At 37.5% G+C, this 144,179-nt stretch overlaps 1 protein-coding gene, 1 long non-coding RNA gene and 1 pseudogene across 4 annotated transcripts; 2 read left to right on the top strand and 1 right to left on the bottom strand.

Moving 5' to 3' along the window:
- Positions 1-40,663: 40,663 nt before the first annotated feature.
- On the bottom strand, positions 40,664-118,952 carry ITGB8 (integrin subunit beta 8). 2 transcript variants are annotated; one of them, XM_006085061.3, is made up of 14 exons: positions 118,162-118,952; positions 90,867-90,952; positions 82,692-82,863; positions 73,915-74,161; positions 71,383-71,548; positions 70,652-70,810; positions 63,504-63,599; positions 60,095-60,184; positions 56,502-56,636; positions 53,708-54,113; positions 50,181-50,406; positions 45,908-46,014; positions 42,890-43,053; positions 40,664-42,792 (listed from the first exon to the last, which is right to left on the bottom strand). In XM_006085061.3, the coding sequence occupies exons 1-14, from the start codon at positions 118,286-118,288 to the stop codon at positions 42,670-42,672; spliced, it is 2,304 nt and encodes a 767-aa protein (XP_006085123.1). In that variant the 5' UTR covers positions 118,289-118,952; the 3' UTR covers positions 40,664-42,669. The 2 variants fall into 2 exon arrangements, with proteins under 2 accessions (XP_006085123.1, XP_006085124.1); XM_006085062.3 differs by having other exon boundaries at positions 82,692-82,850; positions 118,162-118,289.
- LOC111825159 lies at positions 118,880-142,761 on the top strand. Of its 2 annotated transcripts, XR_002828291.1 has the most exons (4): positions 118,880-119,017; positions 120,610-120,699; positions 136,332-136,538; positions 142,330-142,761. It is a non-coding gene; the product is annotated as an uncharacterized LOC111825159 (long non-coding RNA). The 2 variants fall into 2 exon arrangements; XR_002828292.1 differs by lacking the exons at positions 136,332-136,538; positions 142,330-142,761 and adding an exon at positions 128,706-129,011.
- Positions 124,314-124,686, top strand: LOC111825158 (annotated as a pseudogene).
- Positions 142,762-144,179: the final 1,418 nt, after the last annotated feature.

Raw genomic sequence — 144,179 nt, 5'->3', positions numbered from 1 at the left:
TTTTGAGCTATCCTGATCTTGCACTATGAGATTTTCTGTTCCTCACAGCTGAATGAAATCTACTTGATTTATAGGCATTCAACAATTATTCATTAAATGGCTGAATGAATAAGAAAACATACAACCATTAATGATGGTGAATCAGAGCTATAAAATTATGTGTTACTGTTATTTCATTTATGTATGTGTGTTTATATATATGTACATATGTCTTTATCTCTTTTCATCCAGTACAGTACTTTGCTGCTAGAAAGTAAAATACTAATTCAGAGTTCCAATCTGAGAAGCAGAGTAGGTTTGGGTCCTCTTATCAAATACTAGGTTCACTCCAAACATCAACTTTTCCAGTCTGTGCAAAACACATTTACCTTTAAGGCCCCAAATATTTATTCCAAGGCCTCTTTCCAAAATCCTGCTCAAAACTCGTATTTTGCATTCTCTCTACCAGTGTTCATTAAGTGCTTCAGGAAGTACTTACTTGTTTTCCAAATCCACTGAGATTTGTGCTTGCCAGGGCCGTTTCTCATGATGGCTCTGGACCCTTTTGCTCTTTGCATCCAGCTGCCTCCTGGGAGCCCTTCCACACTGCTGTGACTCCCCATTCTCAGATCTTAATTCCCCAACTGACACTGAATTGTGGTTTAAACATACCTTTCATTAAGGCTTTAAGGACATCCCGGGGAGTACAATGCAGAAGAGAACTTAACACTGCCTTAGTAGTCACTGGTCTAGGTCAGGCTTTCTCAGAGGGCAACCTCTACTGGCTGTGCTTCTCCTGAGGTCCTGCAGTGATGGCGAACCTATGACACGCGTGTCAGAGGGGACACACGAACTCATTTTTTTGGTTGATTTTTCTTTGTTAAATGCCATTTAAATATATAAAATAAATATAAAAAATATAAGTCTTTGTTTTACTATGGTTGCAAATATCAAAAAATTTCTATATGTGACACGGCACCAGAGTTGTTAGGGGTTTTTCAAAATGCTGACACGCCGAGCTCAAAAGGTTCGCCATCACTGCCCTACAAACTGTGTGTGTGTGTGTGTGTGTGTGTGTGTGTGTGTAGGGAGGCGGGGGGGGGGGGGGGCAGGCCGGCAGCTTCTCTTCCCCAAAAGGGAGAGTCCTCTTTAGATTTTTCCCTTCTTTTCCTTCCTCTCTGGGCCACATCAGAGCCCCAAAGTTTTATGCCTTTAGACTAATCCAAAGGAGGAAAGTACACTACAAATAGCCAAACAAATAAAGTAGAACAAACAACCCCGTAATTGTCCTCAGCCATTAGGCCTCAAATGGAGGCTGCCTTTTTATATTAAGGCACAGATGGATTAAGGATTTAGTCTGAAACATTTGTGGCTAGATACTTCTTTCCTACAGATTTTCCTCTATGGTTCTTTCTCCTTTGTTGGACAAATATTTATTGTTTTTCTATGTGCCAGACACTCTACCAAGTATTTGGGATAGAGTGGAAAGTAATAAATACATCCCCTGTACTCACAGTACTTACATTCTTACAATTAAAAGGCTCAACACAGTAATTCCTTCTAGACAAGTTAGTCAGTCCAAGAACCAGGACCAATTTTTGCTCTAAAATGCAGCAGAAACTACTTACCATCTTCCTAATAACAGTTTCCCAGCTCGCTTGCTCAGGTGCAGACACATCTCTAGCAATAGAAAATGGTTTCTTGCTACATTAGTAATGAAGAATGCTTGTGGAGGCAAATCTCTGAAATGTGTCAGTAATAAATAATTTTTAGTCTAAGTGAAGTATTTTTCCAGTCCAAGGTCCAAGGACAGAAAGTAATAAAACCACTTGGGAGCTTATACACATACACACACCCACACACACACACACACACACCATATGCATACCCCCCAACCCCCCCGCAAACGACAGCCATATTGCTGAAGTTTCAAAAGGGAGTATTAGGCATGAGGGGGAGGTGTAGAGGCAAAGAACCTGTTATATTAAAAAAAGAGATTGGAAATCATAATCATCTACCAGATTGGGACACCAGTCTAACAGAGAGATCAGTTAATAGGGAATTTGGAGAACTTGATTAGAAGGATGGTGACCCTGTTCTCTGTGGTAGTCGATAGAGCTTGGTGAGTGAATCCATTTATATAATTATAAGGCTGTCCCCAACCTGAACCATAATTCGGATATAATTACCATTACTTTCCCAGAAGGAAGCCTTGCTTGCCTCCCCCAGACCATATGCACATGGTAAGTGTCCTTCTTTCACTGAAGGCCAGGGAAATCTTATGTCTAATACAGCATAGGAATTCCAGAAATTATGATGTTATATAAATTGTATATTCCTATATTTGCTAAAATGTAATCTCTTATAAACAAAAAATGCAAATTCGGAAAAACCTGCATGCTTCATGATCTTATAGATCTCTCCTTCAAATCTCCAGTTGGTATCTTTTCCCCATCTTTGGGAAAAACCAACTGTGGACACAGGAAGAAAAGTTTCCACCTCTTGATACTTTGTCTTTGCCAAGCAAATTCCAGGGCCTGGAGGTTTGTCTGGATTCTAATAAGGCTCCCTCTACCCAGGCTCCAGTCCCAAAAGGAGAGAGTTTGATTTTCCACCAAGAGTCTAAAAAGCAAGCACACATTGCCAAAATCGGGGACTTACTTTTTGCCCTGGAGACAACATATTAAGAAAGTGCAGTCCTGTTGTATACAAGTTTTGGATCAAATTCTTGGCCAAAAAATAACCCAGGCATGACTATGTTGTGGAGCATCTGATTCTTTTTTGGGTCTGGCTTATTTCAGGAGTCACCCCATTAGCTGTGCTGTCTTAGCAATCCTGATGATGGCACCAGCTATAGTGAAATTACTTTTTATGTTTCTAATTAAAAATGTTTTAATTACAAGTGTACTTCAACATACAGAATATAATATAACAGATGGTTATTTTTCTGTCACCCAGATCTTACAGTTCTTTTAGTTTGCCCTCTTTTTCTTATGAAAATATTATAGACTAGAGGCCCCATGCACAAAATTCATGCACTCAGCGGGTGGGGGTGTCCCTCAGCCTGGCCTTCAGCCTCTCGCAATGCAGGAGCCCTCAGGGGATATCTGACTGACAGCTTAGGCCTGCTCCCCATGGGACATCTTTAGCGTTGCCATGGAGGTGGGAGAGGCTGCCGCCACTGTCGCTGCACTCGCCAGCTCTTAGCCCTGCTTAGGGCTTCTGGCTGAGCGGCGCTCCCCCTGTGGGAGTGCACTGACTACCAGGGGGCAGCTTCTGCATCGAGCGTCTGACCAGTCGTTCTGCCATTTGGCAGATTTGCATATTAGCCTTTTATATAGGATACAGCTAAAGAAACCTCCATCTCCATAACATTACATACTAAAAATAATAAATCCCAAACAGTTTATTATTTTCACTATGTATGGGATGTATTAATAAACAATATCTAAATTTGTTTTGTATTTTTTAAAATCTTTTTTGTTGAAAGTATTATATAGGTCCTCCTTTCCCCCCATTAACCTCTTCCAGCCTGCTCCCATTTTCCCCACCCCAGGCCCTCACCACCTCCTGTTTGTTTTGTGTCTTAAAGTTTAAATAAATAATAATAAACAAGGTTAAATCTAATTGGATTTTCTTGAATTTGATTAATATATAAAACATAATGTCTAATTTTTTAAATTCTCTATTAAAAGTAGCAGACTGGTCTTGATTTTTCCATCATATACTAGTAGAGTACTGTACATTTAGTTTAATGTGACCAGACAATATTAAGGATGTCCATTTTCTAAAATAAATGAATCATGCACAATATCATATTTGTGTATTTAAAAGCAATTGAATGTTAGGGGGAAAATTCTATCCTAAAAAACCAGTAAAGGAAGAAAATGCACTTTGCCTAGCTGTCCAAGACCTAATAACATGGCTAAGACATGATGACAGCTACACACAAGTGGGAAAGTGCTTCATCAGAAAGTGCCTCAGAAGTTAGCAAATAGGGATTTGAGTTTGGGAAACCCAAAATGCAAATTCGGAAAAACCCGTCATCATGGAACAGTTACAGTTGCTTCATGATCTTATTAGATTGCAAAACATGAAGCATAATAAATTCACACATAAATTTTTCACTTAGCCACTGGGAAATTTTGTTGCTGTTAGACATATGAGTATTTTGGTAACATAAAAAGAGATAAAATAATGTTAGAATATTTGGAAATATTTTCATAAAGAATAAGAAATACTTGACAAATGGTTTGACCAATGGTTTCCTCTTTAGTTTTTTTTTCTAATCTTAAAATGTGTGTGTATTCCTCATACAAAATGTAGAAGATATAGGAAATTATGAAGAGAAAATAAATTTTTCACAATGTTTTCATCCAGAAATTAACACCATTAGTATTTTTTTTAATTGACATAGTATGAATGTTCACTTATGTAATTATTCTTTTACAACTTCATTTCCTTTAGTAGTTTTAAAATTATTAAATATACTAGTAGCCTTGCGCACGAATCCGTGCACCAATAGGTCGCTGCCGCCCTCCAGTAGCTCTCTGCCCACTGCCCCGCCCTCCTGTAGCTCTCTGTCCGCTGCCCTGCCCTCCTGTAGCTCCCCCTGTTCCCCCCTCATAGCTTGTTGCCCTGCCCTCTCCTATAGCTCTCCGCCTCCCGCTTGCCTGCTGCGCTGCCCCATCCTGTACCTCTCTGCCGCCCTCTTGTAGCCAGTAGACCGCTGTTGCCCTCCTGTAGCTCTCCACCCGCTGCTGCCCTCCTGTAGCTCCCCCCATCCTCCTTCACCCCCCCCCCCCCATAGCTTGCTGCCCTGCCTCCTCCTGTAGCTCTCTGCAGCCCGCTTGTACCTTGCTGGCACACCCTTCTGCTGATCCCTGATCTGGTTGTGACTCACTTGGTCATTACGCCTCAGGGTGTAACGGCTAATTAGCATATTTCTCTCTTATTATATAGGGTGATTACTAGAGACCGAGTGTGTGAAATCGCTGCGCTGGCGGGACCCCAGACCCGCCATGCGGGGCTCTGACTCTTACCTGAGTGCTGTGGATATAGACCTGAAAAAAGCTAGCGCCAAAGCTGATACCATTTCCTGGCCCTTTTGCCCGGGCACCAAGTCACTCTGTGTGGGGACTGGGCATCTTCCAACCTTAGGTAAACCCCAGGTACATTTGAAGGCCCCAAATCTTGCCAGTAGCTTGTGAAAGCAACGAGGACGTTGAGTTTTCCCAGCACTTAGACCCCAGACCTGCTGCGCTGACGGGACCCCAGACCCGCTGCACCGTGAGACCGAGATCCGCCGCACTGCGAGATCCATTATTGCATCTCTTAGTGACTGGTCGTTTGGTCGTTACGGCATTATGGCGTTACTGTCATTGGCTTTTTATAATATGATTATAAAAAGTTCAAGCAACACACATACATTTATTAAAAAGTCTGTTTTTCACTACCACATCCCATGGAAATTTCACTTCACTGTTTCAAACACTGTTTGTTTTATATTGTTACAGATACAGTTTTTGCAAACATTTTTAAGACAATGGCTATCCTAATATACAATTCTGCTTTTTCACTTAATAGTTGTGGTAAATTGTTACATTAGTAACTCCGATAGATTGTGCTTCCTATAATTCATACCCTTGTGTACTAGTCTTTCACATTGTGTCTGGGCTTGACCACGTGTCTTGCTTTGGCCAGTGGGACATTAGTAAGCTTGATACAAGCAGAGGCTTGGTGAGAACGTGCACAGTGGGGCTTGTCCTTTTGGCTCACTCCTTAGAACCCAGCTATCATGTTCTAAGGAAACTGATCTATATTTCTAGGTGGAGAGAAGCTTCATGGAAGGGAGCTAAAGTGTTTCAGGTGACAGTCAATACCTAATGGCAGATGTGTAAGTGAGGTCTTTTTGGATGTGCCCATCCCAGTTCACCTGGCAGCTGAATGCAGCACTGTGAGTGGCCCCAGCCAAAACCTAGAGTAAAAGACTACTTCCAGTCAATGTACAGCATCTGGAGAAATAATGAATAATTTCTTCATATTTGAATGGTTTGTTCTGTAGCAATTATTAACAATAATATATCAGTTTATTTTCATCCACCTCGTTCTTTTAAATTTCCATTTAGTGTAAAATTATGTGAATATACAACCATTTATTTAGTTCCCACCTGATATTTTGTTTGTTTGCACCAACAGTATTGCAGCGGACATCATATTTAACTTACTAAGGCAAATTTCTTAATATATAAATTTTTATGTATACCTCTGAATATGTCCTTAGAGTAAATTTCTAGATACCTCTGAATCAAAGATGAGTCAATTTTTAAGGCTTTTGGTAGATTTTTCCAAATTTGCTCTCAAGAAAAGTTGAGAACTCTGCTTTTCAGGATGGGCACACTGAAGATAAGAAAAGCTACATTTGATCAGTTTTGACTCTGGTGTGATTACCTTAGCTAATTACTTGGGTTGAAGGAATGAAACATAATTGTGGACAAAAAACAAACTTCTTTTAATGTCTTCTGGAATGCGAATCCACCTAGAATCAAGCATTATTGGAATTGAAATTTATGTTTGGTAATGTCTGTTAAAAAAGTTGACAAGGACCTGGCCAGGTAAGCTCAGTGGTTGGGCGGCAACCTAGGAGGTCATGGTTCCATTTCTGGTCAGGGCACATGCCCGGGTTGCAGGCTCGATCCCCAGTGTGGGATATGCAGGAGGCAGGTGATCAATGTTTCTCTCTCATCATTGGTGTTTGTATCTCTCTCTCCCACTCTGTTCCTCTCTGAAATCAATAAAACTATATATTAAAAAGGTTGAGAAGGATGTGAATTTGACCTCTATTAAAACAATTTTTTAATATCTAATGTAGTTGAAGATGCACATACCTTTTGAACCAGAAATTTCACTTCTAAGTATAGCCTAGGGAATCTCTTATGTGAACACAGGTATAAAAACATTAGAATAATATTATTTGTAATGGCACTGCAATCCTTTTGTCAATAGAAAAATGGGTTATATATTGGTACAATGGAATCATGCAGTGGAAATGTTATTACAGATACTTCTATATTAAGATGGGTGAATCTCACAAACAGTGATCATAAAAAAAAGAAGAAAAAAGTTGCAAAAGTGTCAGATTATTTGAAACACTTAGTTTTAGAAACATGAAAAGACTATGGTATATGTTATTTAGGAATGCATACTAATGGCGTAAAAGTATCCTATATAATAAAAAGCTAATATGCAAATTGTGCCCATGGGTGAGAGTTGGACCGACCAGGAGTTAGACGTGCACTGACCACCATGGGTTGGCATGGAACATGGCAGTCGTTTGTGATGCAGCGCTGGCAGTGGGCGGCAGTGGAGGCGCTGCTGGCCCCAATGGGCCCCAATGAGAGCAGGACCTCGGCGGGATGATGGAGCAGGTGAGCAGGTGGTGCCAGGCCAAGGTGGGTATGAAGGGAGGCCCTGGCTGGCAGCCAACAGCCGCTAGGGACCCTACTTATGCATGAATTTCGTGCACTGGCCCTCTAGTAAAAAATAGGTGGAAATAGCCCTGGTAGGGTGACTTAGTTGGTTGGAGCATCTTCCTGTACATAAAAAGGTTGCCAGTTTGATTCTCAGTCAGGGCACATACCTAGGTTGCAGGTTTGATCCCCAGTAGTGGCGGGTACGGGAGGCAACCAATCTATTATTTCTCTCTCACATTGATGTTTCTCTCTCTCCCTTCCTCTCTCAAAAATCATCAGAAACATATCCTGAGGTGGGGGGGGGCGGATATATACACACATACACACACACACACACACACACACACGCACACACAAACAAGAGTCCTGGTGCATGGATTCGTGCACTGGTGGGGTCCCTCGACCTGGCCTGCGGGGATCGGGTCGAAACCAGCTCTCCAACATTCCCCGAGGGGTCCCGGATTGCAAGAGGGTACAGGCCAGGCCGAGGAACCCCATTGGTGCACAAACGGGGCCAGGAAGGTACTGTGGGAGGGCTCCAGGGCATGTCCAGCCTATCTTGCCCCGTCCTAATCGGCCAGACCCCAGCAGCAAGCTAACCTACTGGTCAGATTGTCTTCCCCCTGGTGGTCAGTGTGCATCATAGCTACTGGTTGAATGGTTGGTTGGACACTTAGCATATTAGGCTTTTATTATATAGGATATATAAAATCAAATTCAGAATAACAGTTATGCTCTGAGGGTGTGAGGGGCATGTGATTAGGTATTAGTTCTCAAATGCTTCAAAAGTTTTGGTAATGTGCTATTTCTTTTGCTTTCATGAATAGGATATTAATTAATATTTTATAACATAGCATGGCAAGTGTTGACTTTGGATAAAGGTAAATTTTTACACATCTTGGTGTCTTCAGCATATTTTATGCAAATAGTTGTTAAGAATAAAAATTCTAATTTCAAATGAAGAAAATTCATGACATGCATCTTAGGTTGCAGTTTATCACTGTATACCCAGGAAGGTATTGACAGTTGTCCCGTGGAAGCTATTAAAGTTGCTGTCCAAGGTGAAATGAAATTGCAGTTTATCAGAGCAGCATTGAGAAAATAAGGGAATCTGTTCATGGCTCTTGATTAATGCCAAGTGTGATCAACACAAGGGGGTTCATTAAGCTATACATCATGTGGGTAATTTAACTTGTCATTATGCCTGCTGTGCACAGCCCTGAGTTTCAAAGTCATACCTCTGACGCCACAGAGTTTCTACACAGAAGCTTCCCTCTTACTTCTTTTGCTGTGCATTTTCCATTATGCATACTTATTTTTTAGACATGTTAAGCATTTCATATAAATTTCTAAATGTGATTTGGGACAAAAATGTATCTTGGCTTTTTAATGAGTTAAAAATATATGTAATAAAACTTATAAGGAAACTTTTCTCCTTTCAAAATTTTATTTTCCCTAATCATATTTATGTCCTAAAATAGTATGTGATCAATATGTTATTTCTTAAGTTGGGAAATGAGTACCTGGTTCTATGTTGCATTATTTTACATGCATTTCATATGTCTTAAATATTCTACATATACATTTTTTAAAGATGGTGTTTGGGTGGTGGATAATTGAGAGGTGTTAGGTGTTTCCTCTGTGGTGTAATAATTCTTTATCCTGAAATGGGGAAAATAAAGGTGATGGCTGAGGAATCCCCTATCATACGTACAATTAGTTCTTTGGTGTCCAGTCCCTGCTGACTGGTACAGGAATCCCCAGTGTTTTGGAAATACTTAGAATATCAAGAAAGTTTTCTGTGGACAGGGCCTTTTCTCACTTCCTTTAAAGTACTTCCTAATATCTCTGTATCATGATAATGCATTTTTGGCTCAACTGGGAAAGTAATCTATGGCTTATATCTTTACCTATTGAAGGGTCATTTCTTCACCTTCCTTTACAAGGAAATGAGAGAAGGTTGTATGGTGTAATGGACACAGCATGTACTATGAAACCAAGTCTATGTAAAATCAGATGCTAGCTTCTCCCCCTGCAAGCTCTATAAACTTGGACAAGGGATAAAAACTTTTCTGATTTGTTGTGAGAATCAAATGAGATAGCCTTTAAAAGTGCCTCCTGACACATTGGGACTCAGTCATCCTGTTTTCCACTTAAGGATTCTACAATTTCTGAATAATTTTAGTGACATTTGCAATGATATGATTGAGTGATTTTATTAAAATAACAGATTCAATGTCATTCATTGGAACCAAACCAGAAGTTCTCAGGGTACTTGATTTTTTCTGGCTAAATATTAAAATGGTATGCTGAAACAATCAATTAGGCTGCTTTGATGTTACTGTTGAGTGACTTCCCCCTCTTATGGAATGGCACAGTATAGGGTTCTTTATATTAGAACAGATAAGAATATATGTCTTGGTATTTATACCTTCTTTTTGAAAACTGGTATTTATGATGGTTATTTTCTTTTAATTGGAAAAATCATATGTTAAGTGGTTTTTAGAGGCCATTCTGGGCCTGTCATTGCTGCTGTTCCTTGGCTCCTCTCCATAGTCTTTCAGAATCAACCATAGGGAGGGTGAGCTCTGGGGCCTGCTCACCAGGAGAATTGATTGATTAATCCCCCAAAACATCTTTTTCCTGTCTTTCCTCTCTTAACTGTGAGGTAGAGACTTAATTCTCTACTCATCATACTCACTGTCCTCTTTCTCATCTTGCTATGGTTTTAAGACCTTAGGAAAGAAAAGTTACTCTTTGGGAGGAATATTGACACTGCTGACCTCATTTAAGCCCCTTCACCTTCTGCATCACAGTTTGTTCAATGTCTCACCCTTCACAGCTGCCATTCTGCTTTGACCCCCATTATAAAATTGTTTGATTTTAATTGCCTCTTGTAGGAAGAATAGATAAACAGGAGTTTAATAGAACCTAAATAAGGTTAAGCTTCTTTTTTCATAACAAATTTGAATGGCAGTAAAGTTAACTGGCTTTTTACATCAGCAGGGAACTTATGTCAGCAGAACTGTTGCAGAACCAAAGCACCAAAACAAATTGAGATAAGACTGAAGAGGAAGCACCACAAAGCAAGACACCAATCAGATAAACAAAATTCCATTATTTTGTTTTACTTTCCAAAAATTCTGGAAGGCTAAGCTCAATTCTACTTGGCTTATAAACAAAGGAAATATATGTCCACATTTCATACACACATTTTTTTTTCCATTTTTGTATCCTTTGGTTACAGTATCATTGTGATCTATGTTTTCATTTTTCCTTGTTATTCTTTACATTTTATTTGATTATTCTTATGTTATGCCTTCCATTATGGTAAAAATTACAGAAAAGGAAAAATCATCAGATGAAGTAAAAGCAAAATGGAAGGAAAGAATGACTATATGTGGCCCATTCAATAAAGTAATGACTAAAAGTTCCACATATGTCAAAAAATAATTGGTTACAGATACATTTTTAAAAATTTGAAGAAAGTATTAGAGAAAATATTTGTTAAAGGTATTTTTAATAAATGTATCTTTTTCACATTATAAACATCAGTGAATTTTTTTTTATAATTTGAGGGAATAATTATGAATCTAAGTTTTCCTATAGGTGCACCTGTAGAGTGGCCAGTACATTAAATGGGCCAAGACGGTAATGGTTTTAGAACTGAAGTGTATTTTTCATAGATTTTTTTTCTCCTTAGATTTCTCTTTAATATTTATAAATGTTTCCCAATTTGCAGAGACTAAATTGAGACAATGTAACATGTCTAAACAAATGTGCCTGGTACATTGAGTGATTCAATAAATCTTAATTTCTGAGAAGTTGTTTGTAATTAGATGTAGAGTAAAAGTAAATTGATTTTGAGGGTTCTTGTATGGGTAAAATATACCAGTTTATACATAAAATTTTGGATATATATACAAGTATCAAAACTTTTTCAGTTGGTAAATGGGTGAAAGACAGGAGGTAGATTTCCATAAGCAATAATACAATTTTTTAAAAAACTAGGTCTTCCTAAATAATGTAAGCTTTTATGATAACAGTAGATTAGTTCTCTGCCCTAGCCAGAACTCACTGTCACAGTAAATCTCTGTTAATGCAAAAAGTGTGTAGTTGAGATGAGATAAATTAGATGTTGCTTCATGTGGTTCAAGGAAAAAGGACAAACTCATTGCCAATTAAGGAATGAGAGCTGAAAGTCCAGGAATTAGATTTATGTAATTGTATGTTTTGTGTTGTTTTTCTATTGGAATTCCATTTATAAGTATGTAATCATTTGTGGTCGAAGTTCAGCACCTAGCAGAAAAAGAAAATGTCTAATAAGGGAATGAGTAAATAATTTATGATACATATATATCTGTATATATATGGCATATATCATATATTAAAATTAATTAGTTTTAGACTAATATTTACTAAAAGGAAAATGTTCCTGATGAAATAAAAAGAAAAAATGGTATATGGATTTGGATATCAATTTAAAAATATAAAAATATACATATGCATAGAAAACCAAAAAAATAAAATAAAACAAAAGAGTGGATGATAGTTGATGATTTTAATAGTTTTAATTTCACAGTTTTTCTAATAATTATTATATATATATCATATCTATAATATATGTACCAAATATTTAATATATGTGTATATTGTGTATATATACACATGTATTATTGAGGGGCTACTTTAAATTAATAGGCAGCTAACATCCACATACTACTGCTACTACTATTGCTGCTGCTTTGACTACTACTAATAACTAATATTTATACAGAGTTATTACTCTTCCTATCCCCTTGCATATGTTAACTCATTCAACCCTTCCAACAACCTGTTGGATACTGTCCTCCATGTGTCTCTTGCATTGCTACTCATCTTGCTGGGAATGCCAAGAATGCAAGGCGCTGATATAGTGATGACCTTGGGAGGTGAGGTAATATCTTGCTCTGGAACAAAGAATAGGATTTCTAACAGACTGCCATAAAGCAGCAATTTCCCCAGCCCAGTATTCCTCTTCTATAATACAATGCACTGTGTGTAGGCATTTGTCTAGACAAACCTTCAGTGCCACAAGAAACTTGGTTCAGGGAATTGACACAGCAATGCTGTTGCTGTGACTATTGCTTTTGCTGTGTGTAGTAAAATCTTGTCTCTGATTGAGGAATCTTGTGTCCTCTGTCAGTATACATGAAACTCAGCAAGTTTATATGTGAGCTTGCAAGTAAGGTAAAATCTAGGACTCTCTATAGTCTTGACAAAAATTCCATCACTATCACCCATTATATAGATGAAAGAGACACAGAGAGTATAAGTAACTGGCTTGAGTTTGTATAGCTAGTTAGTGGGAGAGTCAGATGTAAACCTGGTAGATGGGCTCCAGTATCCAGGCTCTTAACTAAGAAAGACTTTATAGCAGCTGAGACTTTATAGGTACCTTGAGAGGTAAAATGTGTACCCGCTGCCCCTATGCCAGTGATGGCAAACCTTTTGAGCTCGGTGTGTCAGCATTTTGAAAAACCCTAACTTAACTCTGGTGCCGTGTCACATATAGAAATTTTTTGATATTTGCAACCATAGTAAAACAAAGATTTATATTTTTGATATTTATTTTATATATTTAAATGCCATTTAACAAAGAAAAATCAACCAAAAAAATGAGTTCGTGTGTCACCTCTGACATGTATGTCATAGGTTCGCCATCAATGCCCTATGCTTTTCAAAGTCCTGCAAAATAAGGCTGAAGGGCTCCTAAGAGTTGCCATATGATGATACTTCCTTCATCTGAAAATGTATAAATATGGCAAACTAGAGGCCTGGTGCATGAATTCTGCACGGGTGGGGTCTGGCCAGCCTGCCCCGATCAGGGCTGATTGGGCCAGGCTGGCCAGGGGAGAGGGGCTGCGGGCAGTTGGCTGGCTGGCCCTGCCCCCGGTCAGACTCCCGGTTGAACCCCCGGTCGAGGGGACAGTTTGCATATTAGCCTTTTATTATATAGGATTGTCACTATGAGAGCCTGGGAAAGCAAGTTCTAGGTCCATGAGATAAACTAAATGTAAAAACAAGTGAGTGGGTTAAAAGCAGAAACTATTTTATCTTCTTATTTTGTATTATATTGTTGTATATTTGCTACTTTGCAATATCTCTGTTAATGACTAGAAGAAACTTTCCTCAAAGAGAAAAGACGTCCCTATGTTTACACATCATCACTTTTAATTATCTTGTTATCAAAAATGGAAGTGGGTCTCCTTATCTCTTCAAAGCAGTTACCAGGTTCCATTTTTAGAGCTTGACTCTGAATGAATCTCTAAGTTGCACTGAATCCAGGGTTGCTGCTTGACAGTTTCTGAGGGCACCATTCATATACACACATCATGAATGGTCCCTTCTAGAGTTGTGTGATACAGTTCACAAGGAGGGACATTACTGGTAATGAACAAAAACAGTGCAGGTAATATCTAATTTTTACTTGATGTCACCTTGACTTTGAAATAAAAGGATTTTGTTGGAAAGTGAATCTGAGTAAGCTCTCAGATTTCTTTCCCCTTGCCTCTGATTTTCAGATAAAAAATTTCCATGTAATAGAAGCTATTCTCATTAAAATATTACAGGAAGATCTTGATTCACTGGGTCTGGGGAGGGTTGAGATGCTATGTTTTTAACAAGTTCCCAGGTGATGTCATTGACAGTGATCCAAGGAACCCACATTAAATAGCAAGATCAGCATTCCCCAAACTTCTTGGTGATAAGAATCACCTTGGACAGCTAAAGTTTAAAAATACTTCTCAGCCTTAAGAAAGGATGAAATAGTGTAATTTTTAACAACATGGATGGACCTTGAGAACATTATGCTAAGTGAAATAAGTCAGTCAGAAAAGCTCAGAGCCATATAATTTCACTCATATGTGGGATATAAATTTGAAATTCGTGGACACAAATAGTAGTGTGGTGGTTGCCAGGTGGAAGGGGGTGGGGAAGAAGGGGATACTAATATAAGGTGACAGAAGATTTGACTTTGGGTGGTGGGCACAAGGAGCAATATTCAGATCTTGTAACACAGAAACCCACACCTGAAACCTATATGTTCATGTTGACCAATGTCACCCCAATAAATTTAAAAAATAAAAATAAAAATACTTTCAGGTTCCACCTTTAGGGATTCTAATTAGGTAGCTTTGAGGGATGCTTAAGCTCTTTTATTCCCCTCTTCTTCTTCTTTTTAATATGCAACCCAAGTTATCATTAGGAAAGTGTGGATGTGCCCTTCTACATCAGTGGATCATTTGTTACAAAATATGGCTGTGCTTGTTTTACACACACACACACACACACACACACACACACACACACACAGTGATGAGACCCAGCCAGGTCTCTGTTAGGAGTCAAAGAAATTGTTACCTCCATGAATTTAGGGACCTAAGTTGTTTTTTCATTGCATTATATAAAGGATTCAGCACAGTGTCTGACAAAGTGAATACTCATAAAATATTTTTGACTTATTCTGGGATCTCCACAATCTAGCCCTGGATTAGTAAGTGCTCTTGTGATTTCAAATGACAAAAACTCATCTTAATCCAGTTTATGCTAAAGAAGGGAATTTTGGGTTTAACAAAACATGACAGTCTAAAGTTGTTCTGATGTCATAGATATAGGTGGATTCAAATGTTCAAACAATATTATTAGGTATCAAGTTTTCTTTTCTCCCTCCTTCATCTCCCCTCCCTCCCTCCCTCCCTCCCTCCCTCCCTCCCTCCCTCCCTCCCAGCAAAACCAGCAAAATCCTAGAGAGTTTCAGTTTTTCAAGATAAAAAATTTTTAGAGATTAGTATTTCACAGCAATGTGAATATACTTATCATTACTAAACTGTATGCCTAGAAATGATAAAAATGCTAAAGTTCATGATATGTATTTTTACCACAACTTAAAAAAACACACCTGCAAACAGATCATTTTTAATTGAACAGTAAAATGAATTATTATAAGTTGACTTGAATGAGGAACAATTCTAGGGAATCTTAAGCCAAGAGAATACTTTGGGAAAATAGATAGAGATGAAAGGATGCAGAATAGTCACAGGTTAGCAATTAGTTGCAGCGGTCCTCAACCTGTGGATCGTGAACCCTTTGGGGGTCGAAAGACCCTTTCACAGGGGCCGCCTAAGACCATCAGAAAACACATATATAATTACATATTGTTTTGTGATTAATCACTATGCTTTAATTATGTTCAATTTGTAACAATGAAATTGGGGGTCACCACAACATGAGGAACTGTATTAGGAAGTGGCATTAGGAATGTTGAGAACCACTGGTTCAGAGTGAGTCATACTCGATTGAGTCAAACAGTAAGGCTGAAAATATAGATTTGAGCCTATGATGGACATTTGCCTGCACAATACTACCTCCCAGTTTGAAATGGCTTGGCCCCCTAGTTTTCCATTTAATCTTCCTCAATTCACACGGTTTGTATAGAAATAGTCACAGGATTCAATAAAGTACTCCCCCCAAACACACACGTATATATATAATCTCCCTACAGGAATAAACCATTTAGACTGCTCTGTAGGATTTTGTTGGCACTTTCAGGGAAAAAGATTCTTTCATAGATATTTAAGATTTAAGGATCATATAGAAGATATTGGAGGTGCCCCTGGACATCTCCCATGCAGAGAATTCTACTAGAAATACAGAGGAAATCAGAGTTGAAGTAGAAAAAGAAAGAAGTAGAGTAGGGGGAAAGAAGGAAGGAAGGATAGTAAGGAAGGAAGGGAGGGAGGAAGGAAAACTTGATACCTGATAATATTTGAACATTTGAACCCACCTATTTCTATGCAATCAGAATAACTTTAGACTGTTATGTTTTGTTAAACCCAAAATTTTTTAGCATAAACTGGTTTAAGATGAGTTTTTGTCATTTGAAATCACAAGAGCACTGACTAATCCAGGACTAGATTGTGGAGAGCCCAGAATAAGGCAATTGGAAAATATTTTATGAGTATTCACTTTGTCAGAAACTGTGCTGGGTGTTTTTTTTTATGTTGGTGTTGTTAACCCTCACTGGAGGATATTTTTCCATTGACTTTTAGAGAGAGTGGCGGAGAGGGGGAGAGACAGAGAGAGAGAAACATCGATTGAGAGAGAGACATCAATTAGTGGAATTGAACCTGGGACCCTTCAGTCCATCAGCCACCATTCTATCCACTGAGCAACCAGCTAGGGCCGTGCTGAGTCTTTTATTTTAGTTAGTTAGTTAGCTAGTTAGTTAGTTGGTTGGTTAGTTAGTTAGTTAGTTTATTGATTGATTGATTGATCGGTTGGTTAATCCTTGCCTGAGGAAAATTTTCCATTGATTTTTAGGGGGAGTGGGAGAGAGAGGGAAAGACAGAGAGAAATACCGATGTGAGAGAAGCACATCAATTGGTTGTCTCCTGCACGAGCCCCGACCAGGGGCCGGGCTTGGGAAGAGCCTACAACCAAGGTATGTGCCTTTGACCAGAATTGAACTTGGGATCCTTTGGTCTGCAGGCTGACACTCTATCCACTGAGTCAAACCAGCTAGGGTTGGGCTAATTCTTTTATATAATTCAATGAAAAAACAACTTTGGTCTCTGCCCTCATGGAGGTAACAATTTCTTTTTTTAAAATTTTTATTATTTATTTTTTTAAATTTCTTTATTAAGTTATTACATATGTGTCCTTATCCCCACATTATCCCCCATACCCACCACTCATGCCCTTACCCCCCTGTTGTCTGAGGTAACAATTTCTTAGGCCCCTAACAGACCTGGCTGGTTCTCAATCCTATATGTGTATATATATGTTTGGGGGAGAAGATACTTTGATTGTTGAAACCTGTGATTAATTATATATAAACCATGTGGATTGAAGAAGATTAAATAGAAAAGCCATTTAAAGCTGAGAGGTGGTATTGTGCAGGCAAATATATGTCCATCATAGGTTCAGATCTATATTTTCAGCCTCATTGTTTGACTCAATTGAGTATGACCACTGTGAACTGTCAGTAGCCCCTCACTCAGTGCTTTTGTTTTAAATGCTTGAATGATTTTCCTTTTCTTTTATAGATGCAGACCACATTTCTTAATGTAATTTATAAGGGCTGTGTTTTCCTAATTCTATGTTCTTATCTTCTTCCAAGTTCACTCTCAGCATCTGTCTGTACTCCAGCCACACCTGCCTTCTTGGCTTCCTATGGGTCTTTCTAACACCAGGTGTGTTGCCCTTTTATGGCTAGCTCCTACTTTTCCTTTAGCCTTTGGAAAAATAATCACTCAACTAAGCATCTTGTACCTCCATAACCAGGTCAATTTCTATTATTAGAAACTTTGATACCATTGGAGAGTGAGTCTCTCTATGTGCAATTATCAAAGATGTGATTTCACATTTGTTCATGTGATTGTTTTGATTAACATCTGTAATATCTATGGGGTCTTTCCCATATGGTATTTCTTATGCAGAGCATAATGCCTGGCACTCAGTAAATATTTGTTGAATAAAGGGACAAATTCATTAATGAAGCTGGATCACCAGAAGACTAGGTCCCAGGGTTATTTGTGGTTAGCCACTTACAGAATCACTTTCCTGGAGAGGCATTTTAATGTTATTCTATTATCAAGAGCCCCATGAACTCTATTAACTGTGCTTCCTGTAGGGCTGTTTATGAGAATTTTTTCCATCATATTACTCAGTTTTCTATATATACCAAGTAATGAAAACGAATATATTTTTCATCCTGTTTTGGCATCACTTTGCTTTCCCAGAGAGAGTAATCTGTTTTCTTTCTTTTGTAAGTGAACAGTAGGGGTATAGTCCAAATTCATTATTATCAGGATTGAAGCACACATAGCAAAGTTCTGGGAGAATTGACAGCTAAGACCCTTCCCACCCATCCCCAATTTTCTTCTGCTGAAGAGAGTGACCTGGCCCAACATTATTCCACTTTTCAGAAACAGTCTGAATCAATGATGGCCCATTTTGAGGGAGTTTGGGTAAGATATATAAAGACTTGTGTTATCCAAATGAGACAACCCTGCCCAGCCACCCCAGCTTCAGTGCTTCCCACTGGGGAGCCCTTGTTTGTTGGCTTCCTCTACCCATTAGACTTCCCTCACTAACCCATAGGAACTAATTCCAAGAGCCCTCCTTAGTAATCTTCCTGAATATAAATCTCTGCCTAGAAGTCTCCTTCCTAGAAAACCTGATTTATGAGATCCTAGAATATTCCCCACCATTTAAAAGGAAGTACATGTATCTGATTTTTTAGATGAAATTTCAAATAAGGAAATAGGATCAGAAAATGCAAATGTCTTTTTTTAAAAATATATTTTATTGATTTTTTTTTACAGAGAGGAAGGAAAAGGGATAGACAGTTAGAAACATCGATCAGCTGCCTCCTGCACACCCCTTACTGGGGATATGCCTGCAACCAACGTACATGCCCTTGACGGGAATCGAACCTGGGACCTTTGAGTCTGCAGGCTGACGCTCTATCCACTGAGCCAAACCAGTTAGGGCTGCAAATGTCTTTTATATGGGCTCAAAAAGAAGTCTCACAGAAAATCTATGCTTTCTACTTGCTAAAAATGATGAACCTGTAAGATTCATGTGCAATTCCAAAATGAGAATTGATTGATTACACTCCCCTTTTACTTTACCTAGAAACTTAGAAACCCAACTAAAGAAGTTATGGTGGATTAAATGATCTACATACTAATAGATTTGGTCTGGGTGGTCTATTTGCATGCCTGTATGTCCAGATCCTCTCTTTTCATTAATATTACATAATAATAATTACTGGGCATACTCTGATTTTAAGGTGTCCCAACTCCTTTGGTGAACAAGGAAGGATGTCAATGAGCAAGTAGACCAAAAAATAGAAATATATCCTGGGAGATACAGTAAACACTAAGCGCAGAGAGTTAGGTTTACCTAGGGCATGTTGAAATTTCTTGCATGAAAGGGCAATAGGCCCAAATGTTGGGCATCTTGATTGTTTTCTCTACAGTGTTCTGCCATGAGGGTACAGTTATGACTGTATGAAGTAGAAGTTAGCTGGGCAGAAAAAGGAGGAGTAAGTTGACTTGTCTTTTCCTTAAAATTTATTGCCTAAGAAGCATGCTGGGAGAAAAGAAAAGCTAGCCATGAAATGAGAAAAGTAAGGAGGCAGATGGTCCATGATTCAGTCAACCTTCTACGTCATCCTTCTCTTAGACAGTTGACCGTAAGTAACCTTTATCACGATGTCTCAATTTTGCACTACTTCAAGCAAAATATCTCCTGAGAAATGAAGCAATGTGCAATGTTCAATTGCTTTTACAAAGTGGGTATGACTCTGCTTCTCAGTTCCTCATTTTTTATACCCTTGCTGTAACCAGTTACTAGACGCAAAAATAGCGTGAGAAATAAGTAGCAGAAACACTCACTAATATAGTCATTCAGTTCATGCACATGAATCTCACAGGTTCATCATTTTTAGCAAGTAGAAAGCAAAGCCTTTCTGTTAGACTGCTTTTTGAGCCCATATAAAAGACATTTACATTTTCTGATCCTACTTCCTTATTTGAAATTTCATCTAAAAATTCAGATACATGTGCTTCCTTTTCAATGGTAGGGGAAATGCCAGGATTTCTTTTTTTTAAAATCATAATTAAGGTCTTCCTTGAGAGCACTACATCCCTTGAAAAGGGAAACCATTATATAACTAAAGAACATTAAATCTAGTGCATTTTTATCAACAGCAAATTACTTCCTACAGCCAAAAGTTTGCATATGCTGTTTTTTTAAACAAACACATTTTATTGATTTTTAGAGAGAAAGGAAGGGAGAGGGACAGAGAGAAAGAAACATTGATGTGCGGAACATCGATGGCCTGCCTCCTGTACACCCCAAACTGGGGATCAAGCCCACAACCCATACATGTGCCCTGACCAGAAATCAACCAGCAACCCCTTGGTGGACTCATTAAGCACAAATGTCATTTGTGCCCTCGAATAACTTATATGTTTATAATTACACAAATAATCTAAAAATTGAGGACCTGAGCAAAAAAAGGACACCGACAACAGTGTGGTGACTGCCAGGGAATGGGAGGTCGGGGGTTGGGGTGGAGGGCGGCATGAAGGAGGTTGTAGCGGGGATAAATGGTGATGGAAGGAGACTTGATTAGGGGTGGTGAACACACAATACAATGTACAGATGATATGTTGTGAAATTATGCATCTGAAACCTGTATAATTTTATTAACCAGTGTTACCCTAATAACTTCAATTTAAAAAATCATGTAATACCTGACTATTTAGTCAGGAGCACTGACCTCTTTTCCCTTAAATTTGAGATATATATATATACATATATATACATGTATATATATATATATACATACACACACACAACAGCCAACACAACCATAGCAATTCAATGTGAATGAATAAAAATTATATCTATTTTTTTGTCAGATCAGCAAAATTGCTTGGTTGCAGAATTTTAGTAATTAGTTTATGTGTGCTATGAGATGAAAAAGGTTGAAAATCACTGTAGAATGTCACCTTAAAGTGACATGATTTCAATTAAAAAAGGACTGCAATGGATTATGATACTCACTAGGTCTAACTTCATAGATTAGGAACACAGTCTCCATGAGACTGTCCTCGTTTCAGATACCAGCTCTAACGGGATTTCAGGCCATTGAAACAAATTGACAAGCTAGCAACAACTTCAGGAATTTCCATTACCCCCTGAGGTTTGACAATTAGCTAGAATGACTCACAGAACTCAGGAAAGAGATACGAATAGAGTTTTTTTATAGCAAAGGATAAAAATCACATCCAGCCCAAGGGGAAGATACATAGAACTGGGTCTGGGATGGTTTCAAACACAAAGCGTTGGTGTCCCCTCTCCTCTCCGTGGAGTCAGGACGTGTTACCTTCCCAGTACATCAGTGTATGACAGCATACGTATTGCCAACCAGCGAAGTTCACCCCAGCTTTGGTGTCCAAAGTTTTCATTGAGGTTTTATTTTGTAGGCAGGATTGATGGAATCATTGGCCACATGATTAAACTCAATTTACAGTCTCTCTCTCCTCCTCAGCAGATATCACTTGGCTCAAAGCCCTAACCCTCTAATCATATGGTTGGTCTTTCTGGCAAGGCCAGCCCCCATCCTGAGTCACTTTTTGGCATAAAAAATCAAAGGGACTATCATTTGTCACCTTGTTAATATAAACTCAGGTGTGGTTCCAAAGGCCCAGTGTGAATGGCAAAGACTCTCTTTCCTATCAACTCCCAGTAACCAGGCACAAAGGCCAGACATATACATTATTTAACAAAGGGAACCAAAATATTATAGGAGAGTGGCCTTGTAAAGAGAAGATGATGGAAATCTGATAATTGCACTTCAATTTTTAGATTATTTGTGTAATTATAATTACATAAGTTACTCTGGGACACAATGTAGTTTGTGCTTAATGAGTCCAACTACAGGGTGAAGGTATTGCTGTGCATTTATCACACTGACTGGTAGCAAAATGAATTTTTAAGAGCTCTTTTATTTTTGCGTGTTTCAACTATCCAACATTCATTTTCATTTTACAAAGAATGTCAGGAATTACCAGGACAGCACAATAGTTGTTAGCTAACTATGTGATAGAATATGGCAATTTTCTTTTTTTGGTAAAATGTTAAAAAAAAACACACACCTTTCATTTTGATTCAATATCAACTTCCTTATATAGGTAATTTGATTTTTTGAAAGGAAGTCAAGATTAAAATTCTGACTTACTTTGAGTTAATCAACATTTTGCACGTTACTCAAAAACTAATATATTCTAACTTATGATTAAGACTTAATGATGTTTATTCACTGAGTTTTGTATTTAACTGCTTATAATTAAACTAGAGGCCCAGTGCACAAAAATTTGTGCACTCGCGGGCGGGTCCCTCAGCCCGGCCTGTGCCCTCCCGCAGTCTGGGACCCCTCGGGGGATGTCCACCTGCTGGCTTAGGCCCGCTCCCTGGGGGATTGAGCCTAAGCTGGCAGTCAGACATCCCTCTGGCAGCCCAGGAGCCCTGGGGGGATGTCTACTTGCCAGTGGAGAGCAGGCCTAAGCTGCAGTCGGACATCCTTAGTGCTGCTGAGGAGGCGGGAGAGGCTCCCACCACCACCGCTGTACTGGCAGCCGTCAGCCTGGCTTGTGGCTGAGCAGAGCTCCCCCTGTAGGAGTGCACTGACCACCAGGGGGCATCTCCTGCATTGAGCATCTGTCCCCTGGTGGTCAGTGTGTGTCATAGTGACCAGTCATTCCCAGGTGTTCTGCTGTTAGGGTCAGTTTGCATATTACCCTTTTATTATATAGGATAGAGGCCTGGTGCATGGGTGGGAGCCGGCTGGCCCTGAAGGATGTCCCAGATCAGGGTGGGGGTCCCGCTGGAGTGCCTGGCCAGCCTGGGTGAGGGGCTGAGGGCCGTTTTCAGGCTGGCACTTAGAAAAGGATAGAGGGTTACCTTAGTGTAGAAGGACCACACTATGGGAATTTTATGTTACACAATGTTGTTTCTGTGTCCTATCTTTCTGCCTCATGAGCCATCCCATCATCAGTGTGATTACAAGGTCCAGAGTTGAGATTAAGCAAAAAACTCAGCCAATGGAAGGTGCCTGGAGTGTGCTATAGGACAGACACAGGGGCAGAGATGCCTAACCACAGCTGTAGCTTGCCCATTAGCTTGCTGAGCAGTTGTAAATATTATCTGCATGTCTCAAGTAAAGGACCTGTGAGCCAGAATGAATATCATCAATGGAAGGGGGGCATTTAAAAATCTCATAAATATTGACGATCTCATGAATATCTGGTATTTCTTTGACTCATAAATATTTAAATAGAAAATGAATTTTTGGTTTCTCATGTGCCATATGAATATTTGGTACCTTTGGTCTTTCCATCTTCACCTATGTTTATTATTTTTGCTCTTTTTACTCTATTGATGTCTAAGAAACCTACCTCATGGGTTACTAACTTACTACCTATGCATAACACAAATTAAGGGTTTCTCCTGTGCCTCATAATCTACTTTTATATTTGTTATCTGTGTTTAATGTTTCTTATGAGTTTCATTGATTCTATCTGGTTCTCTTATCTTCTATAGGAAAACTAAATATTCTCAAATAACATGGCAAACACACCTTACAAAGGGGAGGATATGAAGAGAGGGAGGGGATCGGATATACTGAGGGAAGATTTCTGTGTGTTTGTGGAAAAGTTTCTCAGTGTGGTATGGCTCTGCAGGAGCTGACAAAGGGTGAACAAGGTACAGTACTCCTCTTCTGGGTACGTCCTACATTCCCTTTCAGCTCAAATACTCTTGATTTTCTATACTGGTTCTCATGAATGATTTACAGAAGTCTTCTTCAAGAAGACTTTTTAGCCCTAACGGGTTTGACTCAGTGGATAGAGTGTCAGCCTGCGGACTGAAGGGTCCCAGGTCCGATTCCAGTCAAGGGCATGCATCTTGGTTGCAGGCACATCCCCAGTAGGGGGTGTGCAGGAGGAAGCTGATTGATGTTTCTCTCTCATCATGTTTCTAACTATCCCTCTCCCTTCCTCTCTGTAAAAAAATCAATAAAATACATATATTTTTTAAAAGGAGACTTTTTACATAGCTGTAAACTTGTAAAACATTCCTTTTATAAATTATTTTATGCTGTTTATTCTTCTCCCATCACATCTTTACTAGGATTAATTCATTATTTACTTTAGTATGACAAAGCTTAACTGGAAAAACATACCAAAAAACAGAGTATCAGAGGATAGAAGAAAGGAGAATACGTAGACTTTCTTAGGCAGATGGCTCCTAAATTATTCAAGGTAGAATTAAAACTTGCATGTAGAATTTGATTGTGGATAACACATAAAACTGGCATTCATAATTTAATCTGTAATTCCTACTGCAATTAATGTTTGTTTGTAGTTCAAGGTATACATTTGACTTTGACCATTGAGTGCTATAAATTCCAGCTGAACTTAGTTAGCTGGGTACTAATACAAGGGAGAAAAATCCCCACTATCATTTACAGTATAAGACTTTCTTCTTTGTTTTTCATCTTGGATCATGGAAATCACCAAATTTTTACTGCTGTGTTTTAAGATTCTGATCTAGGGGTTAGGGCAGAAGGTAGTGCTAATCCAATATTTGGCAATTTCTGTTTACCCAGGCAGTTACCATGTACTATGTCTGCCACACTAAGGCAAATAATTTTAAAAAGGATCATTAAACAATTTTCAGTTCCTTACCCAGGTAATTTAATAATCATCTGGAGACAGTTATGAAAGCCAAAACTGAAAATGTCTGAGAGCTTAGGTGACAAAATACTTCCATGGAAACAGGTGCCAGTTTTATCACAGGAAATCCTGACAGCACCAGAAGCTGCACTGTTCCAAGATCCCATACAGTTTTAATTAGAAAAGCTGGCTTTCACCAATTCATTTTTAATTTTTAATGAAAACCAGTTTCCTAGATTTTAACTGGGTTTTCTAGTCAAAGATGAGAAAATATTCAACATGATTTTTATAGATTATTTAATAATTGATAATGAAACTGGTTGTGTAAAACTATACAAAATAGTACCAAGTTAATTATGTTTTTATGTAATCATGTATTTTAGTATTTGTATATTGAATAGCACTTTTTCCTGGTTGGAAGGTAGCTGAGTGTGTGTGTCTGGGGCAGCAGACTACAAAGGAATAGGGATTTCAAAATAAGAAAGAATAAGTATATCCAGGATGTTATTTGTAATTTAAATTTAGAGATGTCAAACAGGTTTATTTTTGTATCTCCACAAAGCTTGACAGTGTTTCACACAGGTACTTCTGAGAATTTATTGAGTAAATAAATGTAACATTTTATCTTATTCTTTTACCCATATTTTTACAAAAGATTTTCAGAGAACAGGATAGTCTCTTTATCTTTTCAGTTCCATCAAAAAAAAAAAATTGAGTAGTCTTCCAGAATTGTTCCAAGAGCAGTAAGGGTGGGAGGAGGATTGTCTACGAGCATAACATTAATGGAATCTCCCCAGAACTAGTACAAGAAATTCTCTGTGTAATTATACCAGGAAAAAAAATCAGTTGTAATACTCAAATATTCTTCTATACCTTCCCAATACTTTCTCACATTGACTCTTATCTCCATCCACTGATCCCCAGCAGTTTCTTCCTCTTCTTGACTTGGTTTCTTGCTAATAAATAATAAAAATGGTTTGGAAGAGTGCTCAAGTCCAAAAGATTGGCCCATGAAGAGGGAATTTAGAATGGAGAGAGGTTCATGGAGTAGGTGGAATTAAATTAAACCTTGAAGAGAGAAAAGGATCCAGATAGTGAAGGGAAAAGAACATTGTGGGGCAAAGAATGAGCATCAGTCAAACAAGATAGATAGGATTTGTCATTGTACCTTGTGCAAAATATGGTTGAATATGTAGAGTGAAATTATGATGGGTCTTTAAAAGCAGGTGAGTTATGGTGATTACCAGAGGGAAAGGGGTTGGGGAAAGGTAGAAGAGGATATAGGGGGATAAATGATGATGGAAGGAGACTTGACTTGGGGGGTGAACACACAAAACAATGTACAGATGATGTGTTATAGAATTGTACATCTGAAACCTATACAATTTTATTAACCAACTAGAGGCCTGATGCACAAAATTCGTGCAAGGGGTTCGGCCTTCGCAGCTGCAGCAGTTTGCCACGGCTCTCCCAGCCCTGGCTTCGTCCAGAAGGACGTCTGGAAGGTCGTTCGGCTGTTTGGTCTAATTAGCATATTATGCTTTTATTATTATAGATATCACCCAATAAATTAAGCAAATGAATAAATAAGAAACAAATAAATGCAAAAAAGGCAGCTGGGTTAATTCAACATTTAAAAAAATCAATGAATGTAAATCATGTCAATAAGCTAAAAAATGACATGTCAATAGATGCAGTAAATACATTTGAAAAAATTCAACATCCATCATGAAATAACTCAGCATATGAGGAATAGAAGGTAATTTTCGCAACTTCATAAAGGGCATACATATAAAAACCAATAGCTAATAAGTTAATGGTCAAAGACTGAATGCCTTTACCTGAGAGTTGCAGGCAGTGCAAAGTGCCTGCTCTTATCATTCCTATTCACATTGTACTGGAAGTCCTAGTCAGTGCAGTAGGGTAAAGAAATAAATGCTATACCCTTTGGAAAGGAAGAAATAATATTATTTTATTTACAGGTGATATAATTGTCTAAATACAAAATCCCCAAAAATCTATGATAAAGCTACTAAAACTAATAAATGAGTGTAGCAAAGTGACAAGATAAAAGGTAATAAACAAAATTAATTGCATTCTCTATGCTGACGATGGAAAATTTAAATATAACATACATGAAGATATTAACAAAATATGGGTAATATTTATAGATGAAAGCTATAAATCATTAATGAGAGAAATAAAAGAACATTTGAATAAATGGAAATATATCTTTTTATGGACTGGGGAATTTAGATTATTAAGATTTTGATTCTCCCTAAATTGATCTATATTTAATAGAGTCCTAACCAAAACCTCAGCAAGATTTTTTTATAGAAACGTATTTTAAAATGTATATAGAAAAGCAAAATATCTAGAATAATCAAAGAAATTTTGGCAATGAAAAACAAAGCTGGAAAATTCATAGTAACTGATTTCAAGATTTATACTCTATAATTAGTGTAATAAGGCCAATACAATATTGGCATAAGGACAGACAAACAGATCAATGGGATAGAATGGAATCTAGAAATAGAACCATACACATACAGTCAACTGTTTGTTTGTTTTTACAAGGTGCCATTTTATGTAATGGGGAAATCATGCTTGAAACAATTAGACTTTCAAAAATTGAACTCAAAGTGTTTTTTTTAAAAAACTCAAAAATGGATTATATACCTAAAAATAAAACCTAAATTTATAAAACTTCCAGAAGGAGGCAGGGGGAAAAATCCATTGACCTTTCATTAGGCCAAGAATTTTAAGCTATGACACCAAAAGCATGAACCATAAAAGAAAAAATACTAGTAGACAAATTGGACTGCATAAAAATACATTTTTTCCCTCTTGAACAATTCTATTAAGAAAATGAAAAACAAGCCAACAGCTGGGAGAAATATACTTGAAGAACACCGATCCTATAAAGGACTTATACACAAAGTATATAAAGAACTCCTTATTAATAAGAAGACAAATAATCCACTTTAAAAATAGACTGAAGAGTTGAACAGACATTCTACCAAAAAAATGTGAATGATGCATTACCTGTTATTGTGTAATAATTTACTAAAAGTTGGCTTAAAATAATAATAAACGTTTATTTTATAAGTTTTTGCAGGTTAGGAAATCAGAAACATCTTAAGTGGTTGCTCTGGTTTTATAGCAGTCTTCTAAAACCTTAACTGGGGACTTGAGGATCTGCCTTCAAAATGGCTTACTCACCAGTTTATGTTGTTCATTATAATCCACAAATAAGTGAGAGCATGTGATATTTATCTTTCTCTGACTGACTTATTTCTCTTAGCACAATGCTCTCCAGCTCCATCCATGCTGTTGCAAATGGTGCTCAAACCTCAGAGGGAAGGTAGGGAATGATGGGGGTGAGGATATCAAGGGTTGGAGAGATCAAGGACTTGTATGCATGCATATAAGCATAACCAATGGATACAGACAACAGGGAGTGAGGGTGAGGGCATGATTGGGGAGGCAGTGAGGAGCAATGGAGGGATAAGGACACATATGTAATACCTTAATAAAGAAAAAAAGTGGCTTATTCGCCTTGCTGGCAAGTTGCTGCTGGCTACCGTCAGGAGACCTGAATTCTTCATCATGTGGCTCTCTCCATGGTGTTTTTTGAATGTCCTTATTACATGGCTGGTTTACCTCAAAGTGAGTGAGCCAAGAGAAATCAAGGAAAAAGCAGCAATGGCTTTTATGACCTAGCCTTAGATGTCACACACTATTGTTTCCACAGTCCAGTTGTTACACAGCCCTATTAAATTTAGGAGCTAGCTACAGAGAGGTGCGAATACCAGTATTTAGGGATCATTTTGGGGGCATCTTGAGTGCTGACCACTACAGATTGCAAAGAAGCACTGATATGTTTCACATCTTTAGTCAGCAGGGAAGTGCAAATTAAAACCACAAAGATAGAGCAGTACACACCTACTAGAATGGCTTTTAAAATCCTGACACTACAAAGTCTTAACAAGGATGCAGTGCAATGGGAACACTCATATATTGCAGCTGGGAATGTGAAATGGTAGAGCCAGTTTGCAAAACAATTTGATAAAGTTAACCATACACTTAACCATTTAACCTAGCAATTTTACTCCTAGATATTTAAAGGAGAAATGAAACATATGACTGTGCAATATTTTATGAGAATGCCTATAGCACTTTTACTCATAATAACCAAAATCTGGAAATAGTTCAGATGCTATTCAACCAGTGAGTGGGTCATTAAATTGGACTCTTACAATTCAGCAATAAAAAGGAATTACTTATACATGCCAACATAGGTGAATCTCAAAAGCATTATTCTAAGGGAAAGAAGCCATATACAAAAGGTATATATTGCATAATTCAATTTTTATGACACTAGTAAAAGGAGGCTATTGGGACAGAAATCAGATTAGTGGTTGCCAGGGGCTGAGGATAGGGAGAGTGAATTGACCATAGGAACATTGGAAAGTTTTGGAGATTGTGGAAATGTTCTGTATCTTGATTGTGGTAGTGGTTATACAACTAATGTGTATATTTGTCAAGATATTTCTGAAAAGAGTGTAGTTTTCTATTATACTACAGTAAACCTGACTTTTAGAAAAGCAAATGTAATGTATTTAAATATTATGCTAGCTTTCATATTTCAGTATTGCTATGAGAAGATCAGGTTTGTGTAAATGTCAGGTGAGTGCTCTTCTGAGGGAAATGACAAGTTAGTTGTTTAAATAGAAAGAGGCAACAGACTGACAGTTGTCAGAGGAGCGGGGGCGTGTTTGGGAAGCTGGGTAAAAAAGATAAAGGGATTAAGCTTTACAAATTAGTATTTACAGAACAGTCACACAGATGTAGATGAGAACATAGGGAATATATATATATATTTTATGATAACTATATATGGGGCCAGGAGAGTACTTGAAGCCGTGGAAAGGAGGTGCACTCTGTAAAGTACATGATTGTCTAACCACTTTGCTGTATATATGAAACTAATCCCAAATAATATTGAATGTGAACTGTAATTGAAAAAAAAATAAGCTGTTTGGTTATGATAAGTGAAATCAGTGATTGTATTGAAGAGGAGGTATGCTAGGTTTTCCAGAGGAACAGAACTAAAAGGGGGTGTGTATATGTTTGCCTGTATAACTAAAAGGATTTCTTTTAAGGAACTGGCTCATGTACTTGTGGAGGCTTGATAAGTTCAGTATCTGATGGGGGAGGCTAGAGACTCAGGAAAGAGTTGAAGTTTGAGTTGAAAGGCAGTCTGCTGGAGAAGCAGAAAGAGCTGATGTTGCAGATGAAGTCCAAAGAGCTGATGTTGCTCCAAAGGCAGTCTCCTGGAAAATGTTTTCTTGCTTGAGAGAGGTCAGCCTGCTGTTCTATTGAGCAATAGAACAAACTGATTCAACCGAAACTGATTGGATTAAGCCCATTGTGGAGGGCAATCTGCTTTACTCAAAGTCCACAGATTTAAATGTAAATATCACCCTAAAATGCCTCACAGAAATATCCAGAATGGTGTTTGACCAAATATCTAGGCACTCTGTCTCAGTCAAGTTGACACATAAAATTAACCATCACAGGAGGGGATTTATTGACTGGAAAGGGATATAAGGAACCTTCTGAAGTGACAGAAATATTTGATATCTTAATTGGGGTGGTGATTACGTAGGTGTATACATTTTTCAAAACTCAAGTTGTAATCTTAAAATCTGTGCACTATATTGTATGTAAATTATACATAAGAAAAAATCCTAAAGAAGTGCTGGGCAGCTGTGTCATGTGGTATTATCTCATAGAGTATATGTGTGTGTGTATTTCTGTGTGTGTGTATTTCTGTGTGTGTGTGTGTGTGTGTGTGTGTGTGTGTGTGTGTGTGTGTGTAAGGGCTGGTAGATAAGTGATGAAGACTTTCCCTGCTGTCACATTGTCTTCCCCATTTGTCTCTTTTTAAAAAAATACATATTTTATTGATTTTTTACAGAGAGGAAGGGAGAGGGATAGAGACTTAGAAACATCGATGAGAGAGAAACATCGATCAGCTGCCTACTGGGGATGTGCCTGCAACCAAGGTACATGCCCTCGATCAGAATTGAACCCTGGGACCTTTCCGTCTGCAGGCTGATGCTCTATTTACTGAGCCAAACCAGCTAGGGCTCCTTTTTTTTTTTATTGAACTACCCACACACATTATAAAGACTCAGTGACACCTTCACTCACCATCATTTTAAAGAATGTATTACTTTCTCCCTAATTCTTTGGAAGTGTATGAGTTTCTTCATCTATTCTCTTATTTTCAAATGATTACTGACGAGGCCAGTGGTCGGCAAACTCATTAGTCAACAGAGCCAAATATCAACAGTACAACGATTGAAATTTCTTTTGAGAGCCAAATTTTTTAAACTTAAACTATATAGGTAGGTACATTGTTATTAACTTAATTAGGATACTCCTAAGGCTTAGGAAGAGCCACACTCAAGGGGCCAAAGAGCCGCATGTGGCTCGCAAGCCGCAGTTTGCCGATCACTGGACTAGGCAATTATCTACCCATTACTAGAATAGAGAGTTAAGATATATGCTGTTCTTACTAAATGACTAAGGCACTAGGAAGAAACTGAAATTGAATACTTAACTTTTATTAATAAAGGCAATTTAAAAGATGACATATATAGTTACCATTCTAGTCATCCAATTTTGACATATGTTTTACTCAGACTCTGTGTCATCAGATTGAAATGAAATCTTGAAGCTTAATAATCGGTCTTTCACAATTCTTCCAAGGGCAAAAGAGACCACCTTTTATATGTTAATGTGGTCATTTTATTTTATTATTATTATTTTAATTTTAAAAATATTTTGTTGTTGTTTATTCTTACCTGAGGATATTTTTCCATTGACTTTTAGATAGAGTGGAAGGGAGGGAGAGAGAAACATCGATGTGAGAGAGACACATCAATTGTTTTGCCTTCTCCATGGACCCCTACTGAGCCTTCAACCTAGGTATGTGCCCTTGACCAGAATCGAACCTGGGACCCTCAGTCTGCAGGCTGATGCTCTATCCACTGAGCTAAACCGGCTAGAGTATTATCATTTTATTATTATTATTATTATTATTATTTATTATTATTTTTTAACCATCATCCAAGGATACCCTTTTATCAATAGCCAGAGAGAGTGGAAGAGAGAGGGAAAGAAAGAGAGAAACATGGATGTGAGAGAAACATGTCAACTGCTTGCCTCCTGCATGCGCCCCAAACAGGGCCTGGCAGGGGAGGAGCCTACAACCAAGGCACAGGCCTCCGACTGGAATCGAACCCAGGACTTTTCGGTCCCCAGGCTGATGCTCCATCCACTGAGCCAAACCGGCTAGGGCTCAACATTGGTGTTTCTATTTCTCTCTCCCTCCCTCTCCCTCTTTGAAATAAATAAAATCAATAAAAAAATGTATTAAATACTTTAAGCAATAAAATAATAAAAAAATTTAAAAAAATGTATTAAAAAATAAATGTTGAAAAATATCTTGTCTTCCTTCCTTCCTTCCTTCCTTCCTTCCTTCCTTCCTTCCTCCCTCCCTCCCTCCCTCCCTCCCTACCTTCCTTCCGTCCTTCAATTATTCCTTTCGTTCTAACAAATCTATGTTAGCTCGATCGGTCGTTAGATGGAGATGTATATATGTAAGCAAAGTATCTCATAAACTTTAAATGTCTACAATATACCATTAAAGAATACATTAACAGTATTATTGAACATTTCTCAATATATACATTTTATTTTCAGATTCTCTGGTCAGGTGAGAGGGAGTTCTTAGATCTAAAATCATTATTGAGAATGATTATTTTGATATAATCTGATATTATTTTGATATTTGAAAGGAAAAAAATGGCATTTATTTATTTTATTTCAAATTATACTCTAACCTACAGAATAATAATAGACAATTAGAATTAGTATAGACACACCTAGTCCTGGCCACTTATCCCCGTTAGTTTTTCCTAGGAGATAGGATCCAGGCTATAGCCGTATGTGTTATCAGCACTAATCTGTGACAGAGCTTTTTCTGGCATGAGCCAGACATCAGACTCCTCTCTCTCCCAGATGTCAGGAATACATTTCAAAGCTCCTAGTGATTCCCATGAAACTCCATTAGGCTAGAGGTTAGGGAATATCCCTTACCCAATCCTTAAAGAAAAGTGTGGTAGAGACTTCAAGCAGAGATCTCTCAAAGAAAAAAAAATTAATCTTCTTTCCTTCCCATACCTGCTGTCTCTTTATATCCAGAGTCCCAGAATAGGTTCTCAGTACCATTTCTTATTCTTTGGGTCTACCTTACCCTTGCATACATACATATTTTTTTCTCTTTTACTATTTATTGGTACCATAAGGTTTTCCCCCTTTTTCCAAGCCCAGAAATACTTGCAAAATTTAGTGGACTAGAGATAGATTTGGATGCATGCTCGTAGAGCTACATTTTTTTTTCAAGAGGAGATAAAACTGGATCTAGGACAAGGGAGAAAGGAGTGTTTTAGATATGAGAGGAAAAGAGTAAACAAATGTGATTCCTCAAAATGTGACAGAGCAGAAGGATTTTCTACTACAGGGACCAAGAAGTGGAAGGAAGCGATGCTGTGTCCAGCTGTCCTGGGTGTGACTGTCCATTTGTGTTCCCTGAAGACAACCAATAGACCCAGACAGTTTTTGTTATTAATTTTAGAGAGGAAAGGGAGAGAGAGTGAGAGAGAGAAACATCATAAAAACCAAACTGTACACGGGGATGGAACCCGCAACTTAGGTACATAACCTGACTGGGAATCAAACCCACAACTTTTTGTGTATGGGATTGTGCTCCAACCAGCTGAGCCACCTAACCAGGGCCAGACCTAGACAATTTTCAGTGTCTTTGAGGGAGGAAGGAGAGAAGTTGTATACTTTGGTGGAGATGAGAAATTGAAAGATTTAGTCCTCTAAGATAGAACTCCACAAACCACGTTAGGAATTTCTCTATTATTTAGGGCAGTAATGGATATCCTCCAGCTGTTTATTACACATACAGTCTATATGCATTTAGCCTTGCTAAGAATAGAGAGGGTTTTTGTGACAGAAAAATGAGACCTGGCTGTGGATGATAAGGGTATTTAATGTAAGACTCTGCATATGAGATGTGTCTTGTTATAAAAAGTAATTGAAGTCCACCTTATTTTTTAAAATGACATGCAGATAATGATTTTATTACTTTGATTTTAACTATAAAAATACAAACATTTTGAGCATAATATTTTCTCAAGGACATGTCTGAGGGGCTCATAGAAAAGAAACCATCTTTGACTGACTCAACACTTACTTAATTGAGTACTGAGTATTGAGTATCATGTATTGGCCTAGGTGCACTGGTAAGTATAATCTATAACTATGGTCTCCTGATGCTAGTTTTCACTCTTCATGGAAATGGCTCTCAAACTATGGCAGGCATTATAATTACTTAGAGAGTTTGTTAAAACACAGATCACTGGACCCAATTCTCAGAGTTTCTGATTCAGAAGATTTGGAGCAGAAACCAAAAGTCTACATTTCTACCAAATTTTCATGTGACACTGATGCCTCTGTTCTGGGGACTACTCTTTGAAAACCATAACATCTCAAATTTAATAGGGGAAAATGTATAAAAATTGTTGGTAATGGTAAATTAAGATTTTCTTAAGTGGTTAATTATCTCTCATGACTTCAGTGATGGTTAGAATATATTTTATAGCCATAACAATGTTAAAACAGTATAGAGAATGACAAAGCCCAATAAAGAAAGAATTCTCCTTTCATCACTATAGTCTGAAAATATTTTTAGACCTAAAGGTAATTCATTGGAAGAAGTCTAAACAGTATTAGGATCTAAGGACTAAATAATATACCAGTCCAAAAGAATACTAAAATATTACCAAGTTGAAAGCCAAGGTTACACTTGTTTTTTGCAATCATCCCACCACTGCTGCTAATTATGATAAAAACTAGAAGCCCTGTGCATGAAAATTCATGCACTGGAGTGGGGGTCTCTCAGCCCAGGCTGCCCTCTCTCGCAGTCCGGGAGCCTTCAGGGGCGGGAGGCGACCCGGCGATCAGGGGAAGGCGACGCCCCCATCACACCTCTGCTGCTGCCACTGCCAGCAGCAAAAGCCTCAGCCGGCTTTGGTTACCTGAGCCTCTGGCAGCCCTGGGCGTCTGGGCAGCCACCATCTGAGGCTTGCCTGTGCCTCGCGCTGGCCCTGGGTGGCTGGGAGGCTGAGGGGACTGGGGGACTCTGGAAGTAGGAGTGTGCCTGCTGCCTCAGTGGGGCTGAGGGGACTGGGCGCTGCCATCTTGTGGCTGTGGGTGCCGCCATCTTTGAGGGCATGGCAGTCAATTAGCATATTCCCTCCTTATTGGCTGTGGGCACTGCCATCTTTGCAACGGTGTGAGGGTCAATTAGCATATCCCATCTTTATTAGATAGGATATTCATAGATAAAAAGAAGTTACTGTATATCTTTTTAGATGGGTTTATTTTCATAATATTGAAAGCATAGTAATTGACATAGTTTAAAAATTTACAGCTTTAGTTTTGTCTGGCCAAATGTTTTGATGAAGTTAGAATTTAGTCTAATAGTCATGGATTGGCAAGAACAATGTGGTGTGCGAGACCAGGTTGGGAATTTTATCCAATTTGGATAAATGTCTATAGTGACTTTCAGAGTTGGCATTAGAATTTCCTTTGACTAACTTCTTTCTTCATCACCTATATCTAGCCAGCCCCTAAATTCTCTCACATCTTCTTGCAGCTGTAGCTCATATTCCCTCTCTTTGTTCTTTTGTCTAGATATTTACTTCATGAAAATTCTCCAAGCTCATTTGACCGACTCCTCTTTGTCACAATTTGAAATGTTCCCCTATTGTACTTTAGACCAATCCAAACTTTCCTAACATAAACATTTCTGTCTACATTTGTTCATTTTCCATTATAAATATGTGAATCTCTCCCATTCAAAAAAGTTTATTTAACCATCTCTTGTTAAATGCTGAAGTTCTTAACCAATATTTTATACTTGGTATCATATCCTACTCATTCTTTTTCTCAATGAATTTAAGAGCTATGATTATGGCACATTCATGTTTGGGATATATCCACCTAGCATAATGATTGTTTAAATTCTTGACATGGAATTTTAGCATGTCCACACTCACCTTTCTTCCAAGGCCTGTAAGTCAAATTTGTCTTCATGGACCCTGCTGCAGTCTAACTCAAGCATCTGAGTATGCTTAGCTTTTTGTTTTTCATATTCTAAAGGTCTGTTTACTTTTTCCTATGTAGTATTTGTACACATACTTTATTACACATTTTTGGGGGTGTGGAATAGGGACATAGTTAAACTACTAAAACTAGTTAAACTAGTAAAATCTATTATTTCATAACATAGGATCACTCGTTTATGGAGAGTAAAACAGATCTGGGTATGAATCTTCCCTTGGCCACTTGCCAGCTGTGTGCATTTATACAAGGTCACTAACTTCTCTGTGCCTTGTTTTTCTTATTTGAAAATTTGTGGAAAATAGAATTTAGTATTGCTAAGGATTCAGTGAGACAATTTTTTGAATAACACAGATTATCTGATATAGCATCGAGTGCAGTGGTTTAGCTAAAAAGAAATTGTTTTCCTACCAGGGATGTCTTGAGGTGAACATTTGATGACTGAAGGGGAAGCTCTGACAATTTCAGCACATGGCTTCCTTTGCTAAGGTAGCTGCTTTAATTGATCCAGACAACAAAAAAGTTGTTGTGATCTGGGGTTGTACATATCATTTCCTCTCCCATCCTACTGACTGACATTTAGTCCTGTAATCACATTTAGCTGCAAAGGAGTCTGAATAGTTAAGTCAGCTATGTGCTCTACTGAAACTCAGGCAGGTGGGCTTCATTACTAAACAAGGAAGGGAAGATTGGGGCCAAACAATATTCATAATGAGATCAGGATTCTGATCCCAAAAGACTGTAACTCACACTTCTGAGTTGTGAGACCTCCTGATAATTTCCCTTTGATCTCTCTAGCCCAATCCCATATATATATAGATTTGCTACACATACCTTTTCCTTCAAAGTGTTAAAACTTCTAAAGGACAGGGACTCTGTCTACATGTCTTATTTAGCTTTTAATGTGTCCCCTCATCTGCTTTACTACATTCTCTACATGAAATTTTAAAAAATCACAACGCAGGGGCATTTTATAAATTTCAGTAGTTTAAACATGACTCTAGAGAATGTGCGATTGAAGTTTGTGAACGTTCATATTTATATTAAGGTGCTACTTTTTCGGTTCTTTGTAATTAGGGTAGTCATTCTGCTTCCATCATTGGGCAGCAATCAAAAGGTAAGTAGAGCAATTAGGATGGTCTCCACCCTATGTCATTGGCCCTACAGTTTTCTAGAAGTAGTAGTTTTTGGAATTATGTAATGTCCTCTACCAATGACAACATATGAATGTTATTACATTTCCTTTTGTGACAATGTGCTGCGGTCTGGTAGTTGTGAGGGTTATGTAGGACACAATGGTAAATAAAGGAAAATTCTTAGGTTTTTAGATTTTTATTTTAAAACATAAAATTTTATAGTAATTAACATCTACGTTTAAACAGAATGATGCATTAATTAAATGCCTTGTCATAACTATTATAAGCTCTGTTAGAAAAATAGACATCTTACAACTACAGTGTCAGCTCTTTAATAAATACATAAAACAGCAGTTAGTAGTCAATCAGAATTATATGAACAGCTTCATAGTATATTATATGAAATTGTCATATTCCCCAATCCTCTGTCCTTTAAGGAGATTTAATTTTATGTATAATTCAAAGCCAGAAATAATAAGAAACTTGCTTAATGAGAATGTTTCTTACACCTATTTTATATTTAAATATTTTAATTTAAAAATATACTCTATGTTAAAAATTTTTTTACAAAGGCAACATTAATTAAATGAAACAAATAAGGTTATATCATTGATAATTTAAAAACATTTCTAAATTTTCTTTGCAGAGGTTTAAAAATGAAGTAGCTATTAAATGTAAAATAGTTCTAGTTATGTTAAATATCCAAAAATGAATTTCTATATTAATATGTGCAAATTTGTATCTTCCTATAATTTAGAATGAAAGTATTTGATATTCAATATCCTTAATAAAATTTACCCTATTTATCATTGTGTGGAATTCTTATCAAAATCCTATTTAACTGTGGTATAATATAAAGTTAATGAAAGTTCTTTAGACAAATCACAGTTTCCGTCCTTGGTAACTGCCGTGTGTGTGTGTGTGTGTGTGTGTGTGTGTGTGTGTTTAATTGTTGGGTTAAATAATTTTAAACTGAAATTAGATTGTAGAGGTTCAAACCTGATTAAAAGAGTTAGCTTAAAAGATACATTTTATGTCGGAAAGTATTTCAGGTAGATAAAAAAGTAGTGTTGTTACTCTCAGGTATTTTATTAACATCTGCCCAGATAGCTGAACAACTGTTTCATATAATTCAAATAATTTAATAACATTTTTATGACAGTCATTACATGGGCTTGAAGGTAAATTTATCAGAGCCAAAGGAAAAAAATCACTCAAAAGAAGGGAAATGTTAAAGAAGAATAAAAATGTAGAAGGACTCAAAGAGAAAGTTATTTTTTCCCCCAACAGCACTGATTGGTTGTATCATATTTTTCTCCTGTCACTGCTGTAACATATGCAAGATGCTATAAAATGTAATTATGATGTTTACATGTAATATTCTCCCACTTACTTTTGTTTAACAGAGAGATGATAATATAGAAGTATTCATTACAAAGGATAGAAAGAATAAAAAATTATTAACAAGACTAGGAGAAACCCACTCATTCTTATCAGTTAAACCAGGGTTTGCAGAAATCATAGCCTCAGGCATAAAGAGGAGGTTAAAAAGCTTTAATAACCTAAAGGTCTGCAGGATGTGAGCTCATAATCAGACAGTTTGGATCCATGCTTAGTTATATGTGATTCAGTTGTACTGAAAACTGGCTCATATGCCATCATAAATTAATTTTCAAATGTTTGTAAGAAAGCAATGTCCCTATACCCATGAACATGTAGTTAAAAATTAGTGTACTATTTATTCAAGCACAACTCTCAACACTGCATTTAACATGCCAACAATTGCAAGATACATCACAATTTCAGAGATGTTATACTGAAAAAGCGGATGTGTCAGAATCAATGAAATATGAATGTGTATAATCAGTTACCCATAGTAAATTTTCCATAGAGGAATTATAAAAGAGAAGGGAAATGATCTGAAAGCTAATTCTGTATTTCTTTGAAAGGTGATATATTTCAATTTGCATTGCATGAAATGGAGTTCTTAAGGTCAGTATATATTGATAAAGACAGTCATAAATTAAATGTTTAGAGCAAATAAAACAGAATACATTATGCACATGCTTGAACTCCCAAGTAGTTATATTTCTCTTGAAACTTTTATTAAAATAAAGGTCTCAAATCCTTTAAAACTGAATCTCTAACAGTTGTGAGAACTTAAAATTCTTAATTTTCAATGGATCTGTCTTTGTTCAGGTACATAGATTCTAATGAGTTTTAAAATTATTAAGAGGTTTTTGGAAATAAACATTATTCCATTACATTTGATTATTTTTAATAATTGGACTTATTGAGTTTGAGGGCAATCCCTTAGAAAACTGAGTGGGAAAAAAAATAGGAGTAAAGAAAGGAAGTAAAAGCCACTGAATCTAATTTGCTATATCAGGTATCCAGAGTAAATAATTCTATAGAGAAAAATTTTCATAGTCCCTCATAAGAATATTTCAATGTCTTATGGATGCCATAAGAATATCTTCAATGGAGATTAGGAAATATTAAGACATATTTGGAATTTATTCTTTTTCTTTAATTTAAGTTCTTTATTGTTTAATGTATTACATTGGAATTTATTCTTTAGTGAAGGATTACATCTGATGCATGCAGTAATTTTAATAATGATTTTTTAAAAATTTGCCTGAAGACAAAAAATATATTTTGTTTATTTTAATTTTTAAAATCTTTATTAACTAAAGCTGCTTTGAACATTTAGGACATAATCAGATTTCTAGTGAATTTCTGAGTCTTGCAGAGAATATGTATGACTTCCTAAATGTTAACAAATTTTGAAGAAGATATCAAATGTTTAAAAACCCATGTACACTGCAGTGTAAACATGTCCTCAGAGAAATCAAATGCATACAGTTCTATTGTAGTGTTATGTCTTGCACATTGCTAAGTCATTACATGGCACATGTAATTTAAATGTAAGTCATTTAGGGCACAGAAAAGCTGTCGTACCAAAAGTGTTCAAGTTCCTAACTTTGTTAACCATTAAAAATGTCATTACTTGTGTTTGATATCAGTAAATCTTAAAAGGCTCCTGTGGACATATTGAAAATAGGCTCTATTTACAAATATTATTTAATCTAAGAATACCCTGTTTTCCCTTACCTTTTAATTAATTCTAATTAGTCAAATATTAATTCTCTTCTCACAAACCATTATACAGGAACATACCAATTATTCAAGTAAAATGTAAGCTCTAAAACCTTTAAGAATTAGATCATTAAGTGGAAAAAAAGAAAGAAAGCACATAACAGTCATCATCTAGCTTTGATCAGCCTATCAGGAAGTTTGTCTCTCACTACGGTAACAGCTTCAGTTCAGTTCGTTATAAATTAGTGCAAACTAGTGAGAGTGTAAAAATATAAACTCTGGACTTTCAGGCTTTCGATTTATTTTGCTCTTTTGGATAATTCATTCCAGAACATCGTAATGTTCATTTTTAAATTGTCAGCATTTTAATAAATGGAATTTTTCCACTTTTTCCTTTTGGGACTGTCAGGTATTGGGACTGTCAGGTATCAATTTATTTTCCTTTTAAAAAGGATGCTACATGTGACAGACAAACTGAAAAATGTGATTTTTACGTTATCCTTGGTGGTCAAGGGTATCTTAAACAAGTGAGTCACAGTACTGAATTATGTCAGTGTCCCCAATCTCTCATTTGGGGAAGGAAATACAGTTCAACTTAGAGTCATAATTGCTTGGCTATGGGGACAGCTAATGGAGTTGCTCTATTTGTTAGCTCCAGAGCAACTTAGGTATTAAAATACTCTTTTGGGTAGAATGTGGAGTGCAGACTTTAGTCTTCATTGAAATGCATATATCTAGCACTTTGATTAACTCAAGTGCTGAATGACAGCAAATCTGGGATGTTAATTATAAAAAGACATTGTTGTCATAGGCAAAGCTCTGACTACTGGACTTCTAGCCAGTAAAATGAGAATAAATCTGTAGGGCTGTGGTAATTGTGAAGAAGTTTCCATTGGGGAAGATAAAAACTCATAGCCTCTGTATCAATCTCGGGGTGAGCACCGCACAATTTTAGGGGGTGCTGTTCACACAGGCTAAGGCATGAATGGATTTCACACCTGTAGTTAACTCTTGGAAGTTGATTGGCAGGAAAGATTGCAACTAGTCATGGCCAATTCAGTCTGAATGACTCTTTCAGCTTTGCTTTGCAATTTTCTCATGCTCATATACTTAAGACTTCAGTAAATCACATTTAAAAACACTTGCCAATTGGATATTCTAAAGACTCAAGAGGTAGCATGATATTGTGCAATGAACACTAGCCTGGCAGTAAGATAGAAATTGTCTTCAAATGCTGCCACTTAATCACTGGGATGGTTTTTGAGACATCACTTAAACTTGATTCCCTGACTAACTAAAATGATGAATTAGCTTATTTCTTAGATACTGTTTATCTTCTGCCAATTGCATACTTTTAAAATTCTAGTCAGTGGAGTTGAGGAGACACTATTTTATATAGCCTAATATAACTTTTAATTTAAAAATGCTAATATCTACTTAGAGTAAATATCTGAGAAAGCTCAGTCAAAATTGTGGCACTTTGCTTGACAAGGCAGAGTTTCTAAATATCTTCTGAATTTTAACCTGATGATTAGACAAATGAAATGGTGAAATAGTCTGTCCAGTTAACCAGGTAAGAAGATATAAGACTCCACATCTTCAAACAACGAAGCTGTTCAAATTTTGATGTTACTTTACAGTGTCCCTTATTAAACATTCAGCTTTTAAAACCAGTATTCTAATAAAGTGACATTGTATTATTCAGTTTTTATGGCAGTAGTAACTTAGCACTTATTTAATCCAGTCATCTGTGACTTATATAAACTTATCCTGTAAGAAAGAAAACCAAACCATAAAGGCAAAGAAGAGAGAATGTTGGAATTAGTATCCATCTTGTAAAAAGAAGAAAACAAACACACATATGCATAAAACTAGTTTCAAAAGCAATAACCCTCAAGATTAATGTTTTATCTGTTCACCTCTTGAGTGAAACACTAATCATTTACTCATCTAGCTATTTTTGTAGATTCACTGTCAAATGTTGAAGTGTTTGGCAACATTAGAATAAATGCCTTATTATTTTTCATTTGCATGTTCCATGCAGGGATTACTGTACCCTTGCAGTGACACAATGCCATTGCTTCTCTCTGGGAAGCTTAGGAATGGCCAGGTACCTGTAAAGTGTAATCAGTGCTCTTCAGATGATCTACATTCTATGCTGATCTAAATAAGTTATATATTACAGTAAAGTGCTACAATGACACTAGTCTCAAACAGTAGTAAGACACATTTTTTTCTCTGAAAAAGTCAGCAGCGATGTGAGTCACATGATGATGAGGATGCTTGTCAGTCTCCATTCCAGTGAAAACCAGCAACTAGCATGATCTAGAACAATTTGTCTCCTCCTGTGACTTCTAAAACTATAATTTTAGGAGCAATTATTAAAAATCCAGTTTCCCATAAAGTACTTTTTAAAAAATCTTTTTAGTAGTTGCACCTGAAAGTTTCATGAGCATTTAATTTGCTGATATCCATTTTTATTTCTTCAGGCTTCTCACGTCGGTAGGTTACTGTTCTTGTGCAAACACTTTGCAGAATTGACTTGTCCTTAATGGAGAAGAAATATTAGCATTAATTAAGGACCGAAATACTGGAAGTAGGTAATGACATACTGATAGTAATTCTTTTTTTAGAATTCACTGACCTTTTTTGAGGCCGACACCCTGTAATCTGCTGAGGACTTCATTTTATTACTATTCCATTGTAATATCACCTGTCTAATGATAAGGACTTTAAGCAACCCAATCAAGAATGTAACTATGAAAATGATGAAAAATATCCTCACATAGCTTGGACTAGAGAAGCATTCTGTAATGAAGCAAACAAATAAATTGATTAAAAATGGGAATGAGTAAGTCAAAGGATTCCAACAAGTAAACAGAGTTTATCATCTCAATGAATAGGAGCAGGGATCTTTGCAAATTTACATTTTGAAAACAGAGGACTGCCATTACTGTAGATTCAAAGAAGACTCTCAAATTTTTATTACACACTTATTAAAATGTTTTCAACATAAAATGCTCCTTTGTAGAATAGCCACAATTAAGTATTTAATGAGAGTATTTATTTGCAGCTTGCTTGATTCTTAGTAGTATTAACTGGAATATACCCAAATCCATAACCAAATATAATTGTATCCATGATAGAGAGAGGGACAGTTTTTGTGATGTGTTCCCTTGATCACAAGTGGAAACTGGGATTTAAAAAATTATTTAACAGCACCCCTCATTAGCTTATGTTCCCCTTGTTTTGCTCCTCTTCATTTGTTGCACACCAGTAATGGAAAATAAAGTAAACATCTGCAGAAGCTAAAATCAGTACTACTCTAACAGATGAATAAATATTTCCTTTGAAATTGCAGTGTCACTTTTCATGATTATTACACATAGATTCTCCAGGAAATAAGAGTGTCCAGTTCAGGACAATACACAAAATCTCTTTCCTCAATTTTTCTTTTTCTTTCTTTCTTTACTTGTCTGTTAACCAAGTTTTACATCTAAATATTCCACTTGTAGTGTTTTAAGAGTAAGTAATTACTAGCTGGAAAAGGATATGCCTCATTCAGAGGAGGAGCATGCTAGGTCTCTGTTTTAGCACTAGACTTTTGGCAAACTCTAGTTGGAAAGTCTAAGACTCTGTGGCTGCCAGAGGTATTATCCAAATCTAAGAGAAACGTGGTTGCACAATATGTCAGTATTCCACAGAACTTACCAGCTGTCCCAGACTCAAAAAATTACCTCCTGGCCTAAAGAGGCATGTGTTTTTGCCTCTTCTTTAGACTTTGGGGCTTCACCTAAACGTCTGAAGGTCTCCCTGAGAGGGCCTTTCAGGAGGGGACCTGTCAAGACTTAGAAAAGCAATCACCCGCTAATGGGTGATCTATGTCTGAATTCCCAGGGATGACCAAGCGTGCTTTTGAATAAGCCAAGAGCTCAGTAACAAGAGCAAGGGCTCCTCTCCAAATGGGAAGACAGAGCGCAGTTTTCTTTTGGTCAATGATAAGATTTCCTTGAAAGAAAGGTTAAAGAGAGGCTGGAGGACTACTAATTGGAATAGAAGCACCAAACACAAAATGCAAGTTTTCCTTTGTTTCACACACTGAGAATCCAGGATGCTCGATTCAACAGTGATGCCCTTGGAGTCTTTCACAGCGACCTCAAAGTTTGTGACATGCATGCCTTCCATCCTGGCAGACTGTCATTTCCCCTAGCTGACTCAGAGCTACTCAATCAGCTAATATCCTTATAGGGGGCATGTGGCTTGATCCCACTTACTGGCTTCTCGCCTAGTAGAAGCTTAACTAGAAAGACCAAAGAACACTCTTTAAGTGTGATTGAATGAATAGATAATAGAGGTGGCTAACACATGCCCTTTCTCTCTCCTTGCACAAGAGTTGTGAAGGGGAGGGGATTCCCCTAGCTACCCATACATTTTACAGATGTTTATAATGGGTTAGGATACATGACATTTTCAGGGCCCAAATCTGCGTGCATTTTTTAAATGTCATTTTGGATCAGCAAACATTAAGCCATGGCCATGACTATCATCTTGTTTAGGTCAAGTAAGGGCTTTTTCTAAGGAGCTTTAATGGAATACTTTTTGTAACCACACTTAGGTCACAGTAGGTCTGTTTACTTAACATAATAAATGACATGTTGACAGTAAGGGCTCCATTTATTAGAAAAGGCACTTGGCTTTTGGGAGTGATTGCTACAGCCCCAGCTGGCAGCACATGGGCTCTTTTCAGAGCCAAATTCAGTATGGGCTAAAATCAGTATGGATGGGAGGGAAGAAGGAAGCAAAACTCGAGAAAGTTTATTATTTTGTACGCTCTCTGTAAGAGCTGGGATTATTCTTACAGATTAAGAGAGATTATAGTAGCAGTTAAGAATGTTTTCAGTGAAGTCATAATTTTATTATGTGTCATCTTTTAATTTACATAATTCTTTCATGTTCACTGGCTCATTTAATCTTACACTACTCTGAGATTGGTATTACTATCTCCATTTTACAGATGAAAAAAACTAAGGCACAGGGAAATATTGTAAGACACTGATATTTCTTAACTACTATGTCAAGGGACATGGCTTAAGCCAAGGTCTTCAGACTAAAAGTTCCATACCCTTTCCATTGTGTCACCTTTATAAACATTCACGCTAACTTTTATTTATATCATAATGAAAAGTATCAGGAAGGAATAGCCCTTTTGAACTTATGCACTTTACAAAAGCAGATCATTGCTACTTTGAATATTTTGGCTTCACCCGAAACATGAAAATGTTGGTTTGACACGAGGAAGGTTATAACTGGAAGCAAGTTTGGTTTATGAAAAATAATTATGGCTCCATAGATATTGTCTCTAAGGGTGAAATTGACTCCACATAGGAAACTCCTTGGTTCACTGAGGCCTCTCTAGAAAATATGTTCGGTGTACTTCCATGGAGATGCACAGCATGGGAACTTACCTGGGTAGTTAAGAAGGGGGATCTAACAGTTCAGCCAACCGTGGCAGACACACTCAGCTAATTTTATTGAGTACCATCTTTGAGATATTGAAAACACTGAAGCAGTTAGTCCATTCTTTAGGATGGTTGCTATGGACGCTTTTGGGGAACATGATTCGATACTTTCTCGGTGCTTTGCTTACTAAGCTTTGGCTTACCTGATGTTTGGTCCACATAATGCTGTTGCATGAAAGCACATGAGGATTTACACCGCTCAAGTATAGCTTGAGACAGATTGTGGGGGTGAAGGCATTGCACACAATTCCTGTAAGGGGAAACAGAAATGGAAACATATAAACTTTAAAAGGTGGTAGCCTGTAGTATTTTCTATAAGAAATAAATTAGAATACTGCTTTAGGACAGCAGTCTTGTAAAACTGGGAAAGAAAGCTATGACAATTATTTGTAATTTTGGCTGAATTTAATACCATGGCAAAGTTACTTTCTAACCACTTAAAATAGTTTAATAATGTATAAAATCAAAATAATGATTTTTCTGCCTATTTTTTCTTCTAGGATTTTTAGGGTTTCAAATCCTACATTTAAGCCTTTAATCCATTTTGTGCTTATTCTTGTATATGGTGTGAGAAGGTGGCCTAGTTTCATTTTTTTGCATGTATCTGTCCAATTTTCCCAGCGCCATTTATTGAGTAGACTGTATTTACTTCATTGTATGCTCTTGCCTCCTTTGTCATATATTAATTGACCATATAAGTGTGGGTTTATTTTTGGGCTCTTTATTCTGTCCCATTGTTCTGTGTGTCTGTTTTTATGTCAATACCATGATGTTTTGATTACTATAGCCTTGTATAATAGTTTGATATCAGGTAGCATGATACCTCCAAACTTGTTCTTCTTTCTCAAGATTGCTGTGGCAACTTGGGATCTTTTGTGGTTTCATATAAACTTTTAGATTATTTGTTCTTGTTCTGTGAAAAATGAACTTTGGTATTTTGATAGGAATCACATTGCATCTGTAGATTGCTTTGGGTAATATGGACATTTTAATGATGTTAATTCTTCCTATCCATGAGCAGGGTATATGCTTCCATTTATTTGTATCTTATTCAGTTTCTTTCTGGAGTGTCTTACAATTTTCTTAGTACAGGTCTTTTATCTTCTTGGTTAAATTTATCCCTAGGTATTTTATTTTATTTTTTGATGCAATTGTAAATGGGGCTTTTTTTAGTTTCCATTTCTGACAGTTCATTATTGGTATAAAAATACAACAGATTTCTGACCTAGAGGGTATTATGCTAAGTGAAATAAATTGGTCAGAGAAAGATAAATACCATATGTTTTCACTTATATGTGGGATCTAAAGAACAAAACAAATGAACAAACAAAATAGAAGCAGACCCAGGGATACAGAGAACAGACTGATAGTTGCCAGAGAGGAGAGGAGTTTAGGGACTAGGTAAAAAAAATGAAGGGGTTAAGAAGTAAAAATTGGTCATGACAAAATAGTTATGGGGATATAAAATACAGCCTAGGGTTGTAGTTAATAATATTATAATAACTGTATGGTGCCAGGTAGGTGCTGGAAATATCAGGGAGGAACATTTTGTAAAGTATATGATTGTCTAACCACTATGTTGTAGACCTGAAACCAATACAAAACAATATTAAATGTAAACTGTAATTGAAAAATATTTATAAAATGACTTTTCCATCTTGAGAAGAAAATCTATAGGAAATGAATACTCTTAACACACACACACATACACACACACAAACTAGCATAGATGTTTTAGAAGATGAATATTAGACACCAATAGAAAAGTTTAGCAATAAATACACAGTTCAAATTTTTGTTTAGTTCTTTAGAATTAATTCCATCATTATGTTTAGGAAATGCATTTCTAAGAGAGAGACATAATTTGCTATGCATTCTTTAAAAAATTTTACTTGTGCTATTAATCCAAGAAAGTGGAGGTTATAAAAATTTGAATAAAACAAATTGGACGGCACAGTGATGTTTAGAGTAGTGGCTTTTGTTTGAACAGGGCTCAAACTGTTATTGGGAAATTAATTATTGGCACAAAACAATAATGCTATCTTTATTTAACATATCACCTTTCATTTATCCATCATTTATTTCTTTAGTGCTTCATAACCACCATCATCCTATCTAATAAAAGAGAAACATGGTAATTAGCCGTACCTCCGCTACCCTTCCCATTGGCTAATCAGGGTGATATGCAAATTAACTGCCAGCCAAGATGGCGGCCGGCAGCCAGGCAGCTTGAAGCGAACATGAAGCTTGCTTGCTTCAGTGACGGAGGAAGCCAACGTTCCCCGCCTGCCACTGCTGGCCTCTGAGCTTGCAGTTTGAAACATTGTTACAAAATATAGAAGCTAAACAAAACCCCAGAAACCTGCTTTCAGCCAGCCGGGCCTCAGAGCTGGAGTTGAAACAGTGTTTCGATTATAGAACCCAAACAAAACAGATACCTGCTTTCAGCAGCTGAGGCCTCAGAGCTGGAGCCAAGCCTCAGAGCTAAAGCTGGCCCAGAATAAAAAAAAAAGAAAAAAAGGAGCGGTTGGGAGCTTCAGTCACCCGGCAGCCTGAAAACAGCCCTCAGCCCCTCACCCAGACTGGCCAGGCACCCCAGTGGGGACCCCCACCCTGAAGGGGGTGTGACCAGCTGCAAACAGCCATCAGCCCCTCACCCAGACTGGCCAGGCACCCAAGCGGGACCCCCACCCTGATCCAGGACACGATTCAGGGCAAACCAGCTGGCCCCCACCCGTGCACCACGCCTCTATCCTATATAGTAAAAGGGTAATATGCCTCCCAGCACCGGGATCAGCGGAGCCACGAGGCCTCCAGGCACCGGGATCAGCGTGACGGGGCAGCGCCCAAACCCCCTGATCGCCCTGCGGCTCTGTGTGTGACAGGCGGCAGGGCCACAACCTCCCTATCCGCCCTGCTCTGTTCGTGACAGGGGAAGGCGCCCCAACCCCCTGATCGCCCTGGGGCTCTGTGTGTGACAGGGTGCGGCACCCCAACCCCCTCCCCCCCATGGGCCCTGCTCTGTGTGTGACAGTGGTGGCGCCCCAACCCCCTGATCGGCCCTGCTCTGTGGGTGATAGAGGGCGGTGCCCCAACCACCCCCCACGGGCCCTGCTCTGTGTGTGACGGGGTAGAGCCATAACCTCCCCATCGGCCCTACCCTGAGTGTGACAGGGTGCGGCACCCCAACCCCCTGATCCGCCCTTCTCTGTGTGTGACAGGGGGCGGTGCCCCAACTCCCCTATTGGCCCTACTCTGTGAGTGACAGGGAGGAGCTCCTCAACCCCCTGATCGGCCCTGCTCTGTGCGTGACACGAGGGAGCTCCCCAACCCCCTGATCGACCCTGCTCTGTGCGTGACAGGGTACAGAGCCCCAACCCCCCTGATGGGCCCTGCTCTGTGAGTGACAGGGGGCAGCGCCCCAACCCCCTGATTGGCCCTGCTCTGTGCGTGACGGGGTGGTGCCGCAACCTCCCCATCGACCCTGCCTTGAGTGTGACAGTGGGCGGTGCCCCAACCCCCCAATCGGCCCTACCCTGAGCATGACTGAGGGTGGCATCGCAACCTCCCGATCCGCCCTGCTCTGTGCATGACGGGGCGGCGCCCCAACTCCCCAATCAGCCCTGCTCTGAGCCTGACCAGGGGCTGCACCTGGGGATTGGGCCTGCCCTCTGCCACCCGGGAGCAGGCCTAAGCCAGCAGGTCGTTATCTCCTGAGGGGTCCCTGACTGCGAGAGGGCACAGGCCGGGCTGAGGGATCCCCCCTCCCCCCCGAGTGCACAAATTTTTGTGCACCAGGGCCTCTAGTTCAATAATACTATCTAACATTTTTCTATGATTACTGTGTATAAGTACAAAATTTTTTTATATGAACCATCTAATTTAATTCTTTCATAGAACTATAGCAAGGTATTATTATTATCCTCATTTCTGATATCAGGAATATTGACAGAGGCTATCCTCAGAAAATTCACAGAGAATTTCAACAACTTGCCCTAGATCAAACAGCTAATTAATAGTAAGCTGGAAGCAAGCAACCCCTAAGTCATCACATTATAAACCTTAAACTTGCATAAGGTTATATGCCAATTATATATCTAAAAAGCTGGGGGGGAAACCAATGAACTGTTATAAATACTGAATATTATTATTAAAAAACCCCACCTTATTATCAAAGTTGAAGGCAGTGAATGCCTTGTTAAATTCTGATACTCCACAGCTATCTAGTGGCCAAAAATTGGAATATAAGTCTTAAAATTCCCAAATCCCCCACTCAGTTCTCTTTTAGCATGATGGTAATTAATTTGGAGGAGAAGATGCAGCACTTCTAGGGTTATGAAAGGCAGAATTAAAAAGGACAAGCATAGCTGTAATGGAGTACTGCTTTATGCATGTTTGGAGTCAGAGAACACATACCAGTTTTCATTGCAGCCTGTGTGACATGTGGGGCAGTGTTCACAGAAGCGGCCGAAGCTTCTGGGATCAGTGCACTCGCACCTGCCACATACACACGTGCCTCTTCCACTGCACACTTGGCCCTTTGGATTGACGCAGTGCTGGGCTGATGTTGACGGGCACTGGCACCGATCTCCTTCCCAGCCGCTGAAGCACTGGCATCTGCCTGCTTCACATTCTCCGTGCCCTGCAACAGACACCACAGGACCTGAGTTATTATTGGGGCCACCGACTTTGTGAAGCTTTTCCAAATGTGAATTCCCTTCCCGTTTCCATGGAAACACACTGACAGTGAAGTGAGTGCAAACAACATCATTTTCTACTTGTCTGACATAAACAATGCCAGGATGTAGTGCAGCCGTGGGCAAACTACGGCCCGCGGGCCGGATCTGGCCCGTTTGAAATGAATAAAACTAAAAAAAAAAAGACCGTACCCTTTTATGTAATGATGTTTACTTTGAATTTATATTAGTTCACAGAAACACTCCATCCATGCTTTTGTTCCAGCCCTCCGGTCCAGTTTAAGAACCCATTGTGGCCCTCTAGTCAAAAAGTTTGCCCACCCCTGATGGAGTGTCTACTTCCAAAGCTGTTAAAGTATAATCTCCTGATGCTATTTTATTGTGCTGACAATTGTGAAGTCTGCCCAACTACTTGAAAGTCACTGTATATTCAGTTTTAAATTAAAAACACAAATATAACTAAGCTACCAAGACTGAAGTAATGTTAATTGCCTGACTTGAAAACAGGGGTATTTGATTAATAGCTTCCATAATTTATTCTCTTTGTCTCTCCTTATTGTCAAGGGCCTGAGGCAAATTTTCTAGTGCTTCAGTTCTGGAAGTTTAAAGATAAGATTTCTAGGGAAGCCAAACTAATTGTTTCACGTCTTCAGGAGATCAGTTGGCAGGGACCATCAAAAGTATGCTGTGCACTATTATTATAAGGGATTGAGAGAAAGCAAGGTGGTAGATGTGTATGTTTGTTGGGGTTGGGGCATTTATGCCAACAAATAAGGAAAAACACTAGTTATATGTAGTTAACATATAGAAATATCCAAGATTTAATATGCTAATGTGAACTGGAAGTCTTCAAGAGGGGGTACATTTTATAGGATTATGTAGTGTTTCTCCGGCTTATTTAGCCACAGGCTCCTCCCTCTCTCTCTCTTTCTCCCTCCATCTCTCCCTCCCTACCTACCTCCCTCTCTGCCTCCCTCCCTGCCTCCCTCCCTCTATTGCAGAGCACTTCACAAGGTAACTGTTACATAGAGTGTGCTGTTGGATTGGCTAAATTTGCTAGGCGTAAAACTAATGAGGTTCAGGCCAAACAAATGCCTGCCAGACCCTGTTCCCTGTAAGCAGGCTGCACCACTGATCCTAGGCAGCCGACCTGTGAACATGTGTTTTTATTCTCAAAGGAAACTAGTGAAGAAAATGCTTGTCAGCCTACAGTTTGCACTTACAATTTATATACAAATAATTCAAAACAGATTCTCAGCTGCCTGTGTGTCAGTAGTATCATAGTCATATAGAAGAGCGCCAGTAAATTAATTTTTGATATCTATATATATAAAGGCTAATATGCTAAGTGTCCGTCCAGGTAATGACATCACTTAGCCATGCCTGGCTTCCTCTCCCTAGCGACGACTAGCCTCCTTGCAGTTCCTTCAGCCCAGGTTTTATAGTCAGGTGGAAACATTTCACACTTGAACCAAATGTATGTGAAGCGTTTTCCAGTGACTCATCTCATTTGATCCTCACAGAAGTCCTGGAGTAGATAGATAGGAGATTTAGAAAGCTTAGAAACTCGACCCGACTGAAAAGAAGAACTGGTGGACCTTGAAAATGACTTCAGGTTTTCTCACTGTGCAGAATATAGTCAAACACTACTGCAGTTAAATATTTTACCCTTTGTTCTCCCTGTGTGATCATAATAATAATCTGCTTCGTGTTGATACTTACTGCTGTGTTGCTGATAATTACTTGAAAGAGAAGTTGGGGTGCTTCACTGGGCTGGAAAAAGTTTAGTTACATCAGAAAGCAGGTCTAATTAAGCAAGTTAATTATATATATATATATATATATATATATATATATATATATATATGGCTAAGTTGACTCGATATATGATGTTCGATACATATAAAGCTCTTGCTGGCGCCGATCGCCCGCGTGTGTTTTAATCTGCCAGTGTCAATCATGAATTTGGTTGACACTTCTATTATAGAGAAAGGGTGAATAGTGATATTAAAATATTTCTTCTAATTAATTTCCTTTCAATGTGCATGAATTCGTGCACCAGGCCTCTAGTTTTATTATAAACAGAGGCTAGGATTTTCAATGCATTTCAAACTACTTTGAGATATCGACAGCTGTGGGAAAGGATCTCAGATTCTTTCTCTTCCCTCTCCCAAACAGGATTAGGTCTAAAAAATTAGCAGATAATTACTGCTTTGTTCTAAAGTCATCTATAATCCATCTTACCTATGATAGCAGGTTAAGCTGAACACATGTTTAAAATATAAAATATTTTGTGTATGTAATAGAATAAAAAGGCAATATGCCTATGCATACTTATGTGATATAGGGCAAAATTTTAGCTTACACACAAAAAATTTATTTTGTATAGCTTTTTTACTTTCCATATGCTTATGACAATGAAATATTTATCAATAATTTAATTAATGTTTGTTTACCAAAATGCAAATACTAAAAAGGCATTTTAACAATAAGTGGATTTAGCGCACTGTCACAGAAAAATTAATTCATTGAAAAACAAATGATTTGTATTAATTTTTAAGTGCTGCAGATTTTCTGGACTCTAACCTCTAGATGGCAGTAAACTGAATTAGCCAGAAAGTACTTAGGTTTCTGTTTTAAAATTTGGTCTGTGGGGGCCTCTGGGACTACTCTTCTAGATTACTAATGAAACCATTATTTTCTTGAAGAATGCTGTCTTTGACAATTTTGTGTCTGGTATTGTTCCAAAAATAAACTGGAGAGTTTTAAATAACTACAACTTTTCAATATCACCTATAATAATGCATTAAGCATTTTCCAATGAATGAAAAGTGTATTTTTATAGCTCACTATACTCTGAGCAAGCTAGAGGGAGTGACCACTTATGAGAATGAATCAGATCCTCCTAGAAGAATACCCTGATTATAGAAAGCCTGTCAGACATCATCTGTAATTTCCTTTTCTGGCATATATCTTCACAAGGGCAAGGCATACTTGAGAATAACAACTCATTTTTGTTTTTTATTTTTAACTACTTACTGCATACAATTATTTAATATATAAATATCAGAATCATGTGATATAAATTTGTTGCCATGCCTTAATTTCACGGACTCTGAAACTTTAAAAATTAAATTCAGATTCAGGGTTAGTAATTATAAAGCTGTGATTTAAAGATACTTTAACATATATGCTAATTTAAGTGACTAGTGAAAACTGCATGTATATTTATATATTTATACTCACCAGCACACAGATTTCCTTGGTGATATGGACAAGAGAAATCATCCTTTTCACAGTATTTTCCATATACTTTTCCAAGCTTAGTTTTATGACACAAACATTTCCCACAAATACAAACTCCTCGACCGCTGCAAAAAGGTTGATCCTTGTGTGACTTGCAACTCTCAGAAGGGACTTGATCTTCATCAAAATGACATTTATCCTCATCACACTGGAAACACTTGGAGTCTAGTAAAGTTTCATCTACACAATTTCTTTTAGGTCCTCTGATTTCATCACACTGACAGCTGCAGTTTCTGTGTATATGAATTTTAGTGGTTTCATTGAAACCAATAGGTTTGATTATTGCATAGCTTTTTCCTCCTGTGACATCACATTTTTTCATTGTAACTGTTACATTGAAAAGAACCTAAATTTGGGGTAGGGGAAGAGAAAAATATATGTTTTGATTATTTTTATTACCTATATCTATTAATGATATTTTGAATCAACATTCCCTCTTACAGAAATTAATATTTATAAATTGCACATGCACTCTTTCATAGATAGATGTAACATCCCTCTTTAATTTTACTTGTTTCCTAATTAATGAACTAGAGAGTTAAAGGATGCATTGACTGCTACTTTCTCTGATTTAGTCAAGGAAAAAATATCCAGGACTCTTACTCTCAGTACTTCAGATATCAATGCATGTTCATACATTTGTCTTAGTGGAGAGGTTAGTCCATAACGAAGAATCTGGGCTGGGAGATATTGGTTCCCTTATGAAACTACAGAATTTCTTTCTCTTGCCAAATTTTTCCTTTTTATCTATTTTTATTTTTTGCACACAATTGGTTTTATGTATCTATTTATATTTGTTAACCCACCTTATGATCTAAGGTACTTTGACAAATAAGATTATATGGTTTTTTCCATGTTAGACTGAAATCTGTTATAATTTAAAAATAATCTGTACTAGACTTTTTGTTTGGAATAGAGATAAATAGATATAAAGATATAAATATAGGTAGATGGGTATCTATCTATCTATCTATCTATCTACCTATAGATATTTCTATATATCCCAAACAAAAAGCCTCGCACAAATATATATGATACTATGAAATATCTAAATTTAGGCTTATATATTATATATATGCATTAGAAATCAGAATCAGTCTCATAACATTAAAATCAATGCAGTTGGTGCTGTATTTGACAAATTTTTTGTCTTTAAGAATGTTAAGGATTAATAGATATGTACAATAATATAGTCACTGCCAGTATTAATAATAGAGCAAAATGTAGGGTTTATATAATTAAGAGGTCATATAACTCTTCCTAAGAGTCAAACTGTTTGCATTGCTTACTGAAAGTGAGGAGAACGAAGGTATGTAGACAAAGAAAAAAAAAGAAAAATGTAAAAAATAAGGAAAAACAGTTTGCCAAAGCTGATTTTGAAAGAAGATAACCCTTTCTCAGAAAGTAACAGTGCTATCTTTTGTTAGCATAAAGTTTTCTCTATATTTAATGGAAATCAAATATGTATTTTATAAATTGGCATATAATTTTTTAATGAAAATCCAAAGAATGATTATGGGGGAACCTACAGAACTTGAAACTAGCAATAATTAATTTCAAATATATAACTTGTTGGAACAACTATACTGCCTTCAGATTCTAAATTTACCGAGAGGAAAAAATATATTCACACTAAAGAGAAAGGAAGATTCTCTTTTATTCAATCTTAGGATCTTAGGACTTTCTATCTCTTTGAATAACTCTTACTCTTTTTCTCTATATAATGGCATTAAAATAATTAATAACATCATACAGCATTAGAAATGGAAGCAAAGGGAATTATAAATCTCCTAGTCCAAGCTATTCATTTAAATATGAGGCAACTGATGGCTCAAGAGGTAAATGACTCACTGGAAATCACTTCATCCAAGAATAATTCCCTTTAAAAGCATGTTTTGGTGTGTTTACTCTCTATTGTGCTGGTCACTGGAGAATCTCTATCTCCTCTGGTCCTGTTTCCTGATGCTACCTTAATCTGGGCCTCTCTTTTCTACATTTCATCCTTTCTTAGTTAAATGATGACACTTCTTTTTTATTGTTCTAACAAATTTCCCTACCTCCTCCTAGATCATATGTGTACTAGAGGCCCGATGCATGAAAATTCGTGCAAGAGTAGGCCTTCCTTCCCCTGGCTGCCGGCACCGGCTTTCCTCCAGCACCCGGGACCTGGGCTGGCTTCCCCCTGGCCCTGGCTTCGTCAGGAAGGACATCGGAATGATGTCTGGTCTAATTAGCATATTACCCTTTTATTATTATATCACAAAATGAAATAATCACAATAACAAAGTGAAAGATTTTGGAATTCTTAGTCTTTATCAACTGCTCCATAACTCCCATTCTTTTCTGTGGCTTATTCACCTTCAGTTTCACATTTGCTCTGAGATTTTTCAGATTTGAAACCAAAAAAATTATTGTCATCATCATAAGTGCAGACACTACTTATGTGAGGAGCTGTGATTTCCCAATATTTAATGGCTGTGACACCTAGATTTAAAGATATTATCATTGAATAAGTATTTAATATAATAAATACTTAACTTGAGAGTTTGAGAGAACAGTCAATGAAGTTAAAACAGTAGGAACTTTGCAAAGAGACAATAAAAGTTACTTTGAAGTCTAAATAAGATCCTTGGGGTCAGAGGTAAGTAAGTTTTCAGGATGTTTTGATTTTCTGTGAGGAAGCATACCAAACAGCTTAGTTTACTTGAAATAGGGAAAACGCGCACCCACATACTTCGTCATTGCTCGTTACGTTTCTGCATCCTTCTGTGCCTCTCCTTCTGGTCCCATCTGGACAGATCGCGGTAATGTTTAAATAGATGCCTTTTACCTGGTTTTCCACCTGAACTTTCACTTCTGAAATAAGTTTCTGCAGAGACATCATTTTTAAATTTTATACTATAGCATTATCAAATGTAAGCAACTAACAGTTTTATTGTAATTCTAGATTTAACTTAAGATTCTGTCTCTATTAAAGGATGAATAAAAACATCATTTCCACATAATAACCCAATTATATTTGAAATATGTAAGAAATACTGAAGATTAAACTATCTGCATTTAATGGCTCTATTTTAAATATATTTCCATGCATTTCTTGCATTTTGATAACTTCAAAGATAAATCTTACTCAGCCTGTTACAAACATAATCATTTAATCCAATAATATTTATATTATGTAATAAAATTTAAATAAAACATTGAGAACACATACCATCATAGAGGGTAAATCTTGACAGCTTAAAATCTGAAACATGCTTCTGACCTTTACAACTGTTCAAGAAACATTTCAGTTTCAAATACTTGAGATTATCATGAAGGCTAAAATGCCTTATTAATATAAAATTGAAAGGAAATTTTTGGGAGGCAATTTCTATACAATAGGCAAAAGAATTACCTACCCAATATGGTCCTATATTAGTAAGTTCTCCATGAATGGCCTAGGATTTTTGCCAAGTTCCTGAGGCTTGCTTGTGTCAATCAAATCTGTTCCAATTCCTAATACTGAACTAGATCCCCTTACTGAGCAGAAAACCATCCATTTATTTGTGCAAACTTTGAAAAATCATTTATGTAATGCCATTTATGTAAATGTATCAAGCACACACTAATTTCCTCCATTGCAATCTCTGAGTTCCAAAAATTCTAAACTACATTAAATATGCAGATCTGTATGTATTTTCATTTTATAAAACTAAGAGTCTACACATGCTAAAATCCTTAACATATACTTGTAAACAAAAGGAAGGAAAAAGATAACGTATAGACCTAAGGAAAGAGAGTGAGTGGATAGATATGAAGAAAATAAAATAATTTCTACTGTCTTCTAATTCTTTTACTTGAGTAATTTTTCTTCAATGGTATAATCAATAAAAACATGTATACTAATTACAATTAATCATGGAATTATGGTAGTAACTCTTTAAAACAAGATACTTCCTCAAATTAGTAAATTTTATTTTGGGTTAGGTAAGACTATATTAGCCACATTTTTTGTCTCCCAAAGAGCTCATTCATTATAATCACTTAATTGAACAATTTTGGCAAACCAAAACTTTTAATGGTATACAAATAGGGTTGATATGGTGATGATTTGACAGGTCAGAAGGAAATTCCTCATACTCTGAGTGCCCTTCTGAAATTCTGCGTATCTTATAACCTTGAACTAGTTATACCAATGTTTTCAAGCAGGGTGTTGAAGACAAATATCTAAAGTGTTGATCCCTTTTGGCATTTAGAAGTTAAGCTCCAGACACAGGCTTAAGCTTCACTCTTAATGACTAAAAGGTACAGAGTTAGGATCTATTTTTTGTAATGTATAATTGTTTTATTCAATATATTTTCCCTTAATTTCAGCTGAATTACTATTGTTTTTAGAGTTATGATTTTTATGTCATTTTAATTCTACTGGTGGTGTTGATGTAAAAGATAAAAAAATAAAATGTAATTACATTCACCATGTACTAAATGTGTATGTACTTTTATAAAATTCTTAAAAATGAAGTGCAAAAAGTGAAAGGTTAGAATGAAAATATTTTTATTCTTTTTTCCATCAATGAATTGTGAGTTGTTTCTGTTGGACTGTGAAAACAAAATGAAATTTCAGAAGAATTTTGAAAATATAGATATATAAAACAATAACAGAATTTCAACTTAAGAAGATTACTTAGCCAGAGTAAGTTTTTGTTAGATTTACTAGTATTTTTCATTGTTTAAGGTTAATCAGAACTGCAGTTATCTTAAGGCTTCACATACCTACCCTAGGCAAATAAGAAACCTAAAACCAAATGCTGCTGTTTCCTTTTCATTGGTGCAGCCTGATACCAAGGCAAGTCTGTCAATTTATATTACTTGTTTGAGGTAATAAGTGGGTTCATATTATAAAAACTAGGGTGGCTTCTAATACTGTGAACTCCTTCCTTATCTTGATTATTCTTGAGAACAAACTATGGATGGGAATGAATTGTACACACAGTTGATTTTCTTTGATAAGAAGCTCTGCCAGTCCTAATGTTCGTTTGTAACAGTGAGAAAGAAATAGAATTAAAAATACACTTCCTTACTTCATTCAATGTATTTTCAGATATACAAACAGCTTTTTGGTAAAAAAAAAAAAATCTCACAGGATTTATTTTTCTTTAAAAACTTTTTTCACAAGATTAATTTTTCTTTTTTAAAAAAAGGAAGTTTAAACAAGTCCTTCATTTTCTATCCTGTGTCTACTTTCTGTCTTTCCCATCTGTACCCAAGTTGAAGGCAGATGTTGCATGGAGAAAATGAGTAGAGAAGCCTGGGATTTCTCACAGTGGTTGGGCTACTATTTCAGCTATTCAACTCTACTGTGTCAGAAAGGGAATCAGAGAAATTTGGGAAGTGAGACTTTATTAATTGTCCATGAATTTAAGGTATAATAAAGCATGTCTTTGGACGCTATGTGAAATTAAAACAAAAGAACACAAAACAAAATGGGTGGCATCACTTGGGGTCTGGGGTTAAGGAAGACCTGGATTCTATTCCTGCTTCTTCTGCTTGTTAGTTGTCTGACCTTTGCTTAGCTTCTTTGGGGGTCTACAAATGCGTAATGGGAATACTAATCCCTGCCTTATATGTCACGTGTGCAGATTAAATGAGGTCACATGTGGAAAGTAACAGGTTCTTAGTGGAATTAAAGTAACAGTCACTATTATAACAACATCCTAACAGAAAATTCTTTTCAGGAATGACAAAGGTTGAAAGAGCAGATGTTTCTTTATATCTTGGCATTTGGCATTTACTCTTCACAGCCTGGGGACAGCATACAACATTCAATAAAATAGAATATCTCTTAAGGTGATTCTTTTGCTCAAACTAGTTTTATAAAACTGCTAAAGTAACTGATTGGACAATCAAGTGATTGATCCAGGAAACCCTCTTAGTAATCTCTATATCCCAGGTTTTCATTTTATCTGACAGGTTGCCACTTTAAATACCAGTATGGATTTCTTACTTTATCTTTATGATATAGGAAGTTGTGAAATATCTTGGTAATAAAGTGTATTCTATAGTCCTGATTTGCTGACTCACTGAATGTTTGATTTGGAAAGAAATTTAGATTTCCTGCAGCCCAACCTGGATTTATTGTTAGTGAGACACACTGAGGCACATAAGGCTGAAGTGACTTTCCCCCAAGGTTCCATGGCTCGTCAGTGGGAGAGCCAGGACTGAATTAGGTTCTCAATTCTAAATGTAATGTTCTTCCTACCACGCCTTTCAAGATGATATGGCACTAGTTTGTACCTTGTCATAGAAACTGGGGTTAAAAATTATTTGGAATATATATGTACATACCTGATAGGCTTCTACTACCAAATTATTAAGGTTTGCAGCCTTGGATTCTATTTCACCAGCAATGGTACCAGGCAAGAGGGGTAGAAGGTCCTAGAACATATACCAATAAAATTTATTAATGGCAATTAATAAATGGTTTAGCAATGGTTTAGCAGTCAACAAGTATAAAAATTCTTGTAGTTACCAGTGAGCAGTGACATTACATGAGTCAAAAAATATGATAAAAGAAAATGGTGTGTATATGTGTATATGCAAGAGTGTGTATGCATGTACATGCTGACCTAAAACCCAATCAAAGTACAGGCCAGCATTTCTCAAAGTATATTCCATGGAACATAGTATCAAGAGATTTTAAACATGAAAGGGTCCTAAGAGAAAGTAAGTTTGCCAAGTTCTACACATGGTTTCTTTCACTTAGAGACTCAAAATGTACATTTGCAAATTAAAGGTTCAGAGAAGTCCTGCAATTCAGAAATGATTTAGCATTATTTAGTGCAGCATTTCCTACCATTTCTTTTAAAAAACATATATTTTTTGATTTAAGAGAGGAATGGAGAGGGAGAGAGAGAAACAGAAATATCAATGATGAGAAAAAAATCACCGATCAGCTGCCTTTACATGCCCCCTTCAGGGGATCAAGCCCTCAACCCGGGCATGTGCCCTGACCAGGAATCGAACTGTGACCTCCTGATTCATAGGTTGACATTCAACCTCTGAGCCACACCAGCTGGGCTCCCACCATTTCTTTAATTACAAAATTCTTTTGTTATGTAACATATATAAACATTTTGTAGAATGACTGTTTCATGGAATGAACTTTATCATGTGTTGGCCCAGACTGGAGAAAAAAATAGTTACAAGTGGAAGCTTCATGTGGTAGGTGTTCTTGATGGATCTTTTTAATTACTGAATAATTATGGAGAAGACTCTAGGTATTCCTGGTGAGAAAGCAAAGCCTTAAGGGTTTATCTGAATTATAGATGAAATAAGAACATAGAAGAAACCAGTCTGATTAGAGTGAAGGATGTATAACTAACCTACAAGGAATCAGATTATGGAAAGTCTTGAAATCCATTTATACACTCATTTTTGTCATTCATAAGTATTAAGTTCCTGCTGTATGCCAGCCACTACGTAGACACTAACAACTTGGAATTGTAGGTAATAGGGAAAATGTATTACCTGTACATTTTTAAAATCCGTTTGTAAAACCTTTGTTGAGCACCTATTGCGTACCACTTTGGAAACGCTAAATTGCTAGGCCACTTACTTTCCATTGTTAAGGATCCCACTGGTACATAAATAACAACTTCACAAAACAATGTCCACATGAAGCAAAAGAAGGAATGCACAGTCCCTAATGGGAGGGATATCCAGGAAGCATTTGAGGGTTGCGGAAGGTTGTCAGGGACTGCTTCCTGGAGGAGGTGACACATGAGCTGTGTCTTAAAGGATGAGTAAGATTTAGTCAAATAACAAGGGAGAAGGGCTTCCAGGCATGGTGGGTGCATGGCAAGAACATTGGCACAAATGATAGAGCTTGGTGAATGGTGTGCACAGGAAAATTAGAAGCATGGCTGGAGGGACAGATGTAAGACAAAAATAGTAGGGGATGAGTCCAGAGAGGCAAGCAGGGACCAGATGGTCTCTTATGCTACATTAAAGAATTGTTCCTTTATATCAGAGGGAATCCTGAGAATATTTTACCTTAGGGAGCACTTTGGTCACACTTATGATTTAAATAAATCTAAATGTGTTCCCTCATCTTTACAATTGGGCATATTATTTATATTACCCTCATTATTAAGAGTTGTTAAGAATATTAAATGAATTAATAAACTTGGTGCCTGACAATAATAAGTATTCAATAAATGGAAGCTGTTACTGTCATTAATAAAGTGGTTTGGGCATTGGATTTGGGCAAGAGTCCTACTTCTGTGGATGTTAATGGTTGTTACATTAAAAGGGGGGTCAGGTATATACATTTGGGAAAATAGTGAATTAAATGAAGTTTCACTATAGATTTCTAAGGAAAGAAGTATGATTAAAGTAGTGCTTTCAGATGGTCAATATGATAAGTAGCCAGGTATTATGGAAGCTAACGGAGGGAACACCAGCTTCAGGCAAATGGAAATGGGTTCAAGTATATATTGAAGACAAATTAAAATGTAGTTTATCTGAAGTATTAAAAAAATAAGTAAAAGGCATCAAGAGTAAGGAAGCACAAGGATGACAAAGGAGATGAAGGAAATCCAAGAACAGACATGTGCAATGAAAATTAGGGTGTAACAGCATCATAGAAATGAAGAAAAAAAAGGGTTTCTTGGAAGAAAGAACCTAAGACTACAAAAAGCAAGCTATAGTAGGGTACAGAAGAATAGTGTTGGTGGAGGGGGATGATGGTTCCGTGATGCTGCCAGAATGACATAGCTGCCAAATGTCTATTCTGCTTGTGGATCTCTCCTAGCCAGAAGGATTCTGGACAAGATTATTCTTATGTGGGAAGGCTCTGGCTGGTCAGCCACTTCCATGGCTCCTCTTGTTCTTCTTTTTTTTTTTTGGATGACCTTGACCAAATCTAGGTAAGCTGTTGCTATTGACAAGCTGATATTCCCCAACATAATCCTATATAATAAAAGCCTAATATGCTAAGTGTCCGGTCGTCTGGTTGGCCGTTCAACCAATCAAAGTATAATATGCTAATGATATCCTAAGGCTGCTCAACTGCTCGCTATGATGTGCACTGACCACCAGGGGTCAGACAGTCGACCAGTCGCTATGACGTGCACTGACCACCAGGGGGCAGATGCTCTGATTGGTAGGTTAGCTTGCTGCTGGGGTCCTGTAGATCGGGACTGAGTGAGATGGGCCGGACATGCCCTGGAGCCCTCCCACAGTCCCTCCCCGGCTGGCCAACCTCCCACATCTCTCCCTGGCCCTGATCATGCACCAGTGGGGTCCGTTGGCCTAGCCTGTGCCCTCTTGCAATCTGGGACCCCTCAGGGGATGTCGGAGAGCCGGTTTTGGCCTGATCCCGCAGGCCAGGCCAACAGACCCCACTGGTGCATGAATTCGTGCACTGGGCCTCTAGTCTATTATAAAGAACTAGCACATAAGCAGGACTCTAGATGTAAAAGGTGTAGTTGGAGTGTGAACTATTTTTACATTATTGTCACAGTTAGTACCACACTAAGTATCCGTGCCCACACTTGATGCTAGTTGCTATCGAGAAAATTTATACTTCATGCTAACTAAAGACACTGTGTAGTATACATTAGTTAATACAGTATTCAATTTAGATTATACAAAGTACAATAACTCTATAATTTTTACCTGGGGTTTGAAGAAGTATTCTAGTTTCAACTACCAAAGCAAACATTTTAATTTTTGTATTTGGGAATGAACATACCTTATACCAATGGAACTGTTTTCCTTGAACTGCAAAGATGACATTAATGTTGTTGTCTATTAACTTTTCTGAGAGTTGGCCTAGCGAGGGATGTTCCTGTTAATGGACAATGAAATAAAGAAGGGAGTGAACTTTAGTAGCTTGATCCCACACATATCCAAACATTTCTTAGGAGGGAAACCACATGACTGACATAAAAACGTGTTTTGTTGGGAAGGGTTATGGTTTTACTGGAGACATTTAAATTGTTTAAAGAAATAAGATCAACATCAATGTATTAAAGAATATTTTATAGACAAAAGCTCCATGAAAGCTTATAGCATTTATCTAATGAAAAGGGATGAATTCAACATAGTACACAAAGTATTAAGTGCCTCTTTAGATTAACATTGTGATCAAAGTGATATAACTGAAAGATAATTTAATATTCAGACAGATATATTAGTGACAATCACATTCTGAAGCAAAATTCAATAAAAAGTGTTTAAATGCAAATATGTGCATATGCATACACATATATACACACATACATATTAGTATATATATATTTGATATATATGATATAGTACAAACTCTGCTTAAAAGCAGAAAACCCTGTACTCAAATTCCAAGTTGTCACTTTATGATAAAAGTTCTATCTCAGGTCCATCCTCTCTAACATGTGAATGGTATCTGGTTCCATTATTGCTGGCAAGATGAAAAAGATAACAATAGTATGTGAACTATTTAGTGCAGCTTCTTTCATAGAGTAGGTACTCAAACTAATAGCAATTATCATTATTTTACTTCCCTCTATAGTTTACAGATCTCTCAACGTATTATTCTATTTAACCTTTTTGTCATATATATATTATAAATATGTTTTACTTTGATAAATAAAACTTACATAGAGCCAACTGTGACATTCTTTGTAGTAGTGAGAAAGCTTGGGATGAGTAGAAGGGGAATAAAATTTATTTTAGTATATATGAGAAATCTGACAATTTGGAAATTGGTACATCTAGTGATATTGTTAGATATTGTAGTTGATATTTTTTCTTTCTGTAAATGCTCTTCTAGAAATTAAACTCATAATCTCAAATAACAACTTCATACCACACACCTCTCAGAGAGGTGATGTCAAACTTTACCTGCAGTGGTCCCCAGTGTCTAGTTACATTAGCCACAGATCATGTGACTGAGCCTAATTAGTATCATGTGGCTCAAGTTCAAATTACTATGTAGTTTTTATTCCCCCTTTTAGCCTCCAATTCTAATTGTGTTTGTTTAAGGGAAACTTTTGTTAAACCATCTTGGTTAACATTTCTGTATTTTGGCAAATAAGTGAACTTAGTAAAAAACTAATTTTATTAATTTTGCTTATAGTCTAAGTTCTGTGACCCATATATTAAATGTATATACAAAGACATAGAAGATAGCCTTGTGCTTAAAATACTATCACTAACATGAGTAACTGCTATGATCTGAATATTTGTGTCTCCCTCCCCAAATTCATGTCTTGAAATCCTAACCCTCAAGGTGATGGTATTAGGAGGAGGGCCTTTGGGATATGATTATGTCATGAAGGTGGAGCCCTCATGAATGGATTAGTTCCTTTATAAAAGAGGGCCAGTAGGAAAAGCTCCCTTGCCCTTTTCACCATGTGAGGTTACAGCTAGAAGTGTCGCCTATGAAACATAGTAGGCTCTCACGAGACTCTGAATCTGCCAGTGCCTTGTTCCTGGACTACCCACTCCCCAGAACTGTAACATTTATGTTGTTAGTAAGCCCCCCAGTTTATGGGTTTTTGTTACAGCAGTCCAAATGGACTAAGATAATAACCATAAAAAATATGCTTTTTTTGGTATGTAATTCATAATTGCTGTGGTAGAAGCAAATCAAATTTTCATGAACTGCATTTAAATGTGATATGAAGCCAATTCATGAAGAAGTTGAAAAAGTATTAGCACACGGATTTCCATAAGAAAAATTTTGCCCAGAGCAATTCGTAAAATATAAATTGAAAGTAATGGAAAAATAATTCCTCAAATATAAATTCTACCAGATAAATTCTTATTCCTTGTTCCTAATAATATATACACTCTTAAAATAAATGCATGACAGTTTGCATAATGCTAGTAAATTAAAGAGAATAAGTAAAGGAAAGGCAAGTCTAGCTGTATTGGGAGTATTTCTAAATGGCAGCAACTACTTTTCAAATATTTTTGCTTTGACAAAAAAATAATAACAATTTGCCAAGCATTCCCCCTTCTTAATTTTTAAAACCATTCATATTTTAAGGAAAATTAAATCCATATGTTTTTAAACTAGCTTATACTAAACTCACAGTCCAAGATATAAGCAGCTTTTGAAGCCTTCTTAATCTCTTTCCCCTTCCAAAAACAAGAAGTCACGTTGACCAAAAGTACACAAAATTTAAATCTAGAAAGTTCTAGTTTGGTCAAAAGCTCATTTAAAAAAAGGTCAGCTGGACTTTTAAGCTTAAAAGAACACATTTATTTTGAACCCTAAAAATAAATCTATTTTAAAAGAAAATTCCAAGTACCTTGATGCAGGTTTGTTAAAATTACAAATGTTTAACAGATGTTTAAATAAACCACTGTTGACAGGAGAGTTGTGGATTAATGGCCATCGTTGAAACCCCTTCCCCTTTCCTCCATGAAGCACATTATCTTTTAAGTATTTTATCTTTTATGTCTAGTATTTCACTAGCAGGAACACTCCCTCTCAGCCAGCTGTTGTGGTGACGTCACTGCTCCTCTTCTCTAACTCCCCCTTTGTAACCCATCACACATTGTTTCTCTAACCTCTGAAAATAATTAATAGTGATAACAGGCATTCCTGGAAGAAGGGAAAGCAGTGTGCCAAGACAGCTGCAATGTAATTAAGGGCAAAAGGATTCTTTCACATTTTTCTTCTTCACCAACACCTTCACTGTGACTTGTGGGAAATGACTTTAAAATGTCAGAGGGAAGAGGAGGTAAGAAAGATGTGTTGAAAGCAATTTTGGTTAAAGAGATAACTGTGTCGTGATGTATGGGAGAATTTCTTAAATATATTTTTATTGATTTCAGAGAGGAAAGGAGAGGGAGAGAGAGACAGAAACATCAATGATGAGAGGCCTCCTCCTGCCCACCCCCTACTAGGGATCGAGCCCACAACCCAGGCATGTGCCCTGACAGGAAATTGAACCATGACCTCCTGATTCATAGATTGATGCTCAGCCACTGAGCCATGCTGGCCAGGCTATGGGAGGATTTTAATATGTGCATGTGTAGTGGCAAAAAAAGAAAAAGAAAAAAAACTGTTTAAGATTCTCTTCATAAAAGTGAGAATCATAAAAAAATTTTGTAAAATAATATAGGATTTGTAGTATTGAATATCATGATATCCCCTCCTCCCCCAAACCCCAATGCCTTCGTTAAAGTTCTCAATCATCTGGACTATTTTTTACAGTTTATCTTTTTGGAGGAAAGAGACAAATAACATGAAAGCAATCTTACAACAGAGATTTATTTGGAGATGAAGACTTTACATTATGTGTCTTCAGCCTATTTTCTATGTACATGTCTACACAGTAAAATTCATAGACCAGGGTTTCTCATCAGTGACACTATTGACATTCACAAGCCAGGTGTTGTGTTTGGTTGGAGGTCTGTCCTGTGTGGTGGAGGAGATTTAGCAACATCTGTGGCCTCTATTTACTAGATGCTAATTCCGCCCACCTCTCCCAGTTGTAACAGGCAAAATGTCTCTGGACATTGAGATGTCCTCTGGTGGACAAAATTGCTCCAGTTGAGAACCATACCATGAGCAGGATCTCTGAAAACAGACAATTTGGAACCTCAACTCCTGCTTCTGCAATTACTAGCTATGTAACACTGGCTAGCTGTCTTAACCTCTCTGTGATTCAGTTTCCTTATGTATAAAAGAGGTATAAATACTCATATCTACTTCTCAGAGTTATGATGGAAATTAAACGTGTTACCATGTGTAAAGGCTTTTACTTACCATTCTCTAATTATTAAGCTTGCATTAGCGGTCAGTAGCAGCTCATGTCCTGATGTCACACGGCTTGGCATTTACCATAAGCAATACTGATTAGGGCTTGGCTGTCTGACCACACGCAAGTTCCTGATCCTTTTACTGTTTCCATTTTCCTATTTATAAAATGGAGGTGATAGCAATATCTGAAGCTCACTGAGTTGTTGGGTGGTGGTGTGTAAATGTAAGGGACAAACACCACACAACGACTGCCTAATAAAAAACAGCCTTCACTCAAAAACTTAATGAAACACATTTTGATGCCATTACTAAAGGCTAGATATTGGGCTCTTGGGTATGCTTTGTTTGACTTGTCTGATTTATGTACCCTTGGTAACTGGCCCCTGAAGCGTTTGAGTTTGTGGCTCCTGCCTGACCCAGTATCAATTGTAATCATGATGTCTTAGTTACTGAAGTGAGGGACATGGACTAATAATTTTTGTATGCTTGTCAATCAATGAGAGTGGTAATAAAATGGTTTGTGCTTAAATGTGAACTAAAACATAATTTAGTTGGAACACTGCAATTCATAAATATTTTCGTCACATTTTGTTTTCATTGTGTCACTGAGGCAAACCATTATTTTTTTCTCATTACCAGAGCCATTATAAAAGCAGTGCTAGTGTAAGCCTGGCCCATTTTATTCTGTGTGCAACTTTTGCTTTCAATTTAAAAGAAAAAATAAACTAGATATTTTTTGCAGAGATCATTTCCTGGTTACTTACTGCTAGTATGAGAAGCATTCAAAATTAGGTCTGTTCTGAAGTTACTGAAGTCATTATTCTCACGACATTTACAATTTAAAGCAGATAGTTCAGAGAGCAATCAGCTGATAACAGACATGTTGTTAGTTTTAAAAGTTGTAACAATATTTAAAAAAACCTACTGCACATGGACTTACTAGTAAAACTCTTTTGGGGCATTCTACCCGGGGGACAGTTCCTTTACTTTCCTGATTGTTCATGTTCATAACGCCCAAAAGTGCTAACACTGTAAACTGATCTTATCTCTCTACTTAATTTAAAAAGTTACATTTTTATGCAATGTTAAGTAGAGAGAAATAAAATAGGAATCATGAAGTAAGGTGAACATTTTTATTATATACTTTAGTTTGGCCATATTAGAAATACTGTTCTTATTATTCTGAGACTAAATAGATTATACAAATTCCTGTTGTCATAAAAGCCCTAATAGTTTGTAAAATTCCACCAGAGTTATAATTTATTTCCACAAGGTTATATGGCATGGCATATGTCTAAAATTATGAGACATTTCCTTGCCTTAAGGAATCCTTCCTAGATGAGCAACAGCACCCTCTAAAATGCAATTATGGAGAGATGACTTCAGTGACTTGGCAAGACTTCAAAAGAATAATGCATGGCAATTTGAGAATAATGTGATCATTGTTTTTATTTTTAAGAAAAGCTTCTCCTTGTTTCACAATAGAATAATTCCTCTTGTCTTTTCCACTCCCAAGAAAATAAATTGAAATTCCATCTCAGATTAAAAGAGGTTAACTAGAAGAAAGGAAAGATAAGAAATGACTAAATTGAAATGGATGGGTCAACCAAAGTGAAATGTGGCTGAGTAGAAGAGAATTACCAAAGGGAAAGATAGCTGAAATAACTCCAAACCCTACATTTTTAAATTCAAATTCTAGTTAACTTTTAAAATCTTTAAAATTTGAGGCTGCCTTCAAGAGACTAAACCAACCAAGGGTTGAACTTGTTTTATGCCGTAGTACAGTTGCTCCTCTAGACTTTCAATAAGTCTGGTAGGGTGTTCCACATTAACTAAATTTAAACAATTTAAATTTTACTCATGGGAACCACACACTTTCCAGCATAATTTATATGCTTTAAATATTGCAGTTTCCAAACTGAGCAGGAGGTGTCTTGGAGTACTGCAGTACACTCACCAGGGTGCCTCGAAATGTCTTACATTTTTAAGGGAAACACAGTGATACTTGGCATCTCTCAGGTACCTGGGTGTAGTTCACAGTTTTGAGACTATCTTTGGCTTGGTTCCTTTAGAAGACATGTGTCTTTGCAAAGCTGGGCAGAATGAAAATCAGTATGAAACAGGAAATGAGGGCGGCCATGTCCAATCTGATTCCAAGGCTTGGAAGTTCCCATTAGTAACTGATTTACTAAGAATGACACAAATATATGTATATGAGTTTCCTAATGTGTATTATATTTTAACTGACTGCTAAGTTTTTAGGACATAAATAGTTAAGGTTTTTGGACTTGACTACTTAAAAAACAGAATGGTCAGGTTTTTGTTTGGTTTGGTTTGGTTTTTGTTTTGGCTTACTGGCACCAGGGGGAAAATTACTGAGACACTAGAGTACAAAGATCTGAGAAAGTTTGGAAGTTTCTGTTCTAATATTTGTATGAATGTATAAATATGTGTCAATGTCAGAAATAAATGATGCTTTATGCAGTTGATTTTCTACATGTAGCATAAATAATGCTGGGAAAGATATGATACTAGGAGAGTATATGTAAATATGTGACTCAGAGCTAAAACACCCTCAGGAAGCAATCCAGATATTTGCTGATTAAAAAGAAAAGTCCCTAAATATAGATAAACTTCATAGGGCAGGAGTGAGATACAGAATATTGAAAGTTGGCCTTATTTTACTCCCCCCTGCCCCCCTGGCCCCCAGCTCCACCTGTTATATTGTGAGGCTTCCTTAGGCCAAAGACACTTTTCTTACCAATCCTTCATGTTTTTAGATACTAACCCTGAAGAACGAGTTTATTTATATAAAGCAGAGGTATACATGTAAACATATATATATATTAGGGTCCTTCAATTGCATGAAAGTAAGCTCTTCTATCACTTTTGTTTTCGTAAATATAGTGCTTTGTAGCACATCAGAAAGTCAGCTGCTAGATGTTGTCAAAGTATTTTAGCTTTATATTTCATTGACCAGCATTTATAGATTTCATTGTTCCAGAACTTCTCTCTCATGGCTTATCCTGACTATGTGTGATGCTCCTTGAGGTAATTTCTTGGTACAGAAATAGCTGAATTGCCCACTTAAACTTATGCTTCAACCAATAGTCATAACTACTAAGAGGCTATAGCTACATTACCATGCTTGTTGATCTGACATAGACGTTGTTTTTCAGATGGCAGTTTCCATCGTTTGGCACCACTATGCCTGCCAATTTGCTATCAAGAGCAAGATGAGATGTCTGATCAGTCATCACCAGCAGCAATCTTTTAGCTTCTTTTCGCCATCCAATATGACTCTTAAAAGAAACATGTAATTAGACCTTGTACAATAACATAGATTTGTACTGTGGTCTTTCTCTCAAGTAAACAATAAGATCACATGCACAGACATCAAGTCAGGCTTGAAGGATGTTCATAAATACAATGCTGTCTCATAAATAGAATTAAATTTTATTTCCATATTCTCTATTTTATTACAGCCACTTGACCACAATAGCTCTTGGCTAGAGATTTCTGTGATCCCCAGTGAAGACAAGCCAGGTATAAGAAGTGCAGATCACCCAACGTGATGTGAGTTGGGCAGCTGGCGCTTCCTGGGGGTGAGTGGAAAGCGCAACCCTTTTGGAAATGATTTTCTAAGTACATAAGTTAGTCTTTCCCTTTTATCTTTTCCTATTTATAACCCACTCCAAATTTAGCTCCTCAGTCCTAAACATAGACCAAAATGAGTAACATTGCTGATGAATAAGAGATATAGGTATTCTTCTATGCTATGTTTTCAGTCCATAAATCAAAAAGAAAATGAAAATCCTAAATTCTTGGGGAGTTTTGCATTTGCACAAACACTCAATGGTGTGAAACTTCTTACCTCACAGACAGCTGCCTGAAGCATAGCATCAAAACCTCCTTCAGGTGTATCGATATTTCCAGAGATCTTCTGTCTATGTACCGCTTTTTCAAACTCAGTGATGTTCTTTGTCAAAGATAGTACATGGATGTATCCATGGGGAGGCATACAGTCTAAATTGTAGTCGCTGTGTGGGTAAAGAAGAAATGAAAATTCTATTTTGCTATGCTTCCTTCAAAGATCCAAAATATTACTCACAGTAAAATTATGTGGTTGGTGTGAGAAGGTAATAGTTGTTTTTTTGTTTGTTTTGCCAAGGAAATTTTATTAGATAAAATCTGTACTTTATAAAGTCAAAGGACAGTTCAATATTGGTCAGTATTACTTTGCAAGTAGGAAATAGGAATATAATAACTTGGTGTTAAAAAAATAAAGAACATTAAACATGTTTCTTATATAATACTAGTAGGCCAGTGCATGAATTCATGCACATTGAAAGGAAATTAATTAGAAGAAATATTTTAATATCGTGATTTGCCGTTTCTCTGTAATAGAAATGTCAACCAAATTCACGATTGACACTGACAGATTGAAACACACACGTGCAATTGGCGCCAGCGAGAGCTTTATATGTATTGTGCATGCGCGAGTCAACTTAGCCATATATATATATATATATATATATATATATATATATATAATAAACTTGCTTAATTAGATCTGCTTTCTGATGTAGCTAAACTTTTGAAGCACCCCAACTTCATTTTCAGGTAATTGTCAGCAACACAGCAGTAAATATCAACACAAAGCAGATTATTGTAGATCATGCAGGGAGATCAAAGGGTACAATATTTAACTGCAGTATTGTTTGACTATATTGTGCACAGTGAGAAAGCCTGAAATCATTTTCAAGGTCCACCAGTTCTGCCGTTTCTCTGTAAATGGCCAGTGCACGTCACAGCAGCTCCTGTGTTGAGTGTCTGCCCCCTGGTGGTCAGTGAACATCATAGCAACCGGTCGGACGGTTGGACACTTAGTATATTAGCCTTTTATATATATAGACTAGAGCCCAGTGCATGAAATTCGTGCACGGGGGGGGGGGGGAATCCCTCAGCCTGGCTGCGCCCTTGGGGGATGTCCAACTGCTGGTCCCCTGGTGGTCAGTGCACGTCATAGCAACTGGTTGTTCTGCATATTAGGGTTTTATTATATATGATGATAGGACACTTAAGGGACTTTATTATGCTAATATGCAGTGTTAATTTTGAAGAGATAAAAATTTGTAGTGATTTCCTATCACATTTGACCATGGAACAACTGAAAAACACTTTTTAGGAAATGTTTTTTAGGATTTTAGTGAAAATACTATACTATTATTAGATTATTTTAAAATATTGTGCTATTTGTTAAATTGATGCTTGGTGTGCAATTATTGACTAACATTCAAAGTTCATTAAAATTGTTTTGAGCCCTAGCTGGTTTGGTTCAGTGGATAGAACATTGGCCTGCAGACTGAAGGGTCCCGGGTTCGATTTTGGTCAAGGGCAATGCCTGAGTTGCGGCCTCGATCCCCAGTAGGGGGTGTGCAGGAGGCCACCCGATCAAAGATTCCCTCTCATCATTGATGTTTCTCTCTCTCTCCCTCTTCTTTCATCTCTAAAATCAATAAAAATATTTTAAAAAATTGTTTTGAGAATTTCATGGTATTCCAAAAAGTGAGCATCATTTCTCAGGTGCATCCCTGCAGGGAGAAATCTCAGGAACCCCCCTGCAGTGTTTCATTCCTGGCTGCACTATGGCAGTGCTGTTTTGTTAATAAGTGTGTGTACTTACTATAAAATGGCCTGGGCTATTTATGGAAGTAGGAAATAAGATGTTAAAATGAAATGTTTTATTAAGGAGGCACTAAACATTTATATTTCTCTCTGAAAACTCAACAGGCTAATTAGACTACTGGGAGAAACTTGTATTCTTAAGATCAGTTTTGTTTTATAGTGGGGCATATGCTATTTAGAATTGGACTTTCAAAAGAAAAAGGGCTCTTTCTAGAATGCAAATTCTCATTTTATGACCTACCCTCCATGTGTTAGCTGAATTTGCTTAGTGGTCACGTCATAAGTAACAGCGTAATCCATAGTCACAATACAGTAAGGGGAAATAGACGCAGTACTGATAACATAAGTAGTATAAATTCAACAAACCTTAATTCAACAAATTTGAAGCAATCAAAAAGGAGAAATACAGAATGTTTAAAGAGGTATTTACATACATGGAAGCCTGATTATTGGGGGTTTGTCCAAAATTACTCATATTATTTGTGTTTTATGTGTGACAAAAAGTGAATGATATTTGAAAAAAATAAAAAATAAAAAGCCCAAGCAACAGATAATCTCGGAAGTTTTCAGATAGGAATATACTTCCCCTCCAAATATTTTCACTTCTCTAATAAAACAAAAATAGAAAATTTAGTAATTTCTTTATATAAAAACAGTGAGATTTAATACGAAGAAAATTTCATTCAGCATTATGATATCCACCTCAAACACTAGATACCTGCATTGATTGTGAATCCTTTCTGGGTGGATGCTAATATATGGTGAAACTGTTTTATCAACGTATGAACCAAATCCAAGACGAAAGTCATGGGAGAAAAATGCCATTTTTCTAGATAAATCATTTCCAATGGAATTTAGTTTTTCAATATTATTGTGCATTGATGCCGAGACATCAACCAGATAATAAAGATCCACAGGATATTTCTTCAGAGGATGAATTTTCAGCATAAAATTAGCTTCAGCTCCTAGTTCAAAGAAAGATAAATATCATGTATTTATTTTAAATATCTCAGGATAAACTGTCAATAAGTCACATTTTAGATATAGAACAATAATAACCAATTTGTGCATAATTTATGAAATCAGGAATATTCTGGAATAATTTTAAGGCAGTTTGAAAACCACACAAATGTGTGAGTTTCCAACTTTTACAATGCATTTCTCACTATTTTATAGGGCAGATAGAGATAATATCATCAAATGGACCAGCTCAATATAAATGCAGTAGGGAATGTATTTATTACCAACTGAACCTATAGTTCTAGTATCTAGAAAAGCACAGCACAAGACAGCAAGCAGCATTCCATCTCAAGAGAGAGTAGGTGGCTATGTTCATGTAAAGGTTGCTTTCAGGTATAAATTCATTCTTTTGGATTAAGGCATATTTATATATGAGATGTGAAACTCTGTTACTGAGCAGTATATTAAGCAATTCAAAACAATTAGTACATCATCAAAATTACTTGATATGATTCTTCTCAGCAATTAGTTGTGAGAAGGAATGAGAAAGTGGTGTAAAGAACAGTAGCCAGCAGTGCCACAGTGAGGACCATGTTGGGTTCTTTCTCAATAAACATGTTGCGGAGGGGTCATGGAGGCAAGGGAGCTGGGTGAGAAGAGGGTGACCACAAGGAGAGCCTTGGGAGCCTCCCAGGGACAGCCCTGCAGAGTTGGTAGCTCTGTATTCTTTTTTAAGTAGATAGTGAAAACATCAATTTAAATACTTTGTGAATTTTACTTTTTTAAATAATAAAGCAAATGCTTTGTAAGTCATTATTTGTCCATGGAGAATATTTTGAATGGAAATATTTTTTAAAAACACCAATTTGTATGCATAATTGGTAGTCTGATCTATCCATTAAAGGTATCCTCGAATCTAGCCAGTCATACCGGTATTTGCAGTCTTAATGTGCTTAACAGTAGCAGTATTTTCTCTTAAATTATTTCACAAATCAGAAGTTTTCCAGCCAGATTAAGGAATGCATTAAAAGTAATAAGTTTTTTTTTCTGATACCTAATAATTATGGGAGAAAAGGACTATTCATTCATTCCTAATTTGCCAACATATGGATGAAACGCCTTTACTGTAACACTCCTAATTTTTTGGCCCAAGAGTTTGGGGGAGAAATTTGGCATGTGTCATCGAGCTCAGCCAACTCTCTCAGTCCTTACATTTAGGAGCTGGGCTCAGCTTTCAGGTACCTGGTGTAAAAGCCTGACCATGTAGAAGTATCTGCAATGTGGGTAGAGCATTTTAATTCGGGAGAATGATAGAATTTGGCAGATAGGGCTGGATCGGTGAAAAACAGAAATGGAGTAGAACTGGGGAGTGCGGTTCATGAGGAGGACTTTGAACTTTAATGTGTGGGTCAGTATTGAAACATTTTTATTTTTATATTTTGACAAATTGCGTAGTTGCTTTTTAATCATTGACTTGGAGATACGGCTGAAGGCCTTAGGCACTGGCCACATGTTATTTTCATCTCGGTGGATCATTGCAGTTTATGGTGGCTCTGTCTAAAGATGAATGGCTGTCTGTTTTTTATAGTCATTGCAAAATAAACCAGTTAAGTGTATTGTGCAGGTTGTTATATTGTTGGTTATCTCAGCCAACAGGCAGAGTCTGTGAAGCATCAGCAAAACACAGTCCTTAGAGGCCTATTCAGGGAGCTCGAAGCAAATGCTAGTCACATCAGGGCCCTTAGCATATGCCAGTTGCTCATAGCCCAGCACACAAATCTTGGTCTCACTAGATGTTAGTAATTATTATCATTACTATTACTAGAGCAGCTTTAGGGTAAGAACTGTCTATCCATCTCTGAAGCCTCTAGGTTTTGTACATGCATAGCCACTTATAAATGTTCTTTAACTGGACAATATTTGAAGCACATTTACATATAGCCTTTTAAAAAGCCCACATATTTATCACAGTAAGAAGCTAATACCTATGATTTCTTTCCCACAGTTTAGGGGTGTCTTCGTTTCTCTCTTTAAGAGGAAAAAGGATTCTCTAGCCCCCAAATGTTTATGCTACTACCATGTATATTATTATCTCCAGGAAAGCTTCATTCTCATATCTTTTGAGATTCTAAAGGCTCAGATCCTTTAATAGAATGAGAAAGAGGACTTGGAGGAAAGTTGAGACCTACTTAGAGTTACTGCCAGTATTGGTTTGAATAGCCCAAAGAATTAATTAAAAGTTCTTAGCATGATTTTGAATCACTCAAATAATGGAGTGAGCATCTCTGAAGTACTGGCTACAACAAATATGACTGGGCATTAAGAAAAGATAATTTTAAAATGTTCTTCATAAGGTGAAATTGAAAAACCATAACAGAATATACAAAAATGTAGCAGGAAGAAAGAGCAGCCAATTACTATTAATTATACTTGGGCAGGGGAAGGAGAAGGCCCAAGAATGAGACTGGTATAAAATAGGAAAGCACAGACTCCAGCACAATTCTGAATTTTTGTGGTGGGTAAAATGGGGTATATGTGCAGGTGTGTGGGGGGGAAATGCATAATTTCTGCATTTTTATGTGTTTTTTTTTAAATTATTGAATTTAGGAAGAATACCTGAGAAATCTTACATTTTAAATTAAGCTGCACTAATAGAGAACTTTTTTGTTTACAATATTAAAATGAATCAAGTTTGAAATATTTTTTAAATGAGTGAAGTATAGATTATACTAATCCTTATCATATATTCTAGAGGCCCGGTGCACGAAATTCATGCACTCGGGGCGGGGATGGGGTGGGAGGGTGTCCCTCAGCCCGGCCTGCACTCTCTCACTGTCCGGGAGCCCTTGGGGGATGTCCAATTGCCGGCTTAGGCCCGCTCCCCACACGGAGCGGGCCTAAGCTGTCAGTCGAACATCCTTAGTGCTACCACGGAGGCAGGAGAGGCTCCTGCCACCACCACTGAGCTCACCAGCCATGAGCCTGGCTTCTGGCTGAGCGGTGTTCCCCCTATGGGAGCGCACTGACCACCAGGGAGCAGCTTCTGCATTGAGCGTCTGCCCCCTGGTGGCCAGTGCACATCATAACAATGGTTGTTCCGCCATTCGGTCGATTTGCATATTAGCCTTTTTTATATAGGATTGTATTACTCTAAACCAAAATTAGAGAATTCTCTTCTCTTTCCTATTTTCCTAAAGATTTCATTTCAGTGTTCTGAGGGAACATCAACTAGGATCAGTGACCTATTTCTGTTATTACTTTTCCATAGGATTGATAGGTAAAAATAAGAAAAAAAAGTATAGTTTAAGAAGTGAAAAATAAAATAAAATGTCGTTTTAAAAGCTCATTTTAAATATTTATTATATATTATACATATTTTTATATAGTCCTAACATTCTTTTAAACATTTAGTAAGTATGTGGTGTTATAGAAATATTTATAAATTTATTTTTAAAATTCTTAATAGATGTTATATTGAATGTCATGAATTTTTTATCAGTAAGCAATAAAATGATTATCTATAACCAAACCAAATAAATTACAACAATATTAGGGAATAGATACAATTTACACTTACGTATGCATTGTATCAAACCCTCACCTCTTTTTTTTTTAATTAATTCTCACCCAAGGATATTTTCCATTGATTTTTAGAGAGAGTGGAAAGGAGTGGGAGAGACAGAGAGAGAAGCATTGATGTTGAGAGAGACATATCAATTGGTTGCCTCCCACACGCACCCAAACCAGAGCCGGGGTTTGATCCTGCAACCAAGGTACATGCCCTTGACCAGAATGAACCTGCGACCCTTCCTGGGCTGATGCTCCATCCACTGAGCCAAACCAGTTAGGGCAAACACTCAACTCTTATATGTATAATGGTGGAATGGACTTTGACATTATGAAGAGTGATGTTTCTATATATCTGGAGTTAGTACAATATAGCCCTATATATTCTGCACCAAAGCTGGGATGTCTTTGATGTCACAATGCATTGTTTAGATCAGCGGTTCTCAACCTGTGGGTCGCAACCCCTTTGGGGGTTGAACGACCCTTTCACAGAGGTTGCCTAAGACCATTGGCAAACACATAATTACATATTGTTTTTGTGATTAATCACTATGCTTTAATTATGTTCAATTTGTAACAATGAAAATACATCTTGCATATTAGATATTTACATTACGATTCATAACAGTAGCAAAATTACAGTTATGAAGTAGCAACGAAAATAATTTTATGGTTGGGGGTCACCACAACATGAGGAACTCTATTAAAGGGTCGCAGCATTAGGAATGTTGAGAACCACTGGTTTAGATGAACTTAATAAACCTAATTTAATGACTCTTTGCTATATATGCAGATTATAAAATACTAGAGGCCCGATGCACGAAATTCGTGTAAGAGTAGGCCTTCCTTCCCCCTTCCCCCGGCTGCTGGCACCGGCTTCCCTTTGGCACCCGGGACATGGGCTTCCCTCGCAGCCTTGGCTTCATCTAAAAGGTGGTCCAGAAGGATGTCCGGTCTAATTAGCATATTATGCTTTTATTATTATAGTTATGTCATAGCTATGTTGGAAAGATGACTTACACACATTAGATAGTTTTATTAATTTTCAAACATAAATTCAAATAGTAGAGGGAATGTGAGTAAAATCAAGCCCATAATAACTGACATAGACATCAAAACATTTCTCTTTTCACTCTTCTACTACCAATGATCACATGTATACTGCCTTCACTTATCATCTCATGCTGACATCTCCCATGTCTCTATCTCCAGTCTGTATCTCTCCCCTGAACTCAGCCTCATACAGATAAGTCACTACCTCAACCCAAGTAGTCCCAATTTGAACTCATTACCACCCCCTCTACAGAGGGCAACCCTCCCCTTCTCACCTAGATGCTTGAACCTGAGCCCACGTGTGCCCACACTCATCATCAATCACAAACCTCTGAGGATGCTACCTCCCAATTATCTCCCAAGTCTGTCAATCTTTCTCCTGCCTCAATACCATTATGCCATTATTATCATTACTATCATTGTGGAAATAGCAGTGAAACAATTTTTCAACTTTTGAACTGTTAATTTATAGTCTTGGGAGGATTCAATCACCATTATATATAAAAAAGGGACCAAGCTAAAGTCATCGATGTGTATAAATTTAAATGTAACAAACCAGTAGAAAAAAAATGCACCTTGTAATTTCAAATCTTCAAATATTTTTTAAAAAGACAGTTTTAAAGGACATAGTCATATTAGTTAGAGGTAAATTGTATATACACTTCATGTGTACTTTTATATCTTCATTAGGTTTTTTAGGGTTTCCTTGTTTCTTGAGTCAATTTTTAATCACATATTTTCTACAAAATTATATTATCAAGATTTATACATTTTACCATGGATTTTTGTGTTTAACATTTTCTTAAAGTCTTTTATCCCATTATTTGTTTCTCTAGTTATAGTCTATATAATTAGGTTATTTGCTTTTTTGTTCTTTTTCTTAATTAGATTTGCCAACAGTTTATCTATTTGATTAGGTTTTATAAAGAATTTGCTCTTGGATTTATACATTCATTTTCCTTTTTTATTTCTATTTTACATTTCATTAATTTTGTTTTATTCTTAAATTATGAATTCCTTCGTCTTGTTTTCCTTATGGTGATTTTGTTTTTGTTGTTCCTATACCTTTACTTGGATACTTAGTTATTTTTTTCATTCTTCTTTAATAAAAAAAGCATTTAAAATTTTGAATTTTCCTGAGAACAGTTTCAATCACATACCATATATCTTGATGGTTTTTGCTGTTATTATTATTATTAAATAGTCTATGACTACAGTTGTTATTTATACTTGGTGATAGAATTTATGTAGAAGTTTTTATGAGTTTCTCTGTTATTTAATACTAGAGGCCTGGTGCACAAAAATTTGTGCACTTGGGGAGGTTGTCCCTCAGCCCGGCCTGTGCCCTCTCTCAGTCTGGGACCCCTCGGGGGTGACCACTTGCTGGCTTAGGCCTGCTCCCTGGGGGATTGGGCCAGGATGGCAATCAGACATCCCTCTGGCAGCCCGGCAGCCCTCGGGGGATGTCCACTTGCCAGCGGGGAGCAGTCCTAAGCTGCAGTCCAACATCCTTAGCGCTGCTGAGGAGGCAGGAGAGGCTCCCACCACCACCGCTGTACTGGCAGCCATCAGCCTGGCTTGTGGCTGAGCAGAGCTCCTCCCCTGTGAGAGCGCCCTGACCACCAGATGGCAGCTCCTGCATTGAGTGTCTGCCCCCTGGTGGTCAGTGTGTGTCATAGTGACCAGTCATTCCCAGGTGTTCTGCTGTTAGGGTCAGTTTGCATATTACCCTTTTACTATATAGGATAGAGGCCTGGTGCACGGGTGGGGGCCGGCTGGTTTGCCCTGAAGGGTGTCCCAGATCAGGGTGGGGGTCCTGCTTGGGTGCCTGACCAGCCTGGATGACGGGCTGATGGCTATTTGCAGCTGGTCACACCCCCTTCAGGGTGGGGGTCCCCACTGGGGTGCCTGGCCAGTCTGGGTGAGGGGCTGAGGGCCGTTTTCGGGCTGGTGGGCAACTGAAGCTCCCAGCCTCTCCTTTTTTTCTTTTTTTTCTTTTTTCTTTTTTTTTATTCTGGAATTTATTTACCTTCTATAGCTGTCACTGGAGCTGAGAGCTGGCTCCAGCTCTGAGGCCCGGTTCCAGCTCTGAGGCTGCGGCTGGCTGAAAGCAGGTATCTGGGTTTGTTTAGCTTCTATATTGAAACATTGTTGCCATCACTGCCGCTCTAAGCTCTGAGGCCGAAGCTGGCTAAAAGCAGGTATCCGGAGCTTGTTTAGCTTCTATAATTGCAACTTTGTTGCTTAGAGTGTAGCTTAGAGCAGGCTGAGGCAGGCAGGGAACTTTGGCTTCCTCCGTCACTGGAGCAAGCAAGCCTCCTGTTCGTTTCAGCTGCCTGGCTGCCGGCCGCCATCTTGGTTGGCAGTTAACTTGTATATCTCGCTGATTAGCCAATGGGAAGGGTAGTGAAGTTATGGTTAATTACCATGTTTCTCTATTATTAGATAGGATTTGTTCATCCTCTCATAGTGATTTCAAATTTTATTGTACAGTACTCAGAGATATTGGCCTATAAAAAGTTCCACTTTTTGGAAATCAGTTTTCTTGTCTAAAATTTGATTTACTTCTGAAATTATTTCATGACCTTTGAAAATATTATTTTATTTATCAAGTGCTATGGACTAAATTGTGCCCCTTCCATTTATATGTTGAAGTCCTAACTCACAATGAGATGGTGTTTGGAAATGGGCCCTTTGGGAGATAATTAGGTTTAGATCAGGTTGTGAGGGTGGGGCTCTTATGAGGGGGTTAGTGTTCTTATAAGAAGTGACACAAGGGAGCTCTTTCACTATATCTTTCTCTCTCTGTTACTCTCTCGTCCTCTCCAGGAACTGAACCAGCTAGCACATTAATCTTGTACTTCCTAGCCTTTCAAACTGTGAGAAAATAAATTCCTGTTGTCTAAGCCACTTTGTATATGGCAGCAACAGAAGGTGGCAAGCATCACAATCTTACTTTCATTTTTGTGTGTATCCTTTCCCAACTGTTGCTCATACTTTGTGCTATATAATTGTTTTATATGGTGACAAGCACAGTTTTAATTGGAAGCTTGGAATATGCCAAAAAAGAAATGGACTTTGTTTCTCTGGTAATCCAAGAGTGTGGAAGAAATAGTTCAGCTTTGGAATAGGGAGCTTGTGTGTCAGTAATGGTTATTTAAAAATTTAATGACAGGACAAGATCACCCAGAATAAAATAATGAAGGCTTGCATATTAGTTAAAGCTAAACATTTAATTGAGTGATGCACACCTGTGTACCTAAATTTATCTCACCATATGTGGTTGTACACTGGGATTCTCTAACACTGGCAGAAAAGAAATAATTTCTAGTGGCCTATTACTTATGCCAAACTGTGGAACAATGCGATGGAAGGGCAAGTACAGAGGAAATATAGGAGGTAGAGTATGTACTAGTGTCAGGGGCCATCACAAAGCTGTTCAAGTTAATTATGACAATTATGAATTGTAGTTTTGTGTCTAAAAGTTTATGTCTAAAAGTCACAAAGGCTCTAAGGACAGCTTAATTCACATCTCTTACTAATTAATTATTCAACCAATAAATTCAACAAATACTTATAGAATGCTTACTATATGCCAGCATTGGAGAAACAGAGTGGAATAAAATATGTTCTCTTTCTTCCAGGGCTGGCAGTAGGGCAAGAATACAATTACACTACAGCATGATCAAGTCTGGAAACACATAATTATAAAATAGTGCCGTCAAGTTTGCTGGAGTGTCTGAGGCCACACAGCTAGCTAGCTATAGGCACAATAAAGGCTAGAATTCTGATTTCCTGATTCTGAGCCCACTTTTATTTTCACTACAACAATACTGCCTGCCACAAATTATTAAATATGAGCAAGTAAAAATTTCAAATTAATAATCATCATGATTTATTTGAAAATCATCAAACCTGGTCGCAGCTGGACCAATACTTCTCCTGGTGTCACCTGGGTATTAATTTCATTTTCAGTTGGTATTACATTCACAGACGGGTATTCTATTGAATCAATCAAACATCCTTTGCTTATTAAATTGGAAACAGTATCACAACGTTCACTCCTTGATCCACCTGAAATGAAATCCTGTTTAAAAGAAGGAAAATCACTGACATTTTTAGTGCCTATCATCTCAATTAAAACCAAAAAAAACCACATAACAAATTTTGCAAAGAAGCCATCTTCTAATATTGCACCATTTATGCAACTATCCCAAAGAGCCACTTGTTTCCAATAAGAGTACTGGCAAATTTGTTTTAAGTAAGCTTTAATTCCTAAATCTTATTTAAAAAGAAGAAAATGAATATTAAAGAGGAGATTTAAACCAAGTACTTTTGTTAACTGATCACTGTAAAATTATACCAACGTAATATTTTACTTTGGAGAGACTGCTCCAGAAGAAAATTTATCCAAAATAGACCATTCAGCAGTTTCAGATTTAAGCCTTAGTTCTCAAAGAACTCAACTGGTATGTTTATTACGTATTGTTATGTTTGGAATATGAGAGCGAGTCCTCAGAAGTCACATGCTTAATTGAGTACAGAAAATTCATAAGAGAATGAATTGGAAATCTTCATTTCTTAGCCTGTGAAATCTGTCAACTTCTTATACACACAACAGTAATTCAATAATCAAGTACGATTGATGCTCATAATGAGGCAGGGAGATAAGATGGCAGCTCAAATTCTCCTTATTTTGCAACTGAATCTAAAATGTTCATTATCTTTCAGCATTGGCTAGTTGATGTTTATCCAAGAGCCATCCAATAAACTTGGAATTAATGGAGCAACCTTGAAATTTAGTTTATCTTAACTGTGAAGAAAATGATATTTTTATTCTTCATGTAATCATTCAGATTTTTTTCCTAAGAACAAGATATGTATTGAAAAGTACAGAAATATATTTTATTATATATAATGTTGGCCTGAATTATATGTGATATTTGCTTACACATTAGTTAGATACTTATTTGCTCAGTGATCTTCCTGGCAATTCCGTTTCTTTTTTTAAAATATATTTTTATTGATTTCAGAGAGGAAGGGAGAGGGAGAGAGAGAAACATCAATGATGAGAGAGAATCATTGATAGGCTGCCTCCTGTACGCCCCACACTGGGGTTCAAGCCTCAACCTAGGCATGTGCCCTTGACCATAATTGAATCAGGGACGCTTCAGTCCTCAGGCCAACACGCTATCCAGTGAGCCAAACTGGCTAGGGCCTTCCTGGCTATTTCCATCTGGCATTTAGTTATTCCTCCTTTAGTTCAGCTGATTCAGAGAACTGGATTATTATCAATTAATCATTCAATCAAAGAATACTTACTCAGAAACAGAAGTATTTTAGGTGCTGAGGATACAGAATAGAACAAGGTAGACATAGTTCCTGTCATCAAAGAGTCAATAAACCATCAGTGAATTCAGCCATGAAGCAAGGAAATGTAATAATCATGGCCATTAAACTTAGGGGAAGCACAGATTGTCCTAGGGTTATGGAGATTATTAAGTTTAATATTAGTTGATTATGAGATCACTCACTAATTATGGACAGGGACATCCCTGGCAGTGGAGAGTAATTAGATGGGATGGTGGTAGGCAATATAAAAACATTCATACAAGGATTTTAATTTAATTCCCATCTCAATTTAGAATAAGGGTTGGAAAACTAGTAAGGAACAATGGGACAAATAAAACCCATGGCTTTTTTTCTATGGCTTTAATGCTAAAAATGTTTTTTATAATGATTTTAAAATGCTATAGTACAATAAAAAGGAGAATATGCAACAGAAAAAGTATGTAGCTCACAAAATGTAAAAAATTTTACTATGTGACCCTTTACAGTACTGATCATTAGAGTGTAGAGCACACTTTGTAATATAAATATAATGAAAATACTAGAGAATATTTCATTTCCAATCAATTTTTTCAGATGTCATTTGGTAAATTACTTCATGGAAATAGAAAAAATGTAATTTGCTTTTCTATTGACCATATACCTAGATTTTAGACAGAAATTAAAAATGTTCAAAGCCTTAATTTTGTGTATTCAAATTTACCCTATCTACTGATAAAACTTAGAGGTACTAAGAATGTGAGATTTGGTTTATAAACAACTTGGAGTTCCTCAGAGAAAGTGGCATATACTTCTATTGTATGTGTAACTTTTCGTCAGAAAGCCTCAGGCTAGGTGGGGGTGGGGAATCCCACCTGTGCCAGAGCTTGGGGAATATGTGCTCATTCATGCCTCACATGAAAGGACACAGACCAAGGGCCACATGTGTTTTACAGATGTAAAATCCCAAGCCTTCAAATCAGGAAAGGGATAAAGTACAAATAACTCTGATTTTTTTTCAGCCAGGGGTTTTGCTATTTGTATATACAGAATGGAAAAGAAGTGAGTGTGGTTGATTCACTACAAGTATAGATCATGCTATGCCATTTGACCTTTAAATGCCAAATAAGTTTGCTGATATAGACCAAATAGTCTCAATTATTCTGCAATGTCTAAATCAGCCTGGTTGTTTTTACTCCAATGTAAAAATAATGTTGTACACTTGAAATGAATATAATATATGCCAGCTATCATTTAAATTTTTTTTAAAAGATGTGAAAAGGAGATGGGCTCTTGTTTGCATTTTTAAATAGCATGGTCAGATGACATTTGAACAAAACTGTGAAGGATCAGAGAGTGAACTACAGGGATTTCTGGAGGAAAATACACGAAGAGGAAGCATAGTGTGTAAATGCCCATGCAGAAAGAACTATGTCTGGCTTAGGCAAGGCCAATTCAGAGGCCAGAAATAATAATAATAGGAATAAAGTAGCTAACTTCTATTGAAAAACACACACACACACACATAACTAAGTCATAAAACATTGCCAATTTGACAATTAGGGTTGAAAAGGGAAGAACAGACCATGGCATCAAAATGAAGAATGGAATGCTGCCCCTATCCACTGTGGCCTACTTTCCACTTTGTATAAAAGAAAAGAATTTGAAGCCACACCCATTTAATTTTTTGTGTTTTGTAGCATTTTAATTTCTTCTAATTCTTATGTTTTACTTTTTCTACAAGAAGCACTCAAGCAAACTCAGACTTCAGCTGTCTGCATCTAAAACCTATTTGGTGATGATGTTTTGTTTAGTTATACACTTGAACCCTGCATGGTTTTGTTAACCGATTTTACCCCAATTAACTCGACAACAGCAAAACTAGAATCAAATGTTGAGTTTTTAAATTTGGCATCAAATTCTATAGTATAAATTTAGTTATTTTGAGGTTATTAATTGAATTGATATTACAGTCCTGGAAATTTTTTTTTTCAGTCCTGGAAATTTTATGTCATATAAAAATCTCCTCTAAAGTGTTTCAGTATTCTTTTTCTTTCTAAAAGATATTACTTTATATTTTCAATAAATAAATAATAAAACCTGTTTGGAATGAAAAGGCCATGTTAAAGTTACCCTGGCTGGCTTTTCTTCAGTTATTACTTTCACCCATTTAATGGAATAATCTGGGGAGATACATAAGAAAAGTGTTTTATCCTCCTCATTTCTGAGTCCTGAGTTTCAGATTTGGCAATCTGCACAAAAATGAAAGAATTCTATCATCTTCTTTTTGATAGTGAATGCCGTTTGTATCATATTTTGATATAATTATGCTCCATGGCTGCCCTCTAAACTTCTGGTTATGCAATCACAACCTGTATGTGACATATCAGGCAGGAGAGGAAGAGAGACTGGTCAAGTCCTTCACATATGTTAAAAATGAACATGCAGCAAACTAGGTAATATTGATAAGGTTCTGTTTATCTTCAATATTTTTCAATTGCTTTTCTGTAGCATGGAGGGAAAGAGAAGGTAAATATATATATATATATATACATACACAGATTTACATGCTACACAAGAATGTAAGCAAATTGAGTATATATCCTGTGTAAATTTTCTAGAAATCTTTTATTTTTTGTTATTAAAAATAAAGAGATGGGTGGGGGAGGGGAAGAAAAAAGAGAACAAGGAGAGAGAGAGAGAATACACAGAGAGGGTTTTTTGTTTGTTTGTTTTTCTTTATTGATTGCTTTGTGATTTATAGTACAGTTGTCATTCTTAGTTCTAGTTATTTCACTATATATAACTAGTGAAATAACTAGGCATATATATATACATATATATGTATATCTATTATATGGTCATAGGTTTGATTTTATTCAGGTCTTAAGAGTCTCTTAGCTAAAATGCTTACAACAAACTGATAATTAATTTAGCTTCAGGGCATGAATACTGAAGAAAAATAGATACCAATTAAGTTTCTTTAAACTTTTTAAATTTTATTTTTCAATCACAGTTCACATTCAATGTTATATTAGTTTCAGGTGTATAACATACTGATTAGACATTTATAATAACTTGTGAAGTAATCATCCTAATAAGTCTGATACCATACATAGTTATTATAATATTAGTGACTATATTCTAAGCCAGTGATGGTGAACCTATGACACATGTGTCAGAGGTGACATGCGAACTCATTTTTTTGGTTGATTTTTCTTTGTTAAATGGCATTTAAATATATAAAATAAATATCAAAAATATAAGTCTTTGTTTTACTATGGTTGCAAATATCAAAAAATTTCTATATGTGACACGGCACCAGAGTTAAGTTAGGGTTTTTCAAAATGCTAACATGCCGAGCTCAAAAGGTTCGCCATCACTGTTCTAAGCTGTACTTTACATCCATAACTGTTTTGTAACTGCCAATTTGTACTTCTTAATCCCTTCACCTTCTTCACCCAGCCCCTCAAACCCACTCCCATCTGGGATCCATCAGTTTGTTTCTGTATCTATGAGTTCGTTTCTGCTTTGTTTGTTTATTCTGCTTTTTAGGTTCCAAATATAAGTGAATTCATATGGTATTTGTCCTTTACTGTGACTCATTTCACCCAAGACAACACCCTCTAGGTCCATCCATGTTGTCCCAAGTGGTACGATTTCATCCTTTTTATGGCTGAGTAATATTCTATTGTATATTCAGGGTGTCCCAAAAATGTATACACACTTTGAATAAATATAAAGGCAGTGTTTATTAAAATACATCTCATTTTCAAAATGTAATTGAGTCAGCTATTAAAGTGTATATACATTTTTTGGGACACCCTGTAGGTACCATTTCTTTTTTATCCATTTGTCTTTTGACTGGCCCATTTAATCCATTTACATTTAAGGTAATTATTGATAGGTATGTACTTATTACCATTTTATTAATAGTTTTCTGATTGTTTTTGTAGTTCTCTTATTTTCTTAGTTTCTTGCTCTCTTCCCTTGTATGTTGATAACTTTTTGCAGTGTTGTGTTTGGATTGCTTTCTCTTTATTTCTTGTATATCTCTTGTAAATTTCTGGTTTGTGGTTTCAATGTGCTTCATATATACCAAGCTATGATTATAGTAGTCTATTTTAAGTTAACAGTCGCTTAAGTTCAAACACATTCTAAAATCACTACCATTTTTACTCACCCCCTCCATGTTTATGTTTTTTTTTCAATCTATTCTACCTTCTTTTGTGTGTTTGTGTGTATCCCTTAATTTACTATTGTAATTACATATGATCTTCCTACTTTTGCCTTTTAACCTTTACTGGCTTAGTGTTGGTTGAACTACTGCTTTTATTATGTGTTTGCCTTTGTCAGTGAGAGTTTTCTTTGCGATATTTTCTTATTCATATATTTTTAAATTTTTTTGTTCTTCATTTTGAAGAAGTCCCTTTAACATTTCATGTAATGCATTTCTTGGTTTGATGGTAATGCATTCCTCCAGCTTTTCTTTTACTTTTGGCCAGCTTTGAAAATCATATAAGCCAGGCTTAAGAACAAATAAAACCACATCTTCCTTCTCTGTCCCTCTACCCTACTGATTGAGGAATAATAGACATCAGTTGCATGCATACCTAAGTGGTGGGCGATCTTTCAAAACCAACCACTGCATTCTTTCTCTTGGTGATGTCAGGTCAGCCTGTAGGAGTGGACAGCTCCTTCTGTTAATGATGTGGCTAGTGGCCAAGTCCTAACACTGGTTGCTTCACCTAGGGTTGTGTTCTTAACACAGGCAATTCTGATTTTCCCAAGCCTGAATGAATTGCTCCAGAGTTTCACCGAAGTTCTTATAATAACAACTCCCATTTCTTAAGCAATGTCTGTTTGCCAAATGCTTCCCACACATTGTTTCACTTAATCTTCACAACAGTGTGTCATAAGTGCAGTTATTATTTCCATTTTAAAGCTAGGGAAAACTGAGGTTCAGAGGACATGTTAATATGGTACTATGGTTAGAAATTGATGGAACTGGGATTGGAATCCAAGGTGATCTCATTTCAGATCCTGCTCTTTCAACCTCTAAATTACCGTAGACTACCCTTCAGTACATAGAATATTTTGGGACATGAACAGCCAATTCATTTCTGAATATTTTCTGAGATCCCTTTATGGGGATTTGATCAAGAGCATAAACAGGTTTTGTCTTCTCTGCCCTGGCAGCCACCCACCTCTTCCCTTGGCTTACCTCCTTCCATTGGACCGACCATTCCTCTGAATAATCCCTCCTCCCCTGGCAGGACTGACATTGCAACTCACATAACTGTGACTCTCCAGATTTTTTGTGCCAGCAGAGGTGTGAGATGGAGAGGAACCCTTTGGAACCAGACCTTCTATATGGCTGTCATGGTGCATTTAGCTGACAACTGGGTTTCCAAACCATCTTTTGAAAGTTCTTCTAAACTACATACACTAAAGTTCTCAGCAACTAATGTCAAGTTGGCCCAAACTCCATGACTCTAAGGATCTTCCTTAGTGATACAGTAAAAATGTAAAATGGAGTATTGGGTTAGGGTCAGGAAACATCAAGCTATGATGCATTCTTGACAGAGATACTCTAATTTGGAGTGATATCTGATTTTGTCACTGGTAAAACCCAGGCCACATTCAGAAGCCTTGAGGCTGTCAGTAGGAGGGGCACTTACTTTCAGACATGGCTACTGTTCCATGAACCCCTCCCCTACCACTTTCTTGCCTTGCCTCGTGAAAGAAAATAACATCCACTATCTTTTGCTACTTTTCACCTTTCTTTTTTCCTCCTTGGGGATGCGTAAGAGCAAGCAGTAATAGGAGAGGTTGGAAAGATGATGGTAGGTGCAGTTTTTGAGCTAAATCAGAGGAAGTAAAGCTAGAGGTTTCTCTTCATCCCAAGCAAAAGGCCATTAAAGATCTATCTGTTCTAATTCTTAGGGGCTACATAAATAAATACAAAATTACCTACGCAGTCTCACCCCAAATTAGCAGATGGCTTCTTCATTACAACTTATATAACAGGTGGTTCTAATTAGAGATTACCAACAACAACACCCACAAAACTACTTTAGAGAAGGAATACATTATAATTATTTTACTAAGAAGTTATTGGGATATGTTTCTCTTGTTAGGATGTAAAACACAAATTTTTAACAATAAACATTTCTTAATTATTTTCTATACCACAGAATTTAAATGTACACACTATCACATGTCAAAAGAAAAGCACCCCATTTTCCATAAGTTACTAAAGAATTGATATACAATGTTATGATAGGGTAAATCACTTATCTCCAAGTATTGCAAATAAAACAAATGAAACCGACCAATAAATTAGCTTGCTTTTGTTTATTAAGCAAGTACAAGACAACGATCCAACTTGGATATATAACCGAATGCCCCAAGCTGCAACAAGAATTTCACTCAAAGCCTTCTGACCTAAGCAAAAGTTACTATCTGCGTTTGCCAATTTTCTCTATAGAACAGATGGAAAACATAAAATGGTTTGCACTTCATTTCAAAATTACCATAATTTTCCTAATAAAAAGGTTATACTTTATATTCAGCCAGATATGCTGTTTCCAGGCATAAAACCAAATAAAATTTTCCTGATGCTCATCAGTATCGTTTTCCTGATACACCTTCAAGGTACGGAGTTTAAGGCCAATGAAATTATGCTAGAGAGAAGGGCAATTGTGAGAAAAACAGAAAAGAGAAAAAAAAGAACAAAGAAAGAAAAAAAATTAGGCACACCTCTTGAGCACACCATCCACATTCTGGATCTAGCGCAAGGCACTTGGTGCAGGATGCTGCATTCGAAGATGCACATCTGCTGTTTTCTGAAATGGAAGACAAAATGAGGGGTTATGGCTTATTTTCCTACTGGGAAGTATATACAGTTCTAGACCAAAATGTTTTTTGAAAACTGAAATAAGATGACAGTAGTTTTAAGTACATGACATCAAAAAATACACAACTTCTTTTGGGAGGAGTTAACCTGCTCATTGTTATTAATAGGTACTGCATTTCCTGGATAGTTATTATTTGGTTTTATTATTTGGGGGAAATAAGAGTGGTAGAAATATGATTTTAGCTAGGTTTTGGGGTTTGGCTTGAATTCTCCTCCAATAGTAGAGGACCCTCCAAAGTGTTTAATGTGTTGAAGTTTCACTGTATTTATATTATCTGAACCAATGAGGTGTTTTTGGATCTAGAATTTTTCCTGTAAGAATAATCAAATACAGACCTCAATCTCAACAGGAAAATCCACATTGAGTCATAGTGAATGATGTTCCTGAGAAATAATCTTGAAGGACATATATTGTAATTAATTTGTGTTAATATTGATTATTTTGACTTGAAGGGTAACAGAATCAGATATGATTCAGTATTTTAAAGGTAAAATGGTTAAAATGAATGAGTTGTTTTAGTTCATTTAATTACTCTGACTGGACCACTTTAATTCATGACCAATTCACTTTTCCGTAGATACCCACACTTGGCTGTGACATTTTAATAACATAATTGTGCTTAGGAACTATTTACCTTTGTTCCTCTAGCCACAAACTACTTACACCATTAGAAAGAGGCTCATCATTATAGACTTAAACACATAAAATATAACAATGAGTCATAAATTACTTTATTGTGAGTTTTTAGTGGCATAATCACATCCTTTTTAAAAATATATATTTTTTATTGATGTTGGAGAGTAAGGGAAAGGGAGAGAGAGAGAAACATCAGTGATGAGAGAGAATCACTGATTGGCTGCCTCCTGCATACCACCTACTGGGGATCAAGCCGGCAACCAGTGCACATGCCCTTAACCAGAATTGAACCTGGGGCCTTTCAATCCACAGGGCAATGCTCTATCCATTGAGCCAAACCAGCCAGAGCCACATCCTTTCTATATTATCCCTACATGCTTCCTACATTCTATCCTTTACTGTTTACTCTGAAATATCCCAAGGACACTGGAAACCACAGCATACTGTCCAACTCACTCACAGGCACACAGTAAATAGCATTGACATGCTGGCTGTAAGTACCTCACAGTCCAGGTGAGAAGAGAACTATATAAGCAGACAGTGAAACACAATGTGATAGCACAAGGGAGAGACCATCAGGGCACTATGAACATAGTGAGGAGATGCTCACTCTGCTTTATTTTTATTTTTAAAACTATTTTTTATTGTTAATAGTATACAGATATCTCCTATTTCCCCATCACTGCTTTAGAGGGACGGTTCCCCTGAGGCAGTGATATCTAGTATGTCTCTTTGCCATCCTTCTTTGTTTATTCTAATCTGTGCCTGTTTCTTTTAAAAATGTAATAGGCATGAAAGAAGACTCTGTGCATGCACAATCACACATGGACATGATGGTTTGAAAGAGAATAGAGCCCACAAAGTCTCTAGCTGTCCCCATCCAGTTGGTTTCTCTTTTTCTTCTTTTTTAGCTTGCCCCAAACATTCTAGAAAACAGGGCTAAAACAGTTCAGACCTGGAAATGGCGTAGGTGTTTGCAGTGAGAAGAGAGAGGAACTGTAGGAGAGTAATCATAGCAGAGAGGTGCTAACCGGGGTGGTAGTGAGTACTCTTCCCTGTAACTCCCAAGATAGCAACGAGTTAAGCTGCAAGTATCCTTCCCTAACATCCCTGCTGTTCTATTATCTCCTCTCTGTATCCCCTTGCACCCTTTGTCCTTGGCTTTATATCAACTTTTAAAATACATTATCTAAAACGTCTTCACTAATATAGATGCACTGGCCTGGAATTCCAAGGACAAAAATAAATACTGTTTTGGGGTCCCTTTACTACCAGTGTGGCCATCTCCTAGTAACTAGGAAGACTCCAATAGCCTAAAATCCTTCCAACTGGCTTAGCGCAAAACTGTAAAAGATGCTTATTCCTAAAGTAGTCAGAAGAAGGAGTGACCTTCTTACTTGTTTCCAGAAAGAAAAACAATTTAAGTCCAGAAATCAAGCACATTTGCAGACCCAACTTGACCTTTACCAACTCTTTACAACTTTTAAACTTAACCCAATTGGAACATGGAATTAAGGTTATTGCAGATCATACTTGACCAAGCCTTTTACTGACTCAGTAGGACTTTTGCTCTGGCAGTTAAGATTGCAATCTCCTGGAAGGAAGCAGCAGATCCTACAGCTCTGCTCCTCATGTTTGTAATGGTTTTCTCACTTTGTCCTAGGTCAACCCAAATTCAAGTTCAAGTTAGGCTCCCACTTCCATAGCACATGAGGTAAATAATGAATATATGAACAAAAATGTGTGTTCTTTGTATTCTGCTTTCTGGCTTCGTCCTTGAAAAAGCTCTAGGCCAACCTCTGTTCTGAAACTTTAGACACCTAAGGATGATGACTACGAGGGATAGACTTTGGTTCTGTCAATACTTTCCAGGTTTAAAAGCTGACATTTCTCAGAGTCTACAGAACTACCAGAAATTGATCCCATAAATGGATATGGAGGAGGTGGGTAGGCCTTACGGTTCTGCGGAACTAGAGGAAGGCCATAAATTGAACTCCAGGGGAATAGTGTTGAATGTTATTGCTGTAGAGTGTCATGGTTAGAATTTACAGAAGACAAGCCAGATACACTTTGGTAAATAGCATTTTAAGGAATTTTTTTTTGAACTTTAAAACATGCAATTAAGTAAAAACCTAACACAAAAATGTTACACTAATTATAGCAATTCTTTACACTAAATGGATATGCTATTATGGGGCTATCTGTTACTATGTGTTAGGAGTGTGTGTGTGTGTGTGTGTGTGTGTGTGTGTGTGTGTGTGTATCTGTCTCTCTCACACACACTTCTGTGCAAATAGAAAGCTTTACACTGCCCACACATCAATGTATGACTTCTGTTTACTGACACTGGCAGTTTGTCATCAGCCTCTGGGTCTACTCAGTTCATCCCCATCCCTGATTCAACATCACAGGAAGGCAACTTTCCAGAGTTGGTTTCTAGCAGCTGTCATTGCTGACACTTCATTAGAGGGTGTGCCTGAGTGGTTCTTCTTCCCTCTAGGACAGTGGGAACTTCTTGTCCAGTATTTGTCCAGTGTTGTGCATTAAAGACCTTGTTCTTTATGTTCTAGCACCGTGTTTTCGTTAAGGATAGTTTTTTAAAATGGATTGTACTGGAAATTCTTAATCCAGTGGAAGCAGAAGGATAATATTTTAAACCACATAGCCTCAGAACCCTCTTTTGTACTTTTTTTAAAAGTCCTAAGTGCCTCACAAATCACATGTCATTAAAAAATGTGCTGCCTTGACAGAAATCAGTGGAGGATTTAACATCATATCATCAGTATGTTTGTACTTTCTGAATAATTTTATTCCTTCATAAGCATGGGCTGTGAGTCTTGCTTTTCTCTCATTTTGTTACAACTGGAGGTAACAAATGTGATGAGATAGTATTGCTAAATGAATACTGGGAACAAAGTTCCAGATTTTCATAGCACTGCTCCATAGTAGCTATGTGCCCCTAGGCTGGTTACCTAAATTCGTTGGGGCTCCATTTCCTCCACAATATCATTGGGCTAACCACTTATAAAAAATACCAATAGGAGATGAAATGAGCAAGTATATGCATGCCAAGAATAGCACTTATGGTATAGTAGACACAGTAACGGGACTATTGTAGTGTTATAATTAATATATGAGTTAATTGGATATATACATATATTCATACATAAATGTGTATTTACTTCTAGCTTTTAAAAAAAGAAGGCATTATGTGTCTTTAAGTTTGTTGTAAATGTAATTGGCTGTCTTTAAAATAAAGTCACTTGGGTCATAAAGGCAAAGGTTTAAAAATATAACTAATATATAAAAATCGTTATGAAGGTAAAAGTTACTGTATTTTAGTTATTTAAAAATGATTCTTAAGATCGAACTTAGTCAGGAATACACACATCAGTCCAATCTATCACAGGTAAAATTTTGGCACGACTATTGACTATAATTGGATTTCTGAAAATGTCTTAGAACACCTTCATTTTGTTCACAATTTGCAAAGTGAACATTGACTTAATCTGAATAGTTTTTGAGTTTTTTCCCAGAGTTAAATGTTTAGGGCATATGTGAGATGACTTCTTTAACTTATTTCATGAGGTATAATAAATACCCATTGTTAACAGGATAGAATAAACAAAAATTGAGAAACTGTGTACTCATGACACTCTCTTGGATGTTGTTTAATTTAGATGATGGGCTTATTCATATTATTTTGAGAGTGTTTAATCCATAGAAGTGAAAGGAAGAAGAAAATGGACAAAAAAAATTTAAAGACAATAGAAGGTTCAATGTTTAGATTGGGATCTTTCTGTAAATGAAGTGATCAGATCAGTGAAAGTTTTAGGAAACACTTTTTCGGTTCTAAAATTGATGCCATAAAATTTCAGCAAAATTTAAAGGCTCTCCACAGTTAACTGGAAGAAGGAACAACTAAAAATGATAAATATTGTAGTCCTTGATATTAAGAATAAATCATTCAAAATTCTCTTGTTACTCCTAAACAGAATGATTTGTGAAAAAAGCAGAAATGCACTTTTCTCCAGGAAGTATTCTCTTCCTAATTACATTTACTCTACAAATTAAATTAAACTTGGGTAATTATAAAAGCTACTTCCTTGAGAAAACAACAACAAAGTAAGCACTATTATAATGGGTCCATAATATACTTTTTTTTTTTAAATATATTTTATTGATTTTTTACAGAGAGGAAGGGAGAGATAGAGAGTTAGAAACATTGATGAGAGAGAAACATCGATCAGCTGCCTCCCGCACATCTCCTACTGGGGATGTGCCCGCAACCCAGGTACATGCCCTTGACCGGAATCGAACCTGGGACCTTTCAGTCCGCAGGCCGACACTCTATCCACTGAGCCAAACCGGTTTCGGCCATAATATACTTTGATAGCATTCAAAACTAGGCAAATCGACCACAAATAGAATAAAATTTGAAGTATAACTTTGGGTATTCCTGGCTCTTGATGTGTATCATGGTCATGTACATTTTACAGAAACCTTTAAAACATATTACCTGAGTATTAAAAGCTCTCTTGTATACAGAAATTTAATATATGCTATCATTTGATTTAAAAAATCACAACGAATAAATAGATAATTTGCCATTACCTAGTTATTCCACATTTTGATTGAGGAGCTGTTTCCTAAAAGCCCCTACAAAAACATAGGGAGGGGAGGGGTGGTTAGGGATACTTCTTGGAAAAGCAGGCACAGGAAATAAAATCAAAGGCAATTCAATTTTATAAGGGATTAAGGAAAGGGGCCTGGGAGGAAAGGTGGAAAGCTCTGAAGATCTCCAGATGGATTAAGAGGAAGATAGAGCCCGAGGCAGTATCTCAAAACACAGGGAACAAGGAAATAGGATAACTCTGGTATTTCTCTCTTCCTCCTACTTATTTTCCCTTGAACTTCATATAAACATAATACAAAACCGCATTCTTCAGTTATTAGCATTTTTCATTTGCTCTTTTACCTAGTATTCAGAATATATGAAATTTAATTTTACTGTTGAAATAGACAAAGAAGAAGATATAACTAAATTAATGTATTTGTTAAACTTCATTAGTAAGCAAAACTTCAGCTTACTAAAATATTTCTTGCAACAAATGCATATTTCATCTATGCTCATATACAATTAATTGAAAAATTCATTTTAACTATTGTAGTTTGCTATAAAATTATACATTCAAAAAGTACTACTCCTTAGCAACACCCAGCGGAGTATTCCTCTTCTCTACCATATCGTTTGTTTCAAACTTGTAGCAAATAAGCATTCGGCTCATGAAAATGAAAATGGTATCTTTATGGGGAAAACCAGTTTATTTAAATAATTTAGCCTCTACTTGCACTTGAAAAACATACACCCATATTTATGTTTAGTGGAAAGCAGCTTGGATTTGTTTCTTGTCTTTTCTGTTAGCTATTCTAGAGATTAGGTTTGATAGTCTAAAGCTGTATTTGGAGGAATAGATGGTGGTATAATAATGTTCAGTTCTTATATAGGGACTCAGAAGAAAAGATGAGGGAATGAAGATATCATAAGAAACATTCATTGTCTTACCTCCCCAGAGGAAGAACTTGAGATAGAGATTATTGACAAGTGATTTATTGAAAAAGGAAGTGAGGTAAGAAGGTCAGGACTGGGCAAGGTGCCAAGCAAAGATGTAATTGCAGTTGAAGTCGGCCTCAGCCTGATTCCACCCAGAACTTGGAGCACAAATGGTATGACAATGTTGTGCTACTTTGGAGCAGTCAGGGGGTGGAGGAGAGCTAGAAGGTGAGGATGGGTTAAACTCCAGACATCCCTGAGCCATGTGGCTTGCTTTGATGAAGGCCAATTCTTTGGAGAAGGTGGCAGCTCTGGGCTATTAATGGCCAGAACTCAGAGCAACTGGGGATAGTGCACCAGCTGTCCGGAAGGATGTCTAGACAAGCAACAGCCATCTTCAGACCCAAGAGGTCCTTTCTCCTGGAAGCTAATGCTAAGGGTGGCAAAAGGGTAAAGGAGTCTGAGCCACTCACATCATCATGGAGTTGCTGCCCCCATTCTGGGTTGTGTCTCAGAACTGTTTCTGATGTAAGGAAAATTCACCCAAGTTTTGATAGTGAGGGGAAGACTTGAGCAGGATTAACGTAAATGCTTTTTTACAAATTTAAAGCAGAACATTACTTTACACGAAATAGACCATACACTTTGAAGAGGTGGTTTTTTTTGTTGTTGTTTTTCATTTTTTCTCTTTCCTTGGAAAAGTAAGGCTACTAGGCTGGCAGTTCTTGGAGGAAAGGTGCTTATGTGTATTCTTTAGGCCCAGAATCTGAGCCTAGTGCCTGAAACACACTCAAGAAATGTCTGATGAATAAATGATATCCTAAGTTGAGATCAAGTTGGCAGTTTAATTTCTTAGGTTTATAACTCTTGATTATTTACATTTTAAAATAATCTTCATTTCCAAAACCCATTTATTGAACACAGCAATATAATTGCATTTGCTTTTTTTCCCTTATTGCTCAGATCTAAATCAGATTTCAATTGACCCCTCCCTCCCCCACATAAGGTTGAGTAATTTCTTTCTGAGAACTTCCCTATGATGCCAATGTTAAGAAATAGCACTTTATCTTTCCTCTCACTAACCAGGTTTATTAGGCTTTTATTATATGTAATTAGAGGCCTGATTCACGAAATTCGTGCAAGAGTAGGCCTTCCTTCCCCTGGCTGCCAGCACCGGCTTCCCTCTGGCACCCAGGACCCAGGCTTCCTTCTGGCCGCCAGCAGGCACCCAGGACCTGGGCTTCCCTCGCAGCCCTGGCTTCATACAGAAGGTTGTCCGGTCTAATTAGCATATTACGCTTTTATTATTTTAGATCTTTATGTTTCAGAGACAAGTTTCAACCTCCCTTGTTACATAGCAAAAAATTCATGAGAGTCCAGGAGGATTTTATGCTTGGCATAAAGGTTTTTGGGAAGTAAAGAGGGGAAAAGCCACTTTTAATATTGGGCAGGTTAAGAAATGTTGGGGCACCGCTGCACATTCCATCCGTCTGCCCTGCCCTGTTTGGGGCAATCCCGACCTGAGTCAGAACTTAAAGTGGGCTGGGATGGCATAAATCAAAACACTGTTCATGACGGAATTTACAATAAGAATCACTGAGAAACCACTAATGACACTCGTTTGTGTTCAAACAGGCCATCCCAAGAAGGGTGCTCATTGTTATTCATTTACATACTACCTAATAAACTTTGCAGCATACACTGGATGACTATATAGCTCATGCTCTGCATGAGAACAGTTGAAAGGGGGAACTATTATACTGTACAGCAGGTGTACACCTCCATACTGAGGTGACAGGAAATGTGACAGGAGAAAGAGAATGCCAGATAGTGATGAAGAAGTCTCCATATTAAGGAGGGCCTGACAGGTTTTGAAGGGTAGGTGCCATGCTGAAACCTGGTTAAAATTTGTTTGTTCTTAGATTACATGCTATCTACACCTTAATATATATTCATTGATGTGAGGAAGAGATAAAAGAGTATTAAGAATATTTGTCATTTACATACGAAAATAACTTTGCAGTTTATATTATTTCCTAGACAATGTAGTTTCTCTTGGTGGACCAACCAGGTATCCAACATACAACAATAACCATTCCTGAAGAGGGTCACGTTTAGTTTTGCAGTTGCTCCTTTACCTGAGCACATCAGCTTGTCTTCTGACCCTCACTCACCTGGTGGGAATTTGGGAGAAAGTGGGAGAAACTCAGGAAGAAAGAAGGGGGTCAAAACACAGCACCTCTCAGTATAACTTTGGACTTGGAACTTCAAAAGGGATCAAAATCTCAAGATTCAGGGAGGGCTCTGGAGTCCCCCCTGAGGCAAAGTCTGGTTAAAGCTGCATTTGTCTAACTTGGAAAAGCAATATTAGTCATGTGCTTTGTGTCTTGTTTTAACTGGAACTTTTCCATACATTCCAACTGTCCTGTTTATGAGGCACACTCCCTTTTTATAAAAGCCAAAATATTCACCGGTTTCCCACTCTGTTGCTCTGAATAATGTTTTTAATCTCACATACTAGAGTTCCAGGGGCTCTTCCTATTTTCCTCTCCGACTCTTGGCAGGTATGAATGTCCTCTCTCCTCCCCACCCCCCCAAAAAAAAATCACACCGCAATTCATGTCAAAACCACAAATGCCATAGCTAAGGAGGTAAAAGAAATGCCTCAGGGTAGTAAAAATGCATTTTCTACATTATATTTTTTAAAGCTGAAGTTGCATCACAGGTGTGCACTGATTAGAGCAGCAAAGGAATGCCCTATATCATAAAGACTTGTTCTAAGTAAAATAAATAAATTAAAACCTAAAGTGAATTTTAGTTCAGTTAGCATTTGGTTTTCCTGTAATTACATTTGAAAGACCAGAAAGGTATTTATATTTTACTCTGCCATTTGAAAATCAAATTTATATATACAATAGGTTAAAATTAGAATAAAAAAATAATAATTTACTAAGTAATTACTCTGGGGGCCTGTTCTAAGCACTTTATATGTATTATCTCATTGAAACTTTGTGAAAATCCTATGAAGAAAGCATTACTATGCTCATTTAACAGATGGGGAACTAAAGCTTAGGCAAAGTATCATCCCAAAGTCATAAAGCTGGTAAGTACAGAGACCAAGTTTGAACCCAGTTCTGACTAGAGCCTTTTTTTCCCCTTTAACACTATATGCAATAGGAAATACCATTAAGAAAGATAATTATACCAAAGTATGATTTAAAACCCTTGCTAATTGTACTATTATAAGTTCTTAAGTGATGACTCAATAATAATCCCCATTTAGGTCAAGATAATTCTTTCACACAAGTAGCATGTCGTTATTTTTTCTCTCATCAGTCCCACTTTATAGATGAAGATGTTAGATTCTCCCTGTAGGATTATTTTCTATCTTCAGTGCCAAAGACCTCCCTAAATGCTTCAGTGCCCTTTTCGAAATTCATTTTGTTTCCATGCACAAGGAAACTTTGAGTTTTAACACCAAAGCCCCAGCCTGAACATCTCACCAACTGCCTGAATTAGATTGGTTGGCACTTGCTCAGTATGGGGGAGCACTTCTCCATTTACAACTGTGTTTCCCCAACCTCTTGCCAGGGGATGGCTCTGAGCTGCATGTTAATTAGGCAGGAGCACTTGAAATGATGTCTGTAGTTGCTGTTTCCATTTGTGAATTTCCAGTTCTGCACTGGAAGCCAAATCTGGAAAGGGCAGCAGGCAGCTTGTTCTATTCTCTGCCTGTCCTCTGACCTTGGCTTCATAATTTAACTTTGCTGAGGTTCTGTTTCCTTGCTGATGAGGTAGGGAAAATGCTCCCCCTGATCATGTACTTTATGCATCCACTGAGTTGTAAAAACATTTTAAAAAGTAGAATGTGAGACCTGCCGGCATGGCTCAGTGGTTGAGCATCGACCTATGAACCAGGAGATCACAGTTCAATTCCTGGTCAGGGCACATGGCCAGGTTGTGGGCTTAATCCCCAGGGGGCATGCAGGAGACAGCCAATCAATGATTCTCTCTCATCATTGATGTTTCTCTCTCTCTCCTTCTCCCTTCCTCTCCGAAATCAATAAACACATATTTTAAAAAAATAGAGTGTGAGTTAAATGACATGATGGGTGGACAACATGTGCTTTATAGCATGTGCAATTCTTTTTAATTTATGGGAATATTTTAAGATGCAAGGTATTTAAAATATGAAAGGTTTATTTTAAAAGGCCATCAAAACCCTCTCTGCTAGGTATATCAGCTGCCCAGTAATGCAGACTCATTTACTGTTTTATGTTTTAACATTGTCAGCAAAGAGGCACAAGCAAACTCTTTTGGGGATGGAATTGTTCTGTATGCCTACTGTGGTGGTAGTTTCTAGGTCCATCCACACATCTATCAAAATCCATTGATTGATACCTTAAGTAGATGCAGTTTATTGATTTAAATTATATCAAATTTGTTTTAAATTAGTATTTTAAATTTTACTTTTGGGCTCAGACAAAGGAAATTCTGAATTATAATAAAAAGATTATCACCTAAATATTTTATAAGTTAGAAATTTAATCTTCTATAATACTTTAAATTATTAATAATAATTGCCCCGTTTAATTTCATTGGCTGGAATTTTACTAGGTACTTGCTTATACAAATATATAAATTTCCAATGCTTTACTTCATCATCCTCAGTGTATACTTCCTAAGAACAAGGATATTCTCTTACAAAACCACCATAGAAGTGGTTAATTCAGGACATTTATTTTGACACTATATCATGAACTAATCTTTAGTCCATATTATACTATAGAATTCTTGTTCCATATTATTCATATTTCCCCAAACAGTCCAACTCCTATTTCTCCTTCATCAAAACTCAGTTTTGTCAGAGTTCATTATTGTTTGGGTAAATCTTCAACCAATGCTTTAATCTCCTTGTTCTCACTGGCTGCTTGTAGAGTTATTCCCCATGCCCTACCTCCCAAAAGTATCAGCCTCTATTCTTTAAAGTTCAAAGCTCATATTTAACATGCTCTTCCATCTTTGTTATCACCAGAGACTTTGCTAAAATTTACAATGTATTCATCACTTTGCTGATGGGTTTTCTGCCTCACTAGATGCCATGTAATCATCCAGATTATGCCTTCTTCATACTACCTTCACCTTAGGAATTCCTGGGGTGAAGGACTGTGGTGGGGAATTCTCATGAGGTAAAGGGGCCACTGGATCATGAAACCATGAAAGAGTTCTTAGGTCCAAAGGCCAAAGAAAAGCAGAATGAGCGACAAATTCCAGAGGAGCCACAACATGGGACAGAAGGAAGGCTTCTGACCCAATAATTCTAAACATAAAGTTGAATAAACAGAAGTAGATCAGACACAAATGGGGTGATGCAACAGCATACATCTTAGCATCTGAAGCTGCCTTTATGGGGTACTGTCATGGGCATATTAAGGATTGTGTCTCTTCCAAATTCCTTTCTTACCTCACTTAGCCCCGAGGCCTTGCTTTTATTTATCTCATTGACTTTCCATCATCATTTCTCACATTCAGTTATTCTAATTCTTTCTCCTCAAATCCCCAAACACTTCTACCAAGTCTGAATACTTAAGATATGGCCCCAATCATACCTTTGTATTACCCAGAATATCTAAATAACTTTAAAAAACACACAACAAACTTAAAATTGTCTTTGTTCTCTTTTCAGAGGGAAAAGAGTTTTCCTTTTTGCCAATATCATTCCCTCTATCTGTTTAGTGAATCACTCACTCAAAGGCCAACAATGATTTCCTAATTTTATTTAGCAGCTAGCATTTAGCAATGTTTAAATATCCTCCATCTTTTAACAGTGGGTAGACATTCTATCACTTCTTCCATTCTCATAACTAATCATCTTCTTATATCTTTGACTATTTTTCCATCTCTCTAGACTATACCTTGATGGCTTCATGAATTAACATGACTACTAGTAAGTCTCACCTTCTTGCACATGATCACCAATTAATATCCGTAGTTCCAAAGTCTCATGTAAGTTGCTGTCTTGAATTCTCAATCTGCTGGAATTTCCACTTAGATTCACTAGAACTTCCAAATCTGTAAGTCTCAGGTAAAAACCATCTTCCTATCCATCTGTAGCTCTTCCTGACTTGACTGACATTTCTGCTAATTATGTTATTTTTCTGGTTATTCTGCTTTAAATCTTTGTGGTGAACCTTGATTCCTCCCTATACCATAATCCCAACAACCTGTGAATCACCAAGACTTCTTTACTTTTATCTAGATCTCTTTACATTCATCTCTCCCTTAGTTTATTGTAACAACTTCTCACAGTCTTTTACCTTGGTCATCTACCACTAAGATTCAATATATGCATTAGTGCCAGATTCGCTCCCTGATACACTGTCCTTAATATATCACATTACTACCCTACTAAACAATAAAAAGCCTTTGGTGATTTATTTCCTGCCACCTGAATAGTAAAGTTCAAACAAATCTACCTATATCTAACTCTGTGTTCTTTTTCACTTCTCCCCTGATGCCCTATGTCCTGAACAATATGTGTGCCTCCTCTCTCTGCTTTCTGGGCATTTCCCTGTATTACAGTCCTTCTAGTTCTCCAGCATGCAATTTAGATACTTATCTCACTTCCATATCTTGGCTATCAATTCCTTTCTGCTCCCTTCAGATGTAGGTGATCTCTCCACTTTTTAAAAATTTGTGTTGTAATCTTTACATTCTACATTGAAATGTAGTTATTTTTTATTATGTTCCTTAATTATTTTTGTTTTGTTTATTTAGTTGTGTGTTTGCACTTGTGTATATAATTTACACATTACACATATGGAACTATATTTAGCAAGAAGCAAATCCCCCCAGGAAGAGGTAGGTAGTTCTTAGGTAGTCTTCGGTAAACCCTTTCACTTCTAAAATATTGCTGGTTTGTGCCACCTTCAGGTATAATCCTCAGGTATTGTGCACTTCTGCAGGCAGTCAGCTTCATCATCTGGAGTCGGGGATCCCAAGGCATTCAAAGAAACCCATCTCCCACTTGGCAGATGGGCAGATCGGCAGATCAGGTAAAGTGAACCCTGTCAAACCAGAACTAAAGTAGGCTTCCTCAGACCTCCTACCTTCCACAGGAATCCAGATCAAGCCCCAGAACCTGCCCCTCCCCCTTACCACTCAGAGCCTCACTACCACTGTCTACCTTGAGTCCACAAAGACTAATCTCTCTTCCACACATTTACGCCAGTCCCTTCAAGGAGTCTGAGACTTCCAGATGCCCTAATTTCCCCCACATACTCTATCCCTAGATGGCTCTTCTTCCCCCATCTACACTCCTTTACAACCTAGAATCCCCTCCTTGTCCTCTCCAAAATTCATAGTCCATTTCCAGAAGAATTCCCTGTATTAATTTACTATTAATTTTCCCATTCTTTCTTGCTCTGATGAACCCTGGCTCTCCCCTGAGGTCGGGGCTTCCCTTGCTGACTTCATGAATAATGGCTGATGTGTCTCCCCAAGCCTTCAGGACACTGGGCTGGGAGGCAGGTAGCCGCCCTCCTTAGCTCTCACTGCCACTTCCAGGGTTTTCCACCTCTCTCATCTCTAAACCCTCCCAGCTTTCACACTCTGTACTCAGGTCATATCGCCCAGAACTCTGAATTATTGCAGGCATTTACTGCCCCAGGATGATGCCTTCTCATTTCTAGAGAACTTTCACTCTTTGCTTTCACTCTTTGCCACACTCTCCAACAGTACTTCTATTTAGTTCTTGGCAACTTCAGTACATACGCAGATCATCCTTGCAATACCTAGATGCCTCACTTCCTTGTTCTCTTCACCAGTTATTTTATCCTCTACTCTGATTTAACCACTTGCTTCCATGATCATAGATTTAGACCTTGTAATTACCAGTAACTGCAACCCCTCTACAATCTCAATTTCCCATATTACTCTTTCTGATCATCACCTCCTGTCTTTTAATCTAACTCACTTCTTCTAGGATCTAGACACCAACAATCTGCCACCTCCAGTCCTTCCATCCTCCCACCTGTTTCACATCTTACATCCTGTGATATCCTCTTTTCTTGACCCCCTTCTCCAGTTATCCATAAGGCTAACTTGGTCACTGCCTTCAAAACTTTGCACAAACATCCCCTTTCTTAATCAGATCAATCCTGTCTAATCCATTTAAAATGGCAACTCCTGCCTATCCCCCTAATCCTGCTCTACTATTTCCCACAGTACATATCATTTTCTAACCTACTACATAATTATAAGTAATTATGTTTACTTTTTATTTTATTTCTTCTGCATCCAAGATATAAAACTTATGAGGATGAGGTTCTTTATCCTTTGTTTCCTAAGGTCTTTTACACAAAGACCAGAGCTTTCCACACAGTTATAGGTGAAAAATTATTTGTTAAATAACTAGCAATTATTGGATTTTAGTTTATGTTTTATAAGTACCGCGCGCTAACCGATTGCGCCACTGGAGCTCCAAGTTTATGTTATATAACCTATTAGATTATAATATAAGTGCCAATCTCTGCCTTTAAAGTGGTATATCATTGAGGTAGATGTTGTTCTGTTCATATCTCCCTCCAGGTTTAGGGACTGGGCTCAGGTACCACATTCTAATGGGAGAAGGCAGACCATAGACTAAATAGAATGTATAGCAAACTAGAAGTTGCTGTATGTTTAGCACCTTCTGTAGAGAAAAACACACTCTGATGGGGAGTAAGAAGTGCTTGCTGGTGGGCAAGTCAAGCTCTACACTATAATTCTCTGCTAAAGATAGGAGATATTATAACTAAGTATTAATATTTAAAAGAGAATTAAAGTTTCTCTCTTGGCATCAGGACACATTTGACCCATATCCTGTCTGAATTAGAAGAAGTCTAAAAGCCTGCGGCATTAATGGTCCAAACCACCCACATCAGCCTCACATCACTCTCTTGTGTTGTTTACTCACACAGTTCCCCAAGCTCAACTTTCCAATCTGCGTGAAATCTTACTTCCCCTCTGTTCCCACTGCACCTAGTTCAAGCCAAATGTACTGAGTAGGTGCTTAAGAAATACCTTTTGAGTTATTGATTGAATGATAACTGTGGACTTTCTTCAAATCTCAAAGGCTGAATTCTTACCATGACAGGAAATTTTACAAATACATCTTTAAGAGATTTTCAAAAGAAAGAGTCAAAATATGAATGATCATGGATATAGTTAACGAAAATATTACGTTCTACATGCACTCTAAATAACCAGTGTTTTACTTTAACTCTTTTTCACATTCTCATGGGCAGCTCTGTTAGTATTATTACAAGATTTCTTGATTACAATGAAGAGAATAGGCAAATATTTGGCCAAAAGAGGAAAAGACATTATCATCTAGGAATAGAAAGCAGAAAATTCCACGTCTTAAGGAATTTGGAAGTTGTATTGATTTGGATAGCATTCATCCATCCATGAATTATCTGGTAGTTATTTAATACCTGCTATAACCATGCCATTATGCAGTATATTAAAAATAGGGTACTTGTGAAGCTTATGGAATAACAGCATAATTGACATATGACAGAACCTTAACAAATATGCTACAAAAGGGACCAGGCAGGGTGCTGTGACAACAGATGACAGAAGGATGTCACCTCAAAGGGAGACAGGGAGGGGCAGTGAAAACTTGAGGAATTTGCCAGGTCTTTTTATTACATGATTGCCTCTCTATTCTGTCTGGCTCCCAAATGCTGTCTGTTAGAAATCACACAGTATTGTTAGGTTGCTATTGAGAGTTAGCCCAATTAGCTGGATCAGTGAAATCTGGCAAAACATCAGCAATCCACTCAGAGAAATGAAATCATCTCCCAGCATCCAGTACCCCAGGTCTAAATTTTGTTATCTGAACCCCTGTTTTCTACTCAGCTTTCTTTTGTACCTCAGATCTCTTTTGTCTTCCAATAATTAATTACCCTTTTCACTTCTGCTACAGACTCCCAAGCTGTCTTTAAATATATATGTACAATCAAGTATGATTATATTTGAGTGAGTCAAAAGGAGCTACGCCCTCGCTGTGACTGAGGCTATAAAGAAACTCTCTACCCTGTCAGACCTATGTTATAGATCCACTAAGCATGCTGAGATAGGCCAGTTTATCTACTTTTAGCCTGAAAGGCTCTGCTCTCTTCCCAAATGATAACCAGACTCTAAACTCTGTTCCTAGCCTTCTGTGCTCTCACCTGTGGCCTCACCTCCTGAACAACCCCCAAAACACCCAGATTTCCAGCACGCTTCACCTTTGCACGCCAAAAGTTTAGAAAGGGAATGAATGAAAGAACTTTTCCCAAATATGCCATGGAGATATATATATATATATATATATATATATATATATATATATATATATATATATATATATGTATATATGTTATTGGTAATATGCTATCAGATTCTGGAATTTCCTGCCAGTCTCCCAGTATTCATGTGATATCTCCTATGATCTTCTGGATGGAGGGGGTCATATCCAGCAGCCTGCCTTGTTTAACCAACTCATTTGGACCATTGTAGGCCATTTACTGTACAGCATCCTCAAAGCCCTGGAAAAGTGAGTTTGTGCTATTATGGGTAAAGTTATTGAGAACCGAAATTCTTTCATATATAAATAGGAGTGCCACTATTCTGGAGAGGTAGACTTCCAAAGTATGTATAATTCCATATTTCTTGGCATTTTCTGGACCCCTAACAGATTGCCACTATGGCAGCTCTACAGAATTTGAAGGCCCAATTCTGGTTGGAGCTCGAATTCTTTATCATAGAGCTAGAAGCATCTAATTTAGTCAAAGGGTCAAGACAACCCTGGTTCCATATGTGGGGTTTCTTGTTTTAAAAAATAAGCTCAAAGTAATTGTTAAGTACCCAGTATAGCAGGAAAAAAAAGCTATGCTATCGGGGAGTATTTTAGAAGTTGATACTGTAGGGAAGAGGCATATAACACCCAGTGCTAGTTCTAACTGATTAGACATTTCTGTACTACCAAGTAATTCAGTAATTTCTCCAAAAAGCCCTGATATCTGAATTTTCATAATTCCTATAAATCAATTTCTACTCTAACAAGTCTATCACCCGGTAATCTAGTCTGCAACCATGTTCTCAGAGAGCAGTGACCTCTGGCATCAAAGCTGTGCTGATCTCTAAGTAGCTGAAGGTCAGCCCTAGACATGTATATCAACACTGTGTGCACCCTGACAGGGAGCACTGGGCTTTCTTCTCCAGCTGTTCTATGCTGCCCTCAGTAGGGCACAGGTACATGCTCGGGAACTCCCTCCCCTGTTCCCCCCTCATCTTAGTTCCATCAGATGTCACCAGCATCCTGTGGCCTGGGATCCTTTAAGAGGCATCAAGCATTCTACCTCCTCAGAATTAAGGACTCGTGCTAATAAGATTTAGTCCTCATATTTCCATTACCAATCTCAGAGGTCAGGCACTGTGATTCTGTACATTGGCTCTCACCTTAGTGCTCTGGTTCTATGTGATTGTGGTTGAAACACTTATCCAAAGAGACCTTTTATTTTTTTAAAATCTTTATTGTTTAAAGTATAACATATATCACCTCCCCATTGATCCCCTCTAGCCTGAACCTGCCCCTTGCCCCAGGCCTTACCACACTATTGTCTATTATGCATAGACCCGTAGAAGTTCTTTAATCTCTTCCCACCCACACACCCACCCACACACTCACCCATCACCTTCCCTCTGAGAGCAACAGTCTGTTCCATGCTCTGTGTCTCCTTTTAAACCAAAATTCAGGATGCCTGAAACTGACTCCCTTCTTGGGTGTGTTTTACAGTGTTAGTGTCTTCCAGATACATTTTCTTGGAACTTGAGCCCCAGGTATCATTTCCAGAAAGTATTCTTTTGCAAATTATGGTCTACTTGACTTCAATTCCATAAAAATCCAAACTAAATGCACAAAAAGACAATAGAGCAGCGGTTCTCAACCTGTGAGTCGTGACCCCTTTGGGGGTCGAACAACCCTTTCAGGGGGTCGCCTAAGACCATCGGAAGACATATATATAATTACATACTGTTTTTGTGATTAATCACTATGCTTTAATTATGTTCAATTTGTAACAATGAAAATACATCCTGCATATCAGATATTTACATTACGATTCATAACAGTAGCAAATTTACAGTTATGAAGTAGCAACGAAATTAAAGTTATGGTTGGGGGTCACCACAACCTGAGGAACTGTATTAAAGGGTCGTGGCATTAGGAAGGTTGAGAACCACTGCAATAGAGCAATACCTTGGGAGGTATTCCTTTTACTAAGAAACTGGCTAGATCATTTTTCTGCTAATAATACAGTTCTGCACAATGAGTTCTTTGTTTCCAACTAGAACAGCCAGTCCTACAGCAATTCCAGCACACCCCGAAACTTTCCTGCATTCTTTGTTCTCCTGCAGTTAATGAATACCTTTACAACACTAGTTGTAGCCAGCCTGGCCTCCTAGCTCCACTCAAGCAGCCAATTAGGAACGACATTCCCTAGTTTGGCACCCCTTAAGGTACTTCCTGACAACCTAATTTTGTAGAATTTTGAACTTTTAATTATTTTCTCCGTTTTGACCTCATAATATTCTGAAGTCCTTTTGAAGCATAGTAGTAATACCTCATTCCCTAAGGATGAAGCTTTCCCTTAGGCTCCTTTCCCTACCCAGTATTGGTAACAGTTTCCAGGGAATTATACTAAATATCTGGCCCTCACTGAAATCAGAAAAAATTCTGTACCTGGGAAAATGTGGTTCAGTTTCAAGGAAAGGACCCTGATATGTATGCATGTGGAACAACAGTATCTCAACTCTGACTGCATTTTTCCTTCAGCATATCTTGAAATATCAAGTATTTTTGTTATAAAAAGAACTTGGATCCAAAAACCATGCAAAAGACTAAAACATTCCTGGCAAAAAGCCACTGCACACCTCACATACTTAATAAGACATATTTCTAGTCTTCATCCTCCTGTTTTCATTACTAATCTTTCCCTCCACTTGCAAATTAGGTCTCTTCCTTGGACCTTGGCTTGAACTAGTCTTTGGCAGCCACTGAACTACCTGGGGACTGTGAATTTTGGAGACAATTCTCTAGCCTAATCAAACTGCACCAATACTGATCTGGAATGGCAACAGACTGTCTTTGACAAATATAACAGTATTTGTTGAATAAAACAAAAGAAAACAAAACAACAAAAATACCTGGGAAAGAAAGATAACCCACTAGAGTAATGATGGCTGGCTTCTTGATAAGGCCAGCATGAAAGGCCAGTCTTTGAGACCTTATATGCTATCTTACACGTGAACTTTTAGTACTTTGACTAATAGTGCTCAAAAGAAAAGCATCTTTTAAAAGCATCTTAAGAGTATATATCCATTAAGACCACCATAATTTAACATTTCAATTTTAATTCAATTATCTTACTCTGATTTCTTAAATTAATTTTAGTTGGGAAACTTTTTTAAAGTAACTCAGTAAAGATAATTTTTTAAAGTAATATATGTACTTCTTTACTAATGCAGTATATAATAAAAATACCTTTTAAAAAGCAACACATTTAATTTTATTTTTGGAAAACATTAGGGTGGCTTAGCTTGAATAATTGCCTTCAACCATCGGGTGGTCTTTGGCAAGACAAATGCATCTTTTGTTAGATGTGAAAATACAACTATAATCCCTTTCCAAAACTAGTTCATGGACACACTGAACTCTCTGTGGACCCAGCACAATATGATCTAACCCTCTGCTCTTAATCCCTCAGATCTCCTCCCTCACCTACTCACCCCTCTTGCTCCTCTCTAGTCACACTGGCCCTGTTGCTCTTTTTCCAATACTCTAGGCACATTTCTGCCCCAGGACCTTTGAGCCTGCTGTTTTCTCTATCTAGACCAGCTGTGGGCAAACTACGGCCCGCGGGCCGGATCCGGCCCGTTTGAAATGAATAAAACTAAAAAAAAAAAGACCGTACCCTTTTATGTAATGATGTTTACTTTGAATTTATATTAGTTCACACAAAAACTCCATCCATGCTTTTGTTCCGGCCCTCCGGTCCAGTTTAAGAACCCATTGTGGCCCTCGAGTCAAAAACTTTGCCCACCCCTGATCTAGACTCTTCTTGCTAATATCTATATGGCTCACTCACTTCAGGAAAGATAATTTTAACTTATGTTTAATATTAGTAGTTTCTGAGCAAAAATTGACCCTATTAGTTTTGTTGATAGATAAGACTGTTTTAATTAAATTATAAAATGCCAATATAATCCACTTTGACTTTAATTACGTTTTTCTTTGGTATGCAAATTATACCAATTTACTGTGAAAACAGAAAGGAGGTCACATTAACATTGGTTTTTTAAATTGAAAAATAGTCCTTTTAGTCCCTGAAGGCAGTATGGTAGTTTTTTTCCCCTACATATTCATGTACTTATAGATAGTCAATATATGACAGCTGAATGATTCAGCCAAATTTGGCTACTTTGTGTCCATAAAATGTTCTTTTCTGTGACATGTTTTAAGTTAATAAGAGTTTATAAAAATAAAACTAAATCTAAAATATGCATATACTAGACTCATTATAACACCGTTTACAAGAAGCTGTAATTCAGTGTAATCAGTATACATCTTAGAGCTTAATAAAAGGCATTTAGTTAGAACTATCTTGACATGAGGTAGTTCTTATGCAATGATCTCTGGTGCTTTCATTGCTTGTCAACCTCCCAATAATATTTAAATTAATAGGAAGTCTGCTCCTAACTTTTTCAAGGCCAAAACAAGAATGCATATTGTGGTGGGCATAACAAGACTAAATATTTACAACCCAGGCTAAGAAACCAGTAAGTAAAATAAGTTCTGTTTTCCTAATATACATTTATAAAGCCCTAGAAGGCTAGGTCTGAATTTAGAATTTCACACTCCAGATTTCTGGTTGAGAACTGGGCAGTGTGTAAAGGATTACCCTCCATTCCTTGATCTGCCCCTCTTCTTTCTCACTTCTAGCTTTATCCTATATTAAAAGTTGCCTATCACTTACCTGCATGGACATTCCTGCCAGCATGGCCAAGTTCTGTATACTTCCCCTTTCCTAGGGTTTTGGCCTATGGGTGGCAGAGTGATACCACAGTATGGCCCTGAAAGTTGTCTGGGACTATTTGGGCAGAGAATTCTGGAAATGATCTAGAAGAGGTTTGAAGTCTCTGGAGAGGTATGCCTCATGGATTCCTTGCCTGTGGGAGAGGCAGAAAAGGATAGGGATCCCTTTACCCCTGAAAGATAGTTTGTAATAGTGATTCAGAGTGCAGAGTCAAACCCACAGAGGTCTGAATTCTGGTTCCATTACTTGTTAGTTAAGAGATCTTGAAGAAGTTATTCAATGTCTCTTTAATTAATTTACTTGCTTACAAAATGGGGAATAATCAGAGTATATACCTCAGAGGGTTGTGGGCATGAAAATATTTATTTTCATACCACATGTCCAGGAGGGTGTCTGGCATAGAGCAAATACTTCACAAATATTAACTATAGTTGAACCCAGAACAGTGCCTGAAACAAGTATGTAAGTGGTTTAAGAAAATTTGAATGAATAATGATTTAAATGGATTAGAATAGTTTGTCTTTTTATTACCTTTCTTAGTGTTTGGTTAAAAATGACTACAGCCCTAGCCAGTTTGGCTCAATGGATAGAGTGTCAGCTTGTGGACTGAAGGGTCTTGGGTTCAATTCCGGTCAAGGGCACATGCCCAGGTTGCAGGCTCGATCCCCAGTGGTGGGTGTGCAGGAGAGGCAGCCAATCAATGATTCTCTCTCCCCCTTCCTCTCTGAAATCAATAAAAAATATTTTTAAAAAGACTACAAATTCCAGTTTATATAGCCCAAATATAAATCAGTTTTAAAATACATATTGAGGTAAAAGGTCAGGATTACTTTTTATAATTAATTTTCAATGAAAATAATTATCAGAAATTTTGAAAGAAAACAAATTTGTAAAAAGTAGGTTAAAAATTAGTAAGTGTTTATTTTGATCTTAGCTAAAGATTTGCCTACAAGGTCAAGAGCCTGCTTTCTGGGGTAGACTGAGAAGGCAGAAAACAAGTGTATTATTGTGTTAAACCATTTATAATAGAACCTGCTTTTATAGGAAACTACTAGAGGCCTGGTGCATGAAATTCGTGCACTGAGGGGGTGTCTCTCAGCCCAGCCTGCACCCTCTCCAATCTGGGACCCCTTGGGGGATGTCCGACTGCCTGTGGGATCGGGCCTAAACCAGCAGTCGGACATCCCCCTCACAATCTGGGACTACTGGCTCCCAACTGCTTGCCTGCTTGCCTGCCTGCCTGCCTGATTGCCCCTAACCACTTCTGCCTGCCAGCCTGATCACCCCCTAACCACTCCCCTGCCAGCCTGATCGACACCTAACTGCACCCCTGCCAGCCCAATCGCCCCCAACTGCCCTCCCCTGCCGGCCCAGTCACCCCCAACTGCCCTCCCCTGCCGGCCCAGTCACCCCTAACTGCCCTCTCCTGCCAGCCCGGTCACCCCTAACTGCCCTCCCCTGCAGGCCTGGTACCCCCAACTGCCCTCCCCTGCAGGCCTGGTCACCCCTAACTGCCCTCCCCTGCCAGCCTGGTCACCCCTAACTGCCCTCCCCTGCAGGCCTGGTACCCCCAACTGCCCTCCCCTGCAGGCCTGGTCACCCCTAACTGCCCTCCCCTGCTGGCCTGATCACCCACAACTGCCCTTCCATGCCAGCCATCTTGTGGCTGTGGGCACTGCCATCTTTGAGGGTGTGGCAGTCAATTAGCATATTCCCTCCTTATTGGCTGTGGGCGCCACCATCTTTGTGATAGTATGAGGGTCAATTAGCATATTCACTCTTTATTAGAAAGGATAGTTCTTAAAGTACAAATTCTAGTGTGAATTAGAGAAATAGATCAAGGATGCCACCAAAGTGTTACCCTGAACTAAAAGGAAAACTGATTTACCACCTACTCACATGAAGAAGAGTATGAAAGGTGCAAGCTTGAAGGAGAAATTTGGACGTATGTTTTTGAATATGTTAGGGTAATTCTGCCTTTAGACATACAGTGGAGACGTTGAATAAGTTTGCTATGCCATCTGAAGATCAGATAAGAGGTCAGGACCGAAGTTGTCATCATAGAAATGGTACTTAAGACCCAAAACTGGGTTAGTCCACCTGAGGACTTAATAAATAGCTATAAGAGAAAGTCCAGTCCACGGACTGAGTCCTGAGCCACTCCTACATTTGGAGGTTGGGACATGAAGAACTGACACCAGAGATGGAGGAGCTTAAACCAAGAGCTGTGGGTCCATGAAAGAAGTGCTTTGAAGGAGGGAGTGGTCAACAGTGTTAACTTACTGACAGATAATAGGATGAAGACTGTGGCTTGGCCCTGGGATTTGGCAATAGGGAGCTCACTGTGATTTTAACAGAATAGATACTGGGAGAGGTGATAAATAAAGCCTGATTGCAAAGGTTTCAACAGGCAGGTGAGGAGAATTGGAGACAGCAAGTATGACAGCTCTTTCAAGAATTTTGGCTATAGCAGAGAGTGAGAAATAGCATAGGGATACTACAGCGTGTATGGACACGCATATGCTATAAGTGATCCAGTAGAGAGGAGAAAAAATGATGATTCAAGATAACAACCCTTCCAACAAACCCTAACAAGGTATACTTTCTGTGATTCCATTGGGATAAAGTAATTAGCATTTAGTTGGCGAAGTAGATGTATTGATGTTTTTTCCTTCTTCATATACATGCATATCATAAAGCCTGTTACATATGCATATTTTAAGAAAAATATTTTTAATGGAGCCATAACAGAACCATTGAAAAGTAAGTGGTTAAAATTGTCTTTGCTCCAGGCCCTCACTTCTGCATTCCTCCCATGAAAGATAATGAAAAATCTTGTGGCCCTAAAATTCAGCTAAAAAAATTCATGCCCTGGGATTAATGAGTGTGTTACTTCTCCAGTAGTATTTTAATTTACAGAAATATTTAGGATAAAATTATATAAGAAATTACTTCAAAATAATCTAGTTGGGGAAAAAAGATAAACTGGGTGGGGAGAGAGATAAAAAAAAAGTTGGCTCTGAGTTGATAGTTCATTTTAAAGCTGGGTGATGGGAATATGGCAATTCCTTATACCATTATCTCTTCTTCTGCATGTGTTTCAAAATTCCCATAATATAAAGCTAAACATTAGAAGAAACATAGTGTCAATACCATGCTTAATCCAAATAAATCCATTAAATGGTGAAATTTCAGATAATTTGGTAACAGGTAAATATTTGGGGGCACAGGACTTTTTTTGGCTTTTTCTAATCTTATCAGTTGTTTTGCTTTTATATACAATACAAACTTATTTTTTACTCAGAAGGTGTCTCAGTTGCTTTAAGATAGAATTAATTTGGATTCCTATTGCACAAATAATTTGAGACTGGATTTTTATAAACAAAGGCTTGGTTCTCTTAAACATCTTCTCACTTTAGGTAACCATAAAAAAACATAAGAACACTTATGTTACAAAATATGTTCTGAGGTAAAGTAATACTACAGTTAAAAAACAATGACAATCTAGTTGGTTATTACTTAAAAGAATAAATAGTTGATTATACAGAGAAGGTGAAATCACTTAAGGTTCGATTCCTGGTCAGTGCACATGCCCAGGTTGCGGGTTCTCTATGGGAGGCAACAGATTGATGTTTCTCTCATATCTCTCTCTCTCTCCCTCTCCCTCAAATCAATAAAAACATATTTTTAAAAAGTTTCTAACCTTTCAAAAGTAGCAAATGTAGAAACAACAGTGTTGCTACCTTAAGTATTCAAATAGTAACCACTAGGTATTCTTTAGTGTATTCCAGTTACTCATGAACCACTCTTTAGTGTTATTGTTACAAGAATTGTCAGTAATTTCCACCAGGGAAAATTGAATAACAAAGTCCAATAAATTTCCTAGATCAGAAGAATATTCAGATTTTATTAGTAGCATTCTTCTTACTTGTGATATATTCATTAACAAAAGTCCACTATGTAATTTGGGACCTATACATTCTACTTCAAAAACTAAACCCAAAGGTATGTTGTTGTGCAGCTTATGGTTTCTTTTGTATGGCTTTAATGCCCTCAACAATTCCTTGGTGTAAACTACTGAGCAAGGGAACAAGATTTCCTTTGTAACTGATACCTAAATTTCTATTCTGCTTTAAGCGTCTAATTTGCACTGTGAAGACATATAATTTGAGCCTTGTAGCTATATCACAAAAGTACAACAGTTTATGCTGATCTCTAATTTTCTGAGTTGTGCTGGCTATAATTTAAATTTTTTGCATGTTTTTAACTGCAATGCAAACCAGTATACATGAGAAACCTTTGTATATTGACAGAGGCTGGGAAAAAGATGCCTTGTTCTGATTTCAGATAAGCATTCCCTTTTCACAACAGCAGGTGCAAGGGAGCCCATTCATAATATTTGCTTCAAGTCAGTTATAGTTACTGACTGGAAATGCAATGCTATTACAGGAGAACTTGACTAATCATCACAAGCCCAATGAATAAAAATTATTACTATTATTAACAAATTCTAGAGGCAAATAGGACTTTTTCCTTCGCCTACGAATTGGGGACATAATATATGCTGTTGACACAATTTTGGTCATTTTACTATTGTGTATCTGTTTACTAAATCTAGAAAAACACTTTGTCACTTATTAATACAGGATGGAATTATGCTCAGTGGAAAATTTGCTGTAACAAATGCATGTTCCACTTAAGAGATAATTGATAATGAATGTTACGCTTTCCTTTGCCTTGAGTTTCACTTATTTTTAAATCAACACATAAGGCAAAAAATAACCACAAGATAAAAATTTACTCTAATTGCTCTCATTTCACATAAGTGGGTAAATTCCTTTTGAAACATATATGAGACAACTATATAAGCAACCAATAAGTGAAGCTAGCTGGATGTTTCCATTAGAACCCTTATTTATAAGGTTATGACTTGACCATTTTAATTAGCTTCAGGCAGAAACTTGGCACACCAGTTCAAAGCATTGGGGAAAATTTTGGTCTACAAAACAATTATAATTCTCCTTCAACAGGAGAGGTCAGAGAAAGGCTCTAATAGAATTTAAGGACTGGATGGCCACACACAGATAAAGTAAATTAAAAAATAAACTGCAGCAATAATCATTGCCTGGGCAAAAATAAGTGTTTGGCTTGTGTATAAAACCAGTAAGAACGCATCCTAAATTGATGATTATTACTATTACTTATACTGTGTTTGCTAGCAACCTAGTAGTGTCACCTAACATTTGCATATAATTCAAAAGTGCCAAAACGCTTTTGCACTTTTAATTCATTCAGGCTGAGCACTGTGACAGAAGAAACTTGTATGCTGCCATCCTTTTCCTTCATGTCCCCAAAAAACAGAAGACTCACTCCTGTTACACCCATTTATCCTCAGCCTTGAATCAGATACAAGCTAGTTATTAGACCCACATGCTAGAAAGATGTGGAGCATCTTTAAGGATGCCTTCAAGGATGGGGCAGAACCCCTAAACTGGCTTCTGTAAATACCACTGCCCACACTTCCAAACGTCCATTCTATTACTGCTTTCCCAACATCCAGGAGCAACACACAGTATCCCCACTTATAATTAGTGATTGATGTCACTCCAGGGCGTTCATGCTTGACACCTGGCCTCCCTCAGGCCACATGTGATGGGGGATAGTGCCACACACCACCCTTCTGAAGTTCTACGGGCAGATGGAAGGAGACTGACACCCGGCCACTTAACTGGCCGGGATGCTCCTCAACCCTTGCAAGACCTTTGAGGAAGAGAAGAAAACAACACACACACACACACACACACACACACACACACACAACTTACCACTTTGGCCCAGTCCAAGAACAACTGAAAACACCCAGGCCGCCCGGAGGAATGGGGTAGGACCTGGCCGGCAGTTTTGAAGGCAGACAAATGCGGCAGTGAGAAAAGCCAGGGCCGAGCAGCACATAATGCAAAGCAGCCCACACAGCGCCCGCCGCTTGGCTGCTCTCTGGATGCGCGCTCGCGCCTCCCAGGCGCACCTTGGGGCCCGCGGACCAAGTGTCGCTAGGATGTTTCCAGCAGGCCCGGCAGGCGGACCCCGCGGCTCGGAAGAAGCGGTGCAGGTACGCTGGCCCAGGCACTGCTCGGCATCTCAGGGCCCCTGCGGCCCTCCCAGGTCGGCGCGGTGGGTCCCCGAAATCTCCGCGAGAAGCACCTCCTCCGACTGCCAAAGGCTCGGGGCGGCAACGCGAGCGGGGCTCCGCAGCCAGCTCTGGGACAAAGAAAAGAGCTTTTGTTTCTCTCCAGCCGACGGGAATTCTGCTGCATAAATCAGCTTAGCGAAGAGCCAAACACAATCAAACCCAAACAAAGCCCGAAGCTGGGGGGAAAAACCAGCCTAATGTACATTCACTGGGTGATGCTGCATCTGTGGGAGGGGACGCCGGAGGGGAAACAAGTCTATGTCGCATCAATCAGCGAGAGCTTCTTCCACAGGTGGGCAGGGAGGCCAACTCCACTTAGTTGCAGCTTTGCAGCCTCGTTGACCAGAGGACAAAGTCGAAGTGGCAGCGTCCTTGCTGGCCGGGAGGAAGCTTGGGGCGCCAGCAGCAAGGGGAAGCGGCTCCGGGAGCGCCCGAATAGTCCCCCTCGGCGCTGGCGGACTCAGAGCGAGGCATCGCAGCTCCCGGCTTGGGTAGGAGTGGAGGGCACCGCTGCGGGGGTGCTAAAGCCCGGCCTCGGGGGGCGGGAGCTTCGTGCCCTCGTTCTCTTGGCCTCAGTGTACAGCTCAGATGTCCGGCCGTCCAGAGCCCAGGCTGTTGGCGCGCTCAGGGGTGCACCCCGTGAGGATGAGAGGGAGACCAGTTGGTGGGGGGCGGGTGCCCGCGGGTGCCGGGGGTAGGGGGGTGACTCCCTATGTGCTGATAGTTGGGCGCGCTCAGGGCCCTGAGTTGCTAGGAAACCGCCCCACGCTATGGAGCGCCCGGGCCCGGCAGCCGAGAGGCTCGGAGGCAGCTCGCTGCAACAGCAAAAGCTCGGAGTAGCAGCGTGGGCGGGACATTAGTGAGGCATGAAGTCACCGCGGCCCACACTCGCTCTTTGTTTTGCTCACTCCAGCTCTTTCTCTCCCCCTTGACTCTAATGGTTGCCATTCCCATAGTTCACAAGAACTCCTGAAGTGTAGCCGCACAACAGGAATCGCACGCCCTGTTCTTTTCCTTCTCCTCCCCGAATTCCTGCTCCCTAACGCTCGCCTACCGGCTGCAGAGGCTGGCTCCGCGCAAGCGGCAGCTGCGCGCGAACCCCAGCCTCTCGCCCCGGGCTCTGCGCACTCCTTTGTTTGGAGATACTCAATGCTCAGCAGCTGCCGCCTGCAGAGCGGAGTCCCGGAGCCTCACCCCACCTCCAACACCCTCTGTCCTCGGAGCGCGCACTACCTACTTTGCCTGCAGGGTCAGGAGCTCATCCTTTGCCCCACCCCAAGACTGTACCGCGTCTCCCCAACACTTGGAGAGTTGATCCGTCCAACCAGGTTAAGGTGAAATATGCCGGAGTTTCCAGTCTGCAGGAGCTGCACTAGCAGCTGCTGGCTGAAATTTCTCGTGGCTCCTCCACTCGGAACATCAACCCTGGGCTGGGCAGCCCTGCTCTTTAACAGGGTCTGGTGGTGGCTCTGGGCATTTGCTAGTTTACCTTGGGTCTTTTGACCTAAAAGTCAACTTCCCAATAAACTGAACAAAGAAGTTACAAAGGCCGGCGAAACAGGGGAGAGAAGTGAGGCAGGGAGGTGGGATGGCATTTCTGCTGCTTGCAGATCAGAAATTTAGGGCCTGCAGGGAGGGGTGTTTTGCTGGGCAACTGTGGGGGAAGCCATGCGCCTCCTTGGGTCCTGTCACTAACAGGCTAGGCCGAGGGAGAAAACGCAGTCCTCCGGATTGAAAACAAGGCACTGTTTCCAATCAGACCCAGAGTGATGCTTCCCTTTTACCTCTAGGGGCAGGAGTGGTTCGCCCTGGTAAAGTCTGACCTCTTGTTTCCCACTAGCTGCCTGCCAACCTCTTTCAAAGAGCAGCCTCCCCTTACGGGCATCAGACCCGTCCAGCCAGGTCAAGGTGAAATATGCCGGAGTTTCCCTCTTCACTTGCTTAATAGTTTCTGTCTCCATATTTGGAGTAAAAAATAAGTAGGAGGCGTTCTCTCTTTTTTCTTTCTGTTTTCTATTTGTTAACTGAGTGAATGGAAAGTACCTGATTAATAAACCACAACATTGAAACTCCCCCTTTTCAGGTGTGGACTGCACATTGAAGCCCACAGAATTAGCTAAGCAGACCAGGAACCCAGTTGGAAAATTACAAGTGCCCTGGATCTACAAAGCAGGTTTTTGTGTGTGTGTGTGTGTGTGTTTTTTTTTTGAGAGCCCAAATGAATAATTCAAACCTGAAAAACTGGTACTTGTAAGCACAGTTCCACTATAGGCAATGTACTCTAAATATGTACAGTGAAATCCAGCTCAGCTTCATTATTTATTTTCTTTCCTTAGTTCCAACTTTGAACAACTATAGTTTTGCTTTTCATGGTCTTAAAGGAAAGGCCTGAGAAGTGGCTGGATGGGGAAGAGGACTTGAAATTTGAACACAAAATGAACACATTCAAACTCTAATTAGTACTCTTCAGTGGGGTAGCATGTATATTTTCCAGAGATTATTTCACAGTCCAAAGGAATGCAGCCACCCTTGAGACAGTGCAGTGCTATAATAAAGAAAAAAAGCCATAATCCCTATAAGGGTGTGTGTGATGTGCATTCTATATTGTAAAGAAAGACTTCCACATTTTGTTTTTGAAGCCCAGGCAAATATATGTCAGGATGCCACTTTTATGGAGTTGTTGAAGAAAAAGCACAGCATCATTTATTACCACTTCCCAGTTTCAAAGAGGTTATAATCCGGTTATCAAAATAAAATAAAACAGAATATCCCAGTTGTGAGGCTGTGATCCTTGTAAGTTATTTACAAACAAGTTATCTGTACATTTTGGGCTATAAAGTTAAAAGTGAATTCTCTTGAGTCCTGCAAATAATCTGTAGAGTTTTCTTACAGTAAATATAACTAGTGGCCTAGAACAAAAAGTTTCCTTGTTTTTAATAAGTGCCATCGGTCACCACAATTCATTCTTTTTCCTGTAAGAAAATGTACAGCATATTGTGAAGAAATGTGGTATTATCTTCCTCATATTACCTGAAAAATTCTAACAGAGAGAAAAATGTTCCAGATTAATTCCTGTCTTTATCATGTTCTGCTGTCTTGCTTTGAAATTTCTGACAGCTAATTTTTCATCATTTGTGATAATGAGAGCAAATGAAATTCACAGATAGTGTAAAAGTAGTAACATTTTAGCTATTCATTCCAGCCTTCCTATCATCAGATTCTTTTAGTTGTTAATATGTCATAAAATTAGATGAATTAAGTTTCTTTCCTACTACTTTAACCTTGATTTCTCACTAACTCAGTTTATGGTGAGAATGAATAAGCTATAGAGGAATCACAGGAATGAGAGAAACATCTGGGAGAGTGCCCTTTTCCTGTGTATTCAGCCTTTTAAGTAGATTTTGTCCAAATTTTTGACCTCATAGTTACAGCTAAAACCATATCCACATTTTAATGTTACAGATGCTCCTCAATTTATGATAGGGGTATGTCCTGATAAAACCATCGTAAGTTGAAAATACCATGTCAAAAATGCATTTCACACACCTAACCTACTGAATATCATAGTTCAGCCTAGTCTATTTTAAGCATGCTCAGAACACTTACATTAGCCAGTTGGGCAAAATCACCTAACACAATGAATACACTGTGGAGTATCATTTGTTTACCCTTGTGATGGTGTGGCTGAGTTCAAGCTATGGCTGGCTGCCACTGTCCAGCATCATAAGAGAGTATCATACTGTGCATATCACTAGCCAAGGAAAGATTACAATTCAAAATTTGGAGTATGGTTTCTACTGAATTCATGTTGCCTTCACAAAGTTGTAAAATAAAAAAAAATTGTAAGTCGCTTCATCGTAAGTTGGGACCATCTGTATCAGAAATTGGTATCAGAGATATTTAATAGGTTTAACAGATATTCACAAGTTGTCTATAAGCGTGTTTCATCCATAGCTCTTAGGAGATGATGAAACAGCCCAACCTTTGAGATGTGTTATTGTGACTATGACTTCAAGCTTCTTCCAATGATAAGGAATATAAGCCAGTAAAAGTTACTTTTCACTGAAATATTACGTAAGTTACTGTTCTTCATACTGTGGACTGAACACTGCCTCCAACATAACTATCTGTAGAGTGATACCTTAGTTCTATTCCAGGAGTTTCTGGCTTTGTAGATCTGGTGTGCATTATTATGAGTTTCTAAAATGGTTCTTTATGCACTGAGGTTTAAGAACCTCTCCCATAATGGATTAATACAGAGATTCCTGAAAGGCCCCATGTGTGATTATGGACGAACTTCAGTATCAGGTGCAAAGTCAAAGAAAAATGAATTGCTGGAGCCAGTTCTCTTCCCAAGTTATTCTGTGGATGATTAACTCTGAGATGTTAGTGTTTTAGGCTATAAAACTTACATAATTAAGTTCGGGAAGTGCTGGGTTAAAGGCAAGTGAAATCATTTACTGGAGGATTTTCCAGAAACTTGAACAGGCCGGAATGCAATTAGATTCTCCAAAGGAAGAACCGTTTATTCGGGGAACATTTCACAGGCTGGTTTTCTATAAAGTACAGTGGTGGGACTTAATCCTACTTTACAAATGTGGAAACTAAAAACCAGGTTGGTGAGGAGACTGACCTCACTTCAGGAGAATTACTGAGCAGGCAGGAATCAGAGCTCTGATTTCTTCTCTACCATCTCATATCAATGATGACTTCTGGTTTCAAGTAACAGAGTCAGACTGTGTCTGCCATAAGTAAAAAAGGAAATTATTGGAAGAAAATCGGGAATTTATAGAATCAGCAGGAGGCTGAGTGACCAGGATTGAAAAGGCCAGAAACCAAGGGAGGAGACATAAGCAATAGCAGTATTGGCCAGGTAGCGATAATGCTTTCTAATGATCCTTTCATTTTTGGACAGCTGGTTCCAAGTTTCACAATCCTGGTTGGGAATGTCTAATTTTCAGAACCTTAGTCACTTATCAGTCCCTTGGCTTACTCTAAGGGTGGAGTGTGAGGAAGAGGAGCTCTTCTCTTTGGCTTTCTCAGTGGAAAATCTAATTCTGTTTCCCAATAACATGACATAAAATTGTCTTAGGTTAATGAAGGGAGCCTTGCAAAGTGACAAACACTCATTATTCACATATCCCAATTTCCACATGCTACAGCTTTTCATTACAGTTGGATTTGGGGTAATGATGCAGCTTTAATTTAGCTACCCTGCCCACTAACCCATGCTTTGGTTAGCAGTTCTAGTTATCTTCATGGGTACTTTTGAATAAAACATTTTATCTATGCATAGTTTCATCCTAGCTTTGTGGTATCCTTCCATAGCATGCAGCAAACTAATGTTTATTTAGCCTTTAACTCATTATCAGAATGATTATAGAGATGTGGTATCTGAATTAATTTTTTAATTTACATTCTTTATTAACCAAGTCTGCAACAGATGCTTTGTTGACCGCCCCCCCCCTCCCCCCCGTGTCCTTTCAGGCACACTGCTTCATTCCACACAGCTAGAAGTGCTAGGGAATGAACACTTGTCAGCTAAGGCCTGGCCCAACAGGAAGTGGGGTATAAGTACCCTAGCTCCCTGGCTCCTTCTTTGGAACCACCTTGGGTCTTGTGTTCTATACCAGTGTATCTCACACTATTGTTGGACCAGTGTTTTATTTTCAGTCCATCATGGATTGTTACTTTAAAAATAAATTATTAAAAAATGGCTGTCATCTTTATTCCAGAAGTGGCTCTGAGGGGGCATGCGGCTTAGTGTGATCTTTGTTAGCTTCCACCATGGCGTACCGTGGCCAAGGCCAAAAGGTGCAGAAGGTGCAGCCCATAAACATCATTTTCAGATACTTGCAAAATAGATATCGGATTCAGGTGTGGCTTTATGAGCAAGTGACTATGTGGATAGAAGGCTGTATCATTGCTTTTGATGAGTATATGAACCTTGTATTAGATGATGCAGAAGAGATTCTAAAACAAAGTCAAGAAAACAACTAGGTCAAATCATGCTAAAAGGAGATAATATTACTCTGCTCCAAAGTGTCTCCTCCTACAAATGACGTAATGAAGTGAGAAATTATTGAAAAGCAATATAGTTTGTGTTTTATAGGTGTCCTTTGTTAGGAGAATAGTTCTTACCTATTTATTCATATTGGCTTACAATACCCTTATGTTACTATCAGATGACAATAAATGATGTTGAATTATTTTTGTTTAAAAAATGAGTGTCATAAAAGTATCAAATTGTTATAAAAGTTTCTAAATATTTACTTTTACTTTTTATACATTCTTTATATTGAACCAGTCTCAAACAGTTCAAGGACTGGTACCATCACACAATACATTTTGAGGAATGTTGAGTCCCTTTGTCCCAGGTTTCTTATAGGAGTAAGTGCAATTGCTCACAGTGATAACTGTATTCAAGCATATCCTCTATTGGATGCCTTTCCCTCCCTCATTTCCCCACTGCTTCCTGGTTTTTCCTTGTCTCAGGGTCTTCTTCTAGAATTTAGAGGAACCTAATGAAGACAAGTAATTAAGGAGCCTGGAAACTACTCTCTGGTGTCCTCCATGTGTGAATTTGAATTTTATTCTTGTCTAGCTATAAGGCAACCCAGAGAATAAAAAGCAGTAGGGCTTTGGAGTATGAAAAATATTAATTTTGAACCTGCTACTTACTAGCTGTAGAACCATGAGAAAATTATTTAACTTTCTTGTGCCTCAGTTTATTTATACAATGATGAAATTAAAATAACTACCAGAATCGAAAATTAAATACCAAGATACTTCCCTAGCTGGTTTTGCTCAGAGGCTAGAGCATTAGCCGGTGTACTGAAAGGTCCCGAGTTCGATTCTGGTCAAGGGCACATAGCTTGTTGCAGTTTCCCCAGCCCTGTTCGGGGTGTGGGCAAGAGGCAACCAATCGATGTGTCTCTCTCACATTGGTATTTCTCTCTGTCTCTCCCTCTCCCTTCCATTCTCTCTAAAAATCAATGGAAAAATATCCTCAGGTGAGGATTAACAAAAAATAAAATAAAATACCAAAATACCACTACACTTCTATTAGAATGGCCAAAACCCAAAACAGTAATAGCACCAAATGCTGGTGAGGATGTGGAACAACAGAAACTCTCATTCATTGCTAGTGGGAATGCAAAATTGTATAACTACTTAGGAAGACTTTTGTGGTTTCTTATAACACTAAACACCTACCATATAATCTAGCAATTGCTCTCCTTGGTGTTTATCCAAAGGAGTTGAAAACTTATATCCACACAAAAACAGAATCTTTATTCATAATTGCCAAAACTTGGAAGCAACCAAGATGTCCTTTCATAGGTGAATGGATAATGAACTGTGGTACATCCAGACAATGGAATGTTATTGAGCACCAAAAAGGAATGAGTTATCAAGCCATAAAAAACATGGAGGAACTTAAATGTATATTGCTAAAGAATATAACCCAATGTGAAAAAAGGCTACATACTGTATGATTCTAATTACATGACATTCTGGAAAAGGCAAAAATATAGAGATAGTGAAGATGTTTGCCAGAGTAAGGGGGATAGGGATAAATCAATGGAGCACGGGATTTTTAGGGCAGTGAAACTACTCTATAATACTACAGTGGTGGATACATGTCATTGTACATTTGTCAAAACCCATAGAATGTACAACATCAAGACTGAACTCTACTGTAAACTATGGCCTTTGAGTGATAATGATGTGTCATTGTAGGTTCATTCATTGTTACAATACTGCTTTTATGGGATGTTGACAGTGGAGGAGGCGATATGTGTGGAGGAGTAGGAGGCATATGGGAACTCTCTGTATTCAATTTTGCTGTGAACCTAAAACTACTCTAAAAAAATAGTCTGTGACACACACACACACACACACTACCAAATAAGATTACTGTGAGAATCAAAGTGGAGATCATTAATGAAACATTATAGAATTCACCATATATTTTCTCAAGGGTTTTTGCAATGCTAATTTAGATTATTTAAATTTCATAGCATAAACAACATTGAAAATGCATAAATGCTTATTTCAAGACTTCCATATTGTCATAAAAATAACATCAAATATCTTTGCTTTGCTTTATACATAACTTTCCTTTTCTGGTAACTATACAATTCTTTACCCACATTGATAGATGTAATGAGCATGTCTTTATATAGAAGCCTGTAATCCTAGCATTCTTTAAGACAGTCTAGTTTTATGTCTCCTTAATCAAAGCAAATTGTTCCACAATCTTTTTGGCCTGAAGTCATCCTTGTACAGTTTGACATAAAAGCTTTACTAATTTGTACATGATAGAGATGACATACTTAATACTGCCTTTTATGTACAATTTAACATATTTACACTTATATGTAGTCAGGAGGTTAAGTAAATATATATATGTTTTAAAAACTATTACTTTATTGCTCAGTACTCTGAATGTGTAGCAATTTTAAGGATCCATGACTAGTTCTCTCAACTAAAGGTATCAGCAGACATTATAAATACAACATTTCACTATTGACATAGTTCATCTGTTGAGCCATGGTGGTATGTGGACTGATTTGCACATCATTATACTGTTAAAGGTCTTTGCAAACTTCAATAACTCACAGTGAGTCCACGACTAACATTCCCCCTTTCAGCATTTTCTCATGATCACATTGCCTCTGGAGAATGAAGTCACTACAAATTTTAAATTATTCTAATCAAATTCACATGGTATTTTTATTCTTGGAATGCTTCCATTTTCAGCCCCCTTCTCCAATTTCAAAATTACTTCATGTTTCACCTTGAAGAATGTGACCTTTTAACATAGTGAGGAAATTCTTTGTAAATTAGGCATAGGATATTCAATTTAAACATCCATTTAATAAATATGTAAATATTTATTGAACATTTAGTATGTGTAAAGTGATAGGTCCTATGGAAAATACAAGCATCAGTAAAACTCAGTCTTTTCTCAAAGATATTATTTTACTTAGAAGTAATATGTAATAATAAAAATAGATGACTAAGTTGGTAAATAGAATAGCTCAGAAATATATTCTAATATCAGTAACAATTTAACATTACACAAAATATACTTTGAAATCAATGCAGAAGGAATAAATAATTTAATAAATGGTGTTGGGACAATTGTTAGCTATTTATAAAACACATTAATTTAGAAAGTTACTTTATACTAAAATACATTCATGATGGATTAAAGGGCTTAGTATAAAACCATATATATATATATATTTATATATATAATTTTTATTACGAATAAAACTTTTTCTAAATGTGAAAGTGATTTATCCAATTTTAAAAAACAGATGAACAAATTGATGATTTCTTTAAAACTTAGATGTTTATAAATATTTCAGAAGCAGATAAAAATACATACCATAGAATATGTTCCTACAACTAAATCAGAAGACGTCTCCAGTAGATAAATGGGCAAAGAGCATGAGCATATGATTCAAGGATAGGGACTACAAATACTTAAAACCTGGGAAAAGTTTAGCTTCACCAGTTTTTAAAAATATTAATTTTAAAACTGAGATGAAAGACTTACCCATTAAACAAACTTCAAAATGACAATACTTAATGCTAACAACAGAGGGTTGAAATAGGAACTCATTTATAGTGGAATGGTAAATTGGCTTTCTTGCAATCAGTTGGCAACATGTAATAAAATCTTTAAAGTGTTTGAAACACTAATCTTATGTCTGTGAAGTTTATCCTCTAAAAACTCATAAATATAAGAAAATTTTTATAAAGATCCACATTTCAGTATGATATGCAATCACAACAAAAATGCAATTGATATTTTCCATCAATCTAAACCTTTTCAAGCTAAAGTAGCAGAGATAATCAAGTTTTTCAGTGTGTCCTGGGTATTATTGTTCTGTCTTAGGGATGTATGCTGCCTAACCCCTGTCTTTTATTAGTTAACAAATTACATTAAACCCACCTCAGTGAAAGGTCTCTAGTCTTTTTCTTTCTATTTAAATATTTTACTGCTTCCTTAGTTCAGACTTTTCTCTTCCTTTTTTTGAACTCCCAGCCATCTCATCCCCACATTGCCAGGAGAGCTTTTCTGAAACACAAATCTAACCTTATCCTTAAGAAAACAACAACAACCTTCTATGGTTTATCTTATGCTTTTCCCCAATTTTTCTGCAGGCCCTTCGCATCAACTATGAAACCATAAATATTCTGGCCCCACATCATATTTCCAGTACCATTTTCCACGATATATTCCTTCCCTCTGGCCAACTCCATCTACCCTGCTCTACAGAACAGAAACCTGATTTTCTACAAGCACTTTCCCTTGCCTTTTCATCGGCTTTAACCTCATCTCAGCTGACATGATTTCCCCCCCTTTCCTTCTCATTTGTCCTGTTTGATTGTCAAGAATCATTTATAATGACATGCTTATAAAAGCTTTCTGAATTCCTCCAGGCATAACTACAGTGTCTTTCACTTTTAAGTAATCTCAAATAAAAAGGTTTTTATTAAAAAAGTAATGTGTTTTTAGTATAGTAAATTTGAAGCATATATTGCATTTTCACGGTGAATTTTATTTGTTTTTTTAAAAAATGGAGTTTTGCTCATACTGGATTCACCATTTTTGTTGTTAATATGCAGGGTGGGGCAAACATAAGTTTATAGTTGTGAGGATGCTAAACACAGAGTTTATTTTTATGTTATTGTTTATTAATTTTTATAGTGTTTGCCATATGAGCAACTGTAAATCTACTTTGCCCCACCCTGTAAATTCTTCATGAGTATCTTTTCTATGTTATATGTTACTATATACATATGTATATAGTAACATATAACATAGAAATTCGTGCACTGGGGGGGGGGGTGGAGGGGGGGAATGTTCCTCAGCCTGGCCTGCACCCTCTCGCAGTTCAGGGCTCTTGCAGTCCAGGACCCCTTGCTCCTTACTGTCCACCTGCAGCAAAGGCAGGAGAGGCTCCTGCCACTGCCGCTATGCTCGCCAGCCTTAAGCCCAGCTTCTGGCTGAGTGGCGCTCCCCCTGTGGGAGTGCACTGACCACCAGGGGGCAGCTCCTGCATTGAGCATCTGCCCCCTGGTGGTCAGTGCGCATCATAGCCACCAGTCGTTCTGCTGTTCAGGCAATTTGCATATTAGGATTTTATTATATAGAATTCCCTAGTGAGTTTGTTGTTCAGTTTACTTAAATACTCTCCTTGATTCCCCCAGATTTTTGGCATACTCAAACTGGGTAATTTGAAGAGAATTAATGAAGGGACTGTTTATAAACATGGGGACAGGGTGTTAGTGATAGTGCTGTATCCTTGAGTTAGAAACTGTGGGGACACATATCACTATTCTTAAGCTTCAGAGGGCAAAAGAAGGGTGCATTACTGAACCCCAGAGATATTGAGTGTGTGAATACCACCTGACAAGCTATATCACCTTTGTTCAAGAGTCATAGCAAGTCTGAAATAAACTACTCCTACTTCATTCTTTTCCATTTTTCTGATTTCATAGACACACTATTGGTCAAGCCCATCCCTAAGCCAAACGTTTGGAGCCATAGATGGAGTCCAGAAAGGCTGGACCCTCAGGCATAAAGAAAGCAAAAAGTAGTGGGAAGCTGGTGCACAAATGAAATATACCTGGCATGTTCCTAGAATGGGAGGTGGGTTGTTTATCATTTTGACCATTTTATTAATAAACATATTTGCATGAATCTGTATTTAAATTCTCAAATAAGATTCTTTTCTTAGGAAAATTATTTCCAAGGTGAAGTTACTGGATCTAAAATTTGATACATTCTCAAAGTTTCTGATACTTCCTGCCAAACATCTGCTTTCCTAAAGGACCCAGAAAAATAAGGATTACATGACTTGATGAGAAACTTTGCCTAGTTAATATCTCAACCCTGGGGAATGATTGTGTCCTTGGAAATGGCATCTTAAGGCAGGCTCCAAGCAGGAAATGGAAAGTAGTTAAGCTGGGTAATTAAAACCTATAGGGAAGGTTTTATGGAAGGGAACAAGTGATAGGGCATATAACAGTGGGAAATCGTTAGCACCCTTGGCTTGAAGGGTCAAGAAGAGGTAGTATTGCAAGGAATACATGCACAGAGGACACAGGGGAGCTGTATAAAGACAGTCTCCAGATAGGAAGAAGGGGGCCAATCAGTGAACCAGCAGGGAAAGAGCAGGGCAAATAATAAAAGTCCTGATGTCAATTTCTTTCTATCCCCCAATCTCCTGCCAATGCCCCAGATGGGCCAATCCCAATGGAAGCCAGAGATAAGTAACCGCTTAATGCAATCTATACTGGCCAGCATCTTGGGACACAAAGAGGGTAGAGAAGGGAAATGGATGGACAAATGGAAAATATCTAACACATTTCACTTTAAGAGAGATCAGATGGCCAACAGAAAGGAGATTGGCTTTATTAACATAGCCATAATCTATCTTGGCAAGATTAGCAAAAGAAACGTAACAGTTGCTCCTTAGTCTAAATTTCACACCTTTGCCTAATAAGTGTTTGTATTGCAGCTAGCTAAGGTCCCTTGCCTCTCAAATATACCCCTGTTTGCTTGGATTTCCTGGATCTTCTTGACTAACTGTTAAACACAAGTTTCAGAATGAAATATGAACGTATACATTTTGTTAGGCCCTCATGCTATCTGCCTGTAGAATGGTTTAAAAATTGTTGGCTTTGCCCTAGCTCAGTGGTTCTCAACCTTCTGGCCCTTTAAATACAGTTCCTCATGTTGTGACCCAACCATAAAATTATTTTTTGTTGCTACTTCATAACTGTAATGTTGCTACTGTTATGAATCATAATGTAAATATCTGATATGCAGGATGGTCTTAGGTGACCCCTGTGAAAGGGTTGTTCGACCGCCAAAGGGGTCGCGACCCACAGGTTGAGAACCGCTGACCTAGCTGGTTTGGCTCATTGTATAGAGCATCAGCCTGTGGACTGAAGGATTCGATTCCGGTCAAGGGCATGTACCTTGGTTACAGGCTCAATCCTGGTCCTGGTCTGGGTGTGTGCAGAAGGCAACCAATTGCTGTGTCTCTCTCACCTAGATGTTTCTCTCTCTGTCTCTCCCCTTCCCTTCTACCTTCTCTAAAAATCAATGGAAAAATATCCTCGGGTGAGGATAAACAACAAAAAATAGTTAAAATTTTTGCCAATTTTATTAAAATCAGAAGATTTCATAAAAGCCTACTTTCAGCTTCTCTTGAACAATCACAATATTGGGCACAGCTGGGCCTACATTTCTGCAAGGCAGTGAGCTGGAACTGCATGACTGCTGCCACATAAGAAGGAACCCAGGCTCTCTAGTTGCCATACTCCTCACTACACTCAGCTGTATATTTGAGTGAGTTTCCATTTCTCACTGCGAGTATGATTCTGCTTTTCATATACCTAGGCTGGGTTTGTTCATATATGTTAAGTGCCTGAGTCCTGTAGACATTTAAGTTTGCGATCTCTTCCTAGTGTCTGTCTCATGGACAAAGGGGGCAGTGCCCAGCCTCTGATTCTTTTTGTTTCCTTGGGATCAACTGAACATTCAGTATCAAAGCAGTAGGAACTACATGATGGCTAATGGGATGTGACATAAGTAAAATTACACAATCTTTTCACAATTCCTTTCACCAAGTAGTAATTACCTGTTAACCTGCTCTGTGTCCTGTCCCTCACCAGTTTCCATTGTGCCTCTTCTCTCTGTGTTTTATTTTGACTGCAGAAAGTCATTTAGAATTATAATAGCTTCTCTCTCATTAAAACAATTTATTTTTATGAAACTAGACCATGACCAGTTGTTTTGTGGTCCTGGAACTATATAATAATATGACTGTCTATTGTGGACACCGAAGACAGTATAAGATACTAAGCAACATCAGATTTTATCATTTACATGCAATGTTCAGTATGACATAAGGCCTAGAATCTTTAAGGAACTACTTATAAATACTCTTTAAAGTATTAACGGATAAAATATAACAAAAGTTTGAAGAACTTAAAGGTTCATCTTAAATATTTTACCCAGATATCAAATAATATATCTCTAGAGAAGGGAGAGAAGTACCGACTTCAGGCAATTGCCACACGACCTTCCTTTAGAAAGATACCAGAGCTTGAAAAATCATCCCCAAACCTTATTCTTTCTTGTTCTTTCCTTATATATTTAGGCACTAAGACAGAAGATTCAAGGAACTATTAGAAGACACATATATTTATGTTTTGAGGAAGGTGAAAAATCGTTTTTGCTAACCAGGAACCCAATCCTTAAGACTAAGCAGGATTCATAGAGATAAAGTTCTTGGTAGGACATGCTAGGTTAAGTGAGTGATTAAAGCTTTTGAAGTAGAACACAAGAAGTTTCCTCAAGGCCTGGTCATCCTGAGACCTAAAAGAACCTGGAGAAGCTGAGTAAACAGTGCCAGAAAGATTAAGGCTGGTACCAGAATGGAGGAGTGGCAGATGTGGGGGCAAAGTGCAGGTGTGAGTGAAGTTTAAAGACTAAAATTAAGAGTTTTAATAAGATGAATAAACCTGAGGATCTAAAGTATAAAATGGTGACTATAGTTGATAACACTACACTGCAGGGCAGGGACAAAAGAATAACTACCCCTACTTCATTCTTTTCCACTTTTCTGATTTCCTATCAATACATACTATTGGCCAAGCCCATTCCTAAGCCAGAACTATCCAGAAGGTAGTTGGAAGTATAGGTTTGAAGCCTAAAAGAGAAGTAAAAATCTTACTATAGACTTGGGAGTAAAGATATGCAAGATGGTACATAAAGTCATGGGCATTCCATGGGGAATATATAGGAGAATTATAGAATATAGCCAAGAGGAGGAATCTGGGAAACATAACAATTGAAGGCTGAGACAGGATGGTCAGTGGAGCAAGAGAACAATGATACTAGAGGCTCACTAATAGAAACCAAAAGAGCTGAAACATTTCTAAAAGGAAGGAGTTATTCAGAAGGTCAAATGCTACAGAAAAATCAACTGCCACAAGGCTTCCAGTTCTCTACTGGGTTGGAATCCAGGAGGTCACTGTTATTGCTAGGGAGAGCATCCTCCATGAAGGACATGTTAGAAGCCCGAGAACAGTACATGAACAAGTTGGAGATATCTTTTGAGATGCTGAAAAGAAGTCAGAGAGTCACCTGAGAGGGTGAAACTTCTACATTTCTCAAAAAATCTTTATGTACACTGTCATATTTCATATTTTAGAAGATAAGTATGGAAACTTTTGTTTGGGATCACAATATAAGTCATATTGATAAGACGGCTTGCCTGTCAGCAGCTTACCTGGGAGAAGCAATTGATATTTTAGATTTCAGTTTAAGAGGAAATATTATATAAAAAACTTAAACTAAATACTAGTAATCAAGGCTTTTATAATACACATGAAAAATTGAAACTAGAGAGGTAAAGTGACTTAAAGTTGTTCAACTAATTAGTGACAGAGGCAATATCACTTGGTTTTGACAGATTTGATTTTCATTCATTAAGTACATCTATGTGCCAGGCAGTATGCTAAGCACTTTCTACTTATGTTATTTTTTAATCTTTAAAACTAATTATTACATCAGTACTATTATTAACATTTTGGAAAAGATAAAACTGAGTCAAACAAGATAAAATAGTATGCCTAAGATCACATTGTAAATGGTGGACTTAGGATTTAAACTTAGGCAATCTGAGTAAAGGGCTAATGGTCTTAATCACGACCATTTTCTAGCAGATGTAGCACATACACTGTACAATTAACATTGAAACTATTAGAGACATTCATGTTTCCCTTTTATAGAGAGGAAGCATAATTTTAATATTAAAGAGTCTCTCTGGTTTTGGCTTTAGTGGGAAAGAGTTAAAAACAGAAAAGCTACAACTCGATAATTATTGAAAAATTAATTTATTAAATTGGCGTTTTCCTTTGACATACATTTTGAAAAGAAAAGTATAGTTGTTTTGTTTTCAACTACAAATGTAATGTAAATTATTACATTTAATAATAACATGTTCAGAGAAGCTTACTGTCATGATGTAATAATACATTTTTGCCAAGGTAATTATTTAAATAATAGGCTATTTCACTTCTCCATCCAAGTCATTTGAAAAAAATAAGCAGACATTTATCTGCTTAGTATCGGAGGCAGATGGCAATGCATATGCCTCACTGGTATGCCTCACTGGTGTTTTTCGGAGTGCAGGGGACAAGGCAAGTCCTAAATTATTTAGGAGAGGAGAAGATTAACCTCAACAGGAGGATCATCCTATCGACAACTTTATATAAATTATATGAATGATCTAATTTAGCTTGACACTCCAGTGGTAAAATTCTATAAATATTCACTGATGTTTTTATATCCACCTTAAGCAATGAATGGAAAATCTAGTAAATAGAGCTGATATTTGGTGGAAATGTGCATAGCAGACTGAGCCCATTACATAAGAATTGGCTGTTCAGCATTTACTAAATGGTGCTGCTTACTGACTTAACAAGAATGAACTAATAAGCCTTAGGGTTTGCTTCCATCCCAAATAAGTGCAGAAGAATGAAGAGTCTGGCACCAGATTATTTTCTTGCCAGAACATGATAGGCTAAGTGCATGAGAGCATGTAGACCAAAGGTTCTCCGTGGTGCAAGGAAGAGAGGGGTGCCCACAGAATTCCCTGCCAGGATTTTCCAACTTCACTCTCTAGATTCCACCAACACTTCTCACCAAGTTAGGAGTCAGAATCTCCAGGAAAAGGGGCCAGTATCTCTGGTTCTCATGTTTAGTTACACATTAGAATCACCTAGGTGCTTTTAAAAACTACTGGCATCAAATATTTTTTGAATCAGAATCTACAGTTGGGGATTGAGCTGGTATAGAGTTAGTACTTTAAAATACCAAAATATTACAGTGAAAATAAGAATTTCAGAAAAAAATTAAAATTTGACAAATTTTTCTAATTTTTAGCTAGGATTGAGCACCACAAGTTAACCTATACAGGTTTAAAATCCTCACAGATAATTCTGATATTCTAATTCTGTGCCCATTCCCCCAAATACACAATTTTCTCAAGTCCTGGTTGAGAACTCTAGACCTATATGATGGTGAAGAAAATCATGATGGTGAGAATGGGTCCAAGTTTCTCAACCTCTGCACTTTTAGGCTTCATAATTCTTTGTTGTTGGGGGGAGGAACTATGCTGTACATTGTAGGGTGTTTACCCAGCATCCTTAGCTTCTACTTACTAGATGTCAATTGCATTTTCTCCCCAGTTGTGACAGTCATTAAATGTCTCCAGAAATTGCCAAATGTCCCCTGGGAAGCAAAACCATTCCTGATTGAGAACCATAGATCTAGGAAATAAACTAAAATGAGACCTAACAAGGGAACCTGGGGTGGATCTGGCTGGATAGAATCAGATATCCTTAAATGCAAACTGGAATGCATGAAGGTTTATCTAGGGCTTTATGTTTTATCCAAAGAAGCCATAGAAATATTTGGAATTTGTTCTAATTATCTATTCCTCTGTAAAAAAAACAAACAAACCACCACACTTCAAACTTAGCTTAGAACAGTGACAACATTAGTTTTATTCACAAATCAGAAATTTGCCCTTAACAAGGTGAGATAACTTGTTTTTCTTTACTTGGATTGCTCAAATGTTGATGGCTCGAATCATCTAAGACTTCACTCACATGTCTGGTGGTTGATGGCTGGCTGTCAACAGGGGTTTCTTTGGGAGTTATAGCTGAAAGACCTGCACGTGGCCTTTCCTTGTGTCTGCTTAGCTTTCTCACAGCATGGTGGCTGGATTCCAAGGGCAAGTCTCCCAAGAGAACCAGGCGGAAGTTATGTTGCATTTTATTCATTGGTCTTGGAAGTCACATAACATCACTTCACTGTAGTCAAAGTCTGTCCAGATTCAAGGAGAGGAAACATGCACCCCTTCTTTTGGTGGAAAGATGTCAATGTCTCCTTAAAGGAAAAGCATAAAGGTATGTATTGTACAGTCACCTTTAGAAAATGCAATCTGCCACAAAGTTGAAAAGGCAGATCATTTAGGATTGCTTACCTGGAGTCTTATGACAGTGCTATCTAAAGATTCTTCTACGGACCACCTATAGCAGTAAGCTGGGGAATACTTGTTTCAAATGACAATTTCTGGAGCTATCTCAAAGATTCTCACTTGGAAGGTCAGCTTTAGGCATCTGGTATCTGGTTTTTCACGAAGTCCTGAAAATAATCCTTATGCGCATTAAGACTTTTCTTTGTTTATACAGATGCTTTAACATTTTCACATTTCTATTACATATTTATTCATTTTCTTCTGTGAAACAAGGTGGTGATACAGAGAGAGCTTTGAGGAATGTAGCTTTCAGAGAGCTGCTGCAAACATGCCTTCGCATTTGTAATATGCACATGTTACTTGTCAAAAGACACTTTGAAAGTAGTGTTGCTGATTGGGGTTTTGTGGACATTTGATTTGTTTTCGTTTCCGTGCATGTCAAAATGAAAAAGGGAAAGAGATAACATTATAGTACAAATCAAGAAATTCGGGATTTTTTTTAGTTTAGTTTTATGGTCAAATTTTATGTTACATTTGAAAACTATATTTTAAGCATCAAAAGAAAAACCAACATTTATAATGATGTAGCTGAAGTTGCGTCATTAGGACAGATCCTTTTTAGAAACTTAAAAGGGTAATGTATATGGTAATATGAATTCCATTTTCAAGGAGCATCTTAAAAAAATGTGGGAAATAAAATGCTAGCATAGGGCATCTCCCTGATTTGAATTTTGCTGATCAAGCAATGACCTAAAATATTCTTGTGAAAACAGCATGTAAAAAAAACCCAACCCAAAACCTTTGTCCAGTCAAAATAGAATGCAAAAGCTCATACTTTACTTAGAGTCTACTACTATTAACTTGCCTGAAAATCTGATAGCAGGGTTCCAAGTTTTAGAGCAGAGGAAAAACATCGAGTTAGAATGGGGAGCTACAGTTCGGCACAGGAGTCTACAGTATGGCACAATGAGAGCTAGCAGCAACATCAACAAAAATTTAATTATTTCAAAGCAGATTAGTTTTAAGTGTTTCAGAGTAAAGAAACCCCCTTTTCCCCCTCATTACATTTAAAGGTACCACTATATTACAGAGACACAACAACTATTTCTCAATATTGTAAGCCTGAGTTTTGAAAAGTTTATTTTAAATATATTCTGTTTAAGAGATTAGAGAAATATTTAACAGTTTTAGAAAAAAAACCCTTTAACTGGTTAAAATTAAATAAGCTTTGATGCTTTTAATACAAACTAAAATTATTTTTTTTTGTAGATTGCTTCATTTGCGTAAGATGCTAGATAATGTGTTTTTTAACTGGTGTACAAATAGATCATTCTAATTACATAAAACTATTGTTTTTGCTAAATTAAAGCTTAGGTGTGATATAAAATCTAATTTATATATTTAAATCTAATATGGAAATCTATATCAGCATTTCAAAGCTATATTTATATCAGCAAATGATAACAATCTGGGAAAGAATGGCAGAACCAAGTGGTCATCCATCTGGCCTACCACCAAGTCCTATTGAGTATAGTTCCAAAATTCATCTCAAATGTATTCACTTCTCTGTGCCTCTGCTGTCACTACCCTTGTCCATGTCACCACAGGTCTCCCATCTGCATTTATGTTCTAGACTTCTGTCTCCATCTTCTCTTGACTGTCTCCAATACCTTCTTGCTATGGTTATTTTTCATTTTATTTCAAATAAAACCCAAAGTCCTTAACCTACACAATTGGGTTCCTTCTTACTTCTCCAATACTGTGGCATGAAACTGCTTTTGTCCCTCCCTCAGTATTTTGGCCTTTGCACAGACAATGCCCTCTGCCTCTTTCTATTCTTGTCAGAGCTGGCTCCTTATTCTTTACTAGAGGCCTGGTGCACCACATTCATGTACTTGGCGGTGGAGGGTGGGGGAGACGGTCCCTCAGCCTGGCCTGCGCCCTTTCACAGTCCAGGAGCCCTTGGGGGATGTCCGACTGATGGCTTAGGCCCGCTCCCCACAGTCGGACATCCTTAGCGCTGCTGTGGAGGCTGGCCTCTGTGCTCACCAGCCATCAGCTCAGTTTGTGGCTGAGCAGCGCTCCTCCTGTGAGAGTGCGCTGACCACCACCGGGGGCAACTCCTGTGTTGAGCGTCTGCTCCCTGGTGGTCAGTGCGCATCATAGCGACAGGTCGTTCCACCATTTGGTAGATTCGCATATTACCCTTTTATTATATAGGATATAATAATCAAGAAACCTTTCTTGATTACCCTACCTATAGTGTAGGTTTGTTTCTTCTCAACATTACCTTCTATCGCAGTACATATGTTAAGTTTCCTTGTAGTTTTCTTATTGATTGATTGATTGATTGATTGATTCCTTTACAAGCCCCATGAGGGCAAAAACCAGTCTGTTTTAGAGAACACTGACAATGATGGATACCTGGCACATAGTAATTGCCTAAAAATATATATTTTGAATTAATAAATAATGAATAGTGATCTATAAGTAAAATAAAGGCTAAATAAATGGAATTCATAATGGCAAGTACTCATGCTAATAAAACATGTCTACACATCAAAAACTTATTTTGGTGATTCATAAATGCTTTATGGATATGGATTTTGAAATGAGAAGTTTGTAGAGCTCATATCTAACTTTTCACTATGATATAATAGCTCGCAATAGTTTAATTCTTGAAGCATGACTTTGTCAGAATCCAAGTAGGGGTTGGAGATAATGTGCTTGATTAAATCAAGTGTTTCTGCGGAGGAAAAAGTGAGTGAGAGAGTAGGATATGGAGCATGGAATTATTAATTCTGTTATCTCATTTACCCTCAAGCATAATCATGAGGTTACACCTGTTATTAATGTTATCTGTAAAATTTGAAGAGTTTAGCATATACATTGTATTCAGCAATGGTTTTATAAACATCAGTTTGATTGAATCACCTTGGAAAGTTATAAATGAAAAACATTTCTCTTTGTTTAGACGTCTAGATTCGTGTCATGGTATCTGATTAATGATAATTCTAATCCAGATTATGACAAAAGAGAAGTCAGTTTCTTACATCATTGGCAACTGGTGCATGCTTCTTGAGTCAGAGACTGTGATGTAAATATTTTCCTATTTCCAAGATGGGCCTAGGATTGTGGGTGGTGCATAATAAGGACACACTCTTTCTTGAATGAATAGAAAATTTTCAGATCATTTAGAGGATCTACTTTAAATTGCTTTTGTATACAGAATATATTGGGAAGTGGATTTAATTATATAGGCTGTTAATGTAAATACACAAAGTGAAAAAGACATACTGAAAGAAATCTCTTTACCCTATACTTATGTAGACACATGTGATCATACAGCCAACAATTTTATTATAAAAGGCATGCACAGTAGGTCTTATGTAAAATACAACAAGAGAGAAACCTTTAGGTGGCGGCCAAGAGCTATGATTATGAATTCCTTAGCTTGCTTTTGTGAGAATTTATGATCTTGTTTGAAAGTAGTAATGTTAAACGGGCTATTTAAGTCAGAGTAATTCAGTACAAAGCAAATACAAGAAACAGAATTAGGCCTAGAAAGAAATGGATTTGAATGTTAATATCAAACAATCAAATCTTTGATTAAATAACAGGTATTCTGATTATGAGTATAAGTTCAAAAACTCAATCTGGAAAGATAATTGGTATTGAGACATGAGATTGGGATTAATTATCCTTGACAGTTAAATAATTGTTTTAATCTTGAAAGAAATTATCTTTAAACAAAATGGTAGCAGTTTAAGAACTGAGAGTGTAATAAAAATGTCAAAACTGTCCAGATGCTCATTGTGCAATTGGAAACTCCACTCAAAGTTGACACAAGGTCACAGAAAAAAAGAAGGTCAGAGATCTAACTCATTCTTGCAACATCTGCCAGAAGCTATGGCTTCTTGGAGTACTAATGTTTTTTCTTTTCTTCTTTCATTGCTCCTTGAAATGAAAGTTTATTATCAAACCCATCATATACCTCTTGCAGTTCTAAAAAAAAAGAGAGAAAGATTTATTTAAAATTTTTAAAGCATCATGATTTTGTGATGGTATGCACTAGTTTTCCCTCCCTGCCTGTTCTTTTCATTAATATAAATGTCTACCAAAAGAAGAAACATTTTAAACATTACTATTAGCTATTGCTTTATAGTAATTTTCATTTTAATTTTTTTCTTTAATGATTACCTCTGTTAGCATTTAGATTTGTGATGTACCCTTTGACAACACTTTTGGCAGCACAGACTAAATTTGGATGAAGTTTGGATATCACTAAATCTGTGATGAAGTTTCTCTAGGTCAATTCTTGTCTACTTAAATAGCCCATGTGTAACCTCAACTGAATGAATATCCAGGATTGTGGAGGAGAGAAAACAATTACAAGATAAATTCAGTACACATGGAGTTAACAAACTTTCTAAATGCAACAAGAAAACAGAAACAAAATACTATAGCAAAAACGACACATTATTATCTATATCATAAAAGGTCTGTGGTCGTGACGCATGACCAAACAAGCAGCGGCTCTCACAGTGGGCAGGGCAGGGTGCTGGCAGCATCCGCAGAGTGTGCAAGGCGTTGCGGGACATGGCCCTGATGGCAGGCTAGGCCTAGGGGACCCTACATGCACATGATTTAATCGTACGCTGGACCTCTAGTTGAATAATAAAAAAGAAGACAAGGAAAAGTGTGGGTTGATATTAATAAAGAAAAGTTCCATAGAGAAGATAAATAGACTGATGGTTTCCCAATGCATTATTGAAAAGTAAACATTTTAATTCCTAAGAAACTCTATTTCAATCACATATTTAATATTCTAAAACAATGCTGAAGTAATATAGATGAAAGAGTAGCAGTGAACATTCCTTATCTAAATATTCTCAACTACATTAGCCTTCTCTCAGAAAACCCCTTAGTATGCTTCTGGATTGCATAGCAAACTGCACAAGGAGAATTAGCCAGAAATTATGTACGTTTTCTAACAATATAAAGTTGTCTAGGAATAAAGTTGGGCTAAAAGTCTAGAAAATTATACCTATGGGATTTATGTGGTAGAAATGTAATATTTTCCTGTGTCACCCTGGATGTCTTAAAAAATGATATTCCTGTGGCTAGAAATCAGGAGAGTTGGCTCTAACCCTGGTTCTGTTGATATATACATGGTGATAAAATTGTGGTCAGGATATTAGAGATATTGTGAGTTTAGTTCCACACTACTGCAATAAAATGAATATTACAATAAAGCAAGTCACACAATTTTTTTGTTTTCCTAGTGCATATAAAAGTTATGTTTGCAGTGTACTGTAGTTTATTAAGTATGCAAAGTATTATGTCTAAAAAATGCACATGCCTTAATTAAAATATACTTTATTGCCAAAAAATGCTAATCATCATCTGAACCTTCAAGAGTTGCAATATTTTTGCTGGTGGAGGGTCTTGTCTTGATTTTGGTGACTGCTGACTGATTGGAAGTGGTTGCTAAAATTTGGTGTGGGTGTGGCAATTTCCTAGAATAAGGCAATGATGACGTTTTCTGCATCAGTCAGCTCTTCCCTCTATGAATGAAATCTTTGTGGCATGAGATGCTCTTTGATAGCATTGCCCACATTAGAACTTCTTTCAAAATTGGAGTCAATTCTCTCAAACTATGCCCCCTGTTTTATTAACTAAGTTTATATAATATTCTAAATTCTTTGTCATTTCAACAGTCTTCACAGCATCTTTCCCAGGAACAGATTCCATCTCAAGAAACCACTTTCTTTGCTCATCCATACAAGCAACTCCTCATCTGTTAAAATTTTGTCATGAGATTGTAGCAGTTTAGCCTCATTTACAGGCTCCACTTCAAATTCTAGTTCTCTTGCTATTTCTACTACATCTACAGTTAGTTCCTCCACTGAAGTCTTGAACCTCTCAAAGTCATCTATGAGGGTTGGAATCAACTTCTTCCAAACTCATGTTAATGTTGATATTTTGACCTCATCTGATGAATCACAAATGTTCTTATTGGCATCTAGAATGGTGAACACTTTCCAAAAGCTTTTCAATTTCTTTGCTTAGATCCATCAAGGAATCACTATCTATGGCAATTATAGCCCTGTGTGATGTATTTCTTAAATAATAAAACTTGAAAGTTGAAATTTCGCCTTGATCCATGGACTGCATAATATTGTATTAGCAGGAATGAAAATACAGTAATCTCATTGAACATCTCCATCAGATGTCTTGGGTGGTCAGGCACATTGTCAATGAGCAGTAATATGTTGAAAGGAATCTTTTCTTTTTCTTTCTTTTCTGAGCAGCAGATCTCAGCAGTGGGCTTAAAATATTGTAAACTGATATGCTGTCATCCAGGCATTGTTCCATTTATAGAGCACAAACACATTAGATTTTGCATAATTCATAAGGGTCCTAAGGTTTTGGGAGTGGTAAATGAGCATTGGCTTCAACTTAAAGTCACCTGCTACATTATCCCTTAATAAGAGAGTCATCTTGTCCTTTGAAGCCTTGAAACCAGGCATTGACTTCTCACTAGCTGTGAAAGTCCTAGATGACATCTTTTTCCAATAGAAGATTGAAAATGTATTGTTTAGTATAGCTACTTTCATTAATTATCTTAGCTAGATCTGCTGGATAACTTGCTGCGGCTTCTACATTAGGACTTGCCACTTCACCTTGTACTTTTAAGTTATGGGCTGTCTGCCTTTTTTTAAACCTCCATCAGCCAACTTCTGCTAGCTTCAAACTTTTCTTCTGTAGCTTCTTCACCTCTCTCAGCCTTCATAGAATTGAAGAGAGAGCCTTGCTCTGAATTAGGCGTTGACTTAAGGGAATGTTGTGCCTGATCTGTACAGACCATTAAACAGTTGTCCATATCAGCCATGAGGCTATTTGCTTTCTTATCATTACTCTGTTCACAGGAGTAGCACTTTTATTTTAAAATGAGAGACATATGACTTCTTTCTTTCACTTGCAGACTTAGAGGTCATTGTAGGGTTATTGGCCTAATTTTAATATGATTGTATCTCTGGGTATTGGGAGGCATGAGGAGAGGGAGAGAAATGGAGGAATGGCCGGTAGATGAAACGGACAGAACACATACCACATTTATCAATTAAGTTCTCCATCTTGTATGGGTTTAGTTTGTGGACCCCAAAACAATTACAATAATAATATCAAAGGTCACTAGTCACAGATCACTATAAAAATATAATGAAAAAGTTTGAAATATTGTGAGAATTACCAAAATGTGATACAGAGACAATGAAGTGAGCAAACAGTGTTGAAAAATTGTGCCAATAGACTTGCCACAAGACTTCAATTTATAAAATTCAGTACCTGTGAAGCACTATAAAGCAAAGTGTAATAAGGAGGTATTCTTGTACTTTGTTTCTGTGGAAGCATCCTTCTTCTCTGTAACATGAGAGAGGGAAACCAGATGATTTCCAAGTTTTTTCCCCAAGTCTAAAATGTTATGTTTCAGGATATTTTGAGAATAAACCAAACATTTATCATAGTAAAAAATTTTTCCATCTGATGAGAAAGTGCATGGCATAGA

The sequence above is a fragment of the Myotis lucifugus genome, unplaced genomic scaffold (genome assembly GCF_000147115.1).
Source record: "Myotis lucifugus unplaced genomic scaffold, Myoluc2.0 scaffold_15, whole genome shotgun sequence".
NCBI lineage: Eukaryota > Metazoa > Chordata > Mammalia > Chiroptera > Vespertilionidae > Myotis > Myotis lucifugus.
This window is presented reverse-complemented; position numbering and strand designations above follow the sequence as displayed.

Bases quoted from the DNA above. Each gene is read 5' to 3' on its own strand.
- ITGB8 (XM_006085061.3), bottom strand. From the start codon at position 118,288: ATGTGCTGCTCGGCCCTGGCTTTTCTCACTGCCGCATTTGTCTGCCTT. The intron at 56,637-60,094 runs GTATGTACATAT...ATGTCTCTGCAG, and splicing joins TGGTAGTAGAAGCCTATCAG to AAACTTATTTCAGAAGTGAA. The intron at 50,407-53,707 runs GTGAGTATAAAT...TGTCTGTTGCAG, and splicing joins CCAAGGAAATCTGTGTGCTG to GGCACGGAGAATGTGAAGCA.